Here is a 141,960-nt window from a genome sequence, read left to right as displayed (position 1 = left end):
TATAGCTGGTTTGTTCCATTCAGGATCCAGATGTTCCCCGGGCATTACCTACGCTTGTGTTTCTTAGTATCTTTTAATCTATAACAATGACCTTTTCCTTTCCCTCCCTATTTTATTGGAAACATTTGCAGTGAGCACCGTTTACCCATGTCGTACACGTCTGCTTAGTACTGTCTCTTCCACGGTCTCACCAACACCGTCATTGCCGCTTTTCCCCAGAGCCCTTGGCGACTCACAGGCATTGCGACGTGTCACCCTGCCATGTTTCAGCGCATTTCCCTCGGAGCAAGGGCATCCCCCTCAGTCACAGCGTAGCAAATCACACTGAGGACATTTAACACGGAGACAATACCATTGTCTGTTCACTCTATAGTCAAATGTCCCCAGTTGTCCTGAGGATGCCCTTTGCAGTTTCTGCGTCTGAGCCCAGCGCGAATGCAGAGTCAAACGTTGCATCTAGCTGTCACATCTCATCTCTCCGCCTCGTCTAGAACACTGCCCAGCGGCCAGGCTGCTCACGACAGTGACATTCTATGGAGCGTCTAGACCAGTGCTGGGAGGACCACCCAGTGCAGATGCCTGATGGCCCAGCAGCTCGTGCTGAGCGGGGCTTCCCGGTGCTGAAGCCGCACCTCCCCCTTCTCTCAGTTTCCCCTCCCTGCTCGCCGTTTGCTTCAGCAGATGCGGGTCCTCGGGGGCTGTGTCTCCAGCTGGCTGCCCGACGTTCATTTCCAGGGCCTCCGCATGTCTGCAGGACGAGTCGGAAACGTGTATTCGAGGCCTTGCTCTTGGGATTCTCCGTCTAGAGGACAGAGGTGGACACCAGATGCTGCTCCCTCTGGAACATGGCCCAGCCGCTCCCACCAGGGGTCAGGAGCTCCTGGGCTTCCCACACTGCGGGGACAGGTGGCACGGCGGTCCTGTGTGGGCACCCAGCCAGCTGTCCATGTCCCCATTGTCCCTGGCCCATGGCCACACCCTGCCCTAGCCAAGGACTGGCTAGTGTCGGTCCCAGGTGTCTACATGTGGTTGTGGATTTACTGCTCAGAAGTCCTGGAACTGCTCAGCAGATATAATTTCCGATACGTGGAAGAACGTGGGGGATGGCAGCAGGGCACCCCTAGGAGGTCTGTGTCTGCATAAGGGTCTCTATGTCCACGCCCCTCTCCCCCCGTGCCTGGGTGGGTTCTGTTGGACCCTGTCCCCCATCACCATGGAATAACACAGAAGATGCCCAGCCCAGCTCCTGCCACATGGCTTGACTGTTGCCCTCAGAACTGTCCCTCACCTACCGGGACATTTGATGGAGCAACACAGGAAGGGGGAGGAGGGAGAGAACAGTGCTCCCTGGTCATAAATAGTGAATAGCTGTGAGCCACTAGGAGACCCCCCTCCTCACCCCCCAGTGTCAGTGAGCCACTAGGAGACCCCCCTCCTCACCCTCCAGTGTCAGTGAGCCACTAGGAGATCCCCCTCCCCCCCACCCAGTGTCAGTGAGCCACTAGGAGATCCCCCTCCCCCCCACCCAGTGTCAGTGAGCCACTAGGAGATCCCCCTCCCCCCCACCCAGAGTCAGTGAGCCACTAGGAGATCCCCCTCCCCACCCCCCAGTATCAGTGAGCCACTAGGAGATCCCCCTCCCCCCCACCCAGTGTCAGTGAGCCACTAGGAGATCCCCCTCCCCCCCACCCAGAGTCAGTGAGCCACTAGGAGATCCCCCTCCCCCCCACCCAGTGTCAGTGAGCCACTAGGAGATCCCCCTCCCCCCCAGTGTCAGTGAGCCACTAGGAGATCCCCCTCCCCCCCACCCAGAGTCAGTGAGCCACTAGGAGATCCCTCTCCCCCCCACCCAGTGTCAGTGAGCCACTAGGAGATCCCCCTCCCCCCCAGTGTCATTAAGCCACTAGGAGATCCCCTCCCCACCCCCCAGTGTCAGTGAGCCACTAGGAGATCCCGCTCCCCCCCACCCAGTGTCAGTGAGCCACTAGGAGATTCCCCTCCCCCCCCAGTGTCAGTGAGCCACTAGGAGATCCCCCTCCCCCCCACCCAGAGTCAGTGAGCCACTAGGAGATCCCTCTCCCCCCCACCCAGTGTCAGTGAGCCACTAGGAGATCCCCCTCCCCCCCAGTGTCATTAAGCCACTAGGAGATCCCCCTCCCCACCCCCCAGTGTCAGTGAGCCACTAGGAGATCCCCCTCCCCACCCCCCCAGTATCAGTGAGCCACTAGGAGATCCCCCTCCCCCCCCACCCAGTGTCAGTGAGCCACTAGGAGATTCCCCTCCCCCCCCAGTGTCAGTGAGCCACTAGGAGATCCCCCTCCCCCCCACCCAGAGTCAGTGAGCCACTAGGAGATCCCCCTCCCCACCACCCAGTGTCAGTGAGCCACTAGGAGATCCCCCTCCCCCCCCAGTGTCAGTGAGCCACTAGGAGATCCCCCTCCCCCCCACCCAGAGTCAGTGAGCCACTAGGAGATCCCCCTCCCCCCCAGTGTCATTAAGCCACTAGGAGATCCCCCTCCCCACCCCCCAGTGTCAGTGAGCCACTAGGAGATCCTCCTCCCCACCCCCCAGTGTCAGTGAACCACTAGGAGATCCCCCTCCCCACCACCCAGTGTCAGTGAGCCACTAGGAGATCTACCTCCCCCCACCCAGTGTCAGTGAGCCACTAGGAGATCCACCTCCCCCCACCCAGTGTCAGTGAGCCACTAGGAGATCCACCTCCCCACCACCCAGTGTCAGTGAGTCACTAGGAGATGGTCCTCCCACCACCATGCCAGACTCTGACAGGAGAGCTTTGCTCCCCCAAAGGAAACGAGGCTCCTGCCCTGGGACCCGGGCCGATGTGCACTGCCCCTGCCTCCCAGAGGCTCAGAGGGGAGGGGAACAGAACAATATTTCCAGGACACTGTGAGCTGGCAATGTCTTCCTCACTCTGACACTGGTCCTAGCTCCGCGCAGCGGTCATTCTGCGTAGTTCTCCCAGCACAGTGTCAAGGAGAGACGTGCCCCAGGGTGAGGTGCTCAAGGCTCAGCACGGGGAGGAGCTGGCCCATGGCCTCAGGGGGCAGCGGGGACTAGGATGCAGACCATGTCCTTCCACACAGAAGCTCACTTCTACCCTCACCCCTGAGTTTCTGTGATTTCTGTACCGAGTCTCCTCATTGTGTCACAGGAGCCCTCACAGCGAAAGGGCTTCCTCAGAGGCCGGAGTGCCCGCTTGGCCTGGGATTATTGACATCGATATTAATATAAGGAAATACATACCTCAGTACAGAACCAGATTGTGTGTGTGTGCATGTGTGAGTGTGAGTGTGAGTATGCATGTGTGTGAGTGTGAGCGTATGAGTGGGTGTGTGTGAATGTATGTGAGTATGCATGTGTGTATGTGTGTATGAGTGGGTGTGAGTGGGTGAGTGAGTGTGTGTGAATGTGTGAGTGGGTGAGTGTGCATTGTGTGAGTATGTGTGAGTGGGGGTTACTGTGTGTTGTGTGTGAGTGTGTGACTGTGTTTTGTATAAGCGTGAGTGTGTGTTGTATGAGCATGTGTGAGTGTGTGACTGTGAGTGTGTTGTATGAGCATGTGAATGTGTGTGTGAATGTGTGTTGTGTATGTGTGAATGCAAGTGTGCGTGCGAGTGTGAGTGTGTGTGTAAGTGAGAGTGTGTGTAAGTGAGAGTGTGTGAGTGAGAGTGTGTGTGGATGTGAGTGTGAGTGTGTGTAAGTGAGAGTGTGTGAGTATATGTGTGTGTGTGAGTGAGAGTGTGTGAGTGTGTGTGAGTGTATGTGTGAGTGTGTGTGAGTGTGAAAGTGAGAGTGTGTGAGTGTATGTATGAGTATATGTGTGAGTGTGAGTGTGTGTGAGTGTGACACAGGTGCCTAGCTCACGCTAATGACTCCAGGGGAAAGGAGGGTAGGAAGAGGCGGAACAGCAAACACTGTCCCAGCATCGTGCCTTCCCCAGATGACTCGTCCAGAGCTGGGTCTGAGGACAGCTCCAGCGCCTGGTGACGCGAAGGTTACACCACACAGAGCGTGGGATCCAAAGGCAGGTGACAGCAGGGAGAAGCACTCTGCCAGGTTCACAGGGGCACCCAGAAAGGCCAGGGCGGCCTCTGCTCCCAGCCTCGTGACTCCCAGCCAGCAGGGCGCTGGGTGTGCAAGTGGGGAGCCTGCAGCTGGGTCTGGCCAGACCGGAGGTGGAACCTCACTGCTAAGGCAAAGGCATCCCCAGCCCAGGAACTGCATCTACAGACACGTCCCCGGAGGAGACGGGTCTCCAGGGCTACCTTTGTCACCGTGGGCGTGTGTCTCCTGGACGTCACGTCCTTATGCTCTGATCTTCGTGACCAAAGGACTGAAAATGCCATGTCTTGGCCTTCCACGGCGTGCTGGGGCCACGGCTTTACCTGGACAACCATCAGCTACCAGTTCGTGCTGGGGACACGGCTGGTGTAGTGCAGGGGGCTCCCCATTACCCGGGTCTTTCCCTGGCAGCGTGTACACAAATCCCAGATTCTTCATTTACATCTGTGTGACTTTGGCCCAGTTTCTCTGCCTCCCTGAGCCTCGGCATCCTCATCTATAAAATGTAAATTACAGCCCTGGCCTGTTTGGCATCAGCATGCAGACCAATGAGTCATGGGTTCGATTCTTGTCAAGGGCACGTACCTTAGTTGCGGTTTGTCCCCGGCCCCAGTGGGGGTCGTGAGGAAGGCAACCAGTTGATGTGTCTCTCTCGTCAATGTTTCTCTCTCTCTCTCCCTCCCTCCTCCCACTCTATCCGAGGATAAATGGAAAAATATCCTTGGGTGAGGATTAAGTACACAATAAAATGGAATGCAGAATGCAATGCCTCCTTCCAGGGCCTGCGAGGCTGAAATAACATCACGTGTGTGAGAAGCGTACTCCCAGCACAGGTGAGGATGGTTCCCTCCTCTGTGCCCGGACCCCTCCTTCCTTCCCCTTTGCTATGTTTGTATCAGCGCTGTGGAGAAAGCATTCTCTCCTGTTCCTCCGACAAGGCTGTCAGATCGAATCTCGGTCTGACGACGTTTATGAGAACTGCCACCAAGGAACGAGACAGTCTCACCAGATCCAAACACGGGCTGCATCTCGGAGAAGGGGCCCGACAGCGGCCGGGGTGCACGCAGGTGAACTCGGACAGGAGCCCCGTATTTTCCCTCCAGGCAGCACCCTGGGCCTGGAGCTGAAGGAGTGAGAGCTGTTTCCCAGGCACCTGTGTCTCCTGGGCCCCACCGATCCCTGCCCCAGGGTCTGAGCTCAGAATTGCTGGGGCAACGCGGAGACAGTTGGTGGGTGGAGGTGGACACAAGTGAGCAGACAGACTGCTGACTGGACGGAGGACACCCCGCGCCCGAGGAGGGGACCCTGAGCCCGAGGAGGGGACCACACACCGGAGGAGGGGATCCCGCGCCCGAGGAGTGGACCCCGTGCTAGAATTCTCCGCTGGGTTCCCATCGGACAAAACACCCAGTGAGAGAATGGACAGCTCTTCCTTCTGCAGCGAACGTGGTCCCGTGGAGGGAAGTTACTAGAAAGCGGAGTACGGACAGTGCAACACGGAACATGTTCGCGTAGCTCAGGGGGACTTTCCGGTCTGTTCCAAGGTTCTGTGTTTCCCTCAATAGCCCTGTGATCGCCTGGCGAGAGGAAGAGGACAAGGAGGGCAGAGGTGGAGGCGAGTCAGGAGAGGGCAGGGGGTTTGGGACCTCGTGGGTTGGAGGTGGAATTGCCCCAAAGCAGTGCAGCCGTCGGGCGGGGCACAGGGCGGAGCACGGGGGCGGGGCCGGGTGCCAGGACCAGTCAGAGAGAGGCTGGGATGGTGTCCAGCAGAGCAGAGCCCTGGACGTGAATAAAACCCGCTCTGCACGGGGCCCTCACCTGAATGTTTCGACTTTGAGGTGAGGGTTCCGAGCGTTGGAATCAGAAAGGTCACTGGTGACAGGTCAGTGAGAAGCGGGGAGTCTCCTTGACAGGTGGGATAAGGGAAACTGAGGCAGAATAATTGGACAAGGCCAAACAATCTGAGCCACTTACAGCCAGCTGATGGGTCACAAGGGTTTATCCTCCCTGACCCAGGACACCAAGGAGCAGAGGGTTTATATTCCAGACGACCTGGTCCCGTCCCTCGTCAATGATGCTCTTTAAGAAGTGAACCTGACCAGAAAACAACCCCGGCCCCTCTATCTGCACACTTCGATGACTCCACACTCTGAAGGACACACCTGGGAACTAATGCAGATTCTGTGAAGACCCTCCCCCGAGACCTCCTCGGATTCCGGCCCAAGGGGATGAAAAGCCTCAAGACCAAGGGGCCACAGGCTTCCGCAGAGCATGCCCTGCAGCTTTGCTGTTTCCCCTAAACTCTAAGGGGCCCCACGAGACTTGCAGCCAGGGGAGCAGTGGGCAGCGGTGACCCGTCCTGGGCTTATTCCCATAAACCTGTCTCCAAGGTCCCCTTTTCTCTGGCTTTCTCTCTCCTGTTGCTTCTTCTGCCTTAAGCCCCCGTTTGTTTCATGGTCCCCAGCTTTAATAAACATACTCTCAGCATCACCTGACTCCTGAAGTCTTTCCTTCACGAAGTCAAGAACCCACACACTGCAGGCTGGCCCTAGGCAGACCCGCCGGGGCCCACACCCCGTCTGGTCGCAGCTGGACTCTCTCACTTTCCAACTACAAACCCTGGCTGTCGGCGAGATTCTTCGTCCTTCTGAGTCTGCTCGTCGGTTAAAATGTGGAAAATAGTCCTTACCTCCTGGGATTGTTCTGAGGTTTAAGTAGACAATGTTTTCATTAGAAGCTTTGCTTTATTCGAAGAACCAGACCCATTGCTTCTCAACATCCTTCTCCACGACTCTCTCTCAACACCTCAAATTACTTTTCTGATCAATCGGCAAATACTGGCCGAGCACCCGCCGCACAGTCTGACCCTCACAGAGCCCCCCTGAACTCAGAGTGATCATCCAATCAACGCCCTGCTTTTAAGTGAAGGTGTCAGGGGAGACATCAGCTGGGGTGGGGCGGACCCAGCTCAGGGAGACGAGGGAGGGACGGGCCATGAGGCTGCAGCTCCCGACAAGTACGCACTGGTTTCTCCCTGGGCAGGCTCTGTTTACGACCTGCTCCGTGCCATTCACCCCCCGCCACTCCCTGCCTCCGAAATGGGTGGTTTGCCTTGGTGTCGAGAAGGGGAGTGAGTCACGGTCACTCTGAGCCCGTGTTTTAGGTAAGGGAGGCACGTTACCCCGTTTGGACAATCCGATGCAAGAAGTCCGCCTGAAGCTTCTGCTCAGAACGCCACCTTCCTTGTAAGAGGCGCGGACGTGGTTTGCACGCGGGAGCGGTACCTGAGTCTGCAGGAGCGAATCTGGGGCCGCGAGGCCTCAAGCCGGGGGATAAAAAGACAATAACCAAACATGGAGACTCTGGGGTGCAGAGAACAGACAGAGCCCAGATTCTGGGTGATGTCATAGGGCCCGAACTGCCAAGCTCCTTATTAGGTGCGGTGCACAAATGTCTTCATTGCTTAGATCACTCTTAACTGGGCTTAGGTGACTTGCAAGGAAATGCATCCCTACCTGCGGCTCCTTCCTTCTGAAGGGCATCCCGTTCTCAAGCGCTGACCACACTGCACCCTGGCTCGGGGCCCGGCTGCTGTCTTTCCTTCCAGCTCCCTGCAAGGGGCCCGGTGAAGGTGGCCCTGGAGGTCCTGGCACAAGCTGGGCTTGAGGTACGATCTCATCAAAGAGCATCTGCATTTTAACAAAGGATTCCTGTGACCGGAAGCATTTGGTAGAAACAGACACAAAGCCATGATGGTGGAACGCTGGGTTGGGGACCAAGACTTTGCAGAGGACGGGAAGCCTTGATTTCTGCCCCTTCAAGCAGGCAGGTGGCTCTCTGGTCTGCCTGTGCCTGTTCCCCCAGCCTGGCTGCCCGGGGTGTGGCTGCCCGCAGTCCAGCATCGCTGGAGGACTCTACACACGCACACTCTCACATCGCTGCCCAGACCTCCCGGGTCAGAACCCACACTCGAACACGTGCCGAGGGACTCGTGTGCTTGGTCACGTTTCAGAAGCACCGCCCCAGAGGACACACAACTGTAGAGACAGAACGAAGCTCGGTTTCCTGTTCCAGGGGAGTTGTCGGCCGGGCACAACGTTGGAAGGAAAACTCTCGCGCTGTCTTTTTGTCTGGTTGCACGGGTCTGGGTTAGACCAGATTCGCTAAATAAAGAGATAGACTTCTTCCGGAGTCATTGGGCCTGGAGACCAGAACCATCAGCACCTCACGCCTTTCACGGTTACATCTTACATCTGAAAGGGACATGGTTCTGCAGGAGAGACGGGCGCAGGCGGCGTGGTCTCCAAAGGGCCACGGGCACGAGCATGCTGCCCCCTGACAGGCCTGCACTAGGTCATGTCACGTGCAGGCCCCCTGCTCTCTCGGGACTCGGAGCCTCCCTGCGGCCGGTGCCTGCTCACCCACAATAATAAACTAGGTTGGCCTGAGGTTCAAGGACGTCGGAAAAGTAATTTACATGGAATATGTAGCCATCAAATGGACTGGACAGCCCCCCTTGGCCTGGTCCAGGGGTTCTCTCCTTGCAGGAGCTTCAGGGACACCCGAGTCGCAGCCAGAAGACACTGTGCTGATTCACCAGGAGGATCCGCCTCGCAGGGCTCGGCAGGCTCGAGAGTCCCCGCAATCAGATCTGTTTTCTCCTAAGACAGACTTACATGGGAAGCAAGACCCACCCGAGAAGGATGCTCTGTGTGCGTGGAATCCAGACACGGAGGTTAAGGAGAGGGAGAAGCAGCTGAGGCAACGGCTCCCCACCCCTGAACAGTTCCGGCTGGTAGTCACCCCACCAACTTCTGGATTTCTATGCCGAGGACTCGTTGTTTCTTTACACCTTCTGCACTTTTAATCAAGTTACGATCAACAGCGCTTCCTGGGCAATGTGCGGTCTGTCCCAAGTGCCTTGGAGACCCCTCCTCTGGTCTGATCTGTGGGACTCATGCCAGGGGCTGAGCAGAGGTAATGCCATTTCACTCACTGCCAGTTCTCAGCGGGCGTCTCGCGTGCTGCGACCGCATAGACAGCAAGCTCTCCTCCGGTTCTTCCCGCCATTCACGGGGCCCAGCGTCATGGCCCCCGACTCATGTGCCTCCGCGGGAGAGGCTGGAGGCGCCCCCCTCTGCGCTTGGGAAAGCAGGCAGATTCTGAGTGGCCGGGGCTTTGGGTCGTTCCCACCCCACAAGTGTCGTAAACTATTGTAACTTCCACGCGTGTCAGGATGTAAAAGAGGCTGGAGATCCCTGGTGCAGGGGGCGCTAGCCACGTGGGTGGGCTCGGGCAGGTCCCTGCAGCCCTGGAATCTCAGTATCTGGGCCAGGGGGACCAAAGCTACTTGATGCCGAATGACAAGGTTGCCCACACGCGCTGGGCGCCAGGGTTTGGGCTGCTGTAAGCGGCCGGGGCTGGTCTCCCACGGTTCCGGAGGCTGGGAGTCCGAGACGGCCGGCAGGTTCGACCCCGGGAGGGCAGTGCCTGCTCCACTGGCCATCTGTCCCCTGCAACTGAACATGGGGAACGTGAAGGAGGAAAATCTGTGGGGCTTTGATGAGGGCACTAATCCCGTTCATGAGGGCTCCACCCTCACGACCTCCTCACCTCCCAAGGACCCGCCGCCTCAGGCCATCGCACTTGGCATCAGTTTCAACCTGTGGATTCGGGGTGGGGAGTGGCGTGGACCACTTGCTCAGATCGTAGCACCTGGGCTCAGGAAACTTCACCCGAGGGAAGGGGAAGGCCGTGCGAACCGCAGGTGGAGCAGACAGTCCCAGCCGTGGGCTCCCGGTGGCGCAGGACAGGCCGTCGGGGCCCAGCCTGGGGGCCTGTGGAATTCCAGGGCTGCGCTCTTGCTGGCTAGGACTGCCTGGAAAGTTTTATTAACTGTATCAGTTTGCTAGGGCTCCGTAACAAGGTGTCACACTGGGTGGCTTCAACAATAGAACGTCTTCATTTTCTCATGATTCTGAAAACGAGAGTCTGAGATCCAGGTGTCGGCAGGGCTGGTTCCTCCCAAGGCCTCTGTCCTTGGCTGGCAGTCGGCCACCTTCTCCTGGGCCTCACAGGCCCCTCCCTCAGTCTGTGGGGCGTGTCCCAATCCCCTTCTTAGAAGGGCACCTGTCACAATGGATTGAGGCCCCCCCATTTGAGCTTATTTTACCCAGTCACCTCCTTCAAGGCCCTACCTATCTCCCAATACAGTCATATTCGGAGGCATTTGGGGTTAGGGCTTCCGCATAATTGACTTGGTGGGGGCACAGTTCAGCCCATAGAGCCACCAATAACACTAATTTTAACCTGTGGCGGGCTCAGTCCTGTCAGGGGAGTTGGGGGAAGGAAAAGAGGATGTAGCAGATGGCTTTTAAACATATTGTTATTTTTCAATTACAATGGACACACACTATTATATTAGTTTCAGGTGTACAGCATAGTGGTTAGACATTTACATAACTTACAAAGTGACCCCTCTGATAATTCTAGTCCCCACCTGGCACCACACATACAATATTACGTGTAAAGTTATTACAATATTATGGACTATATTCCCTGTGCTGTACTTGACTTCCCTTGACTATTTTTATACCTGGCAATTCGTGCTTCTTAATCCCTTCACCTTTTTTGCTCATCCCCCCAACCTTGCTCCTCTCCGGCAACCATCAACTTGTTCTCTGTAACTATAAGTCTGTTTCTGTTTTGCTTATTTTGTTCTTTAGATTCCATATATAAGTGAAATCGTGTGGTGTTTGTCCTTCTCTGACATTTCACTTACCACAGTACCCACAGGTCCATGTTACCACAAAAGGCAAGACTTCATTCTTGTTTATGGCTGAGTAATATTCCATTGTATATATGTACCACATCTTCTTTATCCATTCATCTATCAGTGGACACTTAGGTTGCTTCCATATCTGGACTATTGTAAATAATGCTGCAAAGAACACCAGGGTGCATGTATCTTTTCAAATCAGTATTTTGGATTTCTTTGGATAAATACCCAGAAATGGAATAGTGGAATCATATGGTAGTTCTATTTTTAATTTTTTGAAGACTCTCCATACTGTTTCCACAGTCCCACCAACAGTACACAGGGTTCCCTTTTCTCTACAGCCTTGCCAACACTGTTTGTTGATTTATTGATCGTAGACATTCTGACAGGTGTGAGGTCATACCACATTGTGGTTTTGATTTGCATGGCCCTCATGATTAGTGATGTTGAGCATCTTTTCATGTGTCTGTTGGCCATCTGTATGTCCTCTTTGGAGGTTTCTATTCAGGACCTCTGCCCAGTTTTTAATTGGATTGTTTTTTGATCTTGAGTTGTATAAGATCTTTATTCTTTTTGGATATTAACCCCTTATCGAATATATCATTTCCAAATATCTTCTCCCATCCAGTAGGTTGATTTTTTTGTTTTGTTGAGGTTTGCTTTGCAGAGTAAAAGCTTTTTTAGTTTGATGAAGTCCCATTTGTATATTTCTGCTTTTGTTTTCTTTACCCTAGGAGACAGATACCAAAAAACATTGCTAAGGCCGATGTTGAAGAGTTTATTGCCTGTTTTCTTCTGGGAGTCTTAGTTTCAGATCTTACATTGAAGTCTTTAATCTGCTTTGAGTTTATTCTTGTCTCTGGTGTAAGAACGTGGTCCAGTCTCTATGTTTTTTGCTTTCCTATGTCCAGTTTTCCCAAAAACCATTTATTGAAGAGACTTTCTTTACCCCATTATGTATTCTTGCCTCCTTTGGCAGATCCCTGGTTTTCATTACGCTAATAGCTCACAGGACTTGAGCACAGAACAGGGCCTCTTTTTGTAAGTGCAGTTTTACTGGCGCACGGCCATGCTCATTCAGTTACATATTTCCAGGACGGCTTTTATGCCCCATTGGCAGAGTGGCGTTACTGTGACAGAGACCACGAAGCCTTCAACATGGTACACATTTCCCATTCGGCCTGCGACAGAAATAGCTTGCTGACTCCTAAGCTGGGGACGACATTGCCAGCCTCCCTTGCAGCTAGGTGAGATCAGGTGACCAGCTGTGTTCCCGGGAGTGCGAGTGAAAGTGATGCCCGCCACGCCTTGGCCTTGAAATACTGGGTGTGTCTCTGGGCCCTCCTCTGCCTTCTGGCCAGCTCAGCAACGTTTTTCTGTGAAGGGCCAGGTGGTAAATATTTTAGACTTTGGGGGCCATAGAGTCTGTTAAACTCCACGCTTGGGGCACAGAAGCAGCCACAGACGACAGACACATAAACAAGTGAGCCTGGCCATGTCTCAGTAAGACCTCGGTTACGAGAGCAGGTGGTCGGACAGGTCCGACCTGCGGGCAGGCGGCTGACCTTTGCCCTGAGACAGCTGGGGAACACGGAGGGAGCGACCCCGTGGAAATGGCCACATGGGAAATCCCACCAACCTGGACTGTTCATTTCAAGACTGGTTTATGAGGAAAACAAAGCAGCAATCTGGCCGACTCCAGCCGCTGCGTATTTGGGTCTCTCTGTTACCCAGCGTAGCCTATGTAAGGCCCAGGGGCTGGTGCACATGTCCGAATGTCCGGATTCTAGCTTCTGACTTTTACGACGGATGTGCTGTGAGCCAGGACAAAGCTCGCAGGAGAGGGAAGATGAGAAAACCCCACTACCTCCCCTCACGGTGCACAGCCCGTGTGAGGACGCGCTGGTGGGTGGCGCCCAGCTGTGAAGTCATCACTGGCCATTTGTAATTTTAAAAGCAAAGTTTTGATGTGTGTAGATGGCATGTTGTGCAGGGAGGGGGTCCCCAAGACCTCTGGGCCAGCCCCACATTCTCTCCAAGGCGCATGCAGAAGACCACGGAATTCAGCCAGTGCGGGAGAAGGGACCCGTCAGCCTCGGTGGTGGGCTGGGGGTGCTGGGGCTGGGGCCCACGGTCTCTCCCATTCATTTGTCACCGTGGACGGTGACGTGGCCGCTGCTCGCTCGGTGTGCAGACGTGGACAACAGCGGAGACCAGGCGGGGGCATGCGTTTCTCAGAGAGGTCATCACAGTAAATCATTCCTGGCTGTTAACACCTGAGCATGAACTTTCCTGGTGGACTTCTTCTGCAGGTTCTCTGTGGAAGGGAGTGGACATCACGCACCCCCTGATGGGGAGATGCTGGGAGTGTGGGTGACAGGCAGCCCTCTCCGAGGGCAGGAGTTGGTGGGAGGCCGTGGGAGCAGGATCCTGGGTGGCCTGGAGCCAGGAGACACACAGAGACGAGAGAAAACCCCCGGGGGAAGCCCGGGAGGCTCCGAGCGAGGCCTGCTGCCCCCGGGGAGGGTCGGGGAGGGTCGCTGTTTCAGGCCAGGCTCCTCCGTGTCCCCATCACGCAAGCAGACAGGCCTTATTCCCGAGAGAGATTCCACAGGGTAAGTGCTCATTAGGGAGACCAGAGACGTGGGCGATTCACCCGGAAGACAGCAGGCTTGAGTTTTGAAAGGTCGATGAGTAATCCCAAGTGGGCCGGCCGGAGGAGACAGGAGGAGACAGGCCCTGACAGTCCCCACGGAAGGAACAGGCCCTTCCCTCCCCCCAGTGTCCGTCCTCTTCCCTCTTCCGGAGTCCCAGCCCCTTTCCCATGGCTCGGACTCCCACAGTCAGCGCTGGAGGGCGCCCCTCTCCCCGCCCCCTCCCGCTGGGGCCTTGGGGAGCGCTTTCTTCTCGTCCGCCCACCCAGTGCCGGGCACCCGTCCAGACGGCCCACTTCGTCACAGGCGCCCCCGCGGGCCTGCTCCTGGCAGGCACCTTCCGCGGGCAAAGCCATCTGCCTGGGACAAGGGCTTCCCTGGCTCGGCCGCTGCCCTGCCCCCCCCCGCCCCCACACCCCGCCTGTCATCCGCTCTGGCAGCTCCTGGGGCTCCCAGCCCGTCCTGGACGCAGGCCCGTCGGGAAGAGCTGATGCGTGTGTTTGATGTCCCTTCCAGCGCCACCCGGGCAGGCGGCCCCCTGTCCCTCACCTCTGTCCTCGTGTCAAGAGACGTGCGTTCTCAGGCCTTAGGGGGCGTGTCTTCACCCAGACACCGAGGGAAGGATCACACACGAGATTATTTTCAAACGAGAGTTTAAATCAAAAGATGGAGGCACGGAAATAGGCCCCCAGCAGAGATCTGGGGGCAGGGAGGAGCCGCGCAGGAAGGGGAGGGTGTCCCTGTCCAAGACTGAGTCGTTAGGGAGACGACACTCCACAGCGTGTCACTTCGGAATCAGGAAGCGTGATTCTTGTCCGCTCCTCAGCCAAGGCCCAAGTCCTTCTGAATGTCCCGGGCCTGCCCCCAAGCCACTGGCCTTTTTCTATGCAGATCACTCGTTACGCCTCCGCTTGAGCTCTTGGTGCCCACGGGGGCGTGGCTGGCCGTCGCTCGCCCTGCGCCCTGTCCGGGGACGGGTCTTCCCGTGGACTGACTCTGCCTATTTGGGCCTTGATCTGCCCCGTCTGAGGCTCACTGGGGCTCACTCAGTGCCAAGCCCTTGCTGGGTGTCATCTGGTCGGATTCTCGTCACAGCCTTGAGGCGGGTGAGGACTGCCACCCGCTGAGGATGACCGGCGAGGGACCGAGCCGAGAAAGCCGAAGCCCTTTGCTGAAGGACACGCAGCTGTTACTAAGTGACAGACAGACTTCTGGGTCCACGCCACACAGAACCTCCTTCTCTGTCCAGTGAGTTTAATGGGCTTAACGTGTTTACTGCTTCGCCGTGTGGGACAGAAACACCCGCCACTCATCGGCCTCGGAAAATATAGCGCTCAAGCCCCCTGCGTCCAGGTCAGCAGGACACCAGTCTCTCTGTTACGAAGCCCGAGGGGCAGGGACCCCAGCTGGAGCCCGAGGGGCAGGGACCCCCCACTGTCAGGCCCAGGTGCTTCCGTTAGGCTGGAGGTGGCTGCAGCCAGGTCTGCACAGGGTCTCTCCCTGCACAGCCAAGAGCGCTTCCCTGCCGTGCGATTCAACCCAGATCCCTCCTCTGGCGGCAGCAGTTCTTCAGGAGCAAAGGAGGTTGACCCCGCGACCCCCACCCGCAGGTGCTACCCAGTCGGGGCTTTGCACCCCAGCTCTGGCTGACTTGCAGGGATGCTGTTCATAAGCTGTCGCCCCGCGGGGCTCATGCTGCCCCCTAGAGGCCGGTCCCTCTGGCTCTCTTTCCAGCCCGTGGGCTCAGAGCAGGGGCGGCCTCCCCGCGGTCTCCTTCCTCCCTCCAAGCAGGGACTAGTTTCCTTCGAGGGGCTCCCTTGCCTTCCTCGCCCCTGAGTCAGGGCTGTGGTCCCCACCTACCCTGCGTTTACTTGGTCAGATTTCAAAAACTTTGAATCTCAGGCAGAGGTACTGGGGCTGTGCCCTGCCCCCACTGGAGGTCCGAGGGTTCGAGGCAGGTGCGTGCCCACCTCTCTGAAAACTTCAAGCAGTGTTTTCAAACAGCTTGTTAAAGAGTCAGGTGTCACCTCCCTGCCACGATGCCAACTCAGTTCTCGGGTGAGCCTCTGCTCTGCCACTGAGCTCCCAGACCCGTCTGGGCCCCCAGGCAGCTGGGAGGCGGGCCTCTGGGAGCCTCTCCGGGGCTCCTCCTGCTCCTCTGAGCCCCATGTGGGCTCCCAGACCAGACCCTGGGGCAGCCTCTGTTCCCTTGCCCCTCCCCCTCTCCGTAGCAGTGCTGGGAGCAAGGATGAGCTATTGCCAAGGCTGCTTGGACTCTTCAGAGGAGAGATGTCAAAGGCAGAATCCTGTGCTGCAATGGTTACTTCTCTGCCCCCTGCGGCCTCTCTGAACCCAACCTCTAACCGGCAACGTTACAATGTAGCTGAGTTGTATTTCTGATGATTCCATCTTCACCTGCACCCCCAGGGAGCACAGGCCCTGCTGACGGAGGGTGGGGTGAGCCTGGGAAGGGTCAGAGTCTTTGAAAGGAGCTGATTAGCACAGCACTTGGGAGAGATTCTGTTCCCCACTGCTCCTTTGATCTGCTCCCAGCTGGACGGGAAGGCCGGCCCCCTGCCTCCTGGCTCCTGGCTCCTGGCTCCTGCCAGGCAGTGGGGCCACCGCCAGCCAGGGGGACGCCCTGCTTCTCTGCACCCTCCGCACCCTGTTTCCATCCTGCTCTCACCACATCGCAGGGGCGGCTGCAGAGGTGAGGACCATCCTCCCCTCCGCGTACCATCCTCCCCTCCGCGTACTGCGTTTTGAACTCAGGAAACCGGCATGAAGAAGCACAGACAATAAAGGGACCATTTTCCCGGGGACCTGCTGCCAGGGACGTGACGGGCAGGGACGTCACTGATCACGGAGACACTGCGCAGGAGGGCTCATTCCGTGTCTGTTTAGGAAATAAGATGAAAGGGTGCACCGGGTACCTGGCACAGGACGGCACAGGAATTTGAACTGAAGTTCTTGGCCTCTCCACCGCTCTACTCCCCGAAGGTGGGGCCTGCGGTCTGGGCAGTGGTCTCCTCTTGGGGAAAGTATCCACGGAAAAATCAGCAGGCTTCTCTACTGCATTATTCTTTTTCTTTATCAAAAAACATAAAAAAGAAAAAGAAAAAATATAATACTAAAATGTCATTTTCAATGGATGAGACTCACTTTAAAATCCAGCTGAGCACTTCTCAATGTAATCGACTCCCTCTTCCGTAAGGGTGGCCGCCTCGGACAGGACAGCGGAGCAGAACCTGTGTCTAACCCACTCCTCCCGTGCCGGTGTGGGGCCCCCTCCGGCTTCCGTGGGCGCCGAGCCCTCCACTCTGCGCGCTGGCCCAGGCAGCGTGGGGAGCTCCTCCGTGGGGCTGCGTCGTCGGTGACGTGCAGAGTCAGTGAGTCACTAGATCCAGAGCATTCGGGACAGTGACAGCTCAACAATGTTGACTATTATTTACGATAATGTTTCCAACTGTTCTGAGACAGAACCTCGTCTGTGACGGCTCCCGAGTGTCATTGCTGGGTGGCGGGCCGGCAGCCCACGTGCGTCGCCCACTGGAGGCAGCGACGTGGGATCCGGGAGAAGAGTTGGGGGCCCCCGCCCGGGCGGAGGTCGGCCTTCGCGTGGACCCGGCAGAGTGTTGCTTGGCATCGCCACAAGACGGGGCTCAGGAGAGCGGGACCCTCTGACTCACCTCTGTCTTGTACAGTGAAAGGTGTCTGATTTTGCTCTAGTGGGAGGCTCAGCTGGTTGGAGTGTCATCCCCCACAGCAGAAAAAAAAAGTTACGGGTTCGATTCCCAATCAGGGCACATACCTAAGTCATGGTGCATATGGGAGACAACCGATCAATGTTTCTCTCTCACATCAATGTCTCTCTCTCTCTTCCTCTCTCTCTAAAATCAATAAACATATCCTCGGGCGAGGATTTTTTTTAAAGTTATTTTATTTATTTACTTTAATTGTTTTTTTTTCTTCATTGATTTTAGAGAGAGAGGAAGGGAGAAGGAGAGAGAGAGAAACATCCATGAGAGAGAACACCGACTGGTCACCTCCTACATGCCCCCCACTGGGGATCGGGCCCACAACCTGGGCATGTGCCCTGACCGGGAATCAAACTGGTGACCTCTTGGTGCATTGGTTGACGCTCAACCACTGAGCCACACGGGCCAGGCCAAAGGTTATCTTATTTTAATAAAAAAAAGATTCAAAGTACTGTCTAGAGTGAGGGAGCATTTCTCGTTTTGGAAGAGAATACATGAAAGTATTAGCACTGGTCATCTGTTCTTAGTAAGACACCTATAAATGGTCAATTTCGTTCCGGGGCACTTTTCCATAATTTCTAAAGCCCATGCTGGGTATATCGACTTTCACGATGAAAACTACCCGGCCCGAAGCTGCAGGGACTGTGTGAGTTAGTGCCCATGGTTCTTTCCCGCCTGCCTGTGCTCGGCTGACAAGGCTTAGGGTGACGGCCCTGATGCTCCCCATCATTTTCTCTGGGGTGCTCTCACGAGGGTGCCAAACTCAATGCTCATGTCAACAACCTAATTCCGGGAGCGGAAATCATCCTTCTTCCCTCTCTTCGGCTGTTGCGCCTCTGGCCGAGACGAGCATGGGGAAACGGGGCACACTCCAGGGGCATCAGGGGGTAATGACAGTGACACCCAGAAAGGAGCAGGACCGTCCTCAGCCCAGCCCAGGCCACCTGCTGTCACCTGCTTGGGTTGGAGCCACGCGAGCGACTAATCTGAGCGCGTGGTGATTTGTAACCTTTTGCTCAAACACCGGTTCTTACTAACACCCACCGCACCTGCTCCCACCCCGGCCTCCCTCTCTAGCGCCGTCCACCGGCTGGGCCCTCCCGGACACGCGGACGGCAAACGGACAAAGTGGACAAAGACGTCAGAACCTTCAGGATCCCGAGCGACGGGAGAATTGAAAGTGGTGGCCCCTTCCTCCTGTGTTTAGTTTGTTTCTTCCTGACGCATTTAGGAGGTGACTTTTGTCCCTGTCCCCATCCCTGAACATCCGATGTTTCCTTATTTTGAAAAAGGGTCCTCGCAGATGTCACTACATCAAGGATCTCGAGTCCAGGAGACCACCCGGCGTGTGACAGGCAGACTCAGGATCCAGTGACACAGACCCCTCTACGGGGAGGACGGAGGCTGGAGGCAGCAGGAGGAGGGGGGGATGGCAGAGAAGAGCCAGGGCGACACGGTCACGAGGCAGAGGGCAGGGTGACCCCGCCTAGGGAGCCAGGCACAGGCTCCCTGAGGAGAGGGCCCTGCCGGACCGCAGACTCCCGCCTGGGGGCCGAGACCGCGAGGCTTGTCCTTCTGAGCAGACCTCTGTCTCCACCCCGGTCCTGCACTTTGTGTTTAATCTTCGGGGGCAGGATTCTGCCCAGGTCGGTGCCATCGATGACAAGCTCCACGCCGACTACAGCCTGCTAACCGTCCCCTCCTCCTCGGCCAACCAAGCCTTTCTCCACTTAAACACAGTGACCTTTCCAAAGACAAACCTTCACCGGCTGGTACTGGGCTTCAGACACAACCTGAGACCCTCGCCGCGGCCAGTCCCGGCTCCGGCTGTGCTGACCTCCCGGACTCCCCTTTCCGCCTCTTTCCTGGCTCCAGTCTGCAAACAGGTCGTTTGTGTATGTCCACGTGTGTGTGTGTGTGCACGCATGTGTGTGCACGCTTGTGTGTGCGCATACATTGGTGGAAGCAGACAACCACGGTTTATGTGTAGCTAAGCAAGAGGGAGAGTTACACTCCCTTGGACCAGCCGGCTGTCCCCTCCCTGTGCGCTGCCCACTCTGTTCCTGCCCCCCCAGCACCCAGATGTCTCCAGGCCCACACTGCTCTGCTCACAGCCCCGGAGCCTGTGCTTCCCCAACAGCACTCACCGTGTTCTCTCTTCCCTCCCTCTTTCCTCCTTCCCTCCCTCCCTCCCTCCTCCCTCCCTCCCTCCCTCCCTCCCTCCCTCCCTCCTCCCTCCCTCCCTCCCTCCCTCCCTCCCTCCTCCCTTCCTCCCTTCATTCCTTCCTTTTCTTCCTCTCCGCTTGTTCTTTGCTCTCTGCTGGGTGCAGATGGAGACAGAGCAGGGCCCTGTCAGAAGGCCTAGCCATTGCTGAAGCGCTAAGACACCCTTTTAAGACCAGCCTCATGACTGCCTGTCAACTTTAAATGCCACCCAGACGTCTAGGTGGTGTGTTTCGCCCTGCGGAGCGAAAGCATTTCCTGGTGCTCAGTCACGGAGCCGCCACTTGAACCAGCTCTCGGTCCCCTCCCCTCAGCACACGCTCGCGCCCCGTCCGAGTGCTCATTCCCGCGTCCGGCTCCAGCGGGCTCTCCGGGTGCTGGGTGCGGAGGAGCCGTTTGTCCGGAGGGGCCTGGGGTCCTCCGGGTGCCGCCAGCTCCGACCCCAGGGCAGCTGTGGGAACTGCCATTGCCAGTTACACGGAACTTAGGCCGTGAAGTGTGTGGTGTCCGTCTGTCTGTCTTTCTGTTGCCTTACCTGCAAAGGCCAACCAAAAGATGCGTTTGGGGCGGCCCCCGACGTGGTCCCTGGAGTGGCGTCTAGTCCGACCTCACTGGTACGGTCCGTCTTCACATCGCAGCAAATCCACACCAGAAACCAGGGCTTATCTGTGGACCTGTGAGCTGAGCAGAAGTGTAACAACCAGAGTTTCTGAGGGTGGGACTTTGAAGGTCACCTCGTGCAGCCCCCTGAGACTGCTGCTCACTCACTGTTCTGCTAACAGGACATCTGCCATCCACCAGGAGGGCCTCCAGTACTGTCCCTGCCCTGCACATGGGACACGTGCAGGCAGGGAACACAGCTGCGGATTCGGGGGGGGGGCATGGTAGGTGGGGGGATGAATCTTGTGCAGGGACACCCCAGGGGGAGGCCCAGCGGGGAAGGGGCAGCCAGGGTGACAGGCACTGAAGAAATCGCAGCGCCCTAGAGAGAACCGACTGGTTATACAGGGATGAGCATCAGAATGATACGCCGTGGAGAGAGGCAAGGAGAACCCCCCCCCCACGCCGCTCTAGGACTGAGAAGGGTCTGTCGTGGCAGGAAGCACGTCACCGTGTGCCCGAGACTGGCACAAGCACCACTCAGCGGACCCGCCAACAACGTGGCACCCCCAGAGCCCGCCTCTCCCCGGCCCCCGCTGCTCCGTCAGGACCCCTAGGTCCCAGCTTCTCGGGGTCGCTCAGAATCGCCCGTTTGTCTGTTCTCACGGCCGCTCTCCGAGTCAGCTTCAGAAATCCTACCTGCAATTACTTTCCGTGGCCCCGGTGTGTCTCCTCACCCCGCTTTCCTGCTGGAAGGTTGTCCTCAGCCTAGGGCCGAGCAAGTTGTCCTCAGCCTGTCCTGAGCCTAGGGCCGAGCAGGCCACCCTCAGCTAGGGACGAGCAGGCCACCCTCAGCCTAGGGACGAGCAAGTTGTCCTCAGCCTGTCCTGAGCCTAGGGCCAAGCAGGCCACCCTCAGCCTAGGGACGAGCAAGTTGTCCTCAGCCTGTCCTGAGCCTAGGGCCGAGCAGGCCACCCTCAGCCTAGGGACGAGCAAGTTGTCCTCAGCCTGTCCTGAGCCTAGGGCCGAGCAGGCCACCCTCAGCCTAGGGCCGAGCAAGTTGTCCTCAGCCTGTCCTGAGCCTAGGGCCGAGCAGGCCACCCTCAGCCTAGGGACGAGCAAGTTGTCCTCAGCCTGTCCTGAGCCTAGGGACGAGCAAGCCACCCTCAGCCTAGGGACGAGCAGGCCACCCTCAGCCTAGGGCCGAGCGGGCGGTGAGATCCTGATTTCAGACCAAGTCCCCAGGAGGGGACAAATGACCCCGCTGTAGAGTGGAAGGGTCCCCAGTAGGGAAAGGTAAGTCCTGCAGCCAGCTCACCCGTGACATGTCATCCTCACCTCCTGCCACCCCCTGAATGTCTGCAGTCAATCAATTGTACAGAGTGCGGTTCTCAAACCCGCCTGCGGGGGGACACCCCAGACTCTGCAGACTGACCTCTCGTCCTGCCAGGGTGCTCCTCCCTCCTTCCTCTTTTCTGTCTGCCTGGTTCCTATTGTCTTTCGAAACACGGTCTCCCAGCATCACCCCTGAGACACACTCCTTCAACCTCCTCCTCCCCCGCCACGTCAGGCACACCCCTGTAGAATACACCTCTTCGTGGCCTTGTCCTTACTGCGTTCCTGTGTGCCCCCCACTCCTGAGCGTGTTTTGTCATCCCCTTGGTGCTCAGCTTGATGTCTCCAACACAGTGGGCGTTCTGCAAATAACTGCAAATGGCGAGGATTCTCCCAGGAGCCCCTAGTGTGGGAGGAAGATAAAAGACCTCTGAGTACATGTACCACGGCTTTTTCATCCACTCCTCTACTGATGGGCACTTGGGTTGTTTCCAGATCTTAGCTATTGTAAATAGTGCTGCTATGAATACAGGGGTACATATGTCCTTTCTGATTGGTGTTTCAGGCTTCTTAGGGTATATTCCTAAAAGTGGGATCACTGGATCAAATGGCAGTTCAATTTTTAACTTTTTGAGGTAACACCATAGTGTTTTCCATAGCGGCTGCACCAGTCTGCATTCCCACCAGCAGTGTACTAGAGTCCCCTTTTCTCCACACCCTCACCAGCACTTGTTGTTTATGATTTGTTGATGGCGGCCATTCTGACAGGTGTGAGGTGAGACCTCATTGTTGTTTTAATTTGCATCTCTCTGATGATTAGTGATGATGAGCATTTCTTCATATGTCTCTTGGCCATTTGTATGTCCTGTTTGGAGAGGTGTCTATTTAGTTCCTCTGCTCATTTTTTAATTGAGTTCTTTGTCTTCCTTTTGTTGATTTGTATGAGCACTCTATACACAATGGAATACTATGCAGCCGTAAGAAAGAAAGATCTCTTATCCTTTGAGACGACATGGAAGGACCTGGAGAGTATTATGCTAAGTGAAACAAGCCAAGCACAGAAAGACAAATATCACATGATTTCACTTATTTGTGGAATATAATGAACTAAACAAACTGCTGAACAAAATTAACCCAGAGCCATAGAGGTGGGGTACAGACTGACAAGCCTCAGATGAGGGGGAGTTGGCGGGGGGGGGAGATAAACCACAGAACTTACATGCGTGTATGCATGACCAATGAACATAGACAACAAAGTTGGGGATGGGGTGAGGGGAAGGGGAGGAGGGTGTCAATGGGGGAAAAATGAGAAACATCTGTAACAAAATCAAATTAATTAAAAAAAAAAAAAAGACCTCTGAGGACTGCAGAGAGCCCACGAGTCAGCACGGGGGGAGGGGTTGCAGAAAAGCAGAGGGTGGAGCTACCCCCCGGACCACGCCGCTGAAAGCTCAGAGGTGCAGGTCCGATTCCTGAAGGACTTGTCCTACTGCGAAAGGCGTGGGGATCACCATCCTTTTTCAGGTTCTCCAGTTTGAGTTGGAGGGTAGAAAAGCTGGTACGTTGTTGTCATTCTCAAGATTTTTGCTGGCTTGTACCTGAATATGTGTGAGATGAAATTTGGGTACTAAAAGGTTATTTTCCCCAGGTTCCTAGAGAGATGCTCAAGTCAACATAATAAAATTTAAATAAATATGTACAATGTATCAGGCACTGTGTTTGGCACACTATTTGGCTCCGGAAATAACTCTGAGAGTCTGTAAGAAGCAATAAGCATCTCCGACAGAAATTCTACACAGAGGAAATGCATTAGCCTAGAACATGCAAAGGCAGACAAAGAAAGATGTGAAAATCTGTGCATGTATGTACACGTGCGTGCACACACACACAGAGAGTCTGTATCAGCGTTTTATCACTGCCTTTCCTGGGGAAGGTGCTACTTTCTGGTCCGATGTAAATGATCCTGCTCATAATGTTTATAATAAAATGCAACAATAATAAAAGATGATGAAAGATACATGAATGCATTTGAAAGAGTAGCTGTACAAAGGATTGTTTATGTTGCAAAGCATGTCATTTTCCAGACTGAAAGTGGCTACATGTATCCGCATAGAACAATCCTGTTCACTGCTTTTCCTGTGAAGACGCTACTGAAAGTATGCTGCCTCCCTGTGCTCTTTCGGGATTTACCCCTGGTCTCCGCAGGCGGGGCGCCGGGTGCTAGCAACTGGCTTACGTCAGCCTCATCTGAAGTCCTGGGAAGCCCACCAGGCTGTATTTTTTTTTTTTTTTTTTTATCCTCACCAGAGGACAATTTTCCATTTTTTGTTCGGATAGAGTGGGAGGGAGAGAGAGGAAGGAGAGAGAGAGAGAAACATCGACGTGAAGGGACACATCGAGTGGCTGCCACCCGCACAACCAACCAGGGCCGGGGACAAACTGCAACCGAAGTACGTGCCCTTAGTGGAAACCGAACCCGGGTCTCTCTGGACCGCAGGCCGACGCTCTAACCGCTGAGCCAAACTGGCCAGGGCCCAAGCTATATTTTTAAGGAAAACTCTTTCTCTTGATTTGGGGCCTTGACTTCAAACAGACACTAGCGGGCTTGGGACCCCAAAGACCAGACATGAAGACCATTAAGAGAGATTCTGCTTCTTCCTCTCGCTGCGGAGTACAAAGTCTCGGGACTGGCCTTTGTCAGGTTCAAGTCCAGTGAGGGCGAGTATGTCTGCTTCCCCATCATCAGTCTCTTCCATTTCTCCACCCTCCCCCTCCAGCTGACTCCTGAAATCTAAAGATGTTTACCATATTTTTTCTTGCTTGAACTAGGCTCTTTGGTGGGTGAAGTCATAACGAGCTTGTCATACACGTAGCTTTATAACAATCACCGGTATCATCACCGATGTCATCATCTAACAAGAACGTCGTAATAGTCTCTGTCCCTTACTGATCATTCACTATGTTCCTGGGACCGTCCGAAGAGTCTTTCACACCTTATCTCCTGCCGTACTCACCACAAGTTTATAGAGTAGGTAATTCATCGTTTTCACGTTGCACACCCGGAAGCTGGACGGAAGGCTTGCCCGAGGTCTCAGCGTGCCGGTGTAGAGCCGGAATCGGGGCTTTCTGATGCAAAGCCACGCCCTTCACCTCCGTGCCCTCCCACGGGCTCAGCACCGACTCCTCGCTGTGTGCGGCAACCTCGTGATCCCAGACCTAATGCCACGGCCGCTCACAGGCACATCCACGGCCTACAAACTCAGGTACCTGAAAATCTGATGGTGGTTCTAGGCAAAATGTGATTATGATGGGAAATCTGGTTTTTTAAGTACACTGTTCAAAATCAAATACGCAGCAGTTCTTACCCTCCGAAGGGTGACCTGTGCAGAGCTGACGCTAAATTCTGTTTTCTGTTCCTTAGTTGCTCTTTAAAAAAGTCTTTATTTGGAAGCACTGAATCAAAGAGGGGAAAAATCAATGTGACTTTAGAAGTAGATTGGTCCAGATTGATTTTTAATTTTATTCCAGTTCCATATTTGAACATCTCTTAGTAACCAGAATATTAGTGATATTCTTCTTGACAGTGAGAAATAAATGATGACTGCCTATACCCCCTAAAATAAACTTTACAGAAAGAAACTTCATGGATAGAAGTTAATCTAAACCCATTTATGTTAACAACAACAACCAAAAAAGTTCATGAAGTCTACATATATTTAAGAAAAACTTACAATACTGTACACTGACAACAGAACATTGCTGAGTGAAAATAAAGATCAAACTCAATAGGAGAGGTAGACCATATTCATAGATTGTTCGATGCCTACTGGTCTATAACACAGGTTGAGGAGGTTCAGAGTATGCTGCCCCAAATATACCACTCGATTAAGAAAAAGTAGACCTAGCGTGAGTTCTCTACTCTCCCTTTATCTATCTGAAAGCAGACCACAAATCCCACTTGTGAAGGTGCCCCCCACCACCAGCCCACCTTATCCCCAGAGTTGAGATGACAAACACAAAGAACCTTACCAGCCAGCCCTTATCATCCCACAGTTTCCCTATTTATTTACCTCCTCACCCTGAAAACCTAAACCCTTTTTCCTTTGTCTGGTCACGTCTCTGCAAATTTACTGTTTTGTTAAAATGCTATCTAAGCCCAAGTTCTCACCATCCCTATGAGTTAGTCACCACTGAGTCTCCCCCACAGGAGGACACAGTGCACATGTTAATAAACTTCTGCTTGCTTGTCTCTTGTTAACCTGTCTGTTCTCAGTCTAATTTTCAGGTGTCCAGCTGCAGAACCTAGGAGGGTAGAAGGAAAGAGTTTTCCCTCCCTGGCAGAGTCAAAAATCTGACATGGAACATGGCCATGCCTATTCATTTAGCTACTGTTTTCGACTCCCCAAACCTAAACTATTTACTCCCTGACTCTATAGAGAGAAAGGTCACCAGCTTCTGATCTATAGGTTTAGTGTAACTTCAGCCAGAATCTACCAGACAGCTTTTGTGTGTAGAAATGGACAAGCTGATTCTAAAATTGTCGTGCAAGCGCCAAAGACCCAGACTAGTTGACAATCTTGAAAAATGACAACGTCAGAGGACTAATGCCACCTGATGTTAAAGTGAACTGGATTGCTGAGGGCGCTGACATCCTGGGCAGTTGTCCCTGAATCTGGACCGTGGTGGAAGTCGGTGTTGGAGGACCCACTTCCTGGGTGGGGTGGAGACAGGTCTTCCTTCCACGGCTCCTGGGATAGCTCTGTGCTGCTGAGGGTTAGTGCAGGTCGAAGGAACTGTCCCCACTAGAAAGTGGTGCCCTCCAAGGTTGTACAGACGGGCACCGCTCCAGGGAGATGACTTGTGGGTCACGCCCTCCATAACCTGAGTGTCTTCCATAACCTTGGGATTTTTCTACTTTGCCTCTCTCTGCTACCATCTTTATGGACTTACTGCTTCTCTTCTCCCTCTAGGGCTCAAGTGTGGGCAAAACTGTAAATTTTTTCTTGTTCCTTTGCCTCCTACATCCTCTAGAATCCTTTATATCTCCTCATCTCAAAACAAGCCCCTGAATTGAGGACATTTTTTATCTTCTATTGGAAAAGCTTCTTCCCAAAGCTATGGAAACCAAGGGAAGAAGAATCAAGGACGTAATAGAACCACCACCGTCTGACGTACAGGGCTCGGCCTTCTGATCAGAGAGAACCGACGCTGTCTCAGTTTCTGCTCAGCTCACGCTTATCTCGGCTCCTTGTCATCGCGAGGAGATTTCTCAGTACTGGGAAATAATCTAGACCTTGCTCGACAGTCCTCGATGTTTCACTCGGTCCGAGGACTGGCCACCAAGTCTGAAAACCGAGCCCATTCGTGATTCCGCCTCTTCTAGCCCCCACGGGTGTCCCATTCAACGTCTGTTTGGGGAGATGAGCCTGGCTTACAAATGACTCCAAACACAGCGACGGCTGGTACTTTTCACCCCAGCGGCTGGGAGCATTGTCAGTGAGGCAGCGGAGACGATGCAAAACACACCGCCTGGGTTTGGTCCAGCTCCGCCTTTGCTGGTCTGTTCCTTAGGACAAGTTTCTTCACCTCCCCACACCTCCGTGTCCTCATGGGGAACATGGGGAGCACAGTACTGCCTGGAAGCCTACCTCGTAAGGTCAGGCTGAGTAGCACTGGGATGGTAAACAAAATACAGTTAGGGATCACGAAACGTCTGCTCCTGTGTTTATTCTTGTGTGTGTGTGTGTGTGTGTGTGTGTGTGTGTGTTCTAATTCTCAGCTGACGATATTTTTTTTCATTTATTTTCAGCCAGAGTTGGGCAGAGGGAGAGAGAGCAAGAGCGAGAGCGAGAGAGAGAGAGACAGAGACAGAGAGAGACAGAGACAGAGAGAGAGAAATATTGATGTGAGAGAGACACATGGATTGGTTGCCTCATGCACGACCCTGACAGAGCCGGGGACTGAACCACAACTGAGGTCTGTGCCCTTGACCGGAATGGAACCCGCGACTCTTTGGTCCATGAGCCGATGCTCTAACCGCTGAGCGAAACCAGCCAGGGTAACTTGTGTTCTTATTATTTCCAGGCCTGGGTTATCAGCTGAGACCATCTCTGAGTTAACACTGAATGGTGAGTAGGCAAGTCTCTCCTGATAGTGCCCAACTATGTAGGTCAGGGGTGGGGAACCTTTTTCCTGCCAGGGCCGTTTGGATATGTGCAACATCATTCACAGGCATGCAACATTACCGACGTAAAAATCGGCCTGCTCCGTTTGGTCCGACATTTAATTGACTGGCCCTAATGTGACGGCTGACCTGCTTCTCTTTGGTGAGGCTGTGATGTTCGCTGGGACTGACTTCCGGGCCTTGTGAGCCTGTGGCTGGACGTTCCCCACCCCGATGGGGGGAGGGGGCATTTCTCGGGACGTAGGGAATACACTGGATCAGGAGGTGGGCGGCGGAGGAGCCGAGGACAGTGCGGTCACATGACTAGAGATCTGCCTTTCGGAGGTGGCGGGAAGCCTGCAGGAATGTCCCCCGCACCAGCCGGCCTCCGTCCAGCTGAACTCTCCTGAGAGTGGAAATTGAGTCCATCTTCTCCCCCTTTCCAGAGAAGGAAGGAAACTCCTCGTCGCCTTAAAGGCCGTGACTGGGTTACATTGCCGTTTTTCTGCTCCAGGCAGGTCTTGTTATCATTCCCTTTAACCAAGTTTGTGCTTCTCCCCCCAGACTCTAAGCACTCACTTTCTTCTGCGCCGTGGACCACGCTGGACGCGACATCCCACAGGGGCTGCCCTGCGGTGACTGCGGGAAGCAGCCATCGCTGCTCTAGGCTACTTTACTTTTTATAGTATTTTTTTCTTTATTGATTTTTGGAGAGAGAGGAAGGGAGAGGGAGAGAGATAGAAACACTGATGAGAGAGAACACCAGTTACCCGCCTCCTGCACGCCCCCCACTGGAGATCCGGCCCACAACCTGGGCATGTGTCCTGACCAGGAATCAAACCGGCGACCTTCTGGTGCAGGGTCGACGCTCAACCACTGAGCCACACTACCCGGGCTCTAGGCTACTCTCTTAACGTACATTTGGTGCCTCCTCTGACCATGAGACCACATCGTTACTGTTTGGACATTATTTTCTGATTCTACAAGAATCTTATTTCGATACATGTGCACATAGCCAGCCCACTGAGTTGTTTGAAAGTGACCGTCGTTGTTCCAAAGGGTCTTGGGCTCTGCTCTCATCCCGGGCCCACGGTGGGGACCGGAATTCTCCGTTCTGAGAACGGGCTGCGGGTCGTGAGACGGCGCTCTGAGCATTTCCCTCTTCGCCACGCCTCACTGATTTAGAAGTTATTCAAGCTTCCAAAGCTTCGAAATAGAAATAGTCAAACATTTTCTAATGCAGTAGTATTTTTATCTGGGGTGGATGTTAAAAACAGAAGTTTTGCCCTGGCCGGTTTGGCTCAGTGGTTAGTGTCAGCCCGCAGACCAATGAGTCCTGGGTTCGATTCCGGCCAAGGGCACGCACCTCGGTTGCAGTTTGTCCCCAGCCCTGGTTGGTCGTGCAGGAGGCAACCAGTCGATGTGTCCCTTTCACATCGATGTTTCTCTCTCTTTCTCTCTCTCCCACTAGAAAAATATCCTCGGGTGAGGATTAAAAAAACAAAAAAGTTTTAAGCATCTAAAAGTTACGAAGGTGGCGACAGACAAACGAATGTAGGCGGGCGAGGGGAGAAGCAGCGGAACTCCACTCAACACCTGGCCACGCGGGAGGTGCCGGGTCCGGGCCGCCCGCATGAGGGGCCTGGTGGGGAGCAGTGGGGCGCAGCCATCTCCAGCCCCCCAGGATCCTCCCACCACTCTTACCTCCTCTGGCAGCGAAGCTTCTCAGTTGGGGGACAGAAAGCACATGCCCACTTGCAATCTCAAAACTCGAAGAGGACACGATATCTCAATGTTATTTCTTTTTCTACTCCATCAGCACGACAAAAAATTACTTGGTTATTTTTGAAGTTTCGCTGCTTAAAGATCAAACTGGGCTAACAAACATTATTATGGGCCCCGAAAAGGAGAAAGTTTAAGGACCTCTGTGAATCAAGATGGGCTGAGTATTGTCACACGAAACCCCGATACCTCAGGGGCTTTGAGAGGGTTTGTCTGTCTGTCATCGCAGTCCAGTGTGGGGTGAGTCTCCTCTACTGGGTCGCTGGGGCTCCTGACACCGCAGGCTCTGCGTCTTCCGGGTGCCCGGGGGCGTCCTGGACCCTCTGCATCTGGCTGGCAGAGGGGAGCAGAGGGAGGGAGTGGAGGATGAGCCTGGTGCTGCTGCCAAGGCCTCCCTGCACGGAGCCTGGGCACGGCGCCCCGTGGGCTCCGGAAGAGGAGCGGCAGGTCTCTGCCATGGCCCCGAAGGTCGCGTCGGGGTGCAGGCTGGAAGTGCCCGGCCGTGGCTCCTCTGGGCTGCAGGAAATGCTTTAAAAATTCAATCAGTTGAAAATTTTAAATAGGGAAAAGTTCACACTGAAAAAAACAACAACCTAGTATTTTGGGGTCTTCTCAGAAAATGAGAAGATCCGGCAGCTCCGGGCCTTTGTTTTTCCTGCACATCAAGGGGCAAAACAAGTAGCCGCCCCCCTCGGCCGGGGCCCCTCTGCCAGGCCCCAGGGGCCGACCCCCTCATCCTCTGGTCTCATACGGGTCAGCCTGTTCCGACGTATGTCTGTCCTGAATCGTTATCACGGTGGACTGCGGTGGATCGATGTGGGTCGGCAGGCGTTAGAAAATGTTTTGGGTCGTGGTGGAGACCACTGGCCAGGTCTCCCCGAAACGCCCCTCTCTGCAGACGACGCCCGGCGCCCAATCCCGGCTGAACGGAGATGCGCTATTTCAGCCGCCTCCTTGGCTTAGTCTTAGCTCCTGGGCTGACCAGGCGGCGACCCATCAGAAACAGCTTGTCTCCCGTGAAAGCTTCGCCTTCCTGCTTCCTCCCGGGACCTTGCGGGGCCTGGTCTAAGATCCTGTTTGTGGACCAGGAGCCTCTCGCAGAAGAGGCCTCGAGCAGAATGGTCCTTGGCTCTCCGGACACGGTCCCCGGAATGCCATCCACGTCATGCTGCCGGCCACGGGCTCTTTGGGGGAGGGTAGGTTTGGTACAGCTGTAAAGACCCCACAAAACCCACCTCAAATGAAAGAACAAGAGAGATCTGGAGGCGTGGAAGTGGGGAACAGGCTGGTGAGCCTCACAGACAAGGGGAGGGGGTGGGGCGAGAGAAACCAAAGAATTTATATGCACAACCGGTGGACACAGACAACAGTGTGTGGGGACCTGGGGGGAGGGGGCAACGGGGGACAAGGGGGGACATCTGTAGTACTTCCAATAAAGATAAATCAAAGAAGAAAGACCCCAGTGCAGCTCCCCTGTGGTTCTTTCAGCTGAACTTGAAATTCTCCCACAACCGAAATGTGGACTCACGTCCACGGAAGGAGGCGGTGGTGGGGGGTGGACTGGAAATGACAGAGTCGCTGTTCGGTCGCTTTGGAAGACTCTGCCTATAAATACCCAGGAATTCAGTGTCAGAAGTTTCCCGTCTTTCTAAAAAGATGGAGAGAGAGGAGCAAACTTGAAATGGAACAAGTGCTTGCACAGGAAATACCTCGTCGCACCCGAGACCGGTGGGGAAGCGTATAGACACACAAGCTGAGAGACAGCGAAAACTCTGCTCCGAGCAGGCTCTGTGCGGGCTGTTCGCCTCGCTGAGCGGACGTTAGAGCTTCGTGTTAAGAGACCACCCCCCCCCGTTTCGTGTTTCAGGTCAACGTCCGTGTACACAGCTCGGGCTCCTGCGCCACCTTCCCGTCCACGGGTCTGGATTCAGGAGGAAGTTACACAGACTCTGTGGGGGAGTTTTCGGTGGGTTGGTATAAAGACCCCCGGAAGAACCAACTTGTGTTACATTTTTATTGTGGGTTCGGACTTGGGAATGAGCTGCGGGCATCAGGGGAGAAAACGGCAGATGTGCAAGTCCTGGTGAAGACAGAAATCACAGCTCTCCCGAGAGAGAAGACGGGGGTGGACCTGTTTTGAACTACCTTGTGTGGAGGGCGGGGCTGGCCCTGGAGAAACAGGTTCCTGGCTGGTTCGGGAGCGGGGCCAGCTCCTGAGTTCCTCGCCCAGCTCTGTCCTCCACACACGAGGACGTGGGAGGTACTGACCCCTCCCAGGGGAGGAGACCGAGGCCTAGCCTGAATGACCGACTTGCTCCCAGTCCACAAGCTAAGGAACAGGCTGAGGAATTCCGGTCCAAGGTCTGCAGGCACCAAGGCAGGAGCTGAGAAATCAAGGGGGGGGGGGGAGGCAGGGGAGAGAAACAGCAGGCCCAGACCCCAGGTCAAAGGAAATGGACACGAGCTGGGGTGGAGGCGGGGAGCCGGGTGGGCGGGGTGTGCATCAGCCTGCAAGCCCCAGACCCCGCCCGAAGTGTGGGCTCCCCAGGCCCTTCCCGACAGAAGGCCTGCAGGACGGCCAGTGGGGAAGGAACAGGGAGGGAACAGAGTTCTCTGCTGGACAGACAGCCGAGCCTGAGACCCCTGCTAGACGGGGCAGGGACCACAGCAACTCTGGGGTGATTAGCCTGCAGCGGGGGACCCCTGGGAGCTGAGAACCAGAGACTGCGGACTGGAAACCCCTACGCTGGTAGCAGAAAATGTTTTTGGAGAAGAGAAGGTCCCCCTGGAGGCTCCGTGTTTCTCCCTTCATGACTCTCTCCTTTTCTGGGAGTCGCAGAGACGCCAGGAGAAACCCCTCTGCTACGTGGCTCCAGGCCACAGCAGGTGGACAAAGGCTGGCCCTGGGGGACTTTGCTCCGGGCACAAAGGCCGGAAGATGCCGTGGGCGACGCCAGGTGACTCATCTGGCCTCCTCCCTGGGTCGTTTCTGTGAGTCATGCGCACTGTCGTCCGGTCCAGACACGGGAAAGGAACATCAAAAAGCCTAAGATGTTGTTATCAAACATTTCAAGAGAAAGAAAAACGTCCGTCATGTGCTCCTCCCAGGGACCGTTTGCTCAGCCTTTCATTTCGGTGCCGTCTGTCTGATTTGTCTGTCAGGAGGTGGGTGTGCAGAGGGAGGCTGGACGCTGGACAGGGAGACTGGGCGCTCAGCCTGGCCGCCCCACAGCCGGCCCATGCTGCTCCCCCTGCAGAGAAAGAGTGAAACTGCACCCTCTTTTCCAACCAGCAAGGGCTCCTCCTTGAATAAGCAGGAGCTCTGGTCAACGATCATGACCCGCTCTGGCTTGTAGGAGCGCGGTGCCCATGTCTGGCGGTGCCCACCTCTGCGAGGCCGGAGGCAGAACGAGGTGGTGGGTGTTTCCAGAGCATGGACATTGACATCAGGCGGGTCTGGATTTGAATCCTGCACCTGTCACTCACTAGCTGTGTGCGCTCAGGCCAGACCCTTGACCGCTCTGGGACTCACCTTCAGAGGTAACAGCAGCAACTACGATGAAAACAGCAGCAAGGATGAGGCTGACTTGTCTACCTGCCGGCCTGCTCGCTGCCCGGCATTGACCTTGGCCTTCACCTGATCTCGTGTGGTCTTCAGCCCGGCCCTGGATCTGGCTCCACACCGTCCTTGTCTGACGGGACCCGAGGCACCGAGCTCGAGGACCCGCCAGGGCCAGCCGGAGACGCGCTCGAAGGCGCGTGCAGAGGCCGCGGGGGCTCCTGCTGGCCTGAGGCTCCCCGGAGCTCAAGGGGCTGCAGGTATCAGCGCCCAGCACGTGCCCCAAGGAACATGCTCAGGCTTTGAGCCGAAGGCGGCGAGGAAGGCTCCTTCCCAAGCGCCCAGCTGTCCCTGCTGAGACCACCCTTCCCCGCGTCCTGAGTGCCCTCCTCGGTGTGTGTGGAGGCGAGAAAGAGAGGATCTCGCTTCTCTCATGACAAGGCTGCGGGTTCTGACGGATGGCACCCTACCCGTGTGACCTCACTGAGCCTCGTCACCTCTGAACCCCGTCTCCAGCTGCAGTTCCGTTGAGAGTTAGGACTTCAGCATATGGGTCCGGGGGGCGGGCAGGGAAGCCCACAGCAGCCGGCTGGTCTGCACTGAGGTCTGCCTGGGGCCCCTGTGTCCCCGACATCCACTGATGCGTCACTCACATTTTCTGTGGCGTGTGGTCATCTCTGGACCAGCAACCACCAAGGGGCGACAAATCAGGTGTTCGGGAAGCAGATGAAATGTGATAGATTAGACACTCAGTAAAGCAGAGAGAAAGGGACCTCGGAATACTGGGTGGTGGTGGTCTTTCCAAAAATAAGTCCCGGCGACTCTCGTGCTCCGAGCACTGAAGGCATTTCGGAAGGTCAGCAAGGGCCTGGGGCAAAGGCGGGATCTGGACCGAGAGCCGAGAGCCGTCCCGCAGCCGGAACCGCCCTTCCCGGTGGCTCCACACTCCCCGCCGCAGGGCGCAGACTCCACCAGGCGCTCCTGACCCCCACGGGCTCTGCGGCCCCACCTGGGGGTGCTCGCCGGCTTGTCTCCTGCGTGCCCTTGAGAGCTTGGGAAACGTGTTTCCATTCGGCACAGGCGTGCTCAGATGGTGGCCGTGTCTTCGGACGTGCGGCTACCGGAGCGCAGAGATGGGAGGGGATAGACGAAGATTATAATTTTCCAATTATAACAGCCCAGATAATATTTAGCTTCCAGTGATCAAACTGGGGCCTTTATGAGGCTATATTGTCTTGGGAGAGCACTTTCAAGAGGAAAGTTCATCTCTTCTTTAAGAAAGCGGGGCTGGTGGCCCTGGTGGTCCTTCCCACGAGGTGGAGGAGACTCTCCCCGGACACAAAGGCCAAGAGCTCAGTGGCGGGAAGGCGCTGGCTGCGGGTTACGACCCAGTCTGAGGTCACACGGGTGGAAGGTTAATCTCTCAGCTGTACCTCGGAAGGCGCGGCCAGCTCGGTTCCGGACAAAGGGAAGGGACAGTCCTGTGTGCGGAACACGGCCCGAGTGGGTTTGGCGACATCCTCCTCCTGTGTCGTGGATGGCTGTGTGTGCGTGTGTGTGCGCGCGCGTGTGTCAAGGAGAGGAATGAGCTAGAGTATGGTTTCATTGGGAACATGCTTGCAATGCATTTCATCCATTCGGATGGAATTTCGGGAAGCATAACAAATCCAGAAATAAAACGGAAGGTCCCGAACAAACATATAGATATATAGACACACGATTGTTTCAGCACCGAATTTCCTACTTCTCACTGGAAATAGTTTCTTTTTTTTTTTTTTTTTATCCTCACCCGAGGACATTTTTCCATTTTTTTGTACAGATAGAGTGGGAGGGAGAGAGAGGAGGAGAGATAGAGAGAGAAAAAAAATCAACGTGAAGGGACACATCGAGTGGCTGCCACCCGCACGACCAACCAGGGCCGGGGACAAACTGCAACCGAGGTACGTGCCCTTAGCGGGAACCGAACCCGGGTCTCTCCGGACCGCAGGCCAACGCTCTAACCGCTGAACCAAACTGGCCAGGGCTGGAAATAGTTTCTTAAAGTCTTTCTTTAAAAAATATGTTTTTATTGATTTTTTCTAGAGAGAGAGAGAAACATCGATGTGAGAGAGAAACATCGATCAGCTGCCTCCTGCACGCCCCTTACTGGGGATCGAGCCCACAATCTGGGCCTGTGCCCTGACCGGGAATTGAACCAGGACCTCTCAGTCCGTGGGACAGCGCTCAGTCCACTGAGCCACACGGGCCAGGCCTCTCTGGGAACATTTGATAATCGATTCCAAACAGATTCAACCCAGCAGCGACAGCAAACGTCACCAACCCTCCCTACCTGGTGTGGCCACAGTGCTCTCTGGGCACAGAGGGAACGTGCCCCAATCATTCCGAAAAATGCCTGCTGGCTGCGGGGACCCAAGTGCTTCCCGCCAAACCCACCCTCTGCCCGTGGCAAAAGGATTCGGCTTTTGAATGTCGGCTTTCCACGTTCTTTCCTTTCTCAACCCATGTCGTCCACGTCTCGCTCAGCCTGTGGTGTGGACGGATGCTCAGGGTGCGGGGCTCGAGCGCCCATCGGCCCCTGTGCACCCGTGAGTCCTACTCACGCTTCAGTCCTCACCCCGAGGCCCATCTGGAGTGGAGGAAGGCGCTGGACCTGCCTCAAGGGGACGACTCCACACTCCACTCGGGTCAGAAGAGAGTTCAGCTCACAGGGATGCGTATTGTGTGCACTTCCTGGGGGTGGAAAGTCCCAGCTGGTTATCAATGAACAGTATCAGCAGTGCCCGTTCAGCGGTCAGCAGGGCTGACTGCCCAGACAGCGCCACAGGCCTGTTGCGAAACGGGCTGGGCTCCACCGCAGGCCCCCTCCGGGCTCTCAGGGGCCCCTGCAGCCGGGCGACGCCCCGCGTGGAAACCCGTGCGGCACAGTCCTGCGTGAAGGAGCGAGCCCATGCGGCCCGTCCAGAGGCACCACAGGGCGCCTGTGCCAGTGTGTGCGCGTGAGGTCTCCGGGCGAGGGCAGCGGAGGGGACACAGAGGGCCATTGTGAGGACCGTCCTGTGTCGGGTCAGGGGAGGGCGGGCCGAGGGCAGGACTTGGGCGAGCGACAAGACATGTGAGCAGGGGCGGCAGCGTGCTGGGTGAACAGCTGTGAGTCCCCTGCGCTGAGGCTTGTGAACGTTTACAGAAGGCTTTGTCCCTTCAGGCAGGTCTCGAAGCAGACACGAACCCGCCCAGCCTCCCGGAGGTCGGGGGCTTTCTGTTTCTGCGGAAGATCACTAATTCATCACAGGCTAATTTGAGGTCCACGGGGCTGGACTGCGAGGCAGACACCCCTTGCTTAGCAGCTTGGTCAGGACAGCTATGGGCAGAGGAGGCCAAAAAGAAAAAAAAACAAAACAGAAGAAAACAGTAGGCTTGCAGGGACAGTGCGCTGGGCGGAGGGCAGCTCCCCGTCCCCATCTTTTCTGTGTCTTTTTGGTGATTTACGTTTGTTCTTCCACTTGGCACCCTGCTGTCCAATGCTCTGAGGGTGTCTCCCCAGGAGAGCGACGCGTCACACCCATGTCTCCAAGGGGCAAGTGAGGGAGGAAGTTTACTTTAGAGAGAGAGGAAGGGAGAGAGAGACAGAAACATTCATGTGAGAGAGAAACATGGATCGGCCGCCTCCTGCACGCCCCCTACTGGGGAGCAGCCCACAACCCGGGCCTGTGCCCTGACGGGGAATCGAACTGGGACCTCTCGGTCCGTGGGACGGCCCTCAGTCCACGGAGCCCCACCGCGGGGCAGGGAGTTCACTGTTAAGAAACATGCAGTGAGGATGTGATTTTGGGGGGCAGAATCCAAGATTATTAACTTTTTGTTGAACATAGTGGCCAAGGAGCTGGTTTCAGTAAGAGGTTTCGGGGAGCAGTTCACGCCGTCACGGCTGCCGAGTCTCGGGGCGAGATGCCGCTAATTCCCAGCGCTGCGGCTCGTTCGAGGGGCCTTTGCGTTCCTAAGAGGTGTCAGTTTAGGGACACAACTTACATGCTGGAGTAGAGCCGCAAGTCATTGGCTATTGAGTGGGATTCTTCTCAAGTGACCCCCGAACTCTGTTGTAGAAACAGCGGCGTGTGTAGGGAGAGGACCGCAGGACACACCTTTGGGGAGCGTGGCCACCGGGTGCACAGACAGGCCGCCGCAGGACACACCTTTGGGGAACGTGGCCACCACGTGCACAGACAGGCCGCCGCAGGACACACCTTTGGGGAGCGTGGCCACGGGTGCACAGACAGGCCGCCACAGGGCTGCGTCCGGTGGGGAAGCAGGACTCAGTCTCCGGGGAGTCTGGGCCAAACACGGTCCACGCCTTTGATGATAACAAACCCAGCCCTGTGTTTTGAATGTTAAGATAATGAAGATCAAAGCCACAAATTTGGATGAAGCAGAAAGACTACTGTCATGTTTCAAGTTTTGGAAAAGTAATGATGGAAGGACCCTTGGATCACATGGCTGACAGCACATATTTGGGTCACTCAAAAAACCCCCCAAATACGTGGAAAATTCATCATCCTAACACAGAAAAGCATATGAATTTGTGTTGCCTAAAAAGCAAAGCAGGAGTCTGCGATGACGAAACAGCCACAGGAAACAGGCATATTTATTTGTTGGTTACAAACCCATAAAATTATCTGGTGAAAATAGACACCGCAGGCATCCAGGGTTTCTCCCATCGGTTACTTGAAGTGCCACCTTAATATCCACCGTTCACTGTGTTCACATCGCTGCTGAGAAATTGGTTGGAGCAGGTTTCACCCCGTTTTATAGTCCAGAGAGGTCAAGCTTCACAAGGTCAAGCCCAGCTGACAACATTTTCCAGACCTGGGCTTTGGGCGCCGGAACTGGGCCTCGCCCCCAAACCGGCTCCTCGGAAATCCTCAAGTCCCCCCCCGAGCGAGCATCAGAAGGAAACTCAGCAGCCTCCAGTGCAGAGGGAAGCGGGGACCACGACCCACGGCCACGCTCACCTTCTCGTGGCTGCGGGATGCTCAAACGGACCCCCGGGGGCGAGGGGGAATCACAGGCGCCGCTGGGGCTCAAGAGGCGCCCGTTACCCCTCGGGCGCTGTCTCTTCGGCCTTCGCTTGGCTTCGGAGAGCAGGGCCCTGAGGGCGGTGGTGGAGGCTTTGCAGAACTGTGGGTGAGACCCCCGGTGCTCAGTGTTGGTGGGGAGCCGCACCCCAACATGGGGGTGGGGACAGAAAGAGGGGTTACAGAAACTGCGAAAAGGGTTTGTTTCATGTGTACTTCTGCCAGCCCCCCGGGCCGAGTCACAGCGGAGCAGGTTGGAGGGTGAGCTGTGCTGGGAGTCAGAAGACCGGGGTGAGCCCAGGCTCGGTACGTGACCCCATGAGCAGCGACTCCCTCATCTGTGAAGTGAAGGTGAGGCTCAGGGTGTCCTTCCCACTCTTCCCTGAAGACGTCTTAGCTCAGCACCTGGAAGGTCCCTCAGCTACGCAAAGAACTCCGTTCGAAGGACACGGCGTCCTTGCCTTCTGCCGCAGGACTGACCACACAGTTAGCGGTGGACGGTGGACGGCAGCGTGCCCACTGTTGGCAGTGCCCTGAGCTGCCACCGCAAAGGGGGCGCTGCTGCTGGGGAGCGGGCCCAGGAGCCGGCCTGTGCTCTCCAGTCCTCTCCCCTGGGCTCCTGTTTGCAAACCAGCCTCTGAGCATGTCCGTGTGTTTACTGTTCGTATCAAAGCAGCTTCTCTCTCCTGGAGCAAATCATTAACACATTCCAGCAGCCCTGCGGGGTGGAGGCCGCTGGGGAAAACAAACAATCACATCGTGACCAGGGCTGCCCTGGGGAGCTGCAGGGAAACAGACATAAAAGCCCCACTTTAACGCGTCTTGGCCAGAGGCCAAGGTCCTTGTGCCCAGGGGAGGGCGGCAGCCTGCAGGCTGACCCCGCCGTGCCCAGGAATTTTCCACTTGCAGGCTGGTGCCCTGGGGGGTGCGGCTTCAGCAGGTCGGCGCTCGCCCGCAGCGGGAGGCCGGACTCTGCTGGCCAGGGACTCGTTCCAGGCAGTAAATCTTTCTTCTCCAGATTAGTTGGTTGGGAAGTGGGGGGAGAAACATTTTTAAAGAAGATCCTCACTAACTCTCAGATGGGCCCACAAGGAGCCACAGACAGAAAACAGCAGACTGGCCCTGGCCGCTTTGGCTCAGCGGTTGGAGCGTCGGCCTGCGGTCCAGAGAGACCCGGGTTCGGTTCCCGCTAAGGGCATGTACCTCGGTTGCAGTTTGTCCCCGGCCCTGGTTGGTTGTGCGGGTGGCAGCCACTCGATGTGTCCCTTTCACGTCGATGTTTCTCTCTCTTTCTCTTTCTCGCTCTCCCTCCCACTCTATCTGAACAAAAATGGAAAAAATGTCCTCGGGTGAGGATGAAAAGAAAACAGCAGACCGTGTCTCGGCCGCACCGACGCAGCCCCTCTCCCCAGGCGACAAGCTTGAGGAGCAGTTGCCAGGGGTCACGCCAGATCCGACAGCGCGCACACTTGACCTGCAGGTCTGGTGGCCGGGCGCCTCCTCCGAGCCCAGCTGGCGTGGATGTGGGGCAGGGCCCAGCGCGCAGCGAGACTCGCAGAATTCTCTCCGCGTGGAAAACCAGCCCCGGGTCTGACTGTTCCGTCTGCCGTTTGAAAATGTCTCCAAGTAACACAGAAACATGTGACACCACAGACCTCCTGTCCAGCCACGGTGACAGCGAGATTCGTGGGCAGCTATGGAGATGCTGCTTGATTGGGGTGCCCGCTCTTTCCTCCTTTGGGGGATGGGGGAGGGAGACAGGGAAACTGAGGCACCCCGGGGCCTCGGAATACTTGGTCCAGCTCAACAGCCAGTGGGACCTTGTGTGAAAACGGTTCGGTTCGGGGACCTCTGCTCCGCCGTCTGAAATCGAGAGCGACGCCCCCCAAGCGTGCCCCCAAGGAGAAGGTCACAGAAAGCCCGTTCCACCTGCTTGCTGCACACACAGGCTTTGACCCTTGGCGAACCCACTTCTCAGCAGGGGCTGCCCCAAAGCGCCCCTCAGCGCTGCTGTGTGGCTGCCCGGGTGCGGGCTGTCGGCGCGTCCAGAAGCCGGTGCTCAGCGTGAGCCCAACTAGCCCGCTTCCTTCTCCAGCCCCCTGGTTCTCAACAGGGGGCCATTCTCCGCTGCCCCCACCCAGGGGCCTCCGGGTAACATCTGGAGACGTCGCTGGTTGTCTCTTCAAGGAGGAAAGTGCCATTGGCATTTCGGGGTCACGCCAGGGACGCTGCTAAGCATCCTGCAGTGGACCGGACAGCGTCCCGTCACCACCGAAGGAATTATCACCCAGCGCGATAGCAGCACCAAGGTGCAGAAAACCCGCTCGTCAGCCCGCTCGAAGGCCTCCTGCGACTCCAGCTGCCGTTTACGCCCCGACAGCCCCAAGTCCGCTATTTGCGTTTCCCGGACTCCATGCTCTCATTACTCGGTGCCTAACAGAGCCTCCCCGGGCTGTGAGAACTTTAAACACGCGTGACCGAGAGAGCTCTTGTCTGCCCCCCTGTTACGGCCTAGATCACGGCCCTGCCATCGAGGGTTTGGCCTCTGCCCGCCTGCTCCCCGCTCGCCCACCCCAGTCCGGTTGCCGGGACTTTCAGACCCACCCGAGAGACGTCTGTGGCAACCGGCCTCTCCCCTCCTCACCTCTGCCACCGTTTCGGCTGGTCCTCGTCCTCGCAGGACGGACTGAGGACGTGGCAAACCACGCCGGCGCCGTGGGCGGTCAGCATCCCCGCCCCACAGAAGAGGACGTCTGAGCCGAGGGCAAGCGGCGGGTCAGTGCAGGTCCGGCGCCGGCCGGCTCTGTGCCCTCAGCCTACACTCTGCTCCCTCTCGAACCATCATCTCGGCCTCGACCCCCACCCTTTCCCACGGGCCCAGGGCTCCAATCGCCCTGCAGGTCTCCGTGCTCCTGGGACCGCGCAGAGGTTTTCACGGGGACTTTCCGAATGTCACGGACCCGTGCCGGGTAAAGAATTACTTCCTGATGGACTTTGCAAATCTTCTCTGAGGACAGAGGCCGTCGGGGCAGGAGCTGGGCAGGCACCAGAATAACACATCTGCTGAGTGGCGTCCAAACACAGCCGGCCCCGCCCTGGTGGGCCGCAGGAAAGAAAGACCCCACGTGGCGGAGGGCTCCCGAGTGGGTCTCCCCAGCTGGGCTGTGGGGTGAGAGCCGGTTGGTTCTGGGTGGCGCAGGTCTGGGCTGGGAAGGGGGACATTTGGGTGAAACAGTGGATGGGGGGCCTGCAGTCAGGGCCTGTCCTGTCCACCGCAGCTGCTCTGGACAATGGGCCGAGTGGCTGTGCTCTCCCACGACCCTGTCTGTGGTGAGGACCCTCTTCCGGAACCTCCTGGGACCTCATCGTCCCTCCTTGCACATCACATTCTTGAGGCTTCTATGTTGGACCTCCAGCCAACGTCACACCCTCCCACCTCTGCACAGCTGCCTGGAGCTGGGGTTCCGCCAACAGGACGGGGAGCAGGGACACTGGCCTGAGGAGGGGAGGACAGAGGCGTTAAGAAAGCACCTCCGTGGGCCCGGGTCTTCTCGTCCTCCCCTGTGCCGCTCGAGGCCGTTCAAGGCCCAGAGCCGTCGAGAAGCTTCTCCAGGAAGACGAGGCCCGAACAGCGCGTGTCGGTCTGGCGTCTCGGGAAGCTCTTCAGTGACGTGACGGGTCCGGAGTGTAGCTGTTCCCACACTGTCCTCACCTTCAAAGGCCTCAAACCGAGGCAAAACAGCCATAAAAAAATGCGGGGAGTGGGCTTCAGGGGCATGAATGAACATCTCTGACCTGCGGTGGCCAAACCCAAGAGAAACCCGAAGGTTCTTAATAAAATACAAAGTAACCAAGGTGAGTCTTGCCACGCCGAAAGCCAGCAGTCAATCAGGGAAAGTTCGTTCAGTCCACGGAGGGAATTAACCAGAGTTTAGGAGAGGTTTCTGGAGAGACCGCTGAAGGTCTGTCTTTGGTGATACACGGACACACGGCTTAGGGAGCAATCTTGGGAAAGGACCAAGTTGGAGAACTCACTTCCCGCTTACAAAGCTATAGTAGTAAGAGCGGGTGGTGCTGGTGTAAGGCAGACTAATAAATCAGCGCAACAGAACCGAGGGTCGGGAAATAAACCCTGACAGGTAGATGACAGTGTCTGTGCACCCCTGTGCTCGGCCGTTTGGGACGCCCTGGCTTCCGGCCACTGCGCGAAGGCTGCCAGGAGTCTGCCCACAGGCTTCCTATGGACACACGCCCTCGGTTCACAGGAGGTGTGGAATGGGTTTCTCATGCAGTAAGTGGCTGTTTAGTTTTTATTTCTGCCATTTTCTATCGTGGTAAAAAATAGACAACATAAAATTTACCTTTGCCACCGTTTTTAAGTGTACAGTTCAGCAGTGAACGAATCTCCAGGAATTCCTCGTCTTGAAAATCTGAAACTGTGTATCCATTAAGCAACTTTGGTAACACCATCTACTTTCTGTTTCCATACATTTAGCTACTTTAAATAGCTCATATAAATGAAGTCAAACAGCATTTGTCTTTCTGTGTCTGGCTTATTTCACTCAGCACAATGCCCTCCAGGTTCATCCACGGTGCAGCGGGTGTCGGGAATTCTTCACGTGGAATAAGAATGTTCCCTTGTGTGAACACACTTCACTTTCTTATCCATCAACCTGCCCGTGGACACTGGCTTGCCTCCACCTCGTTGGCTATTATGTACACGGATGTGCAAATATCTCAGTATTTGTTCAGCTTTTTAAGAAACTGCCGAACTATTTCCTAAAGTGCTTTTTCCGAGTTCTAGTCTAACCTGCGGTGTGTGCGGAACACAGCCCTGCTCAGCACGCTGGCCGCGGCCAGCCGCTCTGACTCAGCTGGCTGACAGGTGCGCAGCAGCGTCTCCCTGGGGCCTGAGCCTGCACTGTCCTCATGAAAGGCTGGCGAGCATTTTCCGTGGGCCATTGCGTCTTTGCAGCTTCTTTGGGAAGGTTGGGGACTGTTAACGAAATAGTGGATTGGGTGGAAACTCTCCTAAAGTCGGGCCTGCTTGGCCTGCTCCTGCCATGGTGGTTCCAGGCAATGGGGCTGAGGGCTTCTTTTCAAATGTTTGCCTTTAATCATCTATTCCCATCTGTGCGTTCTTTTTTTTTTATGAATTATTTATTTATTTTTTTGTTACAGATATTTTACCTTTTTACCCCATTGGCACCCCCCCACCCCACCCCACCTCCGCCCGTCCCCGGCTTAGTTGTCCATGTCCATTGGTCATGCATACATGCATATAAGTTCTGTGGTTTATCTCTTCCCACCCCCCACCCCCCATCCCCTCTTCTGAGGGATGTCAGTCTGTGCCCTACTTCCATGTTTCTGGGTCTACTGTATTCCTCAGACTGTTATGTTCATTATATTCCGTATATAAGTGAGATCATGTGGTATTTGTCTTTTTCTGCTTGGCTTCTTTCACTTAGGATAATACTTTCCAGGTCCCTCCATGTCGTCTCAAAGGATAAGAGATCTTTCTTTCTTACCGCTGCATAGTACTCCATTGTGTATATGTACCACAGCTTTTTTATCCATTCGTCTACTGGTGGACACTTGGGCTGTTTCCAGATCTTAGCTATTGTAAATAGTGCTGCTATGAACATGGGGGTACATATATTCTTCCTGATTGGTGTTTCAGGCTTCTTAGGGTATATTCCTAGAAGTGGGATCACTGGGTCAAATGGAAGTTCAATTTTTAATTTTTTGAGGTAGCACCATATTGTTTTCCATAGCGGCTGCAGCACTTGTTGTTTGATGATTTGTTGATGGTGGCCATTCTGACAGGTGTGAGGTGATACCTCATTGTTGTTTTAATTTGCATCTCTCTGATGATTAGTGATGTTGAGCATTTCTTCATATGTCTTTTGGCCATTTGTATGTCCTGTTTGGAGAGGTGTCTATTCAGCTCCTCTGCCCATTTTTTAATTGGGTTCTTTGTCTTCCTTTTGTTGAGTTGTATGAGCACTCTATGTATATTGGAATTAGTGCTCATACAACTCAACAAAAGGAAGACAAAGAACCCAATTAAAAAATGGGCAGAGGAGCTGAATAATCTGATATATCATTGGCAATGATGTTCTCCCATACAGTGGGTTGCCTTTCCATTTTGATGATTGTTTCTTTTGCTGTGCACAAGCTTTTTAGTTTGATGTGGTCCCATGTGTTCATTTTCTCCTTTATTTCTGTTGCCTTAGGTGATGTATCAGTGAAAATTCTGCTCCGTATGATGTCCAAAATTTTGTTGCCTACATTTTCTTCTAGAATTTTTATGGATTCACGGGTCACATTTAAGTCTTTTATCCATTTTGAGTTTATTTTTGTGTATGGTGTAAGTTGATGGTCTAGTTTCATTTTTTTGCATGTAGCTGTCCAATTTTCCCAACACCATTTATTAAAGAGGCTGTCTTTACTCCACTGGATGCTCTTGCCACCTTTGTCAAATATTAATTGAGCGTATTGCCTTGGGTCCATTTCTGGGTTTTCAGTTCTGTTCCACTGGTCTATATGCCTGTTCTTGTGCCAGTACCAGGCTGTTTTGGTTACAGTCGCTTTGTAGTATAACCTGATATCTGGTATTGTGATCCCACCTACTTTGTTCTTTTTTTTTCAAGATTGCTGTGGCTATTCGGGGTCTTTTTTGGTTCCATATGAACTTTTGAAGTATTTGTTCTAGTTCTATGAAATATGTCATTGGTATTTTGATGGGAATTGCATTGAATCTATAGATTGCTTTGGGTAGTATGGACATTTTAATGATGTTCATTCTTCCAATCCATGAACAGGGTATGTGCTTCCACTTTTTTATATCTTCCTCTATTTCTTTTTTCAATGACCTGTAGTTTTCTGCAAATAGGTCCTTTACTTCTTTGGTTAAGTTTATTCCTAGGTATCGTAATTTTTTTGGCGCGATGGTGAATGGGATTGTTTTTTCAGTTTCTCTTTCTGTGAGTTCATTATTGGTGTATAAGAATGCCGTTGATTTCTTGACGTTAATTTTGTATCCTGCTACTTTGCCAAATTCATTTATTAAGCCTAGTAGATTTTTGATGGAGTCTTTAGGGTTTTCTATGTATAATATCATGTCATCTGCAAATAATGACAGTTTCACTTCCTCCTTTCCAATTTGGATCCCTTTTATTTTTTTCTTCATGTCTGATTGCTGTGGCTAAGACTTCCAGTACAATGTTAAATAAGAGTGGCGAAAGTGGACATCCCTGTCTTGTTCCTGTTCTTAATGGAAATGTTTTTAGTTTCTGTCCATTGAGTATGATGTTGGCTGTAGTTCTTTCATATATGGCCTTTATTATGTCGAGATATGATCCCTCTATTCCTACATTGCTGAGCATTTTTATCAGAGAATAAATGGATGCTGGATTTTGTCGAATGCTTTTTCAGCATCTATTGATATGATCATGTGGTTTTTATTCTTCATTTTGTTTATGTGGTGTATCACATTTATGGATTTGCGAATATTGTACCAGCCTTGCATCCCTGGAATGAATCCCACTTGGTCATGGTGAATAATTTTTTTGATGTATTTCTGGATCCGATTTGCTAATATTTTGTTCAGGATTTTGGCGTCTATGTTCATCAGGGATATTGGCCTGTAGTTTTCTTTCTTCCTAGTGTCTTTTTCTGGTTTTGGAATTAGAATTATGCTGGCCTCATAGAACGTGTTTGGAAGTCTTCCTTCTTGAATTTTTTGAAATAGTTTGAGGAGAATGGGTGTTAGTTCTTTTTTGAATGTTCAGTAAAACTCCCCCGTGAAGCCATCTGGGCCTGGGCTTTTGTTTGCTGGGAGAGTCTTGATTACCTCTTCAATTTCCTTAATTGTTATTGGTCTGTTCAAGTTTTCTATCTCTTCTGGGAATAGTTTTGGGAGACTGTGTGTTTCTAGAAATGTGTCCACTTCGCTTAGATTGTCGAATTTGTTGCCATATAGTTGTTCATAGTAATTGTTAATGATCTTTTGTATTCCCGTGGTGTTGGTTGTTACTTCTCCTCTTTCATTTCTGATTTTGTGTATTTGGGTTCTCTCTCTTTGTTTCTTGGTGAGTCTAGCTAAGGGTCCATCAATCTTGTTTATCTTTTCGAAAAACCAGCTCTTTGTTTCATTGATCCTTTGAATTGTTTTTTTGGTCTCTATGTCATTTATTTCTGCTCTGATCTTTACTATTTCCTTCCTTCTACTTGCTCTGGGGTTTTCTTTTTGTTTGCTTTCTAATTCTTTAAGTTGTGAGGTTAGACAGTCAATTAGAAATTTTTCTTGTTTTTTGAGGTAGGCCTGTAGTATGAACTTCCCTCTCAGAACTGCTTTCGCTGTATCCCATAGATTTTGTGTTGTGTGTTCATTTTCACTGGTTTCCAGGAAGTTTTTAATTTCTTCCTTGATCTCCTCGGTGACCCATTCATTGTTTAATAACATGCTATTTAGCCTCCATGTGTTGAAATGTCTTTGCATGTTCTTATTGCAATTGATTTCTAGTTTCATGCCATTGTGATCTGAGAAGATGCTTGATATGATTTCAATCTTCTTGAACTTGTAGAGATTTAGTTTGTGTCCTATCATGTGTTCTATCTTTGAGAATGTCCCATGTGCACTTGAGAAGAATGTGTATTCTGTAGTTTTGGGGTGTAATTCTCTGTAGATATCGATTAAATCCATTTGGTCTAGTGCTTCATTTAGAGTCTCTGTTTCCTTGCTAATTTTTTGCCTAGAGGATCTATCCAGTGCTGTCAACGGGGTGTTGAAGTCCCCTGCTATGATTGTATTGCTGTCGATTTCTCCTTGGAAGTCCTCCAGAAGATTTTTAATATATTTTGGTGCTCCTATATTGGGTGCATATATGTTTATCAAGGTTATATCTTCCTGTTGGATAGATCCTTTCAATATTATGTAGTGGCCGTCTTTGTGTCTAGTTATGGTCTTCATTTTGAAATCTATTTTATCAGATATGAGAATTGCTACCCCAGCTTTTTTTTGCTTTCCATTTGCTTGGAAAATTTTTTTCCATCCCTTCACTTTCAACCTATGTGAGTCTTTTGTTGAGAGGTGGGTCTCTTGTAAACAACATATAGATGAGTCATGCTTTCTTATCCAGTCAGCTACTCTGTGTCTTTTTATGGGAGCATTCGATCCATTTACGTTTAAGGTGATTATTGATATGTACTTATTTATTGCCATTTTTGTTTAGTGTGGTTCTATTTTTCTTCCCATTTACAGCAGTCCTTTTAACATTTCTTGCAGTGCTGGTTTGGTGCTAATGTATTCCCTTAGCCTTTTTTTTGTCTGGGAAGCTCTTTATTTGATCTTCTATTTTGAATGATAGCCTTGCTGGGTAGAGTAGTCTTGGATTCAGATTCTTGTTTTTCATGACTTTGATTACTTCATGCCATTCTCTTCTGGCCTGTAGTGTTTCTTGTGAGAAGTCAGCTGAGAGCCTTATGGGGTTCCCTTTGTAGGTAACCTGTTGCTTATCTCTTGCTGCTTTTAGGATTCTCTCTTTGTCTTTAATTTGTGGCATTTTAATTACTATGTGTCTTGGTGTGGGCCTGTTTGGGTTCTTCTTACTTGGGACTCTCTGTGGTTCTTGAACTTGAATGCCTTCTTCCCTCACCAAATTAGGGAAGTTTTCTCTCACTATTTTTTTGAATATATTCTCTATCCCTTGCTCATTTTCTTCTTCTTCGGGGACTCCTATGATGCGAATATTATTACGTTTCCAGTTGTCCCATAGTTCTCTTAAGCTGTCTTCCTGTTTTTTAATAGTTTTTTCCTTTTGTTTTTCTGATTGGTTGATTTTTTCTACCCTGTCTTCTAATTCACTGATCCGGTCCTCAGCTTCCTCTACTCTGCTTTTTAAACCTTCCAATGTGTTTTTCATTTCTGATATGTCATTTTTTATTTCTTCTTGTTGGTTTTTAATTTCCAGTTGGCTTATGTTCAGTGTCTCTATGTCCTTACTCATGCTGTTCAGCTTCCTCAAGATCATGGCTCTGTATTCTAACTCTGTTAACATGCCTAACTGCTCCACATTGATCTCATCTTCGGTGGAGGTCTCTTGCTCTTTCATTTGGCTTATGTTTCTGTGTTTCACCATTTTGGCTATCACAGTGGGCTTTGGAGCCTGTCAAGTTTTCCTGTGGGTGTTGGTGTTCTGCTGTTTGTGGCTCCCTCTCCTGTGTTTAGATGAGCGAGGGAGGACCCACGTTGAACACCACTGTCAAGTCTTACTTTCCTGGTTAGTTGCCAGCCCAGGAAAGGTACTGTTATCCTCTAGCTTTTTGCCTGGTGGCTAGCAGTCAAGGTTACTTGATGAGTTTTGGGTTGTCAGTTGATTGAAAAGGTCCCTCAGGTGCTTAGCACAAGGGGATTTCCCGAGGGCGGGGCAGATGCTGGTTGTTAATGAGCCTCAATTAGCACTTCAATGGCCCACAGGGTGGGGTTGGATCTCCAAGGGAAGGGCTGCTGCCTCTCTCAGAGCCCTGGGAAGGAGCAATGTGGTCACCGTCCTGAGTGGCTGCACTCAGCCAAAGCTCTGAGCTCCCTCCAGACCCCGAGTGTCCCGACACAGTTCCAGTCCAGTCCGCCCTCCCTCCGCCGGAGCCCAAGGTGAGTGGCTGTGGCTGTTTCAGCCTCTGTCCCGGCTGCGCTGTGGGGCCTCCTGGGAGTGTAACCCGAGGGCCCCGCTCCCAGCTAAGGCCGCTGCCGAGCTTCCGACCGTGGGCTCCCAGCCCCCGTCTCGCGCCTTCGCAATCCTACCGGGAAGTGTCCCTCGTTGTCTGGTCCTCCAAGCTGTTCTTCTGTTGGTTTTTCCCGTCGATTTGTCTGTGTTATAGTTGTAATTCCAGTTTGGTTCTGGGAGATGGTCTGTGTAGCTCCGTTCACTCCGCCGCCATTTTTCAAGATCCCATCTGTGCATTCTTGAAGTTGTGTTGTTTTTTTTGCTTATTGCAGAGTTTTAGAGTTATATATATATATTTTTTTTTTCTCTTTTTTTTCTTTATTGATTTTAGAGAAAGAGGAAGGGAGAGGGAGAGAGAGACAGAAACATCAATGAGAGAGAACATCGATTGGCCACCTCCTGCATGCCCCCCACTGGGGATCGGGCCCACAACCTGGACATGTGCCCTGACTGGGAATCGAACCGGCGACCTCTTGGTGCATTGGTTGACGCTCAACCACTGAGCCACAGCAGCCAGGCTAGTTCTTTATAGTTTTTTATATGAATCTTTTATTAAATATATGGTATGTGACATGATTTTGATCATTTTTCTCCCAGTGTGTGGCTTGTCTATTCTTAACCATGTCTTTAAAGAGCACAAGTTTTCATTTTCACAAGGTTTGTTATTCTTTTTTTCAAAGTGATCACATCTTTGATGTCATATCCAAGAAATCTTTGCCTAACCCAAGGTCACAGAGGTTTTTCCTGTGCTTTTTTTTTTTCTAGAAGTTTTGCATTTGTAGGTTTTATCTTGAAGTCTATGATTTATTTCAGTTAACTTTTGTATATTGGGCAAAATGTGGATTAAATTCATAGCTTTGTGTCTTTGCCGCAGTCAGTTGTCCACAGGGGAGCGGCCTGTTCTGGACTCCCGCCGACCGGTCTGCGCTGCGGTCTTGACATCTGCACACTGTAGCTTTGTCGGTGCTGCGGCCTCGGTGCTCCTACTCCGCCCTCTCTCCGGGTCACTCGGCAGTCTAGGTCCTTTGCACTTTCGTACGGATTTTAGGATCAGCTTGTCAATGTCCACAAAAAGTCTCCTGCGATTTGCTTAGGATTGTGCGAATCTGTATATCAATTCAGAAAGGAGCTGACATCTTAATATTTCATCATCTGAGGCATGAACACATCTTTCCGTTTAGTTTCACCTTCTCTCCCTTCTCTCGGGATGTTTTGTAGCTTCTTTGCTCAGATTGATCTATTTCCTATTTCAATGCTATTTTACAGAACTTCAATGCTCACAGATCCACTGAGAAGCTGTCTGTTTTTTTTAACTTTTAGCTGCATTGCTATTGGAGGCCCCCGTCTCCTCTCTCATCACTAAATGGGTAAGCAACTCAGGGCGTCTGTTTATTTTGAAAAACTTATTGGCCAAATCCTCCTTGCGCAGGTCTGGGAAAGGCGATTCCCCGAGTCCCAACCGCCTTCGTCCGGAGAGTCCTCCCCCGTCTCCGGGCAGGAAAACATCTCTGGGGTCCTGCCGGCGCATCCTGGCTCTGTGGCCGCAAACAAAACCCACGGAGCCCAGCCCCGGGCACGGCTGCCGCCACTTTTCTAATCGCTTGGCTCAGGCCTCTGAGGGCGCAGGGCTCCGTGGTAGGAGTGGCCGAGACGGGAGGGCCGGAGCCGGAGCCACGCAGAGAGCTCTGTGCTTGGCGACGGCGGAGCGGCCACCCGCTGGGACAGCCACACACCTGCCACGCCGGCCAGGGCTCAGCGGGCCCTCCAGGCTCTGCCTTCCAGCATCACCATCAGAGCTTCGAGCGGCGTCTGCGGGATGAGCACCGTGTCCCGGGAATGCAGAGAAGACCCAGGGTGCCCGGGGAGACGAAGGGGCCCCCCGGACGACCTGTCAGGAAGCTGCCCGCGAAAGGGCTCAGTGGGCATGGAGTGTCCTGAAGGCACGCACGGCCAACACCCAGATGAGGGCTCAGAGGAGACCTTCCAAGTCCGAGGGATGAACCTCAGGGCAGGGTCTGTCTCCAGAAGCATCTCAAACACTGTTTGAGGACGGAACACAGTAGGATTTCGCTCCTAATGCGCCTGGCCCGGAGCCTGGCCCCGCAGGCTCAGCAGAAAATTTCACAGAGGCGACATTGGCTTTTGTGAAAAATTAGACCCAGGATTGCAATCTTTATTTTAGTGGAGTTGCAGGTGTCAGCTCATCGAAAAGGCATCCCCTGCTCCGAGGACACTCATCAGTCCCTGAAATTTCACTAATTCCTTTGCTTCTTTCCCCCACGGAGAGGATAATACCTTCGGTAAGAGGGTGAGTCATCGGGCCTGTCATCATCTAAACCCCAGTGTGAGTGAAGTCATCAGAAAGCACTATTTTCTTGCCCTTGGAGAGTACAGTGTAAGAGAAATGAAGAAACAGAACTCTCAGTGAAGGCAGTACCTCAAATTTCACAAATGCTTTGAAAAAAACCACATAGAAGCATCTAAGGACACTCTCAAGAAAGCAATAAGAGAACCCCCGGAACAGAGACAATGTTTGCAAATCATGTATCTGATAAGGGTTCAGTATCCAGAATATGCGAAGACCTCTTACAACTCAAGAACAAAGAACAAAACCCAAGAACTTGAATAGACATTGCTCCAAAAAAAGATATACAAGTGGTCAATGAGTACATGAAAAAAAGGTCAACGTTACTAATCATTAGGGAAATGCAAGTCAAAAGCACAGAAAGACACTAGTGTACCTCCCCTAGATGGCTACAATGAAACAGGAAACTAACAAGTGCTGGCTACAATGAAACAGGAAACTAACAAGTGCTGGCTACAATGAAACAGGAAACTAACAAGCGCTGGCCAGGATGTCAGGAAATCAGAATCCTGATGCACAGCTGGTGGGAATGTAAAATAGTGCAGCTACTATAGAGAAGAGTCTGGAAGTTCCTCAGAAAGTCAAAAATAAAAATCCATAGAGCTCAGCAATTCTCTTCCTGGGTATATACACAAAAGAACTGAAAATGACATTCAAATAAAAACTTGTACCCTTACATTCACAGCAGCACTATTCACAGTAGTCAAATGTTTAACAAACCAAATGCCCATCAGCTGAGGAATGGATAAACAGAATGTGGTATGTCCATACAATGGAATATTATACAGCCATCAAAAGAAATGATGTACCAATATGTGGTACAACAGAGATGCACCTTGAAAACATTATGGTAGGTAAAGGGGGCCAGACACAATGATCATATATTGTATGATTCCATGTATATGAACTATCTAGAATAGGCAACTCTGTGGAGACAGAAAGCAGATTAGTGGTCACAGGGTGGGGGGATGAAAGGGAAATGGGAGTAACAGTTTAAGGGGCTTGAGACTTCCTTATGGGTGATGAAAATGCTCTGGAACTAGACAGGGGTAGTGATTGTACAATATTGTGAATGTACTAAAGCCATTGAATGTTTATTATATTTTTTATTTAAAAATTTTTTTTTATTATTTTGTTGTTGTTAATCCTCATCCGAGAATATTTTCCATAGATTTTTAGAGAGAGTGGAAGGAAGGGAGGAATGGAGAAAGAGAAACATTGATGTGAGAGAGACACATAGATTGGTTGTGTCCCACACGACCCTGGCTGGGGTGGGAAATCAAACCTGCAACCCAGGTAAGTGCCCTTGACCAGGAATTGAACCTGTGACACTTTGGTCTGCGAACCGATGTTCTAACTACTGAGCCACACTGGTCAGGACATTGAATGTTTGTTTTTAAAAAGCCACTGTCAGCCCTGGCCGGCTTGGCTCAGAGTCCTGGGTTCGGTTCCTGCTAAGGGCATGTACCAAAAAGAAAAAAAAAAAGTCACTTTCAGATGGTTAAGATGGTGAATTTTATGTATATAAACTTCACATTAATAAGAAAAGAACGTAAGTCACGTAGAAACTCCAAGCACCTTTTGGCTAATGCTAGGCAAACCCAATCATTGCAAGTGACCGTTCACGGCAAGGTAACCCTGTGTTACGGTGACGTCCAGAGAACGTGTCAGCAGCCAGTGTCTGCAAGGCCAGGTTGGGCCGGGCTGGGCGCGCGTACGTGTGCTATTCCCTCCTGCTGTCCGTCAACAGGGCTCGAAACCAGCGAGAAGGGGTGGGTGCGGGGACAGATCCGCAAACAAGGACTCGGACGCTCCGAAGGAGGACAGCCTGGGCCACTGGAATCCGTCAGCCGAGGGCGGTGCCAGCAGCCGGGCCCGGAATGGTACCACCCTCTCTGTCCCTTGCAGCTCCGAGCCCCCAGGCTTTGACGTATGCACTGTCCTCGTAAGCGATGTTCAAACTGCAGAGAACTTGGTGAGTTTATCTGAGTCAAACGGCCGTCAGTTGCTGGAAAGCAGAGCCTCCCCGGACTGAGACAATGCCCCAGAGAAGGGCCGTTCTGCGCCCTGTTTTATATGTTACAGTCAAAAGAGCAGACGCAAGTGGATTACATGAAATCCACTGGTGACAGATTAGGGTGGAGGGAGAAAGCACAGCAGGGAACCTCTGGGATTGGATGACGAGTAAAATGACAGACACATGCATCTCTTACACAGGTGGGCACAGGACAGTTAACAGTCCACAGTTAACTCGATAACAACCAGGGGTCTGGTCTCCGCAGAGCGGTGCCTGTGTCCTGAGGGGCCCGGAAGAAGCACAATGACTTGGACATTCCAAAGGCGTGTCATAGATGCAGAAAGACAATAGACGGGCTCCGTTTAGGTAAAGATTGACTGCTGTCAGGGAAGATGCCCGCCTAGGACATGACTACCCGCCTTTAGTTAGGAAGTTCGAATTTCAGACGATCCTCTTGCTGACTTTCAGTCCTGAGTTGGCGAGGCCTCCGCTCCGCGCAGGCCTCCCTGGCTCGTCAGGGCAGCAGGTGGCCCTGGTCTGGCCACAGCACACCCCTGCCACCTGAACCCAGCCGGCTACAGACGTGTGGAGCACACTCTGAAGAGTGATTTCAGGCTGGTGCAGTTAGGAGAATATTCAAGGGTTCGCCTCCCCTCTTTGCTTGTCTAGTCGTGGCTGAAACATTGTTCTGATCGGAAACAAGTGGTTTCTGCCGAGCCCGACATCAGCCCGAGTGTGCGGACGAAGTGTGACGGCAGCTCCGTCCTGTCGTCTTCCTGCAGCAAAGGGCCCCGCGCAGGCCGGGCTTCTTCCCGGGGAGGCTCATCTGCTGGCCCCGCGGAGCCCAGGGCCAAGGGTCGGTGGTCTGTGGCCTCAGACGGCCCCCAGAAAACAGCACCCGGTGCGCAGCCCAGCGGGGCTGGAAAAAGTAAGTCTTAGATCTTGACGATGGACGCTAACCGCCGTCCTCAATCTAGGCTGCGGGAAACTACATTTCCAGGCACACGATCTGGGGCTCGATGTGTCTGTGGTCATGAAGGATTCGGGCTACGAGGACACGGAGGGTGTTGTAAGTCCTGCACCAGGAATGAATGATTTCCCCAGAGCAGCGGGACCGTCACACTCCCAGGGCAGAAGGGTGGTCATCACTGCTCCGCACACTTCTGGGTGGAAGGGTGGCTGTCACTGCTCCCCAGCGAAGGAAACGCCCTTCCCTCCGGCCTCGGCCTATGGACAGCTTCCTGAGCGGGTCCTTCCGAACGGAACCTCGAATTCAGGAGGCGAGGGCGTGAGACCGTCCCAATGAGTCGACGAGCTGCAGCCAGGGCTGGGGTGGCCATCCCCACGCGCAGAGGGTCACGGAAAGGACCACCCAGCTGTCCCGGGTCACCTTGACGTACACATCGGAGCCTTGTTCAGAAGGACGGCGATGGAGCAGTCAGATCCACAGACAGAACCTCTGGGGAGAAGCGGGCTGCTGTTGGGGGGATGGAGTTTCGTTTTGGGGTGGTGATAAAAGTCCTGGGGGTGATGGCAGCGATGGCCACCCGCAAAGGTGGAAGGTGCTGGGTGTCCCTGAGCTGCCCACTGAGAATCGGTTTGGTGGGAAATTTTATGTGTGTTTTACCACAGTTTTTTAAAAAGAAAGAAAACAAAAACAAACTGTGAGTGAGCGAGCTGAGTGGTAGCGGGTCCCAGCTGCCTTGGAGACGTGGACAGGTAGTCAGTGCTGTTCCCAGCAGCGGGCCAGCCTGGCCCACATCCCCCGTGTATCACCCGGGGTCCCTCAGCCGCCGTAAACACGGAGCACCCTGGTCCGTTTGGGAGGCAGAAAGTAAGTCTGGAGGTAAAGAAACCCAATAATAAAACTAAATATGATGTTAGCACTACTGTTCCGGGCCCGACATCATGCTGGCATCTCATCTCTAGTGTATTCAGTCCAGCACCGAGCAGACACGGTCGGCCTGGTTTTAAGGAACATTCCTACGGAATTCCTGGGATCCTCGCGGGAGCGTGGTCCCCGGAATTCCTGGGATCCTCGCGGGAGCGTGGTCCCCTGCGTCAGGGGTAAGTGCAGGTGCAGACACGGTCGGCCTGGTTTTAAGGAACATTCCTACGGAATTCCTGGGATCCTCGCGGTGAGCGTGGTCCCCTGCGTCAGGGGTAAGTGCAGGTGTGTGTTGGTGAGATGGAGGGTCTGTGGTTGTGAAAGAGACATCCGTAGCTCACTTCCTCGAACTTGGGGTCACAGGGTCTTTGAAAGGAATAAACTTTCTCTGCCCCTAGAACAAACCCCCAGGCCCTCTCTGAGGTGTGTGGGCTGAAACCACTGGGCCTCCCCCCGAAACCGCCCTGCACATGGCCCTCTCCACAGAGGGGCCTGCGCTTCCCACCGATGAAACGTCATCAGACGAAAACACCCAGTGGAGTGGTTCGCATTGTCGTGCACGTGGGACCCTTTCGGGAATGTGCGCAGGGACCTCTGTTCGAGAACTACTTCTCTTAGAAGGTTCTGGAAACCTCTGACAGCCGTGCCTGATGCGGGACAGCAGGACCCTCAGCGAAAACAAGTCACTTCAACACCAGTTTACTTCTGCCCTGGCCAGTGTGGTCAGCTGTTGGAGTGTCAGCCCGTGGACCGAGAGACCTGGGTTCGGTTCCCGCTAAGGCATGTACCTTGGTTGCAGTTTGTCCCCGGCCCCGACGGGGGTCGTGTGGGTGGCGGCCAGTCGATGTGTCCCTCTCACATCGATGTTTCTCTCTCTCCCTTCCTCCCTCTCTCCCTCCCGCTCTATCTGAAGATAAATGCAAAAATGTCCTCAGGTGAGGATTTAAAAAACCCAGTTTACTTCCTAACGTAGGAATTGGGTTAGGAAACAAGACCCTGTCAAGGAGCTACTTTATTTCCAGGAGGTGTGGTGACGTGACCCAGCGTGTTCAGCTCTGTTAGGAGACCCTGTGAAAACATGTTCAGCAACAAGACTTCGGGGGTCCCTGTTTCAGCATCACCATTCCCTCCGGCACGGCGATCGGGGAGACCTCGGGGGTCCCCGTTTCAGCATCACCATTCCCTCCGGCACGGCGATCGGGGCGACCTCGGGGGTCCCCGTTTAGGCATCACCATTCTCTCCGGCACAGCGATCAGAGCGACCTCGGGGGTCCCCGTTTCGGCATCACCATTCTCTCCGGCACGGCGATCGGGCGACTTTGGGAACCCCGCGGCAGCGGCCTCGTGAGTGCTGACACGCGCCGGGCTCGCCTCCCTCAGGGGTGCGGATGCCAGCCCCTCGCTGCCTCCCTGGTCCGCGGGCAGGCCTCTGGCTTGTTCTCCCCTTTCTCCTGTTATGGCTCCTGCAATAGAAATAGTCGTTTTTGAAATGGAAGGGACCCCCCGTCGCAGCCCCGGGTACACTGGCTTCCACTTGGCCCTTGCTCACTCCCGGGGGTCGGAGTGCGAGTCACGGACCCCGGTCGGGAGGCCAGCGCGGAGCCGGGCAGCTGTGCGCGGTGGAGCCGCCGCGGGCCCTGACTTCCCCGCAGTGAGGCCTTTCAGCCCCGGGCCCGGGCACAGAGACGGGCTGGATGCCGGGCCGGTGGGGTGCGGCGGACGCCCGCGGTTCTCCCCTCGCCCAGGCAGCCCTCTCGGTCTCGGCTGCCGCTCTGTCTAGTCCAGCTCAGCGCTTCCTCGCTTTTCAACTGGGTGGGCAGGTCTTCCGCTTATATTTTGATCCACTGCTTCATCTGTTGCCTTTTCTTCAAAAGACCCGCCACGTGACACCCTCCCGGTACGCAGCCAGCAGCTCCCCCGTCGGCGTGGCTGGCAGCCCCTTTCAGAAGGACCGCGACTCAGTCCTGAAGGAGCCGGGTCTGGTGCCCGGCCCGCCGTGCTTCCTGCCACGCCCTGGCCCAGCGCTGGCGACGGTCGCACCTGCAGCCAACAGCCAGGCGAGGCTGCGTCTTTTCTTGGCAAGTGGGATCCCCGAATGTCAGCAGCTGCCCCCTTCTCAAGCTCTTAGAAGAGAAATAAACTAGAAATTTGTGTTTTCCATGTGATAAATCAGTGTATTTTAGCGGATTCACCCACTACCGACTGAGTGCGACCTCTGTGACCAACACAGGCAGGGACTCTGTCCACGCGGCACCTACACGCTTCGAAGAGTATTGTGAAAATACTGGACCTAATGTATTTCTTTTTCTTTATTGATTTTTTTTAAAGAGAGAGAGGAAGGGAGAGGGAGACAGAAGTAGAAACATTGATGAGAGAGAACATCGATTGGCCACCTTCTGCAGGCCCCCCACTGGGGATCAGGCCCACAACCTGGGCATGTGCCCTGACCGGGAATCAAACCGGTGACCTCTTGGTGCAGGGTCAACGCTCAGCCACTGAGCCACACTGGCCAGGCTGGACCTAATGTATTTCTATTATAGTGTATATAGCAAGGACACACATACGTATATATTACAACCCTGTAAGCACAAAATTAGTAAATAGTTCATTGCATGTCCATTAGTAACATCAACCTAACCAACCGCAGACCTGCAGAAATTCCACTGCACTTAAGAGCAATGTGCAGGCCGAGTTTTCTCACTTTTCAAAGATTCCCGCTGTCTCACTTGTAAACAAAACTAGTTTATCATAGTCAAATATTTTCGAACGCATATTTATTTTACTTTTAAAACTGTTTCAATTTTTTCAGAAGTCAGAGTCATGTGAGTGGTACAGGTATGAACGTGTTAACATGATACAAGTTCTGCAGGCTTAGAGCAGCCCAGGGGTGCAGGGTGTCGGGGTGCCTTTCGGGAGCCATGATCCGGAGGCCAGATCGGCTGGTCGCCAGGGAGGCGAGGGCAGAGGCTGGGGGTTCGAGACCTGCCTCCTTGCCGTCCGAACTTTGCCTTTGTAAAGCACACTCTGCCCCGGGCCGGGCCGGACGTAGGCTTTGCAACTGAAGTGAAAATGTGAAGGCTGCTCCCACCCAGCCCCAGCCTTCCTCACCTGCTGCTTCCACAGGTCGTCGGGCCACTGTCTTCGGGTCCTTCCTTGCTCGGCCCAGAGCACGCGGTGCCCAGAGGCGCTGTTCGAAGAGCCCAGTGCCGGGAGTCCACTGGGCTGCATGTGTTCACCCCGGATCCTGGGCTTGTCCTCCACCAAACGCAAAAGCCCGGTCCTTTCCCGCCAGGGGCTCCACGCCGTGGCCCCTCACCAGCGCCTGAGGAGGCGGCTCGGGGCTGCCTTGGACTCCGTCCACCTTTCACCTCGCCCCGAAAAGCCAGCCGCCATGTTATCTGCCTCAACGGTCCCTCCTCCCAGCTCTGTCCCTGAAGCGACCAGCTGGCCTCCACCGGAGGACAGATGACAAGGTGACAGCGAGAGGGCCCGGCAGCCGCCCCAGGGCCGTCAGTGCCTGCGGGCGGGTAACTCGTTCCAGCAGCTCCAGACCCACGCAGAGCAGCTCTGTCTGGTCCAGGGAAGGTCACAGGGGCGTCCCTGAATGCTTCGCTGCAAGAGTGACGTTCTGCTTTGCAAAACCCGTCCAGGCGAGAGCATTGCTTCTGTGGTGCCCACTTCCCGTTTCACAGTGTGTGTCGTGTCATCTCGGCCCTCGGTGGCCCAGCTTTCTTTCCTGCAGAGACAAATGTGAGCTGAGGGCGGCGAGGTCCCGTTCAGGGGACATCAGAGAGCCAGGGAAGCTAATGGGCCCAGGGGCACGTTTCAGCCAAAGGGTGGAGGGGACCAGACCAGGCCGTCCCGCTGCCTCCGGTGTGTCCGGTCTGTCTTCATTTCCCTCGGTCTCCTGTGTCTGCCTCCTTCAAAATTCTACAGAAATGACACCACTTTCTGAGTTGTCTTGGTCTAATTTTTATTGTTCTGAGAACAACGTCCAATTCAAGATTTCTTGTTTGGCTTGGCCTTTGGGCCCAGATCTAAAGTAACTGGACGTTTGATAAACGTTCAATGGCCTTGGTGGAGGACCCCAGGGGAGAGGGCTCAGGACCCCGAGAGAGCACCCCACTCCCAGGCTGTGTTCACTAGTGGGGCCTGCTGCTAACAAGTCTTGGGAGATGTTTTTACAGGATCACAGAAGGGATCTGTGGAGGCCAGAGTGGGAGGGAATCCATACCCGAGCTTCATGAATCTCACAGAAAAGAACTTTGCCTCCTCCACAGAATCACTCTTATAATTTAGATTTTTTTTTTCCAAAACCAGAACAACAGAGCATAGAAAGCGAACCTCTGTAATTCAGAGTGAATTATGAAAATGTATTTCTCTCCCCCGAGATGTGTACTTCAATTCAGTATTCTTACCCCTCAACAAAACCCTTACTATAATTAACGGAGAGTATGAGCTGATGATCATTTCTGAAAATTCTGTGGCTCTCGTCCACGGAATTCCTTAGCTGTTCGATACTCTCTCCCCCGGGATGCATCCTCATTTACACATCGAGAAAGGGACTGTGCCATTGGCTGGAAAAACGCGGCCTCCGATTCATGGCATCAGGATAGTTTTTTGTTTTGTTTTTCTCTCGCTCCCTCTTTACAGCAAGAGAAGCATTTGGAAACAGAATACTTCCAAAGGAAAAGACCAGAACTCGTTTCTCACTGAGTGGAGAACAAGAGACACCATTGTAGCCCAGAGCCAGGGTCTCACCCCCGTCGGGGGAAAATCCATGACGGACTATTGTGTGTGAGCTCAGGACTTCGATTCAATATTCTTAGGTTCCACATGGAGTCCAGTTTCTCTCTTAATGTGTGTATCTGTTTCCAAATTTAATCCTGACTTTTTTTTAAAGACCTTGGTGTTCTGATAAATTAAAAACATTGGTGGCAATCATTTTTTTACTAGGACTGGGGGCATAGAGAAAATTCTTCCCAGAAGTCTCTGGGTCGGAGTAAATGAGACTCAGTCTAGCTTCATCAAAAGTGTGGGCGAGCCGGCGTGTCTCAGGAGTTGAGCTTCTTCCTGTGCACCAACAGGTCCCGGTTCGATTCCCAGTCAGGGCACATGCCTGGGTTTGGGGCTCAATCCCCAGTAGGGGGAGTGCAGGAGGCAGCTGATTGATGTTTCTATTTCTCCTTCTCCCTTTTTCTCTCTCTAAAAATCAATACAAACTTTTTTTTTTTTTTAAGAGTGTGGTCTGGACCTAGCTCCTCCCAGCAGGCAGCAGGAATAATAAAGGCCTAGCATTCCCCAGGGGTGAAATCATCATCTTGCAGCATCTCAGGGGCACAGATGATTGATGCTGTCGGTGTTGCCTGGCACTGGCCACACTGGGCTCCCCAGACACCAGGGTGAGGACCCACTACAGAAGTTCTCTTCATGTTGAGGACAGGGATGGGGTGAAGAACAGAATACCCAACATGTAGGAAATAGTAATTTCATGTACACACATTTGTTCCTAACCACAGTGTCAGGGAGGTACATGAACACCTCTGGTGTACAGAGAGCAGAACGGAGTTAAGCTACATCGGAGATGCAACATCCCTAGAGCAAGCAATGAGCTGGAGCCCAGGAGGCAATCAGAAGGAATGCAACGTGAGGCATGTATGTAATGTCAAATAATCTACAGCCACATTTTAAAAGGTAAGCCAAGGTAGGTGAAATTAATTTTAATAATATCTTTTCTTTAGTTCAATGTATCCCAAATAGTATCATTTCAACAGTAACAATCTAACAAGTATTAATGAGACGTTTTACATGTTCTGACTAATTCTTTGTAACCACTATGTATTTTACTCTTACCGTGCATTTCAGTGCGGACTAGCCAGGTTCTAACAGTTGAGTCAGCTTCCTGCATAATGTTCCTAACTTACATAGGCTCATGTTCCTAGAGTGGCCTGTGTGCCCTGTAGGACTGATTGGAGGCAGCTTCCAAGTGCAAACTGCCGTGGAGGAGAGAAGGGTACAGTTCGTGGGAGAAGGAGGACTCAGCCCTCACGCCCCTAGGAGCCTTCATGGATGTTAGACTACAAGCTGCTCTGGGGTGACGGGGCTCCTTGGTGGACAGAAACCACCCACTCGCCCCCTCAGGCCAGGAGTTCCTCGCCCACACGTGTGGCCCTGCATCCCCTTTCCCCCAAGCTCTCTGTAGGCTTCCCGAGTAGAGCCTAGGCTGGGGGGACAGGGAACAGGCTGCCCCTACAGGAGTTGTCAGGTGTGTGCTCCAAGGTTGGGGTGCATGCTCAGGTGTTTCCATCAGCAGGGGAGTAGGAGCAGGGTGTCCAAGAGGCCTGGCTCAGGATGGCCCTGTGTCAATGGAAGACTTGTAAACAGAGAATGATGTTCTGTGAACCATGGCTACCAGCAGAGGTGTGCACCTATGTCAGCAATTCCGCTCCCAGCTTACTGCCCAGCAGAGGTGAGTGTGAACATCAGCAATTCCACTCCAGGTGACTGCCCAGCAGAGGTGGGTGTGAACGTCAGCAATTCCGCTCCAGGTGACTGCCCAGCAGAGGTGAGTGTGAACGTCAGCAATTCCGCTCCAGGTGACTGCCCAGCAGAGGTGGGTGTGAACGTCAGCAATTCCGCTCCAGGTGACTGCCCAGCAGAGGTGGGTGTGAACGTAAGCAGTTCCGCTCCAGGTGACTGCCCAGCAGAGGTGGGTGTGAACATCAGCAATTCCGCTCCAGGTGACTGCCCAGCAGAGGTGGGTGTGAACGTCAGCAGTTCCGCTCCAGGTGACTGCCCAGCAGAGGTGGGTGTGAACGTCAGCAATTCCGCTCCAGGTGACTGCCCAGCAGAGGTGGGTGTGAACGTCAGCAATTCCGCTCCAGGCGACTGCCCAGCAGAGGTGGGTGTGAACGTCAGCAATTCCGCTCCAGGTGACTGCCCAGCAGAGGTGGGTGTGAACGTCAGCAATTCCACTCCAGGTGACTGCCCAGCAGAGGTGGGTGTGAACGTCAGCAATTCCGCTCCAGGTGACTGCCCAGCAGAGGTGGGTGTGAACGTCAGCAATTCCGCTCCAGGTGACTGCCCAGCAGAGGTGGGTGTGAACGTCAGCAATTCCACTCCAGGTGACTGCCCAGCAGAGGTGGGTGTGAACGTAGCAATTCCGCTCCAGGTGACTGCCAGGCAGAGGTGTGTGTGAACGTCAGCAATTCCGCTCCAGGCGACTGCCCAGCAGAGGTGGGTGTGAACGTCAGCAATTCCGCTCCAGGCGACTGCCCGGCAGAGGTGGGTGTGAACGTCAGCAATTCCGCTCCAGGTGACTGCCAGGCAGAGGTGGGTGTGAACGTCAGCAATTCCGCTCCAGGTGACTGCCCAGCAGAGGTGGGTGTGAACGTCAGCAATTCCGCTCCCAGCTTACTGCCCAGCAGAGGTGGGTGTGAACGTCAGCAATTCCGCTCCAGGTGACTGCCCAGCAGAGGTGGGTGTGAACGTAAGCAGTTCCACTCCAGGTGACTGCCCAGCAGAGATGAGTGTGAACGTCAGCAATTCCGCTCCAGGTGACTGCCCAGCAGAGGTGGGTGTGAACGTCAGCAATTCCGCTCCAGGTGACTGCCAGGCAGAGGTGTGCGCCTACATCTACCAAAAGACACATGCTAGACACCTCATGTGTCACCTACAGGAAGCTTTAAAATTTGTGTGGTTACACAATACAGTATGTTGTGTGCAGCAGAACAGGAATAAGCAAACTACAACTAGACTGCTAGTTCTGTCGGAAATTACGTTGAGCAAAAGAACCCAGACGCAAAAGACACAAAGAATACATGTGCGTCATTTCATTTATACAAAGTCCAAAAACAAGCCCCAGGAATCCATGGTGTCAGAGGTCGAGCGGCTACACTGTAGGTTGCAACCAACAACACGGAGCCCACGCTGAACGGAACTGGCAGGTGATCAAGGTCTCACGCTGACTATATGCCGCACACACTGATTTTTTTCGATTGTTTTTCTAAAGCCTCGTTGCCATGTGGATTTTATTACGTTCAGTGGGTTGTAACCTCTTCTTCGGAAAAGCTGTAGTTACTAATGCAGGGTAAGCTCTCAGAGCCGCCCACAGGCTACTAATATGTCTCAGCCTCAGCGTCCTCCTCCATGAACAGGAAAACAATGGTACCCATCTCCCGGGGTGGCTGTGGGGACTGGATAAGTTCATGCATGTTAAGTACTTAGCACAATGTCTGGCTCGGGTTTGCGCACGCACGCACACACACGCTTTTATTAGTAGTTTTATTTCTAAATACTTCCAGGTCTTTCCTTGGGCAAATAAATCTCTTAAATCCCGGTTTAATCCCCACTGGCGACGTGAACTAATCCCCGCGTGGAGACGTAAGGTGACCCGTGCTCCCCGGAAGCAGGCTCCCTGTGCTGGGACGACGGGGGATGTCACCTCGAAGCGGGCTTCTCTGCCTGGTTCTGTTCCCAAACTGTGTTCCACCGGCTGCTCTCTTGTCTGCTCTGAGATCTTCTTGGCACGTGGTGTAACTGTGTCCGCACAGTCCTGGTTTTTAAGAAGTCATCTCAGCTTGGGAAGCGTTGGCTGTTTGACCAGAGGGTCAGACCAGCCCCCTGCCCTTCCTCCAACAACCGGGGCTTTATGCTCTCCTGCAGAAAGACCAGCTGTCAGCTTAACTTCCCTAATCCAGCCAGATCCCGGCTTGGCCAGCCGGCAGCCGCTCCCTGGGCAGCCATCTGCGGGTGGTGCGGAGCCTGCCGGCAGGGACATGTCACAGAAATCAGTGTGGGCGCTCACTCATCCGGGGGATGCTGGGCCGAGGGGCTGGGCGTCCTTCTGCTGCGTGTCCTTCTCTTTGCCAAGAGCTGGATCGCAAGGACAGAGCAGACCCTGAACACGCAGCGGTGCCCACTTGCGGCCCCTCTCCCCTGGCCCGGCCCCTCCTGCAGGCATCTGCTGAGCGGCGCGAGGGGCTCCGGTGGGGGTGGAGAGCCATCTCTCGTGGGGCTTGCGTGGCTGTGGCTGTGGCTGGCGCTGCCTGTAGCTTCGACACCCCATCACAAACGTCTGCGGGCTGATTAGTTTAAAGAGGACACGTGATTACCCAGCTGAGACGGACTCTCCTCTGAGCTGGCCTCTCCCCTGGAAAGAACAGTTGCTCCCAAACATGGTTTCCGAGCCGCGGAGAAAAGGGAAGAATCCGACTTTCATCGGGCTGAGCTTTCGTGGCCGGGGCCTTTTCCCGGCGGCCCTCCTCTGCCAGCCTGCTGGCTTCCTCAGTGGACACCACACTGTCCCCTCCCCGTTTCCTCTTCCTGGCCTCTCTCCTCCCCTCAGCCCGGCACAGGGCCGAGGGCCCGGGGGCAGCACACAGCCCTGCAGGGTCAGCTCCGAGCCTGGCCTGTGGTGCCAGCTGCCTCCCAGGATGGGCAGCAGCAGGCCCGACCGCCAGGACCCGCGGCGTGGGTCCGAGGGGCTGCCCGCAGTCAGGCTGGCTAGCGTGGGCGGGGGGCAGGGCTGGGGTGGCCTGCCAGCCCCACCGAGCTCCGGCCATGTGACCCCAGCCCTTCTCCGAGGGGATCCCCGTATGCAATTTCCAGTGGTTTCATTGAGTCCTCTGAGGGACCCACGTGGCTCCAGGTATCTGGGGGTGACTCTTGTCAGATCAGTCACCAGCCAGAGGCTTGGGGTGTGTGCAGGGCTGACCCCGAGCAACTCAAGTTGGAACTCCGCAGGCAGGAGCCCAGAGCGGAGCGGCCTCCGGACCTCGCGCCTCGTGGTCCCGGTGTAAACACTCAGGACCACAGGCCCCCATTTCCATCGCTGGGGCACTTGCACTTCCTACCTGTCTTTACGTGGGTCCCCGGCTTGAAAGTGCACATTTTCCCTGAAAGAACAGATTCTGTCCTCAGGGCATAGACGCATCAAATTGGCAAAAGAGAAAATCCATCACGTTCTTTTTTTAATCTTCACCCAAGGACATTTTTCCATTTTTTGTTCAGATAGAGTGGGGGAGAGAGAGAGAGAGAGAGAGAGAGAGAGAGAAACATCGACGTGAAAGGGACACATGGAGTGGCTGCCACCCGCACAGCCAACCAGGGCCGGGGACAAACTGCAACCGAGGTACATGCCCTTAGCGGGAACCGAACCCGGGTCTCTCTGGACCGCAGGCCGACGCTCTAACCGCTGAGCAAACCGGCCAGGGCTCATCACATTCTTGTACGTAAGAAATCACAGATTTGCCTGAGAGAGTCTTCGGGTCGTGCTAATTATGAATATTCTCTGACTTTTTTTTTTTTCAGTTTTGGATTAACCTTGGGATAAAGAGAACTAATCGATGTTTTGGTCACATGATTGACCAGACGCACCTGAGGTCAGGCCGGGCTCTGCCTCTTCACCCCAGAAATCCAGAGGGGTTTCCCACACTGCACACACACTGTGTGTCCAACCGGAAGAAAACGTCCGTCTGTCAGTGAAAGCTGATGGCTTGTGCAACGTTCTGTGGTGAGATTGGTCTATTAAGCCACGTAACAGCAAGTTATAGAGCCTCGTGATATTCTGGAAAGAAATGATGAAACGTTGTCTAAAGCAAGACTGAAATGAACCAAAACCAACAGAGAGGGTGGGGTGGGGGAGGACAGGCTGGGCAGGGAGACACAGGGCCAACCCTCGGGGCGCAGACACGGTGGCGGGGGCTGGGTTTAAAGACTTTATTCCTCACCCACGAACTCTCTCCATTTGCTTCTTCATTGAACCGAAATCACCCTGCACACAGCTCCTCCTCACGTGCTCGGCCTCTCTCCTGCGCTTCATCCGCTTCCAGTTCATTTTCCCAAACCTCACGCTTCTTTTCTTAACATCACAGCTGTGCAGGGCGCAGCAGGGGGGCCTTTCTGGACCCTTGGCAGCCCAGCAGGGTCCGTCAGTGCTATGCCGAGACGGAGGTAGTGGGTGCCATGGAAACGCCCTCGGTGGGGCCCAGCACACCCCAAACCACAAGCGTGACCCTGGAATAAGGACTCCATCTGGGCACCCCTACGCGTGGGACTCCCCAGATGGGCTGTAAGAAAGCAGAGCTCCGATCACCCAACGCTGCGGCCTGGCGGCCCCACGGGCCAGCTTGGAGCCTGGCAGGACTCCCCTCCGCCAGACACGTGCCAGCACTCGGCCGCCTGCTGTGAGGCTGACGCGCACCCCTCGCCTGCAGATGTCACCCCGGGACCACGCCGGCGCTCACTCTGCTCATCGCCTGAGCTCCTCCCCCCTGGGGGCGACTCTGCGGCTCACCAGGGAGCCCGATGCACCTGCGCGGTGGGCGGACACTGCGTGTGTGAGTCCTGGCGGGATGCTCCCTTGCCCAGGACATAAATAAACAGTTTTACTCCAGCAGAGCCGTGGGGGTTGGGGTCTAAGAAGCACAAGAGGCAGCAGGTGCTCCGACGTGTGCCTGCTCCCGAGAACGTGGACGGCATGTGGCCCCGTGCCGCTGGCCTGCCCGCCTGGTGGGTGCCACAGGAGTTCGTGGGGTGGGAAACCCCTGGCTTCCTGCCCCCTGTCAGACACCAACATTAACGAGTTCAGCGTCTCCCCGGGTTTCCGTGTTTCTTTAACCCTGTTCCCAAGGCGAGGCTTCTGTCTGGTCTCCGGTCTGGAGGGACAGGGCACCCTGCCTCCTGGACGGACAGGGAGCTGCAGGCCTGTGACGGGCAGGCCAGGGCCCTGAGTGCAACGAGAAAGAAAGGGATCTAGGAGCTGTGGGCTTGGACAGTGTTAAAAACAGACCAAGTCAGTAAACTTGATTTACACTGGGTGTGACGCAGGAAATCCAACCAGAAATTCAGAGGGAAACAGCCCACCGGGCAGGGCTGCAGGGAGGTGGTCAGGTGACTCCGGGAAGCAGCTGGCGGTCCTGGAGGAGGGGCCTGGTGCGGCCTGGGGGTGCACCTTTGACAGGAGAAGGACGGGAAGGGCACCGGGTGAGGCAGGACACCTGGCGCAGGGACCAGCGAGCACTGTCACTGAGGAAGAGCCTCTGACACCGGGGCTGCCAGGGAGGCTGGGTCCCATGTCCTGTCTCTTGCGGGCTCCGGGGACCTCTGTCCCTGCTCAGGCCCGGCCTGCAGAGCCGGGGATTCTCACAGCGTTGCCCTGTCTTCCTGGTCTCGACGCTGCGTGTCTTCCCTGAGAGCACAGGCCGGCCAAACCAGCCACACCTCGGAACACAGCGCTCTCGCCAGACAGTTCGGGCCTCCCGGCATCTTTCTCCGAGAGGCTTTGAGGAAAATGGCCCAGATCTTAAAAACAAAGGAAAAAGACTGTCTGTGTGCCTGAGAGTCGTCACGGGGAAGGCGACGTTGTCACCGCGAAGACTTCGGCCTAGGACAAGAGGCGACGCCACGGTTACGTCTCTCTTGCCCTGGAGGACGTGACCGGCGTGGGGCCTGAATACACCGTCTGTTCCAGAACCGTCCTTCCCACGTGCCCCCTCTCCCGCCCCGGTCAGTCCGTCCTCCTCTCGTCCCGTCGAGAACGGGCCTCGTAAACCTTCGACGCAGCCCTGGAAGAATCGCGGCAGGTTTGGTTCAGTTGGCTTGTTTTGCAATCATCACATTTCAGCATCCTACGGTTTTGTTCACACTTGTCTATTTGCATAAAAACTGTTTTAACTTTTTGAAAACTGTAACTGGACGGCGCTCAGAAGCCTGACTGGGTTTGGCAGGTCTCATTTGCCGCTTACCCAGCGCCTGGCTCGGGGCGCATCCCTGCGACCTCGTCTTCGCGCCCAGGAGCCCCGAGGAGACAACCGGGAGGACCTGGGGCTCACACGCCGTCCAGAGAGTCCCGGGCGCGTCCCAGCGGAAATGACCCTCTGTTGGCCAGCCCAGCGCCTCCACTTTCCGCCGGGCTGGTCTCCCCGCGCCCGGGATTGTGAAACCCGAGAGCTGCCCCATCAGGGAAGAGGAACTTGGAAAAAAAGGCCCCGCGTCCTTGGGGAAGATTATCTCCTCCCTCCGTTCCAAGAGGGCTCGTAACTCATCTCAGCGGCTTCGTGTTTCCATGGCATCATCTTCTTGAAAAATGGAAAGGAAAGAAAACAGCATAGTTGGGTCCTCGTGGAGACGCAGCGAAGGCAGGGCAACGCGGTTTCCTTCCGGGAGGTCGGGCTGACCCACCTTCGGTGTCGTGCTGGACAGGACTTCCTCAGCCACAGGGACTCCGTGGGAACCTGAAACATCTGACCTCACTTCCTCTTCACATTAACCTGAAGGCAGCCCGCGCATCAACGCCAGTTACTGTAAGAGGCTACGACGGAGCTGAACTAGGCAGAAAAATAAAATCTCTATTTCCAGCTGTTCTTTCGTTATAGGACGTGGTACAGCTCTAACGTGTGGAATTACTGCACAGTGCCGATCTGATTGTGCCCCCCCCCAAAAGATCCTGAGCTCCTGTGCTGTAGGAGGCGCGAATAAAGAGGTGCTCATCGCCCCACGAAAGGGCTCGCGGTCTGGTAGCAGAGGCAGTAACCCAGCAATGGTCCTTTGTGAAAGGACATAGAGATACATTTCTGATGTGGTTAGACTTCAGTTTCTCATTTAGCAGAACTTGGTCATCTTTAGGCTACAGCCAGATACACGGTGGACCAGCTTCTCCTTCCCAGGGGGCGAGGTCTAACAGTGCCTACATGTGTGCGTGTGTGTCTGTGTGTGAGTGTGTGTGTGTGAGTGTCTGTGTGTGTGTGAGTGTCTGTGTGTGTGCATGTCTGTGTGTGTGTAAATGTGTATCTGTGTGTGTGTTTGTATATGTGCCTTTGTGTATAGATATGTGTGTGTCTGTCAGTGTGTGTGTCTGTGTACATGTATGTATGTGTGTGTCTGTCAGTGTGTGTGTCTTTGTATATGTGTGTGTGTCTGTCAATGTGTGTGTCTTTGTGTACGTGTGTGTATGTGTGTGTCTGTCAGTGTATGTGTCTTTCAGTGTCTGTGTATGTGTCTGTCTGTGTGTGTCTGTTCTAGGACAGGACTGATTTTTCAAAGGGACCATTTGGAAGACAAACAGGAAAGAGGCAGAGGTTGGCCAGCTGCCTCACTCGCTCGTTCGTTCAGTGACCACGTGCCAGGAACCTGGGCCTTGTGAGGAGGCTGAGGGCCCGCCGGGCACCTGGCATCATCATCCGGACTCACGGCCACTCTCACCCTCCTCCCTCAGCCAAGTGAGCTGATGCGCCTCCAGATTTATTTGTGGAACCAGTTAAGTCGTCCCCATGCCTGTGCGCAGCTGCAGGGCCACAGATAAGGAGGAGACGTGGAGTTAGGCTCTGAGACCCCGCAGTCCCGAAGAGGACAGAGGCGGAGCGATGAGAGGCACTGAGCCTAGGACGGGAGGAGCTGTCTCCCCAGCCCCTAGGGGAGCAAGCCCCCCCCCCGCCGTGCCCTGCCGTCTGCCCGACCTACACCCGGCTGGAGCCACCCGAACAGGCTCAGCGCGTTCTCGTGAAGTCACGGCCACCAGACGGCAGGAACCCTCAGCTCCAGGTTCACACCGACTGCGGCACCACCTCCTGCCTCCTGCCTCCCTGCCTCCCTCCGTCTGTCATTCCTCCAGCATCCTGCTCCCCTTCACCCTCCAAAACTGCGGTGTGTCTCTGGTCTCCCAGCATCCGGGGCCCGGCCCTGCTGTCCTCCAACGCCCAGCTGGCGGCCCTTCCGCGGGGAGCCCCCCGAGGAGCTCGGAAACCCGGAACCTCTTTCAGACAGGATTCCGGAGAAAAGGACAGAAACTAAGTTCCTGAGTCATCGAGATGTTACAAAGTGTCCCGTGGTTGTTTCCCGTGTGCGGTGGTAGTGAGAACACCTTACGATGTGTCCAGCTGTTCCGTGGGCTTCAGAGGCCTTTCCTCAGCACTCCGTGGCTAAAGGCCCACCTCTGGGCTTGGGGAGCTCGGGAGGGTCGTCCTCGCTTCGAACTCCTTGAGCGCAGAGACTGTGTCACTCATGGTCACGCACCGAGACCTCACCCGGGGCTGGGTGTGGAGCTGGCAGCCAGTAACGGTTTTACACGAGCATCTTCACGTAGCAGGCACCTGGCTGTCTGCCCCCCGGTGCGTAGCTGCTCCCTCCTTTCCACTCCACCGTCTCCGCAGACAAGGCGCTCGGCGAACCTCGCCCCGGCAATGAGTCTGGACTGAGAGCATGGGCGGGGCAAGGCCATGTCGTCTGCCACCCACGCCTCCCTCCAGTCATCATCAAGGAGGTTTCTCGTCGTCCTTGATAAAATGAAAAGTTTGGTAAAAACGGGGTTGCCAGGTGGGGCAAATCGCAGAACTAGCCTTAACGCTGGGGGGGGAGCTTTCACAATCATGATGACGGAGGTTTCAGGAACAGTGAGAAGCCATTTGAAGCAGACACCTTATCAACTTGCCTCTTCAACTGTCCCCTTCATCGGGGCCTGGGAATGACTTCCTTCTGGGGTGGACACGCCAACTGCACGGGCTGTGGCCGCACCCCCGACACCCGGTGAGCAGAAGGGAAGAAATGGCAGGGAGACCTGGGGTCTTTCTCCGGAAGGAAGCAAGATGCCCAGCCCGGGAGCTTTATTATTCGGAAGTAGGGGTGGATTTGTATTTCAAGAGTGTTCAAGTCTTAGTTCTCAACCTTCTGATGAGACGATTTCTCGCTGTTTCCATTTCTACCCATCAGAAATCTTAAAAGCCTGATTTTTAATTGCCCTAATTATCTACGAAAATATTACTAACAGAGAACCCAAGGCTTCAAGGTTGAAAATGCGTTTTGTCAGTGAAATGACTATTAGCAGAAAAATGTTAGGAGACAAGGAGAACTTGGGCATTTTCCTGTGTGATCCTGGGAAAGTCATCTAACCTCTCTGAACCTAAGCTGTCTAACTCCAATAGAAATATTTTTTAATTGGCCCATTTATCTCTCGATATGGATGATGTATGAATAGAATAGAGATAAAGTACCTGGAAAATGGAGACCTTTTCAAATGTATACTATTTTATTTAATGACCTTATTTTTCTGGTTTTGGCCCCAAACTCAGCTCCGAGTGGAAAAAGTGGTCAATTAGGAAGGACTGAGAAGCTCCGTTTGAAAAAATCAGCGCTGGAGCCAAGAGAAGTCGTGAGTCAGCCGTCCGCCGTCAGCTGGGCGACAAGTCTGACAAGTGAACCCCGCTCTCCCACCTTTCTGTTTGATCTGACGGGCAGCGTGTGGGTGGGTCAGTCTGTGTGTTTGCTGCGGTAAAAATCCTGCCAACACGAGGAGGTGATGAGCTGGAGAACGTGCGGCATCGCTAAGGAGGAGCTGAGCGGCTCGGGTCCTGGCGGAGCCCAGCAACTGCTGGAACCTTCGAAATCGGTTTTACACACACACACACACACACACACACACACACACGTGTGTATAATGTGGACATACGTGTTGACCTCCCCCTACATGCAGGCACTTCGAGAAGCACCAAAGTTACACTATAGAATGACAAACACACGCTTTCTGTTTACATTCTAGCAAAGTATTCGAGTCAGAAAATCCGTGATTAAGATGCATTCAAATGACCGTATGTGCTATGAAAAATCACCAACATGATTAAACAGAGAGCGACAGGCTGGTGAAGGGGGGCTGGCGTCCGACCACCGTGCAGGCAGCAGTCGACAGTCTCCCTGAAGGCTGATGTTTGCCCTGACCTCTGCCTGTGCGGGGGGCTGTCTGGAGGGAACGGAATAGCGGCTGCGGAACTGCTACGGGAGAGTCTAAGGGAAGTGCCGATGGAGAGGCGGCAGGACCCGGGCACATACACCTTCCCACTCTGTGAGTTTGGCGCTTATTCCAAGGGGCAGAAGTCTCTTGCAGGGTTGGAGAGCTTCTTTGACCTGTGGGCCAATGTCTTCCATCAATGTTGGGCGATTCTTAGCCATTATCTCTACAGGTGTTCCTTCTGCCCCGTTATCTCCCCCCTACCCTTCTGTGACACCAATTAAATGTATATGGGACCGTCTGACAGTGTCTGACATATCTAGAACACTCTTCTGTGTTCTTCATTTTTCTCTTTGTGGTTATTTGGATACTTTCTATGGACCTGTCTTTAAATTGCATGATCCTTTCTTCTTCCATGTTCAGTCTATAGTTAGACACATTGAATGAATTCTGATGAATTATTTCTGATGTTGTTGTTTTTTAAATATATTTTTTTATTGATTTCTAGAGAAAGAGGAAGGGAGAAGGAGAGGGAGAAAGACACATTGATGAGAGAGAATATCGACTGGCTGCCTCCTGCATGCCCCCCAGTGGGGATCGAGCCCGAAACCTGGGCAGGTGCCCTGACTGGGAATCAAACCAGTGACCTCCTGGTGCAGGGTCAAGGCTCAACCACTGAGCCACACCGGCTGGGCTGATGCTGTGTTTTTTAAGCTCTGTGATTCCACCTGCTCCTTTCGTAGAGTTTCATTTCTACGCTCAAGTTCCACATGTGGCATTCAGTACTTTCCTGAAAAATATTGAATGAACTGCTCTGTCGGGGGGGATGTTTTTAAACACAGGGGAAACCGTAGCGGGGACATTCAGCTGATCACAGATGAGCTGTCCTCCAGGACGACTCGATGGTCCCCGGTAGAGCAGGGACCTGCCGTCCTCATCTGCAGCTTTGCGAAGTTGCCCTGGTGTGAGGACCGCTGATGACACAAAGCACCTGCACGTTCCGGGGTTTCCTACGGGCCGGTTCCCTCCGGCAGCTCACAGGACGAGGCCCACAGGGGCGTGAACAGGAAGCGTGTAGCCTCGTGGTGCAGAACTAGACCGGCCATGACATGTCTCCCTCTTTCCAATGCTTTGAAAAAAGCTAGAATGTCTTTGAGTCCAGTGTTATCCCCAGAAAAAAAACAAATCGTTCGACTGGTCAGTAGAATGTGCCTGTGGAACAGATCACACAGGACCTGAGTCCCTTCTCTGGAGGAGGCTGTGGCCGTTCCCTCCGCGTGCAGAGGTGGAAGGGGCTGCGGTTCTCACGGGGGAGCCCCGGAGGCCCGCCCCGCAGCGAACACACTCCAGGGTTGGAAGCCAGTGCAGCTAAGACTCCGCAGGGGAACGAGGAGCCTCGCGTCCCCTGTCCCCTGCCCCCTGCCCCCGGAGCAGACGAGGGAAAAGCAGGGCCAGCTGTCAGGCGGTGGCCGGAGTGTGCCTGTCCGGGCAGCGCTGGGCTCCCCACATTCGGGGCTGGTGCCTGCGGCGGGTTCTCCTCAGACGGCCATCGCTGCCACGTTTCCTGGGTGCCCACTGCCATCCTGGCCACGCACGCTCCTTGCTACCCTGAGTGTGTCTCAAGTGTAAGTAAAATCCCAGAAGATTTCCCTAACGTGAGAGACGCCGCTGACTGACGTCAGCGCTCAGTGAGGACGCCCCACACCACGGCCAAAAGTTACCTCAGAACCAAAGGAGCCGAACCGCCGTTCCACTGTCGCCCGGAACTCCAGCCTCGGGACCAGCCCTCGTCCGCACTGAGGCCGCACTGGGCCCTCCAGTCCCCGTTACCGCCCGAAAGAGCCTGGTGCTCACCGATGTCCTTCCAGCTCCGGCCTGGCTCTCGGTCACGGCGCGTCATCGCTGTCCTCCCAGGTGCCCCAGCTCCACTCCAGTGGTGTCACCTGTCCTGGTGGTAACAGAGCCTCCCTCGTGGCGTGGGCACCGGACAGGAATTTGTGCCCAGCACCTAGCAAACCATCCAAAACTGAGTTTCGGGCCTAGAACTACCCTGATGACCCCGACCAAAGCCCCTGTAGGCCGAGATCCCCTCACTGTCTGCTGCGGACTTGCCTGTGTCCGCTCCCCCAAACTGTGCTCGTTGACTCCAGGCAGGGGGCTGGCGCCAGAAGCCGAATCGCCGGCCCCCCGGCCTTGGACTTGCAGCCTCCAGGCCTGAGAAAAGGAAGTTCCGCTGCTGAGGCCGCCAGTCCACGGCACGTGGTCACGGCAGCCGGGCTGAGCCACGGGCTTCCTCTCTTCTCGGCCTCAGCTCTGCCCGCCAGGCCTCCGAGGGCCCGAGGGGTCTGCTCCCTGCTCCTCGGCAGCCTCACCGCCCTGTCTCTCCCCAGGCCCTGCAGGACCAGGGGCTCGCTCTGCACCCCAGGGCTGGTCCTGGGCGGCTCACTGCCGCGAGGGCCTCCCCCACCGCCTGCGGCTCCCTGCCTCCCCTCGGCTCCCACCAGGCATCGCCTCCGGGAGGAAGGGGCCTGGCCCCTGGCCCAGCTCAGTCCTCGGTGCCCTGTTTGCACAGAACCGTGCGCCCCTTCCCACCCTCGCAGGGTTTATTCCACTGATGTAGTAGGAGGGCGCGGACGAAGGGGCGCAAATGGGTGCCCAGCGCGCATGTCCCCAGCCTGCTCTAAAGTGCAACATAGCCCGTTTTAAAAACAAATAGGCAACTCCAAAAGCAGCAATTTGGGGTTGGGGGTGTGGCTGGAACAAGGTTGTCCACAGGCGAATCTACTCTGATGGGTGCATGGGGTAAGGGTGCGGGAGACTGAGCGGTTTATTCTGTCTTCATCATGAAAAGCAAGAATGTGGATGAGAGAGTGGGGAGCAGGGGGGGCAGGAGGCCTGGCAGACTCGCCCACCTCCCTCCTTTCCTCACTTAACCCTCTTCCTCCAGATCTGGTCTCCTACAGCCTAGGGCCAGCGCCGGCGCCGGGTGGAGAAGCAGCTGCCCTTCCCGGGGCGTCCCCACCACGCAGACCCAACGCCTTCGTTCAAAGTGCTGCGTGAGCGCGGAATCGTCTTCCGTGGGCCATGTCTCAAAGCCACTAGGGCAGGTTTTATTTTCTGTGCCAACAACGATTGGGCTGATCAACAGACAAGCCTGTGGCGGCCGGCGTGACCTGGAGGGCACATGCTGGTAGGTCTTCCTGAGACTCAGCCCAAGGCCGCCGTTCCTGCAAATGAGTCCCCGCTGTCTGCGGTGATGCTCAGTGAGGCGAGTCCCTCCCTGGGAGCCGCTGCTCCTATCGAACAGCCACACGTAGGGCTGTGGAGCGAACTTTGTGCCCACGGGCCAAGTCAAGAAAAATAAGATGCTCACGAGTCAATTCTATATACAATACATAAACTATTCTATATATTCTATATACAAGACACATATTATATGTATTCTATACATAAACACGTTATATATTCAATATATAAGACAATATTATGTGTATTCTATATATAAGACACAGTATCATATGTATTCTACATATAAGACATATGGCATCATATGTATTCTATACATGAAACACATAGTATTATATGTATTCTATATGAGACACATAGTATTATATATATTCTATATATGAGACACATAGTATTATATGTATTCTATATGAGGCACATTGTATTACATGTATTCTATATATGAGACACATAGTATTATATATATTCTATATATGAGACACATAGTATTATATGTATTCTATATGAGGCACATTGTATTACATGTATTCTATATATGAGACACATAGTATTATATATATTCTATATATGAGACACATAGTATTATATGTATTCTATATGAGGCACATTGTATTACATGTATTCTATATATGAGACACATAGTATTATATGTATTCTATACAGAAGACAAATAGTATTACACGTATTCTATACATACAACACATCAGCAACAGAATCTTACAAACTCAGGAGACAACAGCTGAGACTATTGCGGCATTTTAGTTTCATTTCACAGATGACATCTCATGACCACGTAATTAGCCAACAATGCACAGTCAGAGGTCAGTGGGTCCTGCATCTTGGAGTCAATCTGCCGTTTCAGACATCTGGAGCTGGTTTGTTTGCTGAGTCAGATATCTGGAGCTCGTTTGTTTGCTGAGTCAGACGTTTGGAGCTCGTTTGTTTGCTGAGTCAGACGTTTGGAGCTGGTTTGTTTGCTGAGTCAGACGTTTGGAGCTGGTTTATTTGCTGAGTCAGATGTTTGGAGCTGGTTTGTTTGGCCTTTGCTCATTGACCGCAGGACTACTCGGCTCCTACTTGGGCCTCTCAATGTTTTCAGTTGTTAAAAGCAAATGACTGTACGGCACTGTCTGCCTTTCCAAAGGTCTCATCATGCCCACCGGTTTAGAAACACATCATTTTAATCGGTCACTTCTGTCTTCTTGGTGGTGGTCACAGCAGTCATTTTAAGCCATTCAGAAAAACAGTCCTCTCCACGCCCAATCACGCAAACACCTTTTTTCTGTTCCTCAGATTCAGGCAGTTGCTATTCGCCCCACACCTGTGTGCTTGTGGCCGTGCAGAAGGGACGATGCGGGACTGGCCACTGCAAACCTCCGCATCTTGTCGCTATCGACTGTTGTCTCCTCTGCGAACTGCCAATGTCCTTTTCACTTAGAACGTCTTTTTCTTACGTTACCGGGTTTCCTTCTCTATGGGGTGCAAGTATCGTCCCCAGCTAGTTTTTTCTTCTTCCTTTGTTGATACGATCTGCTTTCCACTGAAGTTTTTCATTTCAGTGAAGCCCATTTTCCCTCTGTGACTCATGATTTTCACATCCTGTACGAGAACTTTGCCCGATTGCAATGTCATAACAATATTCGCCCACAGTTTCTCCTAAAAGTTTTACAGTTTGATTCTTCATCTTTAAATCCTGCTACACCTGGAACTCACGTCTTTGTACAGAGTGAAGCAGGATCTAATTTTACCTTTTCCGTCCTTCTCGCTCTTTCTTTCAGGTCTTTTCTTGTAGTTTGGATTTTTCTCTTTTTGTGTCCTTAATCACAAAAGTAATCATGTTAAGTTATTAGTCAGATGACTGAGTTATTGGACGCTCTTGGGTCCCAAAGCTGTTGTTTTTTTTCTGCCTAATTCTACCTCCCAGAGGACGGTTTCCTCCATAATTTGTAATTTTAGTTGTGAGCTCGTCTTCCGTTTGGTTGTATTTGTATACGGACTTGAGAAGCTTCTCCGTTCACTTCCGTGAGGTGCCCCTGGGGTGCCCACTCCCCAGACACATCTGAAGATAACTTCTCAGCCAGAGTGTCTAAGACTGTAGCGACGCAGAAACAGTGCGCCCCAAACTCACGGAGCGAAGCTCGTGAAAACTGCAACCGAGGTACGTGCCCTTCGCGGGAACCAAACCCGGGTCTCTCTGGACTGCAGGCCGACGCTCCAACCACTGAGCAAACTGGCCAGGGCAATTCTTTGTATAATTTTTAACTATATAAAGGAGAAATGCTCACCCTGGCCGGTTTGGCTCAGTGGTTAGCATGTCGGTCCGGGACCGAAGGATCGCAGGTTCAGTTCCTGGTCAAGGGTGAGTACCTGGGATGTAGGTTCGATCCCCGGCCCTGGTTGGGGTCATGTGGGAGGCAGCCAATTGATATGTCTCTCTCACATTGATGTTTCTCTCTGTCTCCTCCCTCCCATTCTCTCTAAAAATCAATGGAAAAACCTTCTCAGGTGAGGATTAAAAAGAAAGAAGAGATGCTCACCGATAAACACAGAAACAACACAGATAAATCACAACTGCTCTTTGCCTCCACCCCTAAGCCTACCCAAAGGACAGTACTTACTTCAGCTATCATTGAAAAGTGAATTAATGCCCTGGCCGGTTTGGCTCAGTGGTTAGAGCATCGGCCTGCGGTCTGGAGAGACCCGGGTTCGGTTCCCGCTAAGAGCACGTACCTCGGTTGCGGTTTGTCCCCGGCCCTGGTTGGTCGTGCGGGTGGCAGCCACTTGATGTGTCCCTTTCACGTTGATGTTTCTCTCTCTCCCTCCTTCCCACTCTATCTGAACAAAAAATGGAAAAATGTCCTCGGGTGAGGATTGAAAAAAAGGAAAAAGTGAATTATTTACATTAATTCACTGAGCTGAGGCTGTGTGAAAACTAGTTGTCAACACATATGAGGCTGCCCTGGCCGGTTTGGCTCAGTAGTTAGAGCACCAGTCTGCAGATGAAAGGGTTGTGGGTTCAATTCCTGGTCAAGGGCATGTACCTGGGTTGCCGGTTCAATTCCTGACCCAGTCAGGGTCATGCAGGAGGCAACCCATTGATGTCTCTCTTGTTTCTCTCTCTCCCTTCCACTCTATCTAAAAGTCAACAGGAAATTGTCCTTTGGTGAGGACTAACAGAAAAGAAAAATAGAACACTGATCAACATCGTGACTTTCCCACGTAGTAAGTGCTCACTAAGGGACCATCGCTGTCCATATCAGTGAGGAATAGGTTTGGCTACAAGCTGCAGAACCACTGGACAAACATGAGCTCGAACCCAGGGAGTTATTTCCCACGGCTGACGAGACGTCTGGACACCACTGGTCACGGGTGTGGGCTCCACCGCACACGGGTCCACCGGAGGCCTCGACTCCCCGTTGTTACCCTTTCGACACACTCTCAGCACAACAGCAGTGATCTCGTCACGGGTGCATCGGATCACGTGCACCTCCGCTCCCAGGAACAGCCGTGAGCACCCCGAGCATCAAGCCCCCCGAGGGGTATGCTGCTTCTCCTTTCTCCACGGGACTTGTCGGCATGGGACGTGCTGTCTCCCACTGTTATATAGATCATCTCACCCTCTTGTCCCCACTGAGACGTACACTCCACAGAGGCCGGGGCTCAGGTGTTCCCCTCACTTCTGCAGCGACAGCTCCCAGCACAGAGTAGATGCTCGATAAATATTCGCTGAATGAATGGGTCTCTGCTCTGACTTCCTTCGAATCCTGGCGTGTTGCCTCGTGGCTACATGACGGCTGCTGCCCTCCAGATGCCGTGTCCAAGCGGGGAGGACGGAGTGGATCCAAACCAAGGATCCCTTTTATTAGAAACGCACATCTTCCCCCCAAGTTCCACGCTGACTTCCCCTTACATTCCACTGGCTCCGGCTGTCACAAGCCCTGCGGGTCGTGAGCAGGGCTGGGGGGTGGGGCAGGTGGACGACGACCGAGAGCCCTGAGCTAAGCTGGGGAAGGGCTGGGCTGCATCCAGGGTAAGCAGCCTGGTCCCCACACGTCCCCACACGGTCCCCACACGTCCCCACACATCCCCACATGGTCCCCACAAGGTCTTACACTGTCCTCACACATCTCCACACGTCCCCACACGTCCCCACATGGTCCTCACACGTCCCCACACGTCCCCACACGGTCCTACATGGTCCCCACACATTCCCACACGTCCCCACAGGGTCCCCACACATTTTGACACGTCTCCACCCGGACCACCTGCCTTTGAAGAGAGCGGCCCTCACCTGAATGCTCCATCCGATGGAGAACCGGCTTCTCCTGCCCAAGGAGTCAGAAGGAAGGAAGAACATCTCTGATTACAACCCTCCCCGTCGTGAGATTCGGGAGCTTTGGGTCCTGGGTCCCTGGTGGAAGGAGACGGCCCTTCCCCGTGTCCACGCTGCGATAGGCCCACGCGGCCAGGCCTGCGGCCAGGCCGGAGCACGGAGTCTCGGGCCCGCGGGCCGCCCTGCGTGGTGGGAGGCCGCGTCTGGCTGTCTCTCACGACAGCTTTCGGCCCGGGGCGGCCACTGTGCGGCGGTCTGGGACGCACCTTGGCACGGACGCAGCCACCCACCACCTGACCCCGGTGGTGAACGGGAACTCTTGGACACGGCGCGCCCGCCGCACAGTAGCCTATTCATCACGTGCCTCTCAGGGGACGTGTGCGGTGTGAACGCGCCAAGACTCGTCACTCGCTGGGTGTCAGCAACTTCAACCGCACTGCGGGGAGCAAGTCCCCCCCTCACAGAGACAGAAACCCGACCGCAGCCTCCCATCTTCCCAAGGCCAGTGGACAATGTGGGGCCTGAACTCGTTCCCGAGGGACCCACGCTCTCCGGCCGGAGCGCACCTCCCCCTCCAGGAACACTGGGGTTCGGCCCGGACCCAGCACTGGACAACCACCCGACTCTGACACGTCTCCCACGGTTGCCTCACTGAGGTTCTGTCCAGGCGGTGAAAGGGGCCAGGCAAGGTGGGGGCACCACAGAGGACAGTGGGAAAGTCCTGCGTGTCTCGCGCCTCGTCACAGAGGAGTTGCCCCGTCTATGATCACAGGACCCTGGACACAGAGCCAGGCAGACCCACGGCTCCTACCGCACGGGGCAGGTCTGCGGATCCGATCGCCGCGTAGGGGTTCAGAAAAACCTGTCGCTTCAGCTCCAAGTGGGGCAGTGTGTCTGCGAGATGAGACGCACGGCCGCATTGTAAAGGAGCACTTTGGTCTCGCCGGCGGGCTGCGGGGGGCATGGTCTCCCCTCAGATCAGCAGCCCCGATTCTTCTTGCTCCTCCGCTTTGAAAGACAGAAGCCCCACCCCTCTTCCCCCCCTCCCCTCAGGGGACCTGTACAATCGTGGGTGTGACCGCGATTACAGACGTCAAAATGAGCATTATTCACTGGGCTCAGGATACTGCAAATACCTCCCAACACGTGGGGCGACTGTGACCTTAGGCAAAATTCCTTTACTTCTAGAGGTAATTAACCTCGTATTGGAAACACACGGAGGAAGGTCCATTGCTGGTAAAAATGGAGTCATTTAGTGGCCTCAGCCTCGGGGCCCAGGTCACAGGAACATGCTGAACACCTTCCAGGGGGAGTTGATTTGTGGCCAAAAGAGATACGTCCCAGCCCTGACCTTCAGTACGCCTGACGGCGACCTGTTTGGTACAAGGGTCTTAGCCAGGGTCACTAAGTGAAGGACCTCGCGATGAGCCATCCTGGACATGGAGCCGCCTGCGTCCAAGACAGGTGTTCTCAGCAGAGGAAGGGGGGGCACGTGACACACAGCCGCACGGGGAGCAAGGCCACACGAGTGGACGCGGAGACCACAGGCGTCCAGCTGCAGGCACCGAGGACCCGAGAGCCCCCCGAAGCCAGCACAGGGGCACGGAAGGTTCCCTCAGACACGGCAGAGGGGCCACGGCCAGCACCTGACCCCAGGCTCCCGGCTGCGGTGACTCATGCGGGCTGAGGACTCCACACTCCCTTCATCTCCTCGCTCCCACCTCAGAACCACGTGCTTTTCTTTTTAATCCCCGAGGATACGTTCCCATTGATCTTCAGACAGAGTGGGAGGGAGAGAGACACATCGATTGGTGGCCTCCTGCTTGCCCCGAACAGGGCAGGTACGTGCCCTTGACCGGAATCGAACCCTCGGCCCTTGGGTCTGCCGGCTGACGCTCTAACTGCCAGACCACCCCGGCCAGGGCAGACATGCCTTTTAATGCAGTTCAAAGCTGAATACGCACCCGCCAGGTCCGTGCCGTGTGTGGGTGTCGGAGGCCCTGTGATGGGGTGAATGCCGCTCCGGCATTAGAGGGGAGCTCTCTAACTGGACTCGCCCCATCTGAAGGCAGAGGGGGAGTCGAGAGGGAGAGGGGGGCTTGCGGCTCTGAGGTCCAAGCGATGGTTTCCCCCTTCTCTCCTCCAGGCCCCGCAGAGGGTCTCCTGGCCGTGGCATGTCTGCTGGGCGCGGTGTGTGGTGGTCACGGACACGTGTGCCTGTGTGGACACGGCTGTTCCATTTCCACTCTGCTGCTGCGGAGCAATGGACCTGGCTGGTCCCCAGTGAGAGAAGAACCGAGCAGACACCGGGCTCCAGCAGAGACAGAAGAGATCAGGGCACCCTGAACCCCTGGTGTGCAGCCCCTGCTGTGGGTGCCCCAGACACGGTCCAGCCTCTCCTTCGGAACCAGGGGGCCCAGGGCTCAGACTGCGGCCCCTGTGACGTTTTCCCCAAGGGGAAGCTCTGTCACGGTGGGGGTCAGGGGAGTTATGGCCAACCTGAGGACGGGTCCTGGGGCCCCTCCGGCCCCTCGCTGACTCGCCGCCCTCAGTCCTGTCTTCTTGCCTTTCCCCGGCAGCCGCGCTCTGCAGTGAGCAGGACGGCGAAGCGTGCTGACGAGGCCTCGCTGTCTTCATGCAAAACACACACCTCTGCCCCGAGTCCTCCAGTCGGCCCTGAGGTGCTCCTCCGACCTCGGCGGGGGCTCGGGTCCCAGCTCCATCACCTGACGTCCCGTCCCCCAGGAGAGAGAGAGCGTTTCCCGTTTTATCTTTGTCCAGAAGTGTCTTGAACCTTTAAAAAAATATTTTTCCTATTTGATAAACATTGTGCCGACCCCCCACCACAGTCCTGCCCTGACCCCCGGGGAGATGAGCCCCACCCCCACCAGCAGGTGCCCCTTTGACAGCTCGCTCGGTGCCACCCCCTCCAGCAGAGAGAGCTGGTCCCACAGGACTTCCGGGGTGAGCGTAGGACAGCCGTGGCCTTGGACGGGCTCTCAAATTGTGAAATTCTAGTGTCCTACAAAGTACGCCTTCCCCAGGGTACACCCATCCTTGTAGAAATGCTGTCTCCTGTGAAAAACAGTCCCCGCCCGTTAGAGAGCCGGCGTTATAAAACGGGGAGCAGAGGGAAGCTGGAAGGCACCGGGGAGCAGCTTCGGGGACCCGGATAAAAGAGAAGCATCGTCACCACCTCCCTCACCAATGGTTCCCGGGCAGACAGTCCTCAGAAATGGACACGTGTCCGTCTCAACACGCACAGCAAACCCACCGCGTCCGTGTTCTCTGTGGACCGCGGTTTCCAGCCCAGAGCCGTGAGGACGATCACACCACCAACCCCTGACCGCTGAGTCGGGGTGCTGACCGCTCCCCCAGACTGTCAGACAGAAACACGCCCGCCGCCAACAGTAACGGCCGTCCGTGTGAACGGACCAAAAGTAGACCTTTTTTTTTTTTGTCAGTTCGGCAAAACTATTTTCGGTGCGCCGCGGAATTTCAGTAATTCGTTATCCCGTGAGAGGCCGGAGGTTGAAGACCGCTGAGCCTTTGACGCACAAGTCTGAAGAGGTGGGCCACTCGCACACGGATTTTTTCAGAAAATACTGCAAATGTATTTTCTCTTACTTATGATCATCTTAATAACATTTTCTTTTCTCTAGCTTACTTTTTGAAGGAATATAGTATATAAAACGTGTAACATAGAGAATATGTGTTCATCGACTGTTGACGTTATTGGTTTCTGGTCAACAAGGCTGTTAGTAGTTAAGTTTTGGGGGGAATCAGAAGTTACAGCTGGAGCCCTGGCCGGTTTGGCTCAGCGGTTAGAGTGTTAGCCTGCGGTCCGGAGAGACCCGGGTTCGGTTCCCGCTGGGGGCATGTGCCTCGGTTGCAGTTTGTCTCCAGCCCTGGTTGGTCGTGCGGGTGGCAGCCACTCGATGTGTCCCTTCACGTCGATGTTTCTCTCTCTCCCTCCCTTCCTCTCTATCTGAACAAAAAATGGAAAAATGTCCTCGGGTGAGGGTAAAAAAAAAGTCACAGCTGGAGCCCTGGCCGGTTAGGCCCAGCGGTTAGTGTCGGCCTGTTGACACTAGAGTCCCGGGTTTGATCTTGGCCAAGGGCATGTACTTTGGTTGCAGTTTGTCCCCAGCCCTGGTTGGGTCGTGTGGGAGGCAGCCGATCGATGTGTTTCTCAATCTCTCTCCCACTCTGTCTGAAGTTAAATGTAAAAATATCCTTGGGTGAGGAATAAAAAAAAGTTATAACTGGAGCCCTGGCTGGCGTGGCGCAGTTGGTTGGGCGTCGTCCGTGCACTGAGGGGCTGCGGGTTTGATTCTGGGTCGGGGCACATGCCCAGGTTGTGGGTTTGATCACTGGCTGGGGAGTTTAGGAGGCAGTGGGTCCATATTCCGCCCTCACAGCGATGTTTCTCCCTCTCCTTCTCCCTTCCTCTCCCTCTAGAAATCAATAAATTATTCTTTAAAAAAATTACAAGTAGCCCTGGCCTGTTTGGCTCAGCGGTTAGAGTGTCGGCCTGTGGACCAATGAGTCGCGGGTTTGATTCTGGTCAAGGGCACACACCTTGGTTACGGTTCATCCCCGGCCCTGGTTGGGTCCTGCGGGAGGAAACCAGTCGGTGTGTCCCTCTCACATCAGTGTTTCCCTCTCTCTCTCCCTCCCACTCTGTCTGAAGATAAATAGAAAAATATCCTCGGGTGAGGGTTGAAAAAATAAGTATAAGTAGCTGTTCACCTGTGTAAGGGGCCGGGTCCCCTAACCGCCATGTTGTTTCCCAAATGAAAGTGGTTTCCTTCCGGCCTCCGGAAAAGCTCTGTCATGTCCTCTTCTCTGTAAGGACATAGTCGAGCCCTGTGCTGCCCCAGCCATTAGGCCCTGGGCAGACCCCCGCCCAGACCCCGTGCCCGGGCCGCTCAGTGTGTGTTGGCGGCCGCAGGCCACAGGCCTCCTTCGAGCCTGGTCGTCTCTGACCTGGGCCTGAGCAGCCATGAGGTCTGGAAAGACATGTCATCACCCCGGGACCCGAACAGACTCGGGCTTCCATCACTGCAGCCCGGACAGGGAGGAGAGAGCATCAGCCGTCAACCCCGCAGGCGAGGTGACTCCATGGGGTCCCGCCAACCGCGGCCAAGGCACCGCCGTGCCGCTGGGACACGGCCGCCGACCACACGGGCCTGGGAGGAGGGGTGGACGTCAGGGCTTGAGCGGCTCCCCTTCAGGGCTTGGCTATCTCAGCGCCCGGCCCTTACTGAGCATCCAGGGCGTGTGGGTCCATTTGTATTTCATTGGGGCGCCAGCTCTCAGCCCGAAGGGGAAGCTGGGCGACTCGCGCTGAATCCTGAAAGCCCGCCCGACCGGAGACAGCCGGCACGCTCTAGCCCACGTCCACGGGAGAGCCCACGTCCACAGGAGAGCCCAGGAGAGCCCACGTCCACAGGAGGGCCCACGTCCACAGGAGAGCCCAGGAGAGCCCACGTCCACAGGAGGGCCCACGTCCACAGGAGAGCCCAGGAGAGCCCACGTCCACAGGAGGGCCCACGTCCACCGGAGAGCCCATGTCCACAGGAGGGAAGGGGTGTTCTGGCGAAGCGCCCCAAATTCTTAGAAGCCTCGGAGATGAGAAGCTCCGGCCAGCCCGGCCGTGCCCCTGGCCCATTGCACAGCCGGGGCCTCGGCAGCAGCCCGGTGACAGCACAGAGGACACTGTGGGGAGACAGAGCCCGTTTGAAAGTGAGTCATTTATAAATTATCTCCAGATGGTCCGGTGCCTACGATGCCTACGTCGCTCAGATTTTCGGAGTGGAAATTTTCATTGTAGACTATTCGATCTGGTCTACGATGGGACAGTTTTGAGAACTCAGATGACAAAAAGAAGGCTGAAGAGCCTCCCCAGGACTGCTCCAGTGGCCCGTCTGTGGCGCCTTCGCTCATCCCCACTTGCGTCTGTTGACAGAGCCTTTCTCGGAGGCCGGGGCCTCCACCCCGTGCGCCTGGAGGACCCGCCCTCCGGGCTCAGCTAGTGTACTCAGAGCACCGGAGACAGAGGGAGGGTTAGAGTTCCAGCCCCGTCTCCCGCGCACCCACACGGGGCGCTGTCTGAGCCGCACTGGCCCCTCCCCCTTCTCTCCCCGGCTCCTTTCATCATTTCTTCCGTTTGCCCAGCACTTCTTTACTGAGCCAGGCGTGGGGCTGGGTGCCGCTCAGAGGGTAGGAAAGAGGGTCTGCCCGAGGCTATGGCCCCACAAGCGGCGTTTCTGGGGGCCCTGTTTGGGTCCCCGAACATGCTGTCCGTGACTCTGCATGTTTGTGGACCCACCGAGGATGGGTGCGTGCTAGCAGCCCGCGCAGTGGGCCGCAGCTGAAGGAGGCTTGGAACCACAGACAACGGCCGACTCCAAGCAGGCGTTTGATGGTTGATGTGGTTTAGATGACCCCTGACAAGAGTGTCCATCCTGCCTCGGGTCACTGACTTGTACCAGGACAAATGTGCAAACGGACGATAAAAGTCTACCTGAAGGAAAGTAATGGAGGCAGGAAATCCTAGCAACACAGATACGCTGCTCACTGGGAAAGCCAGTGGGTGGCACAGTGCACGCTCGTGAAACTGACTTGTAGATTCATTCTCCAGGAGGAAGAGTGTGGTGAGTGGTGACTCTAAGGATGGCTGCCACGGACGTACCGCACCATCGACCGCCACAGATGTACCGCCACAGACGTAGCACTACGTCAACCACCACGGATGTACCGCCACAGAGGTATCGCCATGGATATACCACAACATAGATGGCCACAGATATATCGTAACATCGACAGCCACGAATGCACCACCACGGATGTACCACCACGTTGAGCACCACAGATGTATCACGGCATCGACCACCACGGATGCACCACAACACTGAGCACCACCGTGAAGAAGTGGGCTGAGGGTGAGCCCAGAGCTCCCAGACTCCAGCGCATCCGACCTGCCTGGAGGCTTGCAAAGCGCATCACCGGGCTCACCCCGAGTTTCTGATGCACTATGTCTGGGTGGGGTCTGAAAGCTAAGGCCTCCCCCCACTGGGAGCAGTGAGGACCCGCCAGAAATCGGCCGGGGTGGACCAAGAGGGGCAGGACGAACGCAGTGGGCGGGGCGCAGGGCTCTGAGAGAGGGCTGGACAGGGTCCTGGACAGGCTGGTGCCCGGTAAAAGGCATCTTCTAAAGCGATGGAGAGACGTTCAGTGTTTCTTATGAGAAGAGGGTGGATCTCAGCCCTTGTTCGGAAAGTTCACTTCAATGACCAGGTGAGGGGTCCAGGTCTCTTCGAAAGCAGAGCTCACCTTGGTCACTATCTGCACCTTCGCGATACCGTACACTAAACGATAACAGAAATTAAGTGAAATGACGTAAAGTCCACTGAAATCATCTCTTAAAAAACAAAAAACAAAAAACTCCAGTATTGTCCTCTAACAACATAATGCTGTTGATTTATTATTAAAATGTATTTTTAATGTAAGCAATATATATACTTCCACTTAAACATTGGAAAAATACAAAAAAGACAGGAAAGAAAAATCACCCGTATTCCTGCTGCCTCCGGGAAACCTCTGGTAACATTTCAGTGCATGTTTCTTCATCTTTTCCACGCACAGTGGTGTTCGGCTCAGCCTTCTCCGGCCGCACTCCAGGGCCCCAGTCGCTGCACTCGGGCTCACGCGACAGTTGCCCGCGAACCGGCTGTGGCTTTACGACGTTGCCCAGTCTCGGAACCGCAGCCCGGCTCCCCTGCTGGTGGGACCCCAGTGTCTTCAGACCCAGCGCTTACTTATTTGACGTAGGGAAATCCTGATTAATATAAAACAACCGAAGTCGTTCCCTCTCTCTCACCGGCCCTCTGTTCCTTTAGAGAGTCAGGTGTCCTTGCGTGGACAGAGTTCCCCGTGACTGTGGCAGGTGGGATAATGGCCCCCAAAGCTGTCAGGTCCTAATCGCTGAACCTGTGAATGTCATCTTGTTCGGAAGCAGGGTCTTTGCAGATGCGATTAAGCATCTTGAGGTGAGGGGATCATCCTGGATCACCCAGGGGGGCCCTAAACGCCCTCCCAGCGTCCCTGTGAGAGGCACCCGGAGACAGGTGACATGGACGAGGAGCAGGGCGGGGTCTGCAGATCGGAGTGATTTGGCCGAAGCCTCGCACCCGCCGCGGAGAGGCAAGGACTGCGTTCTGCCCCGAGCACAGCCTCACTGACTCCTGGTGCAGCCCAGTGATGCTGGCTCTGGACTTCCGGCCTCCAGGACGAATACGTCTCTGCTCAGTGAAGCCACCAAGTTTGATGTCACCGCAGGCGTGGGCAACAGTGGCCAGTCAACAGTGACCGGTCCAAATCCTTCTGAACGGTTCTGCCCCAGCTCTGGTCAGTAGGACACAAGGTCCTACGAAATGGAAGGACCTTCCTGGGAAGATTTCGTTCCTCTTAAAAGGAGATCCGTGGAAAAAAGAAGTCGCATTGTTTCCGCTGGACGTTGCTGCGTCCACAGTTCCCTTTGGGAGTGTGGCAGCCACCCTGAGTCAGCTGAGAACAAGCCCCGGGCCGGGGGGGGGTGGGGTGAGCGGAAACAGGGAGGAGCTGGGGCCTCGGAGGATGTAACCGAATGAACCAGGCTTCCCTCCTGTGAGACTCTTCTCACCAGAGCTTCTCAGGGGAGACTGATGGGTTTCTGGGCTCTTTTCCAGGGGGAAGCTACTTGCCAAGGGCAGGTGTCTCATGCACCACACTGTAGCTCAGGAACAGGTGCACCGGCCGAGGGAATGCAGGCTGCCTGGGGCAAGACCCCAAGAAAGAGCCGGTGCACCTGTTCCTGAGAAGTCTGGAAACGTCTGCTTGTAGCCCAGCACCCCCCCCCCCCCCCGCTGCCGGGTCTCAGGCAACAGCAGAGGGACCGAGCGACAGAGAGCGAGGCCCACGCGGCAATGCAGGCTGCCCGGCCTGTAGGAAGTGTGGTCCCGGGCCTCTCTGGGGAGACCTGCTGCCGTCCTGAGCATGGTCACTCTGATTGCTGAATGGCTGTTTTTCTACTTTCTCCAAACACTGTCTTCTTTAAGCAAGTTTTGTGAGCCTGACACTTGGCCACATCCCTGCATATAAAACCAGCCCCCACCCACATTCGATGAGAAAATAACCGAAGCGGCCGTGGGAACAACCTGCAGCCGCCCCCAGCTCCTCAGGGTCTTCCCAGGGTCAGCCCAAGGTCGCCGTCAAAGGCGTAGGGTTGCACTTCTCACCTGTGTAAATAGGTTCACGCAATCACCGCAGCCAACTCAGCCGCGGCTCTGGTCCAGGAGAACGAGAAGAAAAGCTGTTCCTTCCCCACTTCGAGTCTGCATCAGCCAAACTAAACTTCCTCTGGGCCGAGGCTGGGGTGTTGTTTCAGCTGGGAAAGGGCCCCACGCAGACCTGGGCTCCGGGTCCACAGCTCGGAGCTGTGCTGGCCGAGGGTGTGACTGACGCCTGAGTCCCGCCAGGTCCCCGTTGTGCCTCCCCGAACGCCCCGGCCTCGCCATGCTCCAGAGGTTCACCCTTACCTGAGCTGGGCAGGTGGCCCCGCAGTCCCGGCTGGGGCTGGGGCGGCACAGAGCAGGGTGCGGGGAGGGGCCCAGACTCAACACCTCTGAACGTGTGGGCGTCCAGCCGCCCTGCCGGAACCTTCCACTCCCTCCCTTCAAGCTGCTTGGGGTCTTTCTCCCGGTGCAGGGAGAGCAGGGTGGTGGCACCTGGGGGCTGCCCCCAGGGCGAGACCCCAAGAAACGGGCGAGTGACCGAATCACCTTGGAGGAGTCATCTCGGCCGAGCCTGGCACCCGGGACAGAGTCCAGAGTCAACAGCCCAGGAGGCAGGGCCTCCCCATGCCCAGGGCCTGGCGCCACGCTCTGCGCGCACACGGAGCCTACTCAACCTCTGCAACGCGCCTGCTGGGCCGGCCCCAGAACCCGGCGGAGACGGGCAGCATCAGCCTCGGGCCTTTGACAGAGTGCCTCGCAGGGCCCTGGGGAGCTCCCTCTGGGCCCTCAGGCGTCTTCTTCCCAAAGGCCTCCTTTCCCCAGGTGCTGGCGTGCTGGTCCGTCCCGCGCAGGACCACTCACCCACGTCGCTTAGCGGGGAAGCGCGGTGCTGTGGGGGGTTCAGCTCTGGGGTCTTCAGAGCAGTGATGCTCAAGGGGAAGACGGTTTGGAGCTGGCGGCTGACGGGGCCTGAGCCTGAGACACAGCCTGGAAGCCAGCAGACAGGGCCCGGCCGGTGCGGCTCCGCGGTTAGAGCGTTGGCCCACGGACCAGAGCCCAGGGGTTCTCTGAAGCGGCCGTGCTGTCTCTCCTCTCTGACGCTGCGTGACGTCCACGTACCGAATGTGAAATGTGACGGTTCAATCTCCCACGCCCCAAAGAGTTACTGAGTGACGACCCCATGACGCCGCTCCAGGTGCCACAAACCCCACTGCTGACAAGAGACGGGGCTCCCCCTCCCCAGGCTCACTGCCCGAGAGCCCCCTGAGCCCGCGTGCTCTCCGAGGGGCGCCTCCTCTGCGGCCTCGGCCGTGCTGTGTGGTGACCGTCAGGTTTTCAACGTAGGAGACAGTCCCAGGGAGGTCGGCTCACTTGACCGACAGCAAACAGCAAGCAGTTTGGTGCCAGAGGCAGGATCTGAACCAAAGCCCGGTGTCTGGTTCTGCTGCTGAAGGAGAGAAACGTCAGGACCGGCGGTTGCTCCGAGCCGTGGGGTGCCGGGAAGATGAGGGGGGCCGAAGGCACCGGGGTCCCGGGAAATACCACCGCTGCTCCTCCAGAGAATGTCAGACGGTAAAAAGTCTCTCGCTGTCGGTCATAAACATACAGGGCAACGGGGAAATGGTAGAGCAGATGTTCACCCCGCACGCTGTCCCCAGCACACTGGGGACACTGGCTGTGGCGTGTCCTTTCTCTGTGAACCGTGCCCGGGCGCCGGGCCGTGTGGCCTTCTGGTCCGTCTGTGAATGAACACGGCGCCAGCCGCTCCTCTGTGCCGGGCAAGCCGTCCGTCTCCTTCCTAAATTTGGATTCGCTTCCATGTGATCCATGTTTGATGCCACGAAAATCTGAGAGTTCATTTAGGGCGACCGTTCCGCCAGCGTCGCTTCTTCCAGGACAGTCCCGTCCCGTCCTGTCTGTCCGACCTCGTGGAGGCGGTAGGTTCGCCCTGGCCGAGTTCCTGGGCTGCTCATCTGAGCCCTGGAGCCGGGTCCCCGCGCCGCCACGTCCTCTGAGCTCGCTCGCCCGCTGGTTACCCCTCGCGGCCTTTCCCTCTCTCCCCTGTGGGCCGATCTCCCCCGAGTCCGTCTCTGGGAACGGTCCCCGGGAGGCAGCCGGGAGGCACGCGTCGCTGGGCGTGACCTGGGCACAGGGCGCCGTGACCGATCCGCGAGGCTTTGGCGGCCGTGACGGGTCGGTCACTCACTGACCATGTCTGGACCCCGTGCACGTGCCCAGGGTTCATGCCCCACGGTCTCCAAATCGTCCACCGTGTTGCTGGAAGACACGGGTGCTGTTTACCCGAACCCGCCGGACTGTGGTGACTGAGACCCACGCATCCTGGGACCGGCAGCCGGCGGACAGCTGCGGACCCGGGGTCCCGGGCGCTGGGTCAGCATCACTGCCGGCGAAAGGCCAGCCCACGAGGAAGGAGGCAGCGCCGATGTCACTACGCCAAGTGGTTCCCACTGTGGGGGAGGCAGGTGGGGCCACCCCGGCACCATGGTTTCATCTGTGGGGGGAGAACCCAGCCCACATGCCTCCCCCCCCCGGGGCCCCCGCTCTTTCAGGATGATTCCATCAGTGCACAGAGCCGCCGTGAAGATGTTTCCTGTCTTCGTGGGAAACACGTAGGAGCTCTTCCTGCCCCGGGAGGAAAGGGGTGCAGAGCGGTGGACCTGAGTGCTCCCCATGTCTCAGCTCTAACATGTGGGCACAGCCCAGGCACAAACCCAGCGTCAGACACGGGTGCCAGCCCGGGAGAGGCCCAGGGAGCCCGGAGGCAGCAGGCAGGGCGTGAGCCGCGAGGGCACGGAGTGTGTTTGCCAAACGCGCACTTGCTCTGCGGCCTGGTTTCCATGGGCCCTGGTGCGTCCCCTGGTGCGTCCCCGGCCGCAGAGGTCACTGCGGACATGAGGAGAGGATGGGGGTGGGGGGACAGATGGAACGGGAGGTCTGACAGCCGGGATCAGAGCGTCCTCAGATCCTCATGGTGGGACAGAAGGGGCGGTGACCAGGGAGAGTGTCTTAGTTGGGTTTCCAGAGGCTGACCCTGGGTACAAGCAGCTCATCTGGGTGGCAGTGCCGGGGGAGTGGGGTGAACCGGGGGGAGCAGCACAGGCTGTGCCCAGGAGCGGCCTGCTGCTTGGGCTTCTGGGGCTCAGCTGCCCTGGGGCCCTCCAGGGGTGGTGTGGAACACGTGTCACCCATGGGCAAGAAAACTGGGGACCCTCGACCTCCTGGTTGAAAGCTCCTGCCATCTCTCACTCTCGGTGGCCGCGGGGTGCAGCAGAGCACCCCCGGACACCAGAGGAAGCGAGAGAGCCCCGGGTCCATAAAGAGCCATCTGAGGTTTGCCAAGTGGTGAGAACTTGCTCCAGCCCGTCTGCTCCTGGTGGTCACCGGGGTCCGCGCACTGTTCGGGCACTGGGTGTGGACACATTCCTGCAGGCAACCCCACAGGCCCGCCCGGAGCATCTTTTCATGAACCGGGCACAGAGAGGCTAGTAACACGCGCACGCGCACGGGCTGGCAAGCGCAAGGAAACATCACAAACCACGTGGGAGGCTCCATGAACCTCACGCCACGCCGCGGCCCCCTTGCGACGCTGTCCCTCCAGACGCTGTCCCTCCTGTCCACCCCTCTGGTCTCCCACGCTGGCCTCGGTCTGCAGGCTTGGCTGTGGCGCTGGGGCGGCGGCGTCTCTACGTGAGACGACGGAAGGACACAGTGCAGCCAGGCGCTTTGCTTGAGCAGGGTCCCCAAGAGCATAGGGTGCCAGCTACCTCGGGACAGGCCGCCTGAGCTCACACTAAGAGGAAACGCTCTTCTTATCGAAGCCACTGGGTCCAGGAACCTTGCCCTGGCAGCAGCCGGGTCTCCATCCTCACGGTCAGGGCGACGTCGGCATTTGGTTACAGCTCCTGACATCGAACACGGAAGCAGCCCGCGCGGCCTCACACAGGCTGCACCCAGACGCAGAGCTGGCTCTGTGGCCCGGCCCCGCCCTCGCACTGCCTCCCCCCCCCCCCCCCCGCCCCACAGTGCAAGAGGCAACATGACCGAGTCCCGGCCCCTCCCGGATCTCCGGGGCTTCACCAAACCAGTCCGCCTCCGCTCTCTCCGAGCTGCCGGCACCGCCCCCTCTTGTTTGTGTTGGCCCGTGTCACCTGCGCGGGCGTCAAGGTGTCGGCTCGAGCAGTTTATTGGCTTCATTAAAAAGCCCTCGTGGTGTTCTTAAAATTCTGCTGTGAGCAGCAGCACGAACACAAATGGGAACGAGGCAAGAAAGTGCTGGAGACAGACATTCGTAACTCAGGACTGTGACGAGCTGGTGTGCAGGAGTGTGAAGGCATCTGTGAGACTCTGTTACTTAAACCCAGCGTTCCCACACCTGTGTGTGCATGTGTGTGTGCATATGCATGTGCACACATGCATGTGTGTGTGTGTGTGTCTCTCCGGGTGTGTGTATCTGCATATATGTGTACATGCATGTTCGTGTGTCTGTGTGTATCTGAATATATGTGTACATGCATGTCTGTGTATATCTGCATATGTGTACATACATGTGTGTCTGTGTAGGAGTGTGTGTATATGTATGTGTGTTTATGTGTATATATGTCTATTTGTGTATCTGTAGTGTGCATATGTATGTGTGTATATCTGTGCATGTATATGTAGTGTGTATGTGTGTATGTATGTGTATATCTGTGTGTCTGTAATGTGTGTGTATATCTATGTGTGTGTATATGTATGTGTATATCTGTGTGTATGTGTGTATATATCTGTGCATGTGTGTATCTGCAGTGTGTATGCATGTATATCTGTGCATGTGTGTATCTGTACCGTGTATATGTGTGTTTACGCATGTATGTGTGCACGTGTGTGAACACACATGTAATTCGGGTGATGTCGTCGTTTGTGTGGAGTTGACATGCAGCCAGGCCCCTGCAGGCCCCTGTGACTGCAGCAGTCTTCTGGGCTGAAACAACTGACCAGCAGCCGACTCAGCGTCCGTCCGACAGGCATGAGAAGCAATGGCAGCGCACGGACTCCTCCTGCAGCGGCACCGGGAGCGCCGGCGTCGGCTGGTCAGGGCCGCCCGACGGAGGTGTGGGCAGAACCAGACCACACAGCGTGAAGAGTCCAACCCAGCTCCCAGAGCAGCCAATGGCCTGAGCGGATGCGACCTCAGACAACAGCTGTGCACGCCCCAGGGAACAGAGGCGGGCACCACAGGGCGGTCACAGAGCTGGCCAACGGCAGTGGGCCCAGGCCTTTCTCTCCAGCCGTCCACGTGCTCCACGGCCCCTCCACTTCGTGCCCACGCCACACCCGGCCAGGGCTCCCAGGCTCGGAGCCCTCCCTGCTCACCACCCTCTTACTCTCTGGGACCACACCTCCTGGCCGCCGGCTGACCCCTCTCACCCACGGGCCTCCGCCTGTCGGCCCTCCTGCAGGTGGCGATGAGTCAGGAGGGAGGGTGCAGAGGGAGAGGGGTGTGCTCCTCTGCCGTGCGGCGGAGGCTGAAAACACAGAGCAGGAGACGCCCAGCACCGCCTCCGGCCGCAGCCCGGGAACACCGCCCCGGAGCCCCTTCTCCGCTGCCCACCTCCGCCTGCGGACACACAGTCTGTTTCTCTTGGACTGAACCCTTGAGCACGAGCCCACTGTCCACGTTCTCTTTCTCCCAGGAATGGGGTGTATGTCAGGGCACCCGAAAACCACGGAAGCGAGGCTGGTGACCTGGGTGGCCCTGTGGAGGTGGCCTTACTGGACCCCAGGTCCTGGTCCTCTCCAGCCCCTCGCTGGGCACGAATCCTGTCGCCGGGGCGCTCCGCGCACAGCCCCCAGCGATGGCGTGAGCTCCTGATGCCTGGAGAGGGCGGCCTCGGCGCTGACGGGCTGGGGGGGTGTGCACAGCCCCCCTCAGCCCACATGTCAGAGTGCCTACCCCAAACCTCCCCCCACAGCATCTGCACGTAACACTTGTCACTGCTGAAACGCTCAGTACGACCCCAAACCGCTTACGAGCTGCCGATCACCACTATCCCTGCGTGGGTTAGCTCACAGCTTCGAAGGAACCCAAGTGGACGCGGACCCGGGGAAGAACGAGAAGTGAGGAATTCTGTGGGTCGTATGTTAGCACTGGTCCGTGTGGTTTCGATTCATCCAAATACGTTCTCAACGGGCTTCTGGGAGAACCAAAGAGGTGATTGTCTGGAGCGCCACACCCCAGGCCTCGGATGCTGGTGCCGACCGCTCGGCTCTTACGCACCCAGACGACTTGGGGGACGCGAGGACCGGGCGTCTGTGTGAGGCTGCCTCTGACCCAAGGAGGACAGTGGAGTGTGGGTGCCCTGTGCCGGCACTGTGAGCGCGTTCTGTGCACGTCAGTGACACATTGTAGCAACCAACGCCCTAGGGATGGTCATCAAACCCACTTCACAGGTGGGAAAATCCATGTCCCGCAGGGTTTGGTAACTCGCTTAAGGCCACTGCACTACGTAGGGGTGATCAGGAGTTGGCCCAAGAAAGTCTGACTCCTGACCCTATGCCCCTGACCAGTCTGCTGGATGTCCTCTCAAAGTCCAGAACACAGGTGATAGGCTTAAATACAACATCTGTGAGCAGTGTCCCCTCATTTCTGTGCGGCGGTGCCGGTGGGTCTGTGCAGGCCCTTCCCGGAGGAGCTGAGGGTGCCGACAGCGGAGCCGCCCGCTTCCTGCCTCGGGCGCTGGCACCCCGACTGTACAGATGAACCTTGGAGAACACGGCTGTCGGGACAAGTGGCAGGGGTGTGAGCTGTCCCAGGTGCTACGAGAGAAACGACGACCCTCCTCCTAGGACATTGAACGAGGGAGGGGCCTCTCCACCTAAGTTCTAGGGGAAGCTTGGCAAGAGGCCGCGTGAGGGGTTCATTTCGGGAGGTGGCCCGGGGGAGAGGAGGGGGCGGTGGGGAAGGAAGTCAGGAGGAAACGCCACCAGGTAGTCTCAGGTTGGTCACTGCTGGGGTCCGCGGGGACGATCCGCTGTCACCTCGGGGGGGTGTGTGCCTGGCTCTCCCTTCGAGGGGCACGTCCATCTCCCTGGGAGGCCTTCCGGTTTGGTCTCCGCTGTGCTGGGTCCAACGGGAGGCATTTCCGCCTGGTCCAAGCCCGGACAGACCCCTTTCCCTGGAGATGTCGGTTGGACAGGAATTGGCTGTCTGTTGATTCAGACGTATTTGCCACATGATTCATGAGCAACAGGAAGGGCTCACACCCGGGAGTCAGCGAACACGTGGTCTCCATCCCCCTGCCTGCCCTAGCTGACAGGTGCGTGGACACGCCCGTCTCTGGAACACCTCTCTGACCGTGTCCGCGGGCTGACCGCTTCACAACTGCAGAAGTCCCCGGCGCGACCCGCGACAGCTTCTCACTCCGTCCCGTCCCAGGCAGACGGCGCAGTCACTGGGGACCCAGGCCCACTCCCTCCTGGGGCTCTACCTGCTTCCCAGGCCCTGGCACGCTCTCCGCTCGGCCTCAGAGGAGCGTGGAGAACACACAAAGAGTTGCACTGACTTTAAGGGGGCACGTGCCCTCGGGGTGCACGGGACTGAGCAGTGAGGAGGACCTGGGCGTCCGAGAGCACCGGCAGCCTCCACTGCGGCTGGAGGACAACACGGTACCTTCCTAACCTCTGGACAGACAGACTGCGCAGGCTGCATCGCGCAGTGGCGCAGGGACAGTCCCCTGCTTGGCTCCCTAGGATGCGTCCTGTCACAGTCGAGTTCTCGGGGCCTCCAGGCGTCTCTGACTCCAGCTGTGACCCTTCTGAGCTCGCGAAAGCCCTTTCTCGCGATTTTTTAAATTGCCGTCGACTATACGAAACATGCCGAGAGTGCACCAGCTCCTGCCCACAGCTCCGGGGGCCTTCCAGCGTCACCGGGGGCCTGCAGACGGGCGCCCAGGCTCGTGTCCCCCAGCTGCGGACCCCCTGCACGTGGCCCCACTGCCGACACCTGGCCCCTGGGCAAGGCTGAGAGCAAGGTCCTGGGGCCGACCTGGGACACGCCCCCAGGCTGCGACCCTCTGAGGAGCCCTTCTCCCCAGGACCAGGGTCAGGCCCGACCTGACGGAAGCAGAACAGTCACCAGCTGGGCCCTTTACTCCTCCCGCACCCAGCCCCACCCTGGTCCGAGCACAGACCTTCCCTGCTGTGCCGGGGCAGCGGCTGTGCCCGCTCAGCCCGCGTCTGAGTCCCGTTCGTGTACATTTCCTTTCTGATCCCCCTGAACCTCGAGGCTGAGGACGGACGCTCCCGCCCTTTCTGCCCACAGCACAGACACACGGCGACCGCGGCTCACAGTGAACAAAAAGGAAACAAAGACGCCCCCTACAGGCTCTTTGTGGTGCGGCCAGGCCCAGACGGCAAGTCAAAGCTGCCAATTGTTCCAGGTCTCCAACCTGGCATCTTCCGCTCCCCAGCCCGAGGGTGACACGCGCCCGCCTGTAGGATACAAAACTTGATCAGAGTCTACTGAAATGATTGCCTTCTTCCCAGATAATAATAACGATGATGGTGTTCGTTTCGGAAAGTCCAACCAAGTTTGCTCCTTCCCTGGGCCGGGTCGGGCCCGCAGGGGTGCTCGGCCCCTGAGCTCAGTGCAGGGAGTGGCCCTTCTCTCTGCCGTCCTTACTCGACAGCCTGCTCTGCACAGCCCGCTGGGGGTCGGCTCAGGGCCAGAGAAGGGGGTGTCTCGGGGGTGCAGCCACGCAGGGCCTCCCCGATGGAAACGGCACCCAGCCCAAGGGTGCAGATCTTAGCAGGGAAAGGTCTCCCGCAGAAAATGCCCGTTTCCCACCGCTCGGCCTGGAGCTCAGCCTGCACCAGCTCACAGGAGACAGCTGCCTGCGGAGGGACGGCCGACCTGAACGCCCTTCCTACCCTCGCTCTCGCTCTCTGACCTTATCCGGGCCACCTGTTCACCTTCCCGGTCCTGAACCCCCACCCCACACCCCTCCGCGTACTGCAGTGTCCTGTGTGAGACCCCAGGGGAGTCTCCAAAACCTGCAGCCCGAGAGTCTCGACAACAGAAGCCACCACTGTCCACCCGCCCGCAGAGGATTCTGGGAATGAGCCCAACAGGCTGGCCTCCCGCGCTGCTGACGCCAAGACGCAGCGTGGACACAGGACCCGCCCAGGGCGCAGATCCCACAGGCCATCCGGGGCGTTTGGACACCCACAGGCTCACCTCCTACAGAAGCCGCGGTGACCCTCCGCACCGTGCCCGAGTCTGAGGAATTCACTCCACTGGGAGCCGAGCGTGGTCCTGGCACACGGTCCACTGGCGAGGAGACAAACCTCCGTGGCGCCGTCCCGCGGGTTCTGTGAACAGGTGACCGCGTGCGCCTGGATGACCGCTTCCTGAAGGGTCAACGTGGAGCTGCAGGAGGGATGCTTCGGGGAACAGCCGGACCCAGTCCTGACTCGAGCTCCTGGGAACTCGGTGGCCTTGATCCGCTGACATCCTGGCCTGGCCTCCGCTCGCTCGGCACAAGGGCCTTCCGCCGTGTCCTGAGACGAGGGGGAAACTGCTTGCACCATCCCGAGCGCAGTGTCTGAACGTGCCCATTGCTCTGAGCCGCCTGCTGACGACCGCGGTGGCGCTAGGGCTGGTGCAGAAAGCACTGCACCAGGGGTGACGCGCCAAGCAAACCGGGGCTGTGAGCCCCTGTGGCCAACGTGTCCTCTCAGATGCAAGTGACCCTTGAGCACCACAGGGGTGGGGGGGTGCCCACCCCCATCCTCGTGCAGTTGAAAATCTGAGTATAATTTTGGACTCCCCCACAACCTAACTCCAGTCACCCCTCGGTATCCGTGGAGAACCTTGCGAATACCACAACCGGCGAGTGATGAGCCCCTGGCGTTAAACGGCACAGGACGACGCCAACGGTCGGCCCTCCACATCCAGGTTCCTACGTGGCTGAAATACTGTTTCCAGCTGCACTGGGTGGGTTGACTCACGTGAGAATGAGCCACGTCTAAGGGGACCACGTGGTGCAGACTCACGTGGTCAGTGCCCTGTGCGCCCTCAGCACCTGCCACGCCTCCTACGCCCACGTTCCGGACCCCTCTCCTGCATTGCTGTGTCTGGCACATTCCTGCAGAATCCTGGTTGAGTGAAAAGTAAAATTAATTAAGTCACACGAATGGGCAAAGCAGTAACCAAATGAGCAAATGCTCTCTGGCAGGGAATATTGGTCTCATCAAGCGAAAACTGCTGTTTCTCATACAGCCTATTTCTAGAAAAACAGCAGTTTGCCCTGGCCGGGTGGCTCAGTTGGCTAGAGTGCTATACTGACACCGAGGGGTTGTGGGTTCGAGTGCCGATCAGGGCACATGCCTACATTGCAATTCGGTCTCCCGTCCGGGCACGTATGGGAGGCAACCGGTCCATGTTTCTCTCACATTGATGTTTGTCTCTCTCCCTTCTTCTCTCTCTAAAAAAAATCAATAGAAACATATCCTCGGGTGAGGATTATTTATTTATTTTTCTTTATTGATTTGAGAGAGGAAGGGAGAGGGAGAGAGATAGAAACATCGATGAGAGAGAACATTGCCTGGCCGCCCCCTGCACGCCCCCCACTGGGGATCAGGCTCACAACCTGGGCATGTGCCCTGACCGGGAATCGAACCGGCGACCTCTTGGTGCAGGGTCAACGCTCAGCCACTGAGCCACACCGGCCAAGCTCAGGTGAGGATTAAAAAAAAAAAAAAATAGCATTTTGCTGTTTTATTATGACTCCCCCCACTGTCCCCCATCTCGCAGGAGTGTGGAGTCTCAGAGGCAGAGTAGCCCCCAAGAGCGGCTTAGGTGCCTGGAGGGTTAAACACCGTCTCCTGAGCCTCGGGATTTTCACCCCTGCCCGGCGCCTGGGGTGGAAGGAGCGGGCAGTGACCACGGCACGGTCCCCTGTGGCTGTGGAGACCCTGGGCCTGGGGCCCCCCAGAGCCGCCTTCCCCCTCCGGCCGGGGGTGCCCTCTGCAGACGCCTCCACACCAGGCCCGTTTCGTCTGCAGAACGCCCCCTAATTCACCGGAACAGTTGCGGCAAATATTTTGCGAACGAAGAGAATCCCCTTCAGCCGTTTGTCCCGAGTGGGGACGCAGGCACATCGTTACTCAAGCTCACCCAGTGAACGTGAGCTCCTGCTCACAGGACCGGCTGCACCATTGCAAGTCCTGGTGCAGCATGAAAAGGTGCGGCTTTGTTCAAAGAGGATCAAGCATTTCAAGATGGTGACAGCAGAACATGAAAGCAGGCACGGCGCCCTGTGACGGCAGGGGTGCCCGGCCCAGGCCCGGCCGTTGGTGACTGTCTGGTGAAGAGCAGGAGGCTCTGAGGCTCCGGAGCTGGGGCAGCCGCTGCAGCAGACACGGCCTGCACCTGGGCGTCAGCTCCCGGCACGGTCCCCACCCCCGATGTCCAGTGGCCCTGCCGGTCTGCGGTGTCCACAGGCAATCTAAAACTGACCCAACCAGCTAACCAACACCCGGCGGAGCAGAAGCCCTGCGGGGTGGCCTCCCTAACACTGGCAGGGGTGCTGACTGGGGTGCCCTGGGGCACGGGCCAGGAGAAACTTCACAAAGCCACATCCGCTGCCAACCACAACCCCAGGGCACGCTGCTGCGGACACGCCCCGAGTCCCCATCACACAGCTCGGGCCCAGCCAAGGCTTCCTGAATGTTCCCCCCGACCTGGAGGAAAGACAGCCACTCAGAAGGCTGCAACTGCAGAGAGAGAACGAGACTCCAAGCGGAGCCCCTTGTTGCTGGTGGACACTGACGGGACTGGACCCCGAGGGCCTCACAGTGGCCTGCTTGCCCGCAGTCACGCACCGCAGCCCTGGCCGGGAAGCCTGGGGGTGGCCGCCGCCCCGGAAACCGGAGGGTCCTTCCTAGGGAGCAGCCTGCTGACCTGGTGGTGCCCCTGTCCCTGGGAGGAGGGCCAGAGCTGGGGCAAAGTGGGGGGCCTGGAGGTGACCCCTTCCCACACTCGTTTCCTTTGGTAAAAGCGTCACACACGCGATCGGGCCAAGCCCAGGCTGGCAAAGCTCTGGCTTCCTCTCTCCACGCCTGGTCGGGGGAGGGGTTCCCTGCCCCCCCACCTCCAGTCCCCTCCCAGACCCTTCATGGCTCCTCCGGCCTGGCTGGGATGAGTTTGAGGGCGTGACTGAACCCACTGGCACAGCCCACCCCGACGGACTGTCCCCTGGGGTGGCTGCTCCTCGTGGCTTCGGGTCAAAAGCAAAAAGCCGCACAGACGTCGAGTCCCTCTGTGGACACAGAGCTTTGAATCCTGCACCGGGGCATACAGACTTGTCCTCCCTGGGGGAATTCCTAAAATTTCCCCAACTTCCCGGCTGCAGAGATCCTAAATAGCTCATCTCTCTCTCTCACAGATGAAAACATCTTGTTTCCATGTTATCATTTTAAAGACACCATCAGAAAGTAGGCAGAGCTCAGCTCCAGGTTCCGAGCTGCTCGGGGCGGTCCCGGGAAAGCTTCGTCGGAGAGCTGGCCCAGCAGCCCGTCCCCAGCGCCGTGGACGGGAGTCTTGAGACCACCTTGGGAAGAGCTGCCGAGGACGGAAGATCTGGAAAGGCCAGTCCTGGGACAGCAGACCCAGAGGGAGAGAGCTTGCTCTGGAACTCGGGGACCTCCACCTGCAGCTTGGGGTGCTCTCCAGGCTGCAGGTAGGAGGTCAACTGGGAGCCAGGAGGTCCCTGATCTGCTCCCCAGCTGTGCACGCCCCCCCACAAGTGGAAATGAGGTGCAGGGGTCCCATCGTCAGCATCTGTGTGCGCGGCAGCAGGGAATGCTCCCTGGTGGCTCTGAGGAGTCCACATCTTCCCTCCTGCAGGATCCTGAACCCCACATCCCATCTCCCTCATTCTCTCACCCCCTTTGTAGCCACCAACAGCCCAGCCGCCCTCTGGGCCTGAACTCAGGCATCTCCTCTGATGCAGCCCCCGCAGAGACATGCCCGGGAGCTGGGCGAGGGGTTCCACGCCAGGGGGAGGGGTTCCCGCCAGGAGGAGGGGTTCCACGCCAGGGGGAGGGGTTCCACGCCGGGGGTGGGGTTCCACGCCGGGGGAGGGGTTCCACGAGGTTCCATGCCTAGGGGCACAGGTCTCTGAGCAGACTCTTCTAAAAACAAGGATCTAGCCCTGGCTGGTTTGCCAGGTGGTTAGAGCGTCAGCACAGGGTCCCACAGCTGCGTCAGGAAAGCAGTTAGGATTCAACCACCTCCACATGTGGCCTCCTATTCATCTCCCACAAGCTCCTCCCGTTCCCTCCCGCTGCCCCAAGGCCTAGCAGGCCAGCTCTGCGGGCGGGGTGGGCGGTGGCTTCCTGCAGCAGAGGGAGCTGGCCCCACCCCATGGCCCCCCAGCGCCCCCCCCAGCCGCCTCCCGCTCTGCAGCAGCACCACGCGGTAGTTCCTCAAAAGTGAAACAGAACTGCCACGTGGCCCAGCAATTCCACTCCTGGGATGTGCCCCCCAAGAACTGAAAGCAGGTGTGGAAACCAACACCTGTGCCTGTGCCCCTGAGCTGCGCCCCTCAGTCCCAGTGTCCGTCAGCACGTGAGGGTGAACAGCCAGACGTGGTGACACAGACACTGGAGTCTTTTCAGCCACAGGTGGAAGGAACGGCCTGGGCCACGTGTGAGGCCGACACGCAGACGCCACGTGAGGCCGACACGCAGACGCCGCGTGAGGCCGCCATGCAGATGCCACGTGTGAGGCCTCCCCAGCTACGCCACGTGAGGCCGACACGCAGACGCCACGTGTGAGGCCTCCCCAGCTACGCCACGTGAGGCTGCCATGCAGACGCCACGTGTGAGGCCTCCCCAGCTACGCCACGTGAGGCCGACACGCAGACGCCACGTGTGAGGCCTCCCCAGCTACGCCACGTGAGGCCGACACGCAGACGCCACGTGTGAGGCCTCCCCAGCTACGCCACGTGAGGCCGACACGCAGACGCCACGTGTGAGGCCTCCCCAGCTACGCCACGTGAGGCTGACACGCAGACGCCACGTGAGGCCGACACGCAGCCACCGCGTGCTGTTTGGTCCCATTGACGCGAACCGTCCAGAACAGGAAGGTCCAGAGACAGAAAGCAGACTACTGGTTGCCAGGGGCTGAGGGGGAGGGATCTGTGGTCTCCTTTGGGGGTGATGGTCCCACAGCATGTGAATGTGTTAAATATCCCCGAATCAGCCACTTAAACAAATTTTTTTCTTTATTGATTTTAGAGAGAGAGGAAGAGGGGGGGAGAGAGAGAGAGAAACATCAATAAGAGAGAATACTGATTGGCCGCCTCCTGCACGCCCCCCACGGGGGATCTGGCCCACAACCTGGGCATGTGCCCTGACCGGGAATTGAACCATCAACCTCTTGGTGCAGGGCCGATGCTCAGCCACTGAGCCACACCGGCTGGGCCTGAACGGGCCACTTCTGAATCGTTAAGTTTAGGTTATGTGAATGTCACCTCAATTTTTAAAACACCTTCTACACCTTTGAAGGATCAGCTTATTCAGGTCCTTCCAGCCCTGATGCTAATTCTTTGCAGAACAGAAGACTGAAACACTTGAGTGAGAAGGAATGACAAAAGTCCACTTTAGTTCTAACTAGTCGATCAGAGCGATGAGGATGACAATGAAGGAAAGAAGCTTAAAAGGGGTCCCCCAGGTCAGGGCAACATGGTGTCCACAGGTCATGTTCTCCAGCAATCCTACACCCCGAGCTCTGGGACCCACTGTTCTCCGGCTTTGCCCAGACTCAGGGCTGACAGGTAACGCAACCAGGGTCTGCATCCGTGTCTGGACCTCACGCTCTCCCTAAACATCGGTGCCTATTCACCCCGACAGCTCTGGGATCAGAAGACCACCCCCCACCCCGGACCTGTGTGTAACAAGAATGTTCGCTAACACACACCCAGTGACCCAGCAGGCCACCAACCTCAGAGACAGACACCACCGAATTTTCAACTCTTCCGAAGAACACAGTCGCTCTGGACGTCGTGTTAGATGCGAGCAAAGGTGCCGAGTGGACGCGCCTTCGCGAACAGCCTGTGGCAGTCCTGGCGCTGTGCGGGCCCTTCCTGTGCGGGCCCTTCCCGTGCGGGCCCTTCCCGTGCGGACCCTTCCCATGCGGGCCCTTCGGTCCCAGAACCACGCGGGCAGGAGTATGACCAGCCTCTCTCAGATGATGAGCTGAGGCTCAGGAGGCCGCACAGCCCAAGCATCATGTCCCCAGAGAGCCTGTTTGAGTCCACGGTCAGGAGGTTTTCCACACAGCCACACGGCTCCCCAAAATGAGCTGGGGGGCGTCATCTCGAGCCCTGCACTTCTGCAGTGGACTCTTCCTTCCGAAAGGAAGTTGAGAACTGTTGTCGGCCCCGTGTCTGTTTCTGCGAGACTCTCTCCCAGTGGGACCAGCGGGCAATTCTGGGGGAGGGGGGCCCCTGTCTACCTCTGACCTCACTGACACATCCGGGGAGCTGCGGTGTCCCGAGGCTGCCCGCAGACCCTGCGACGGGGACCATGGAGGGCTTGTCCTCCCCCCCATCTAACGTGGCAAGGCAGCCAAAACAGGATCATGCCACCCGCGATGCCCACACGCTGCCACTCACCAGCTGCGGGGTCTCTGACAAGCTCCCTACTCTCTCCAGGTCTCATCTGACCTCGTCCGTAAGCGGGAGAACACTGTCCGCAGCCTCACGGATTGTTGACCGGTCCACCAGTCAGCACACACAACGGCACAGAGCACCGGCCGGCACAGCACGCACACAGCCACCAGCTCGTCACGGGCTCCATGCCACTGCCCCTCGGTCGGACCAGAGGCCGCGTCAGGGAGCGTTCCTGTCCTCACTGCGGGCAGAGCGCAAGGTCCAGGTCACACAGCCAGACCGCCGAGGTGGGTGGGAACCAGTGTCCCAAGGCCTCAGGCCACCCCGCCCTCAGCTCTTCCCCGACACTGCATTGGTTGCTTCAGGCAAAAGCATCTGCACCCTTGTCTTTATTCCCCCCCACGGTGCTCTGGTGGCAGTGGGGTGCACGGGGCGGGTGCAGCAAGAAGCAACGCGTGCGACTGTGATTGATGTTGCCCAACGAGCCCCCTGGAAACAAAATGAAGAGAGAAAAACACGGTTGTTTCCCAGGGCTGCTGGGTGCACCCCCACTTCCTATGTGTTCTCCCTCCACCGGCCCCTCGGCCACACCTACGGTCACTAAGTGGACGGAGGGCCCTGACCGAGCAAACACATCTCCCTGAATTCAGGACCCACACTCTCAGAAAGACCTCGGAATGCTCTGTACCCAAACCTCCCTGTTCCACCCGTTCTGCTTGGAGAACCGGCAAGGTGGTGGCCAGAATAACAACCAACAGCTCCCACCGGTCAAGGCGCAGGGGGTACCGACACGACGCAGGGACGAGCCCGACTCTAGTTTTCCCAAAAGAAAATCCAGAAGTCTCTGGAAGCCGCCCTGAGTTCTCGAGCTCGGGGGAGCTGAGGGTCCCCCTGAATCCCGGCTCGTCAGAGAGGACGAGCTACGGCTCTGATGTCCACAAGGGCTCAGCGGTGAGGGCTGCTCGCCCGGGTCACGGTCCCCCTCCACAGCATCCCCAAGCGCCTGGGGCAAGTGCTGACCGGGTCCCGGGGCTTTGCTAGGTCCTTACTTGTTTAATTATAGTTGACATGGACTGTTAGACGAGTTTCAGGGGCACAGCCCAGCGATGGAACTTCTGTATAGCTTCCGAAGTGATCACCACACTGAGTCTGGTCACCACCGGACAAGGTTACCACGAACCGTGACTATGTTCGCTCTGCGTACACGACTCCCGGACTGACTTCTTCTGGGACTGGGAGTTCGCCTCCTCTTCCCCGTCACCTTGTTTGCTCCCCATCCCCCCTCCTCTCTGGCACCCATCAGTTTGTCGTCGAGTCTGCTTCCGGCTTTGCTCTGTTGGTTCCTTTATTTTTGTTTTGCAGGGTCCACAGATCACTGAAGCCTCACAGCCTCTGTACGTCTCTGTAGGACATACTTCACCTGGCACGAGGCCCTCTGTCCCTCCGTGTGGCTGCCGGCGGCGAGATTCCATCCTCCGTGGCCGATAGTAGTTCCTCGTGCACACACTCAGCTTTCTGTCCCTTCGTCGGCTGGTGGGCACCCAGGACTACTCCGCCAAGTGCCGCAGGGAACACGGGTGCACGCGTGTTCTGAACTTGTGTTCTCATTTTCTTTGAATCAATGCCCAGAGGTGGAGTTGCTGGGGCACCTGGTCGTTCTGTTTCAGTTCTTTTGAGGCACCTCCACACTGCTCCCCATAACGGCTGCGCCCCTGTGGAAATAATCACGTCCCACCGGCAGCGCCCGGGGTCCCTTCCCCCACGTCCTCGTCAGCGCCGCTCCTGTTGTCTTCCTGGGACCAGCAGCCCGACAGGCGTGAGGGGCTCCCCGCTGCTCGGATTGCGTTTCCCTGAGGACGCAGAAGGTTGAGCATCTTCTCATTTGTCTGTCGGCTGCATGTCCTCTCTGGAGAAGTGTCTGTTCAGGTCCTCTGCCCATTGTCTAATCGGACTGCTTTTTAAATTTTTTAAATTTTGGTGTTGACTTGTAGGAATTCGCTATATATTTTGGACGTTAACCCCTTCTCAGACCACTTTTTTACACCAAATACAAAAGTAAACCCAAAAGGGGTTACAGACTTAAACGTAAGAGCAGAAACCATAACACTCGTGGAAGAAAACACAGGCATACACACTCTGACTTCCGTCGGGAAAAAAAATGTTTGCACGCGTCTCCCCAGGACAGGACGACCAGAGCAAAACCAAACAAACGGACCACGTCAAACTAAACAGCTTTGCCGGCAAAGGAAACATCACCAAACGAGGGGCCGCGGAACGGGGGGAGACATGCCGATGACACGGCTCCTCCAGGTTGGCCCCGAGGCCCCTGCCCACCGTGGCCCCACACGGGGAGAACGGAGCCTGCCATCTGCCCCCCGTTCTGCCTTTTCTGCTGTGTATTTTGTGAAGACTGTTGAACCTGTCGGCGAAGCAGTGTTGAGCCGTTCTGTGTGGTAATAACCTCCCTTTCCAGGAGCGAGCACCCCAAGTCTGGAAGACGAACTAACAGGCCACATTGCTGGGTCCACGTGACTCTGAGGAAGCCGCACCGCTCAGGGTCCATTAGCTTCGGGACAAAGAAAAGGACAAAGAAGTCTGTCTTGGAGGTTTCAGAAACGCACCCAGAGACCACGGGAAACCTCTTAGTGAACAGGCCGAGCGTGTGCCTGCCCCCGGGTCAAACACGGGCCCTGGCCGCAGAGGGGGGCCAGGGGAGCGGGCCTGCTGGGCCCGGAGAGGGGGTGCCTGTCTGGCAAGCCGGGGGTCTACTCGAATACCCCGCGTTCTGAGAGAGAAACCAAACTGCTACCTGCAGGGCAGAGGGTATGGATTTTACTCCCAGAAAAGGAAACAAAACACTCAGATGAGAAAGGTTCCATTTTTATTTTCTAAAATCAAATGCCCTCCTTTTCTCCAGAGCACGACGTCCTCTTGGCGCTGAGGAAGGAAGTTCTCACCAAAGGCAGTGCCCTTCCCTGGACAGGGTGCTGGCCCGCCCCACGGCCTGCTGGCCACCTCTGCGCCCTGCCCTTCCTCTGACAGACCCCGCTTTCGTTCCAGTGGGAGGCAGCAGCCCACACAGGCAGGAGCGTGCTCCCCGCGCCAGGAAAGGGGGCTGGTCTCGGCCCACCACCCAAGCCCCTCCTTCCCACTGCCGCGTGGGCGGGGCAGGTGAGCGCGGGTGCTGGGATCTGTGGGGAGGGCTCCTCCTCCGTGGAAGCAGAGCTCCTTCCTTCCTGCCTCCGAGCACGCCCACCTGATGCGTGGTGCCCGGCCACCGCGCCCTCCTCCCGAGGGTGTCCCCTGACCACTGTGCTGGAGGGTTACCTGCCCCGACACCTCTCTGCATGTTTCCCCAGACTCTTCCATTTAGGTGTCTATCATCACTAGAAAGCGTCCTACGACCCTTGATGTCCAAGACAGTGGGGAGCACCCTCCGGTCCTCCCTCCACGCTGGTCACACGGATGTTGTCTGAGCCTCCGTAGTCCCTCAGACCAAGACAGCTTAACCCCTTCAGTGCCAAACATAAAAGACGAGATTGGGGCCCTGGGCAGGTGGGTCAGTGGTTAGAGCGTCGGCCCACAGACTGAAGAGTTGCGGGTTCAATTCTGGTCAAGGGCACAGACCTTGGTTGTGGTTCGTCCCCAGCCCTGGTCGGGCTTGTGTGAGAGACGGCCAGTCGATGTGTCTGTCTCTCATCGATGTTTCTCTCTCCCTCCCTCCCTCCCTCCCTCCCTCCCTCCCTCCCTCCCTCCCTCCCTTCCTCCCTCCCTCTCTATCTGAATACAAATGGGAAAATGTCCTCATGTGGGGATTTCATAAAAGACAAGATTGTTGTGGGAGGAAACTGCTGAAGCCCACCCCCCAAAGCGAGTGTTCTGTGTCCCTGGGGTGCCACACGGCCACGGCCCTGTCACATCTGGGCTGCCTCTGGGGGCCAGTGGGGACCCCGAGTAGCAGCAATGCTGTCGTGACCTTGCCCCTGAGATTCCCGAGGTTTTCAGTCACAGGCAGCTCAGACCCGGAACTGCACTCTGTCCCCAGTTCTCCCCTCTCCCTCCCCTGACGCAGACGTTGGCTGCCGAGGCTGCTCCTCGTGGCCAGGGACTCCTTCTCAATGACACAAACGCCTATTGACCTTGAAAGACCAGCCAGAGGGTGAGCAGTAGGTCCGAAGACCTGGAAAGATGGCGACAGGGTGAGGATTCTGTCCCGGCCAGAAGGGCCCCCGCGCTTGGCCGCCGGGCCCCACACGCATCTCCAGCTCTGCCATTGTCACGGGTCAACACGCACACGTGACCGGGAGAGGGTCTGGCGGGTGTACTTCTGTTGTTTGTGTGTTTTCGGCATGTTTCTGAACTGACGAGCCTAGCTTCTCCAAGTTCTCACCCAGGCCTGGCGGCGGGCGGGCGGCGCCCTCCGTGGCGGGACCAGGACTCTGAGCGGGGAGCTCGTGAGCCCCCCTAGATGAGCGGCTCAGAACTGCCGCCGGGCCCCTCCCTCGTCCAAAGCAGCGTCCACCTTCTTATCAGGAGTAGCCTTCAAAACAGACCAGACTTCAAGGAGGTTAGTGGGAGGTTTCGCCAAAGCACGCAGCAGAGATGTCTGGGTCTGCATTCTGCGGATTCCGGAATCTCAGACACGGGGCAGGTTTGAAGGGAGCCCAGCGCTGCCCTGGGAGGAGCTGTCAGCTTCTCCACTCTGCCAGAGCTGGGCAGGGCTGCTCCTTCCAGAGCAGGCCTGCTGCTTCTCCCAGCACCCCAGGGAATGCCCAGGGCACCCCAGGAAATGCATGTGTTGCTCAGCGAGTCCTCAGAAGGCCCCTGGCCAGTGACGACCACTCTGAAGGGGGTGAGGACCAGGGTCTGGATTTGAGGCCCCGCTGGGAGCAGCTCCCAGTAAACAGATGGGGTTGCACGATTCGCTGTGGGTGGCTGTTCGCTGGAAGGCCTGTGGTGCAAGGTCACTGTCCAGCCAGGGGGAGAGAAGAGAAAAGGACCGGCAGGAAATTCCCGCTTGCTTTTGCTTTGAAGGGAAACTCCCCTGTCCACTCCCGAGGCTCTTTGCGGAGCAGTGTCCAGGCCCAGAGGGGCTGCTGGTGCCGTGGCCGAGCTGAGCGGCGGGCTGCTCGTCTGGGAGGCCAGCCCCTCCGGACCAGCTTCCTCCATGTCCCCTGCGGTCCTCTCGGCTGTCCCTGGGTCACAGGCCTTTCCCTTGACCAGGTCCCGTTTCCACCTGGTGACCTCAAAACCACGTGCTTGGTGCTTGAGGATCAATCGCCCACTTGACCGAAGAACCCACACTGAGGTTTTTTGGAGCTGGGGGTGGGCAGGTGGGCAGGTGGGCGGTTAAACCAGAGGAGGGGCAGCGGCTGCTGCGTCCTGGCCCCGTGGGTGGAAGCTGCCCCGCACAGCTCCCAGTGCCCAGCCAGCTGTTCTCGGCTGGGTTTCTCCAGCGGCCAGCGCCGCAGGGTCACTCGGGGTCAAGCACCCTCGACGAGGCCCTGCGAGCGGCTCACGGCTTCTCTGCTGTGCACTGAAACCGCCCTATCCCTCTGCAAACCAAGAAGAGAAACACCACCCGCCTAACCTCAAAGTGGGCAGGAGAGCCCGGCCGGTTTGGCTCGGCGGTTAGAGTGTCGGCCCGCGGACCAGAGGGTCCCGGGTGCGGTTCCTGTTAAGGGCACGTACCTGGGTTGTGGTTTGTCCCCGGCCCGAGTTGGGGTCATGTGGGTGGCAGCCAACCGATGTGTCCCTCTCACGTCGATATTTCTCTCTCTTCCTCCTCTCTCCCTCCTGCTCTATCTGAAGAAAAATGCAAAAACGTCCTCGGGTGAGGATAAAAAAAATTTTTAAAAACAAACAAACGTAAAAGTGGGCAGGAGATGCAAACACAGCTCAGAGAAAAAACGTGAACGTTCTCAAACACGGGAAACTATGCTTAACTTCCGGTGAGCCAGCTCAGAAGTATTTCAAAACAAAAAAGACTTAAAAAACTGGTTTCTTACACTCATAAAAAGAGGACAGGAAACAGGACACGACCGGGAGGAAGGTACAAGGAGGGTTAGTGGCCTGGAGGCTTTGTGACGACTTCGAAGCGGCACACGGATGATAAATGTGCTTTTATGAATGTATTATATAGCAATTAAAATTTTAAAAATTACATTGGGACCCACATTTTTACGGAAGAGAGTGGCAAAGATAAAACATTTGCTAACACGTTGCGTGGACAGGACGCGAGGGACAGGCGTGCTCACGCCCGGTCGTGTTAATATAAAGTGGGCAGTGTCCCTGGAGCGGGAGCAGGCGGCACCTGCAAACACACCCACGCACAGGCCCTCTGACGCAGCGACTCCACTTCCAGATCTATCCCCCCCTCGGCTGCCCAGAACGACGGGACCCAGCGCCGTTCTCCGAAGCGCTGTTTGCAGCAGCAGAGAATGAGAAACAACCTAGATGCTCACTTTAGGAACCGGTGAGACGAAGCATCATGCACCCACGCACTGCAGTATTACCCAGCCTAACAGACGGACTGAAAAGTGCTGATATCCCGCAATATACTGCTCTCCAAGATAGAGCATTGCATAGAAAGAAAAACAAGGCATAGAAAAGAAAAGTGTGCGTAATAGACCATCACTTGGATAAATGAGGGGTAATTACGCAGATCCTGGCTGACGTATAAATACGCTAAATCCGGAGAAATGTACAGGAAGTGGTAAGAGCTTTGGGCTGGGAGAACTGGGCAGCTGGGAACAGCATCTAGGGGGGACTTGGCTACACTCCTTTGTACCTTTCAAAATTTTAATCATATGAAGACATAATCTAGAAAGTAAATACACAGATAACATTTGAAATCTTAAGCCTGTGTTTTCTGCTGTATATAATACATTGGTTTTTGAACTATTACCTGGACTCCACTTGTACCTGTTTTTCTCTCTCATATCTTTCCATTGTAAGCTACCCCGTCAAGTCCATACCTTCTCGGGGATCAGAGCAAATTCTGCCAGGTCAGAGCCACACCTCGATGGTCAGGACGCACCTGAGTCCAGGAACGTCCTGCTGGGAAAACCAGGGGCCTCTGGAATGCAGACAATCACTCCCTGGCTTTGCTGACTCCTCCCCTCTCCCCGGACCGGGACCACCATCTGCTGCAATCACTGACGTTTTCTTTCCACGTTAAAAAAGTGTCACCACTTCCGAAAACACCAGGAAACGCCAGGGATGGCTGGTGAGTTCCCAGGAAGGGTGGTCCACCTGGGGGGTGGGGGGGGCGCGTCCAGTTTGGCTGAAGTCCAGAAGCAGGACTAAAGGTACCGTCCTCGGGCCTGAGGGCTCTGATATGTCCCCTCTGTCTAGTGTGGAGAGAACCCTGCTGGGCAGTGCAGAGGGTAAGTCCCCTGCCCCTCTCCACCCGCCTCTCCTCTTCCCCTAATCCGTGGCTGGAGGGAGGGCCCAGGTGGGATCGGGCTGCCTTTCCAACAGGAACCGCTGCAGAGCAGGGCAGGTAGAAGCGGCTCCCGGCCAGGTGCACCCTGCCCAGTGTGTGGACCACCTGCAGCACCTTCCCGGGCGGGGAGGAAGCCTCTTGCCTGGGGAACCCCAGCCGCTGCGGGTCTGGGGTCGGGGGTGGCGGCGGGGTGGGGCAGGGTGGCGCAGACCCCACCGCAGGTAAGTGCACGTGACTCCCCACTCCCGACCAGGGCCCGCTTTGCAGGATTTCTCTGTGCTGTGCACGATTTCAGCCTAGAGGGGAGCCGGGGAGGAGGAAAGGGCGGCCGGAGGGGGGTCCTCAGAACTGAGCCATTTCCAGTAAATACCTGATTGACGGGAGACCGGACATACCTCCTGACCAATGAGCCGCAGCCAAGAACCCTCCCCAGCCGCCAGCCAATGAGCCTCCTGCCTGGACGCCCCGCCCCCACCCCGCCCTCCGCAGGTGTAGACCGTCCACCCGCTGGAGCTGCTCCAGGAGCTCCCCAAATCCCGCCTCCTCCGCTCCCCATAAACCCTCGTTTCGGGTGCAGCGGAGCAGGAGCTGCGCTGGGCTCACAGGACTTCGATGGGGTCAGATCGCCCCCAGCCCAGCGACCTCGGGGGCCACGCGGTGCCCACGTGCGTGGCCTGATGGGGTGCAAGGACCTGCCCGCCCCCTCCACGCAGCCAGCGCGCAGTCGTGCCGGGCGTGGTAAGAGGCACTGTCCACGGCACTTTACAGTGTATTTCCTGCTTTGCCGGGGAAAGTTTGCTGGGCCCGTTCGCCCCGATGGGCCCGCAGCAGCCCGCACAGCCGGGCGCACCGCGTCCCTGCACCGCATCATTCTCTTGCGCGTGATCTAATCTCATGTCGTTTGCACAGTGATGTGCTGCCCAGGGCGCAGCCTGGGGGCGTGGGCTGGACACTCATCCTGGGTGGGGCGGGCGACCGTCCAGGTTTGTGTGACCGCACTGTGGGATGTTCCCACAGCAGAGAAACCTCCTGACACCATTTCGCAGAAGGTGTCCTCCCAGGCCTTAAGTGAGAGTGACTGTAATCCGAGCTCGCCTCAGTTTACCTCTTACTCAGGTCGGCAGTACCTTCTCCACTTTGTCACAGGGACAGTAAGGCAACAGTTTTGGATTTGAGTTGTGTTTCCCTCTGTTAAGAGCTGGCCACTGGGAAGGTCTCCTTAAAAGACAACGGCAGCTCTGGCTGGTCCGGCTCAGCAGTTAGAGCGTCAGCCCACGGACCAGGGAGTCCTGGGTTCGGTTCCTGCTAAGGGCATGTACCTCGGTTGCAGTCTGTCCCTGGCCCTGGTTGGGGTTGTGTGGGTGGCAACCACTCAATGTGTCCCTTTCACGTCGATGTTTCTCTCTCTCTCTCTCTCTCTCTCTCTCTCTCTCTCTCTCTTCCTCTCTCTCCCTCCCACTCTATCTGAACAAAAAAAAAAAAAAAAGGAAAAATGTCCTCAGGTGACGATTAAAAAAAAAAGATTTCCATGTGCTAGAACTTTCTGGATCATGAAGACAGAGAGTCGTTGAACATTTTCCTAGAACGATCTAGATTCTACAGCTGGCTAAGACATCACCTTACAGATTAAGATCTTAATCCTGACTGTTCATTTTATGGACACCCCAACCGAGGCTCTGAGCAGAAGGCCAAGCAAGCCCAGGGGTACACCGGGGTCTTCTCACTCACTCGGTCCAGCTCCCTTACAACTGGAATAGGATGTTCTTACACCCAAAATGACGTTAAATCCCTGCTTTTCTCTCCGGTCTAAACCCTTTATTCCCTCAACTGCCCCCCACCCTCTCTTCAGTATCGCTTACTAAGTAGCGGTACCAGTAGCTGCTCCACCAGCTTTGGTCCCCCACTACTCCCATATCGCATTCCGCTAATCTCTCCTGCTTCCTGAATAGCCTCTTGTTTCCTGCCGGGATAGTCTGTTTATTTCCCCTCCATTGTGCTATCTCCCCCATCTCGCTAACGAGCTTCATCCTGTTTTCCACAGACTGCCCTCTGTTCCAGGGGGTAAAACTGATCAGTGAATTATGCTGATGGGAAACATCTTTAACGACAAGCTCACTCCAGGGGGAGACTTGAATGCGGCGCATGAGGACGGGGAAGACTGTTTTAATGGCCTGAATTCTGAATGGGGAGTTCTGTTCCACTGGTGTTCCATAAATAGAAGCAGTGCAGACATCCTGCCTCTTCACTGGCTTCTTTCATGTTTGAAGATTTCAGAAGAGTGTTGTAGTCCTTTTCCTGGTCTCTTTGCTTCCCCAGAGAGATGTAGCCAGAGAGCACCCACAGGGCGCTGAGGGCCCCCTCGCTCTGCGGGCAGGTGTCCTGCCAAACTGTGGTCCACCCCTCACTGCCTTTGAAGCTGGGCCTGGGGACCCACCTCACGGATTTGATCGCTGGATTCCAAAAGGAGCCACCCCCTCGGCCAAGTGGACATTCCCTGCAGACCAGGATGGGGGTTCAGGTGATTCAAGAATCTGAAATGACGTTTGTAACGTTGTCTCGCAGGCTCTCAGACTTTCGGGTGTAGATGGATTTTAGATACGATTTAGACTTGGGATGGACAACCTGGAGCCCTGGACCATTCGCGTCCAGGGACAGATCCAGGGGTGGTCTCAGGCAGGATAGGGTCGGTGCTGCTGGGGTAGCAGACAATCCCAAAACTCCCCGCCGCCGGAAGCAACAGAGACTCATTTCATCTCGTGCTACATGATGATAGTCCAAGATTGGCTGGGACCTGACCCCTGCACCATCATCGTCCTCGTTCCTGGGAGAAGCCACCACCAGGAACATCGCTGGCCTTGGAGCAGAAGGTGTCAGCTCAGGGTGTCCCCCAGGGCGTCCACTCACGGTGAGGAAGGCGCATCAGAGAAGGCCTGGTGCAGGAGGGTCTGCGGGCCCTGGGACTTGGCAGGGTGCCGGACGCCCGCAGGGGAGTCTGCAGCTCCCACCTGTCCCGGAGGCTCTCTGACCACCGGTTCCCCAGCCGCCGCCTTCGAAGTCGAACCAAGGATCCTGCTCCAGACTCCTTGTCCACAGATGGAAGAACGTGACAGTCACACCTTTCAACAACTTCCCCAAAACCTAAACCACTTCCTCCGACTTGCCAAACAGCAGAGAACTGGGAGCAGAAGCAGCCCGAGACGGCTGTGGGCCAGGCGTCGGCGCAGCGCAGGCCCGAGCTCGGCTGGAGCGTCCGCGCCCAGCTTGCCTTCCAGAGGAAGGAGGAGGTCGTGGGAAGGGGCTTCGCTTCCCGTCGGTTGTGAATCCCAACCGGTGGCTGGAAGCCGGTGGAGGATCCTCCTTGGAAACTTTGGAAAAATAACTCATCCAAAAATAACTCCGTGCCAAGAAAAACGTGACCCATGTCCTGTCCCCGCTGCCCACCGTCCCCGTCGGCCCTCTTCCTCCCGTCAGGTAAGCCGGGCGGCCCCCATCCTCCGCTCGCGCCTGCCTGACCGCGCTTCCTGCTGGGTCGACCAGCGGCACATCCTGGAAGGACTGGTTTTTCCATCTCTTCCCAACACTGCGCTTCCTTTTCGGAAGGCCACGTGTTTTCCTCAGTCCAGTTCGGCTCCCGTCCTGTTACCTCCCCTCCCTAACCCCACTTCCATCTCGGGCCGAGGTGGCCCTTCGCCTCCTCACCGGCCTGGTTATGTCGTGTCCCGGCCACCAGACAAGCCCAGGCTGAGGGATCTGCCCTCGTCCTCCCAGGAGGGAGGCTGTACTCAGGGTCAAGCACACCTACCAGCACAGCCCCAGTTCTCTCTCCTCCTGTTCCCTCGACTCGCTGCGTCGTTTCTCCTTCGCCCTCCCTGCCCGTGGCAGGTGGGATGGCCGGGCAGTGCTGGGCAGCCAGGCCCTGCGTGGACCTACCAGCCACTGACGGTCAGCAGAGGAGGGAGGTCAGATCAAGACTGCGAGTCCCGTGAGAGGCCATTGCAGGAGGCCTGGGACTGGGGACACCTGCCGGCGGGTGTCCAGGAAGTGGCCGAACGTGCAGGTTCCCAAGAAGAAAAGCCATTAAAGTGGCAAAGGTAGAGTGAGGCATCCAAGCAAGTGTCCCTTTGGATGTCAATGCAACTACAGGTGAGTGTTTGGTCAGGATTCCGCGTCCTCAGGCCCACCCGACCCCCACTGGGGGACAGTTCCCAGGGAGGTGACGGTAGAGTAGAAGCGGACAGCCTATTGACCAGTTACAGTAGAAATGTGATACATTCCCAAATTTTGCAAAAATCACACAAACCTGTCAACACATCACTAGGGCCCCAGCCGAGGCCTTGAAAGGGGCCTGAGCAAGGGGGGCCACAAAGTGTGTTTCATCCCCGCTGAGGAGCCGGCTGAATGCAGCCCAGACCCCGGAGAGGCGGGTCAGGGCCAGCAAGCAGAGCCAGTTCTGACACGAGGGTAGTATGCAAAGGTTTTAATAAAGTCCACACCCGGTCTTTCTTCTTCCTCCCCCTCCTCAAAGAAAATAAATAAATAAACGTGTATTGCTTATGTCTTAATGCCATGGAATTAGGAGGAGAATTGATGTGACCTAAGACGGTGGTGCTACCCTTGCGGGGCGGTGGGGGGAGGGGGGGGCACAGATCTCATTCTTTGCTGGCTGGCTGAGGGCCAACCCCAAATCCCTTACCGACGCTTCCTCCCCCCCACACGTTCTGATTGGTCCACTCACCGACGCTTTCTCCCCACCACACGTTCTGATTGGTCCACTCACCGACGCTTCCTCCTCCCCAAACGTTCTGATTGGTTCCTCTCACCGACGCTTCCTCCCCCCCACACGTTCTGATTGGTTCCTCTCACCGATGCTTCCTCCCCCCCACACGTTCTGATTGGTTCCAGTCACCGGCGCTTCCTCCCCGCCACACGTTCTGATTGGTTCCACTCACCAGAGCTTCCTCCCCGCCACACGTTCTGATTGGTTCCACTCACCAGAGCTTCCTCCCCGCCACAGGTTCTGATTGGTTCCACTCACCGGCGCTTCCTCCCCCCCACACGTTCTGATTGGTTCCACTCACCGATGCTTCCTCCCCCCCCACACGTTCTGATTGGTTCCACTCAGAGTCATCACGTGGGTTTTCCCATTTGTAAGGTCGCGTAGACAAAGGGATGTCCCCTCCCTCCTGTGAGAGTGGTCAAGTGTGGGAAAACTCTTGGAGGTGTTGTTCAGTGAAAATGGTATAAAAAAGAAAAAAAAAACTAGTTCCTCAACGCCAGCCAGGGAAGCTGTGAGTGTGAGATGCTTGGGGTAGACATCCGTTCAAACCACAGTTCTTTCTAATCCATGGACATTTTTCAAACTCTGATACTGCCTGCCCCCCACTGGGGATGGGGCCACAACCTGGGCATGTACCCTGACCGGGAATCGAACTGGCGACCTCTTGGTGCTGAGTTGACGCTCAACCACTGAGCCACAGGGGCCGGGCTGATATCAGACTTTGATTCTTACTTAAAACAGAAATTCTGTGGTACCTGCTCGGTGGAGCCGTGTTTAACAAGGTCCAGTGGACCTGGGTTCTGATTGGATCAGAACAGGTGCTCCTTCCCACACACCCACACCCACGCCCTCCCCGCCCCCACAGCCTGGCCGAGACATAGTGAGAACGTGTAGGTGGCCACACGCCTGTGGCCTGACCATCAGAGTCACGGCCACTGCACCAGTCGGCAACCTCCCCACTTCCTAAACTTCGGATGTGTTCACAGCAACAAGACAGCAACTGCGCTTGGGATCCCCCATAAGAATTTTCTTAACCCGTTTCTTAAGAACGGTCTTCTCCCTAGGCAACAGAGAGAGCTGTTTTCCTCCCAGCTACATGTGGACCAGCAGGAACTGAAACTGGGGGACGGGCACCAGTACGTGGGTGACTCTTCTACAGGCACTTCCAGCAGGAGAGCCCCTGCGAGTGTCCGGCGGGGAGGACGCGGGGCGCGGGGACCGCGTCGGAGAATCAGAGAGGTTGCTGGATCCCCAGTCGGGCATGGCTTGATGTTAATCCTGTCTGGAGCCGATGGTCGACTTCTGTTTAAGGTCTGCTTTTAGTTTGGAAGAAAATCACCCTTTTTCCTTTGGAAAATTCTTTTATAACTTAGTTAAGCCAAACAGCCAGTCTCTGAATAGCCCTGAACTGCGAGGTGTCTGTGGCTCAGGAGAACGCACGGGTGGAGAGTGTGTGCGAACAGAAGCGAACAGAAGACGCAGAAGGTCTGGGTTCTCCGAGAAGGGCCGCTCCAGGCCTGACCGCGGAGGCAAGACGGGCGTCTCTCCTTCCCTGACACCGACTTCTCCTTTGTGTCGGCCTGAACCATCCTGTGTGTGTGGCTGAGCCCTCCTCGTTGGCGACTGTCCATTGTGAGGGGCCTTTTTAGATCCTCGGCCGGGGTGCAGAGTCAGGGAAGAGGGAATAAAACATCTCTACGCACGACAGAGACCAGGACCGTGACCTGGACCGTTCCCTCCGCCCATCTCGGGATGGCTCCGAGCAGTCCTATGGGGCATAGCCAGAGACAGGCTGGCCACCACCAGGGGAGACGGTGTGGACAGCCCCCTGAGCAGAGGCCCGGGCAGGCCCTCGGGCGAGTACCAGGGACGGGAGTCTGGCCACAAACTGCCACTTGCCGGCCATGCCATCCGAGACACCCCCTTGTGCTGGATTCGGTCTCCTCCCTTCCGGAGCAGCCCTGACGGCCAGGAGAGGGGGCGGACCCTCCCAGCTCCCAGGCTGTGACTCCATCCAGAGGCCCGCAGGTGGAAAGACACGTAACGCTGGGTGTTGTTAGACTGCGGGACCGCTGGGCTGAGGTGTGCAGAAGAGAATCGAACAGCAGAGTCTCACTGGGAGCTGTCGCTGCCGTGCTACCTGACACCCTTCCCGGACCCCAGCGCACACAAATACATGGTGAGGACTGTTACTCTGGAGCCCCAGGAACCCCGGGGCCGCTGAGTTAGTGGGTGGTTGGACCAGGTCACCTCTAACCACAGACCATGGTCCCAGGATTCTCTTTGAAAAACTGCAAACAAGGAAAGGTCCGGGGTCTCTTGGAAAGAGGTGCCTGTCTTTATTTCTCTTTCTTCCCCACACCCCATTACAAATATTAGATTGTCTTGGGGATTTGTATTGTTTTGGGGGTTAGGGTCCTCCTGGATCAGGGCCCTACCCTATGACCTTGTTTAACCTAATTGCCCCTTTAAAGGCCTGTCTTCAGATACAGCCACCCTGGAGGTGAGGGTGCCGTTGTAACTGGCTGTTGATCACCGGAAAGGAGTTGGGGGGAGGCCGCTGCAATGGGCACGTCCTTTCGGCACCTCCACCGGGAGCTGCAACTTCACACTCCCCAGGGGTCCAGCCAAGGGAAGACAGACACATGCCCAGTGACGCTGGGGACTAGCAAAGGGGCTTGCCGTCAGTCACACCTGGGGACAGGGACCGCTGGCCAGCCTGGGCCTGGCCACTGCGAGGGCACGAAGGTTTGGGGTGCATGGCCTTCAACGAAGGGCTCAGCTCCTGCTCTCCTGCGTTCACCCCACACAAGGCCCTGATGGACGGCAGCCAGCCCGACGCTGGACGGGACCCGGCTGCCACGTGGAAACGCTGGACACTGGCCCTGCTTCTAGCTCTGCTGGGACCCAGCTGCACCTCTGAGACTGGACGAAGGCAGTGGGACTTTGGACACCCAGGGGTGTAATCCCACGCAGACAAAAATCGCGCGTTCTCCCGTGGGCGTCTCAGAAAAGTCCTTTCCTCGGGGTATTGTACGAAGTCCACCCCAGCAGTGCCCAGTGGGGGAGAGGACCCCCACTTTGGTATCAGTATGGATCAGGGGACTGACACAATTCAATCCGTGAGACACCTAACTCCGGCCTGGGGTTCCCTCCCCAACCATGAGCTTCGCCCACAGAAGACCGAGCTGCGTGCGTACAAGGAGGAGACTCGCTTCATTACGAAGTTGTGAGAAGTGGGACACCAGTGTTTTGGGAAAGATTTCAAATAGTTATGACCATCTTTGGTACATAGAAGCGCTTAATAAAAGGTGATAAATGAGAAGATGAGATGCCCTCCCTTGCTCTGGTCCGAAGCCAGTTCCAAGGACGCCTGGAGGGCCCATCTTTGGCAGCTCGCAGAGTGAACAGACTTCGATGTGTCTACAGGAACTTGAGCCGGGAAGAGAGGGGCTGAGACGGGGGCGGGCCTGTGTCACCAGAGGTTTGAGGGGCTGTCATGGAGCGGGAACGGATCAGGAACCGGACAGCTGGCCTGGGTGACGTCGTCCCCCTTCCTCTACGCCTGGCAGACGTTACTTCTCAGGACACGACCAAAGCCCTGGGAGACGCAGCACAGGGCTCCGAACAGCCCGCGTCCTGGACAGAGTGTGTGTGTGAGATGAAGTAGCAAACACAACCTTGTCGGTAGCTGCCACTCACGAGTGCCCACCAGGAGCCAGACGTCACCCCATGTTCTTTCCGCTACACCTGCTTCTCCCTCGGAACCGCTCCAGAAAGTGGGCACAGAGAGAACTCGCCTTTTCCAGGGGCGGCCGGCACAGGTGCTCGTGAGGATGGAAGGACTTGGATTTGAACTCGGCTCTAGAGCCCAGATTATCATTACTTGGCCATGCGGCTCACGCCCCACCCCCTGGGGTTGGATTTACTGCACGCAAATCCAGAGGCAGAATTAGAGCGATGGAGAGATTGTACAGAATCATACTGGGTCAACATAACACAAATAACATTTTTAAAAACAATTAAATAACTCGAATATTGGCGTTATTCTAGTAATGGTGCAACACTGAGCCCCCACCCTGGAGACACCCCAGCAGAGTTGGAGAACTCTCTGCTGGAGTTGGTGTGCCATGGACCCCTGAACTGGCGGGAGAAGGAGGTGGGTTGGATGACTTTTTCTCAGCTTCCTTCTGGCTCTGAAATTCAAAGTTCCTTCACCTGAGCAGTTCCAGCCAAACTACCGGGAACCCGCCAGTGACAGTCTTCCAGTCCCTTTCCCGTCTCTTTCACCTGCAGCAGCATCGAGCACGAAGAATGTGCAGGTTTGAATAAATCGCACCGCGTTCTAGAACAGACCCCAAGGCAGGGCATCGAAAACCCCACGGACCCCGCGTGCAAGCAGCAGCCTTGAAAACTCCGCGTCCCGCGAAACCGTTGTCCTTCCGTGGGCTGCGCAGGCTGGTCCCACTGCCCGCCGCCGTCGCTGCGGGACGGAGGCTGAGTCAGACGACGGCGCCATCTCAGTGGGCTTTCCGTTGTTAATGACGTCGACGGTGTCTTCAGACATGAACTCCCTCTGCCTCCCCCCGAGAACGGCATGCTTTCAAGGCCGGCAGCCTCCTCTGGAATGTGACCTTGGCCGTGCCCAGCAGCAGCAGAGCGAAATGCCATCCCTGTGAGGTGACCCTACTGATGGGAAAGAGAATGACAGCGGCCAGATCACTGGAGATGAAAATTCACATATGTCAGATACTAAGGAATCTTCTAATCTTTATGTATCGTTCCTTCCAAGATGTTTCTCCGGAGACTCTGCAGCCTCCGAGAGCTGGTCCATCCCACTCCGAGCCAGGTGTGAACGGCCGGTGTCATTTCTGCACAGCTCCCGAGACCGCCTGTTCTAAGGCAGAGCCCGGCCCTTGAATGCAGACCCCAGATTTGCCTTCTGAAACAGAGGACTCACAGAGAAGCCCCTTCCTGTGGACCAGCCAGTGTCCTTCAGAGGACTGGCCAGTAGGGTCAGCTTTAGTCCAGAGTCCATGCAGAGCCGACATACACAGTATGACCTTGGGCAGGTCACTGACGGCTTCTCCCTCTCTGTCAGTTTCTGATCTGTATATTCAGTGCCCTAACAATAAAAACACAGTGAGTTACTCTGTGGACATTGGCAAACTCATCCAAAAGTTTACATGAAGCAGCAAATGAGTCCGAACGGCCAGCACAATACTGGAGAAGCTCAGAACTGGACCATTGGCGCGTCCTGCCACTCACTGAGGCTCACTGAGCTGCGAGAGCGAGGCAGTGTGGCCGTTGGCCCAGGACTGGACAAGGGGGTCAATGGAACAGAATAGAGAGCTAAAGATAGATCCTCATAAATATAGTCCGATGGTCTTTGAGACAGGAGCGATCGCAATACAATGAGGCAAAGACAGTCCTTGCAACAAATACTGCTGGAATAATGAAATACCCACATACAAGGGAAGATGAACCTAAACACAGCCGTTAATCCTCCACAGAAAGTAACTCAAAGTGGATCACAGACCTAAATGTAAAGCACGAAACTCCTGGAAGACAACACAGGAGAGAACCTAGGGCTACGTGCATCCCTAGATCCACGGATGAAATCATCGATGAGCCAGAGGGAGAAAGTATTTGCAAAAGACACTTCTGATAAAAGGCTAGTGTTCAAAATACACAGAGAACTCCGGACTCAGCAGTAAGAAGCTCCGACTGCAGAATGGACGCACAGCCTGGAGAGACGCCTCCCGCAGAAGGGACGCAGACAGTGAGGACGCCCACGAGAGATGCCCCCACACGTCAGCCGGGAAATGCCCGTGAAGCCACCGGTGAGAAGTGCTGCACACCCTCCAGAAGGGCCGACATCCGGAGCTCGAGTGCCCACGGCCTGTGAGATGACAGGGACTCAGGCCTCGCTGGTGGGGGGCCCCGTGGTGCCACCACTTTGAGTGACACCTTGGCAGCTTCCTACAAAACTAACCACACGATCCAGCCACTGGGCTCCTTCGTATTTACCCTGAAGAGTTGAAACCTTCCGTTCACACCAAAGCCAGCGTGTGGTTGTTTATAGCAGCTTTACTCACAGTGGCCAACGCTTGGCAGCCGCCGAGATGACCTCCAGTCGGAGCTGGGGGACAAGCCGTGGTCCATCCAGGCAACGGAACGCGGTTCAGCACTAACAGGACGCGAGCTCTCAGGCCACGGAGAGACGTAAATGCACGTTACTCCGCGGGAGAACCGATCTGCGAAAGCTACATGCAGTGACTCCACCTGTAGGACATTCCAGAAAAGGCAGAACTTCGAGGCAGATCAAAGATCAGGGGTTTCCAGGGGTTGGGGCGGGCAGCGGGGCGAGTAGACAGCCCGGAGAATGTGCAGCTCCGTGGAGCTACTTTGTTTACTGCTTTGGTAGATACATGTAACTGTATGTTTATCCTACACGGAGAAGACAGCCGAGAGTGAGCCGTAACAGTGGCGATGTGTCGGTGAGCGCTCGTCGAATGTCCCACTCTGGTGGGGGCCGATGTAACAGAGGAGTCTGGGCAGGTAGGGGTCAGGGGGCGTGCGGGAAGTCTGCCTTCTGCTCAGTTCTGCTACGAACATAAAACTGTTCTAAGAAAGAAAGTCTTGAAGATACATAACAATGCTCAGAGCCTTGCCAAACGTCTTCCTTCATTGAAGCCTTTAGCGGACCACTGGTCACCCCAGAGACAGTCACTGTGACAGGTGTCACTCTTGGGACCGCAAAGTGCTCGGGAAGTTCCATACATGCTGAAGAGGGGCTCACAGGAGGCCGGCGGGGGCCAGATGCAGCCACGCGTGACGGGGAGACCAGGTCTTCCAGTGTAGTTCACTCGGCTCGGTGCTCCCCTTTGGGGTGGCTCCGCTCCAGTTCCCTCAAATACGCAGCTTGGTTAACAGTGGGACCAGGATCGGTGCCCCTGGGTGGGGCCTCTTTCCCACCGACGTGTTTAGATGAATGACATCCGAATCCAGGGGGTTAGAAGAGCTGCTTACGGAGCAGCCTCTTGGCGAGTCGTCCTGCGGGACAGTAGAACCATCTTTTGAATTTCAACTGATCTCCTAGCTCCTGTACAACAGCTGCAGAGCCCTTACTCCTCATGAATCACCAGTGTATGTAGGTTCTACAAGTAATATTTCGGGGATCTGATGGGAAGGGCACTCCGGAGTAACTGACCCCACTACCCCCGATTTCCAGGTCTGCACCAGTGCCCCCAAACCTGAACGCTAACCCGACTCCTCTGGTCCCTCCGTGTTCCTGGCCCTGTGCTGCCCCCTTTCCCATTACCCGTCTCCGTGAGTTTTCTGCTCTGACGAAACTCTCCCCCTCTGCTCCCTAAACTGCCTGTGTCCATGTCTGCCGCCCTGTTTGCGTCTGTGTCCCTAGGGGGTCTTGAATTCCCTTGGGACTGGGGAAGTCTCAGAAGTTCTTAATTAGTCATTGTCCAAACATGCATTGCATTTGCTTTCGCACTGTAGCTCTCAGGATGCTTTGTGGCAGGCGACAGGAATAGTCTGTCGCTCATTCAAGAAGAAAGGGAATTTATTGAAAGGGCATTGGGTAACGCAAGGCATTTTTAGAGGGTCCAGGGAATGAGATGTGAAGGCTGTGAACCCCAACGCAGGACTCACGCCGAGCTCGCGCCGCTCGCCTGCCCTAGTGGCACGGACGGCTACGGTCCTCGGACGCTGATGCCGGAGTCTGACCCTGTCGGTATCCACGCTCGTCGCCAGTGTGGCTTCTGCATGTTCTCTTCCTCACACCGCTCGTGGGTCCAAGGCCCGTCTGACGGGTAGGACCTGGATCCGGTGTCCACGCCCTAAGTGCACGGGGGACCAGGACACCGGGGTCTGGAACCCAAGCTCAGTGCAAAGGAACTGGGCTCTGACTCTCAGGCAGGGGATTCCTGTGGGGGGAGCCCGGGATGACGGGTGGTCGGCAGAAAGACAGTTGTTACCGGTCTGTGACAGGTTCCTGAGAAACGAGGAGACAGACTCTTCTCCTAACTCCCCAACGTGTTCACCTAAGTAGACAAGGCCAGCAGATGAGATGATTGGAAAACAAGTTACAATGTATCATAAGTCGGACTGCTCAATTTGAAAATACTGGAAGGGTGTGGAGGGCAGCCAGCACAGTCAGAGAAAGTGTATTTCCACGTGACCGCGCCGAGCCGTGACGTCCCCACAGGTTCTTCGAGGGCGAAATGTGTGTGAACGAGCCCGGCTGGCCCTGGAGGCTCGCGCACATCTTCCCGGCTCTGCTCTCCACGTCCATCGGCACCGAGACGAGAACGGGGTGCGAGGTGCCCAGGGCCACCTGTGAACACACAGACTTGGTTCCGCAGAAACACCAGACCGCTTTCCCTCCCTTGGGAAGACAGGCAGACCTTGAGGTGAAGGTTCAGCGAGCGATGGCATGGACTTGGGACTGGACACAGTTCTTGAGGTGGAGCCGGCCTGGGGGAGAACAGCCCGGGACCCCGAGAAGGCCAGCAGTGTTGTGTGTGTGTTTCCCGCTCCCCTGGCGGGGGCAGGGCTGGGCTGCACGGGGCGGGGGGGGGCGGGGGAACCACCTGCAGAGCTGAGCTGAGCACCCAGAGCTTTTCCAGCGAGGGTCAAGGCCATGGCTGTGCGGAGCCCGGCTCCCCAGTCCGCCAGTGGCCACTCAGGATTAACAATGGGCCGAGCTGGAAAACATGGGTCACTTGGCTGCTTCCATCCAAGGTCAGCAGCCGGGTCCTCCCCCCAGGGCCCTCCGCCCAGGCCTCGCTCCTTCTCCCTTTGCCTCTGCGGGGCATTCTTCATCTTCCTGGGAGTGGGTCTGGCCTCCAGAAAGGGGGATGTGAACACAGGAACGGAGGAGGAGTCGGGCGAGGACGTCAAGCCTCCCGAAGGGAAGGCCCGTGCTGGGTGGGCATGGACTCGGCTCCCTGTGGCTGGCCGGCGGCCTCGCGAGCTGCTCTGGGTCCCTGTCGCCGCAGTAACCGGGACTGTGGGAGACAAACAGCATGAAATTGCAACAAATTATGGAAACAATAGCCAGCTCCCTCACTGCAGCGAGGTTAGTGCAGAAACTTCGGTCCTGAAAACACGGAGCGTCAGCTGGGCTGCTGGGGCAGGTGTGGCCCTGCTCCGGCTCCCGGCTTTCCCTGCGCCTGGGCAGGTTCCCAGGCAGAGCTGCGCAGTGGGCAGAGTGGTGGGAGCAGCCAGAGCAGCGCACATGCAGCCTGGGCATCTGCCCACGGGCTTTGATTCACTCCTTTCCACATCACACACACACAACGTGCACACACTCATGCACACATATGTACACACATGCACACACTCATACATGTGCACACATCCACGTGCACACACACTCACACGCACACACATGTCCGTGCTGGAACAGCACACACGCACACACACGCACATTCACACACATGCATACACACACATTCACATGCACACAATCATACACTTGTGCACGTGCATGTCACATGCACACCTTCACATATACACATGCACACACGCACATACTTGCATATTTACATGCGCACGCGTGCACACCTTCACATACACATGCATGCATGCACACTCACGTGCACACCTTCACACACATGCATGCATACATGCACTCACACTCACATACATGTTCACACCTTCACACCCCTGAGGAACATATAAAACGTGATGCTAACGTCATGACTAATGTTCTAGCAAGCACGGTATAGTATTGTGCCAACAGCACAGACAAAACCTGGGCTCCCAGGTCTGGAAACCCTAACCCTTCCCTTGCTGGCTCTGTGACTTAGACGCACGCCACCCTCTCAGCCCCGTGTCTGCGTCTCCGGAGTCGGTGAGGACAGTGCCGAGCACACAGGGCGGTGGTGAGGACTCAGTGACAGAGCAGGATCCACATGCAGCGGCCAGTCCACGTCGGCGAGTGCTATCCTCACTGTTGTGCTCGCACACACACACACACGAAACACTCGCATTTAAAGTGTCAACGACAAGAGGAAAGCTGTGCACACCTGTGACCATGACTTTGCCGAGTCCTTGCCGTAACCGCAAGCTCAGCACCGTTACTCTGACCGAGGGTTGGGTGGCTGCGTGGCGTGTCCCAGGGAATGAGCGAGGTCCTGGGCTGCAGACCTCGGGCCCCAGAACCCCAGTGCCGTTCCTCAGAAGATTTGGAACCCTCCCAGGGTTGCCTTCAGAGCTCCGTGGCCTTGTCTAGAATTCCCTCAGCACTGATCAACTTCTTCCGAAAAACAGATTATCAGAAAAGGTTGCTATTGTCGAGGTGAGCCGCCTAGCTGGGTTCCGACTGCATGTCGGTGTGGCCACAGTCCTTAGTGTGGGTGCTCTGGAGTCTGAGACAACTCCAGCCTCCCGGACAGCTGTTCCGCCTCGCTGGGTTCCTCCCACGGTGTGCGACGGCTTGACGGGACTCCTTACGCGTGACCGAGCAAGAGGAGGACTGTTGTAGCACGGTTAGGTCAGCTTCGGGGCCCTCCTTCCACAGTGGTGTCCTCTTCTGTGTCCTGCGGGATTTTCTGTGTCCCCGGGCTCTGCAAGCCCACGGCCCTGGTGGGGGCTGGCACGGCTGGGGATGGAGCAGAGCACGGAGCCTGGCACCACCTCAAGCGACCCCAGAGCTCCATATCACTGCTTTCGCTCCCTGTAGCAGCCTGTCTCACGGCAGGGAAACTGAGGCCCAGCATGGGCCCATAACCTGCTGCAGCTCACACAGCTAGTTGGACGGGAGGCAGGTGGCCCCCTGCCTCCAGGCCCCCTCACCCCGCCCGTGTGCAGAGCAGTGTTCCGGCCGGCCGGCCCCAGGCCCCAGAGACGGGCAAGTGGGCAGGGCTGTTATTAAATCATTATCAGGGCCGTTCAGGGCAGGGCCAGGCCCTCAGGCCCACTGGCTCCTGGCTTGGGCACCCTGTATGCTGCCAGATCACCCCCTTCTGGAAGCTGTTCACTCAGAGGCCTGCACCCCACTGCGAAGGGTCCCTTTGCCGCCACCTCCTCCTCCCCAGGGCACTGCTCCGGAGGCTCTGCCCCGCACGCCACTCCCTAGCCTCCGTGTCCACGCCTCGGTACCGTGGGACACGGTCACTCCACGTCCAGCCAAACTGGCGAATCCAGCAGGTTGGCCCTTCTCGGGTTGCTTTCCATCTCACACCTTATCTTTGGCAGGTGAGCGGATCCACAGAGGGCCAGGGAAAGGGCGTGGCAGCGAAGGGGGCGGACAGCGCTACCCGAGTTTGCATGTTCGCTGGAGAAAGTTACAACGGCTCCAAGGGAAGAGAAATACTTGCAGACCAGGGCACACGCTCAACAGCACGGTGGGCCAAGCCGCATTGGCTGGTTCGCTTACGGCCACATGAGTTCCAGACTCTGGGCTTGTTCCAAGCTGCCGGTTCTCTTCACAGTCTGCCTGTCATAATCCAGCTGTTAAAGAGGGGCTTTGAAGTCCAGTTAACGTGTAACTTCAGGGGATCCGGGGCAGGGAGAAGAATTCTCTCCTCAGCCCCCCAGGGGGCTCGGCTCTGCAGGGAGACGCTGTAAAACCGAGAACCAGCCGCGGAGCATGAAACCGGCTTCCACCCTTTGCTCCCAAGTCCTGGTCCCTGGTGTGTTCGAGCTGATTCCGCGTGACCCCCTTCCCGTGTGCTCTGGGCCGGGGGCGGGCTTCTTTCGGATGGGGGAGGGGTCGGGAGATGGGTTGTGGGGAGGAGAAGGGCCCACGTGAGGCTGCCAGACAGCACGTCGTACCCGGCCGGTAACAGCAGGTGTGGCGCGAACCTGCCCCGGCACGCAGGGCCGTCCTCTCTACGGGAAGTTCTCAAGGGTGACGACACGCAGTTTGGCCTCTCGGCAGTTTTGCTTTTGGTTTTGGAAGGCTGCCCAAAGTAATCCAGCCATCACGACCTGGTTGTCGTGGGAAGGGGTGGGGTGGGCTTTGCCTCCTACCAGCGTGGCATGAGGAGCCGGGGTTCGATGGACTCCGCACACGGAGGGGGACCGGAGTCCGGGGCTGAACACAGGGCAAACGCACGCCACGACCCTGTGTGTGCCCCACTCGGCCTGGGCGGGTCACCCGGAGCAAAGCCCAGCCCCCCAGGGGGAGTCTGACAGTCCTAGGCTCTTAGCTGCATGCGCTCCAGGTGGGCAGGGCCCGGCTCCGCTCGGCCCGCCCAGGGCTCCCGTGGACGCTGGGTGCCTGGGACCCTTGGCCTTCAGGCCTCTGGGTGGGAGGCCCCCACGCAGGCTCTGAGGGCACCCAGAGAGAGACAGGGTGCCTTTGTCCTCCTGGATGGTCCTGGTGGGCCTGAGAAGGGGCAAGCCCAGGGCGCTAGGGAGGGGGTGCGGAGGAGGGGGCGTGGGGGCCCCCAAGGTTCCTTCTGCTCCTGAGGAGAAACACGGAGGCGGCGGCCTGGGCTGCTCCCAAGGGCGGACGGGCGTGCCCCGTGGCGTGGGGAGGGGCAGCGCCACCGCGAAGGGGTACAGGGTTCGCCCTGCGCCTCCAGGTAGCCCGCGGCCAGCGTACACGCCGCCCAGGACTGCAGCCGTCTCCTCCCTCGCGCTGACGCCAAGAGGACTTTAAGTCTTTGAAATTTAAAGAAAATCCTAAACTTGTCTGACAGCCTCTGACACCAGGAGCTTAGCAGCGCAGCGTGAGGTTTCCTTCCCGGGTGCCCCGTCCGCGTGCAGGGCCTGAACCCCAGACGGGCTGGTGACGGCACGCTCACCTCCTCGGGGGCTGGAGTTGTTCCCGGGGCTGATGTCGGCAGCAGGCGCGCTGTGGTCTCGGCACAGATTCCTGTGGCTGCCGTCCGCGCGGTCAGGGTCGGGCCGTACCTGCGCCTGCTGTTCGCCCTCTCAGCCCTCACGGAGACTCGGCTGCGGCCACCAGGACACGCTGCTCACGGAGACTCAGCTGCGGCCACCAGGACACGCTGCTCACGGAGACTCTGCTGCGGCCACCAGGACACGCTGCTCACGGAGACTCGGCTGCGGCCACCAGGACACGCTGCTCACGGAGACTCAGCTGCGGCCACCAGGACACGCTGCTCACACTGGGCCCCTCCATACATTAGGGGTCCTGGGCGCATATTTTTAACTCGGTGCTTAGATACTGAAAATGCTTCTCTACAGAACCCCCAGAACCAGAGAGTGAGCCCCGCTGAGCTCCAGGTACGTATGTGTTTAAGAGAAAGAACATTACATTTGCCCCCTCTGCCTTGGGGAACCGCCAAGGGCGCCGTGGTGTGTGATAGCCTCTGACATCTCACCTGGCCTAGCACCTGTTATCCCATCAAATACCGATGTCTATGCCCTGCCAAGGTGTTCGCAGATGGGATTAAAGAAAGGAACATGATTCCAGGTGACCTGAGTGGTCCTGATCCGACCAGGGACGGGCCATTTCAGCAGGACGGAGAGGTTGCCCTGAAGAAATCGGACTGGCGAGCAGCAGACTCCGCCCAGACCCCAGGTCCAGACGGTCCTTCCCCAGGGCCTGGTCTGTACCCTTCGGACTTGCCTACCCGGCCCCATAACCGTGGAAGCCAATTCCCTGCAACAAATCTCTTAAAACACATCTGTCCCTGGTCCTCTGCCGCCCGCGGAGCCCTGGCTGAACGGATCTGCAGCCTCGGTTCCCGCCGGACCGGAGGCTGTGCTGCTCCAGCCGCCGGGAGCGTCTCTGGCAGGAGGAACCCTCGGCCCTCGTCCATCTCCGCTTGCTGTTGGGGACAGGCACCTGCGCTGGGTCACACCCCCTCCCAGGAAACCCTATGTCCAGCGGCAGGCGGACGTGGGGTCCAGAGGCCCTCGCTCCAGCTCTGGACACGTCTGAAGGCTGCGTCAGCATTGCAGCTCCCCGGGAGCCCCGTTTCCCCCTGCACCCCAGCCTCCTCTCTCCCCTTCCTCCTACAGGCATCGCTGGACAGACCTGCCCACGAATCCCGTCCGCTTCCCAGGGAACCCCACCTGCCCAGGGACCTCTGTCACTGAGCTCCCTGCCTCTTCCTCCTCTTCCCCCGCCCTTCTCCCTCCCCTCAGCACCACGCTCACCGCTCGCCCACGTGGAAGAGGAACACGACCCGAAAAACTGTCACTGTTCCTAAAGTCCGTGTCACCCCCAGGTGGGATGTTTTCCTCCCGTATCCAAACTTCTTGAAAAGCTAACTTGACATTGTATCCACTTTGCCGTCTAACTAAACACGTGGCCTTTAGCCACCCCCCACCCTGAAATTCATTGCTCCAAGGTCAGCGGTGACCTGTTTATTCAGCCCCTGGCACCCAGCACCTGCCCACACTGACCTGGCTGCTGGTGGAGTGACCTCCATCCTCGCTGAAGCCGTGGCCGCTCCCGTGGCCTCCGTGGCCCTCGCCCTGGTTTCCGTGGATTCTCTGGCTCCTCCAGCTACTGAAGCCTCCTCACAGTCCACACTCCTCCTGGGGCCATCTGGCCACCCGTAGTTCCAACCTCCACCTGGGCCGATGACCCCAGACCCCATTCCCACCTCCACCTGGGCCGATGACCCCAGACCCCATTCCCACCTCCACCTGGGCCGATGACCCCAGACCCCATTCCCACCTCCACCTGGGCCGATGACCCCAGACCCCCATTCCAACCTCCACCTGGGTCGATGACCCCAGGCGCCCCATTCCAACCTCCACCTGGGTCGATGACCCCAGGCCCCCCATTCCAACAACCACCTGGGCCGATGACTCCAGACCCCCATTCCAACCTCCACCTGGGTCGATGACCCCAGGCCCCCCATTCCAACCTCCACCTGGGCCGATGACCCCAGACCCCATTCCCACCTCCACCTGGGCCGATGACCCCAGACCCCATTCCCACCTCCACCTGGGCCGATGACCCCAGGCCCCATTCCCACCTCCACCTGGGCCGATGACCCCAGGCCCCATTCCCACCTCCACCTGGGCCGATGACCCCAGACCCCATTCCCACCTCCACCTGGGCCGATGACCCCAGACCCCCATTCCAACCTCCACCTGGGTCGATGACCCCAGGCGCCCCATTCCAACCTCCACCTGGGCCGATGACCCCAGACCCCATTCCAACCTCCACCTGGGCCGATGACCCCAGACCCCATTCCAACCTCCACCTGGGCCGATGACCCCAGACCCCATTCCCACCTCCACCTGGGCCGATGACCCCAGACCCCATTCCCACCTCCACCTGGGCGGATGACCCCAGGTCCCATTCCCACCTCCACCTGGGCCGATGACCCCAGACCCCCCATTCCAACCTCCACCTGGGCCGATGACCCCAGACCCCATTCCCACCTCCACCTGGGCCGATGACCCCAGGCCCCATTCCAACCTCCACCTGGGCCGATGACCCCAGGCCCCATTCCCACCTCCACCTGGGCCGATGACCCCAGACCCCATTCCCACCTCCACCTGGGCCGATGACCCCAGGCCCCATTCCAACCTCCACCTGGGTCGATGACCCCAGGTCCCATTCCAACCTCCACCTGGGCCGATGACCCCAGACCCCATTCCAACCTCCACCTGGGCCGATGACCCCAGGCCCCATTCCAACCTCCACCTGGGTCGATGACCCCAGGTCCCATTCCAACCTCCACCTGGGCCGATGACCCCAGACCCCATTCCAACCTCCACCTGGGTCGATGACCCCAGGTCCCATTCCAACCTCCACCTGGGCCGATGACCCCAGACCCCATTCCCACCTCCACCTGGGCCGATGACCCCAGGTCCCATTCCAACCTCCACCTGGGCCGATGACCCCAGGTCCCATTCCAACCTCCACCTGGGCTGATGACCAGCCACCACCTCCACCTGGAGAGACAACGAGCAGGGGCAGTTTTACAAATGGAGGGCACGTGAGCGGGGAGAGTCAAGCCGCGCGGTGATGGGAAGACTTCCCACGGGAGAGGATGCCTGAGGGAAGGCCTCCCCTGAGGACGCTGCCATCAGCATCAGAACTGCAGGCGCCCAGGGGATCGTGGTGCTGAGCCAGCTGGGCACCCGGGTCGGTGGCATCGCGGTGCTGAGCCAGCTGGGCACCGGGTCGGAGGGATCACGGTGCTGAGCCAGCTGGGCACCCGGGTCGGTGGGATCGCGGTGCTGAGCCAGCTGGGCACCCGGGTCGGTGGGATCGCGGTGCTGAGCCAGCTGGGCACCCAGGTCGGTGGGATCGCGGTGCTGAGCCAGCTGGGCACCCGGGTCGGAGGGATCGCGGTGCTGAGCCAGCTGGGCACCCGGGTCGGTGGGATCGCGGTGCTGAGCCAGCTGGGCACCCGGGTCGGAGGGATCACGGTGCTGAGCCAGCTGGGCACCCGGGTCGGTGGGATCGCGGTGCTGAGCCAGCTGGGCACCGGGTCGGTGGGATCGCGGTGCTGAGCCAGCTGGGCACCCGGGTCGGTGGGATCGCGGTGCTGAGCCAGCTGGGCACCCGGGTCGGTGGGATCGCGGTGCTGAGCCAGCTGGGCACCCGGGTCGGTGGGATCGCGGTGCTGAGCCAGCTGGGCACCCGGTCGGTGGGATCGCGGTGCTGAGCCAGCTGGGCACCCGGGTCGGTGGGATCGCGGTGCTGAGCCAGCTGGGCACCCGGGTCGGTGGGATCGCGGTGCTGAGCCAGCTGGGCACCCGGGTCGGTGGGATCGCGGGTGCTGAGCCAGCTGGGGCACCCGGGTCGGTGGGATCGCGGTGCTGAGCCAGCTGGGCACCCGGGTCGGTGGGATCGCGGTGCTGAGCCAGCTGGGCACCCGGGTCGGTGGGATCGCGGTGCTGAGCCAGCTGGGCACCCGGGTCGGTGGGATCGCGGGTGCTGAGCCAGCTGGGCACCCGGGTCGGTGGGATCGCGGTGCTGAGCCAGCTGGGCACCCGGGTCGGTGGGATCGCGGTGCTGAGCCAGCTGGGCACCCGGGTCGGTGGGATCGTGGTGCTGAGCCAGCTGGGCACCCGGGTCGGTGGGATCGTGGTGCTGAGCCAGCTGGGCACCCGGTCGGTGGGATCGCGGTGCTGAGCCAGCTGGGCACCTGGGTCAGTGGGATCGCGGCCCTGCCCCCGCTGCCTGCGCAGCCCAGTCTTGCCTCAAGCTCCCTTGGGACAAGCTCTCTACCACAGACGTGCCGGTGCCTGGCTCCATGCGCAGGGCACCAGGATCTCTGCTGCCCCGCACCCTCGCCCATCCTCCACTTGGCCTGAGCAGCTGCTTCTCTCTCAAGCAGATGGTGTCGAGGGGAGGGCAGGCTGTGCGCCCAGGGGGGTCAGGGTTGTGCTCCTGGCTCTGCCCCTTCCTGGGCCTACAGCCCAAGGCAGGCAGGTCACTGACTCCCTGAATCTTAGCAGCCTCACCTCGTGCAGGGACATGACATCTGCTTTCCAAGACTGTCCTGAATGACACGCAGTCACCGAGGTGACGCCTGCAGGACGCGGCAGGCTCCTCTGGAGGGAGCCCTCTGAACCCCCTTGCCCCCTGGACTCCGGCCTTTCCCTCGAGCGCCCTGCGTGTTTGCCCGTTTGCTACACCTGGAGTCGGCCTTGGTCCTTCGCTCTGCCCATCGCGGTTCCTGCCGATCTTCTCTGCAAGGGACACCCTGCCCCCAGCCCAGCCACCGGCTGGGGCCCTGCCCTGTCCAGGAGACTCCTTGAAATAAAAGGTTGATTTTGCCCACTGACCAGCCAGGCCCGGCTGCAATCCCTGCCCACCATCTCCTGGCCCCTGCCCACCATCTCTCCTGGCCCCTGTTCACCTCTCCCGGGCCCTGTCCACCTCTCCCGGCCCCTGCCCACCTCGCCCGGCCCCTGTTCACCTCGCCCGGCCCCTGCCCACCTCACCCGGCCCCTGTTCACCTCGCCCGGCCCCTGCCCACCTCACCCGGACCCTGTTCACCTCGCCCGGCCCCTGCCCACCTCGCCCGGCCCCTGCCCACCATCTCCCGGCCCCTGCCCACCTTGCCCGGCCCCTGCCCACCATCTCCCGGCCCCTGCCCACCTCGCCCGGCCCCTGCCCACCTCGCCCGGCCCCTGCCCACCTCGCCCGGGCCCTGCCCACCATCTCCCGGCCCCTGCCCACCTCGTCCGGCCCCTGCCCACCATCTCCCGGCCCCTGCCCACCTCGTCCGGCCCCTGCCCACCATCTCCCGGCCCCTGCTCACCTCGCCCGGCCCCTGCCCACCTCGCCCGCCCATATCAGCCCCACGCGGAGGAGCGCGTTGCGCCCCGTGGGTGTGATCTCCATCTGGCTGCTGCTCACCCAGGAAGTGGTTGTAGGTCTGAATCCCACGCCCACCTGTCTGCTTCTCCTTCCATCCATCTCCCCTCCAACCAGCCACCTGCGTAAACTCCAGGGCCCGTGACCTACAACCACAGTGAACTTGATCCGAATCGCTGTGTTTCTGAGACTGAAAGGCACAGTGGAGTCACCGGGAGGTGTAGTCACCAACACGTAGCAGGGAGCGAGGCCATCTCTCTGGAGATGCCGCAGTGAGACCACGAGGGAAAGGTCCTTCACCTCTGAGCCCCGGACCGCGGCGCGCGGCCTTCTGCTGGGGAGTCACGGGCTGCAGTCTGCCCGGCAGCTCGGCCTGTGGCTGCGGTTCACCCGGGAAGCGTGAAGTCTGAGACAGGAGAGCTGCGGGCGCCTGGCACGCCCTGGGCACGGGCGGCTGCTGGGCACGCGGGAGCTGGGCCGGCACCAGCGCGGTGGGTGAGGTGGGCCCTGCGTGGTGCTCGCCGTTCTCCTGGGCACTATGTGGGTTTCAGAAACTCTTGGGGCACAGAGCGCCCCACCACTCTGTCTCGGTGACCACCCTTCGCCTGCAGGAGGTCGTGCCAGCTCTGGGATAAGGGGGGCCACATTCGAGGCCACGTTCAGTGGCCCTGGCTGCTCCTGCTTGGGTCCGAGGGCTTTCTCTCCATCCTGGCCACAGTGTGCAGCACAGAAGAGGGGTGCAGGGGTCAGAGATGAGTAACAGGGATAAAGTCTTCCTCCTGCTCTTAATGAGTGTCCTTCGGCCCTGACCCGTGTGGCTCAGCAATTAGAGCGTCGGCCTGTGAACCAAAGGGTTATGGGTTCGATACCAATCAAGGGCACGTACCTCGGTTGTGGTTCTGTCCCGGGTCCTGGTCAGGATCGTGTGGGAGGCAACCAATCGATGTGTCTCTCTCACATCAATATTTCTCTCTCTCTCCTTCTCTATCTGAAGATAAATGGAAAAATTATCCTGGGGTAAGGATTAAAAAAAAAGGGTCCTTCATCCTGTGCGTGGATGTGGGAGTCCGTGTGCGCACAGGAGCGTGAGCCGTGTGCGTGGCCGTGAGGGTCCATGTGCGCACAGGGGCGTGAGCGTGAGCCATGTGCGTGGCCGTGAGGGTCCGTGTGTGCACAGGATCGTGAGCCGTGTGCCTGGCCGCGAGGGTCAGTGTGTGCACAGGAGCGTGAGCCGTGAGGGTCCGTGTGTGAATAGGGGCATGAGCATGAGCCGTGTGCGTGGCCGCGAGGGTCAGTGTGTGAATAGGGGCGTGAGTGTGAGCCGTGTGCGTGGCCGCGAGGGTCAGTGTGTGAATAGGGGTGTGAGCGTGAGCCGTGTGCGTGGCCGTGAGGGTCCGTGTGTGCACAGGGGCGTGAGCCGTGTGCGTGGCCGTGAGGGTCCGTGTGTGCACAGGGGCGTGAGCCGTGTGCGTGGCCGTGAGGGTCCGTGTGTGCACAGGGGCGTGAGCCGTGTGCGTGGCCGTGAGGGTCCGTGTGTGCACAGGTGGTGAGCCGTGTGCGTGGCCGTGAGGATCCGTGTGTGCATGGCATTTGGTGATGACGCCTGGTCATTTACAGGAACTCCCCCCGGGCCCTCCAGTTCACCAGCTTACGGCCTCCAGCCCGCCCGCCGCTCGGGGCTGCTGAGGGGGGAGGGTGAGAGGAACCAGGCTGCCGTGTGCTGTAACCCGACGGCAGTCAGAGAGGAGGGCACTAGAGCCCCAGGCACTCCGAGGAACCCTGAAGGAGTCTCCCTGCATTCTGTCTGCACCTCGACATTCAGAATCATCCTGATTATTTCACTTCTCCTAAAAAATAGGAATCAATGGGAAATGCTGTGTGTCAGCCACTTCTAACACACTGGTCACTCTGTCAGCAGGGACTGTCACCTCAACTTTACAGCTGGGGACGCAAGGCCTCGAGACCATCAAGTGGTGAGAGGCTGTCAGGACTGGCTGGCCTCCCAGCTTCAAAGTCCGTGCCCTGTGTCCTGTGGCCTGTGTCCTGTGCCCTGTGCCCTGTGGTCTGTGTCCTGTGCCCTGTGCCCTGTGCTCTGTGCCCTGTGTCCTGTGCCCTGTGTTCTGTGCCCTGTGCCCTGTGCCCTGTGCCCTGTGGTCTGTGTCCTGTGTCCTGTGCCCTGTGCCCTGTGCCCTGTGCCCTGTGGTCTGTGTCCTGTGCCCTGTGCCCTGTGCCCTGTGTTCTGTGCCCTGTGTCCTGTGCCCTGTGTTCTGTGCCCTGTGCCCTGTGCCCTGTGGTCTGTGTCCTGTGTCCTGTGCCCTGTGCCCTGTGCCCTGTGGCCTGTGTCCTGTGCCCTGTGCCCTGTGTTCTGTGCCCTGTGTCCTGTGCCCTGTGGCCTATGTCCTGTGCCCTGTGCCCTGTGTTCTGTGCCCTGTGCCCTGTGCCCTGTGGTCTGTGTCCTGTGCCCTGTGTCCTGTGCCCTGTGGTCTGTGTCCTGTGCCCTGTGTCCTGTGCCCTGTGCCCTGTGGCCTGTGGCCTGTGCCCTGTGCCCTGTGGTCTGTGCCCTGTGCCCTGTGCCCTGTGGTCTGTGTCCTGTGTCCTGTGCCCTGTGTCCTGTGCCCTGTGTCCTGTGCCCTGTGTCCTGTGTCCTGTGAACTGTGTCCTGTGCCCTGTGTCCTGTGTCCTGTGCCCTGTGTCCTGTGCCCTGTGTCCTGTGTCCTGTGCCCTGTGCCCTGTGTCCTGTGCCCTGTGCCCTGTGGTCTGTGTCCTGTGCCCTGTGTCCTGTGCCCTGTGCCCTGTGCCCTGTGCCCTGTGTCCTGTGCCCTGTGCCCTGTGTCCTGTGTCCTGTGTCCTGTGCCCTGTGCCCTGTGGTCTGTGTCCTGGGCCCTGTGCCCTGTGTCCTGTGTCCTGTGCCCTGTGTCCTGTGCCCTGTGCCCTGTGCCCTGTGGTCTGTGCCCTGTGTCCTGTGCCCTGTGGTCTGTGTCCTGTGTCCTGTGCCCTGTGCCCTGTGCCCTGTGTCCTGTGCCCTGTGCCCTGTGGTCTGTGCCCTGTGCCCTGTGCCCTGTGGTCTGTGCCCTGTGCCCTGTGCCCTGTGTCCTGTGCCCTGTGTCCTGTGGCCTGTGTCCTGTGCCCTGTGCCCTGTGGTCTGTGTCCTGTGCCCTGTGCCCTGTGCCCTGTGCCCTGTGGTCTGTGTCCTGTGTCCTGTGCCCTGTGCCCTGTGCCCTGTGTCCTGTGTCCTGTGCCCTGTGCCCTGTGTTCTGTGCCCTGTGTCCTGTGCCCTGTGGCCTGTGTCCTGTGCCCTGTGCCCTGTGTTCTGTGCCCTGTGCCCTGTGCCCTGTGGTCTGTGTCCTGTGCCCTGTGTCCTGTGCCCTGTGGTCTGTGTCCTGTGCCCTGTGTCCTGTGCCCTGTGCCCTGTGGCCTGTGTCCTGTGCCCTGTGCCCTGTGGTCTGTGCCCTGTGCCCTGTGCCCTGTGGTCTGTGTCCTGTGTCCTGTGCCCTGTGCCCTGTGTCCTGTGCCCTGTGTCCTGTGCCCTGTGTCCTGTGTCCTGTGAACTGTGTCCTGGGCCCTGTGTCCTGTGTCCTGTGCCCTGTGTCCTGTGCCCCTGTCCTGTGTCCTGTGCCCTGTGCCCTGTGGTCTGTGTCCTGTGCCCTGTGTCCTGTGCCCTGTGGCCTGTGCCCTGTGCCCTGTGCCCTGTGCCCTGTGTCCTGTGTCCTGTGCCCTGTGCCCTGTGCCCTGTGGTCTGTGTCTTGTGCCCTGTGCCCTGTGTCCTGTGTCCTGTGCCCTGTGTCCTGTGCCCTGTGCCCTGTGCCCTGTGGTCTGTGCCCTGTGTCCTGTGCCCTGTGGTCTGTGTCCTGTGTCCTGTGCCCTGTGCCCTGTGCCCTTTGTCCTGTGCCCTGTGCCCTGTGCCCTGTGGTCTGTGCCCTGTGCCCTGTGCCCTGTGGTCTGTGCCCTGTGCCCTGTGCCCTGTGCCCTGTGGTCTGTGCCCTGTGTCCTGTGTCCTGTGCCCTGTGCCCTGTGCCCTGTGTCCTGTGCCCTGTGCCCTGTGCCCTGTGGTCTGTGCCCTGTGTCCTGTGCCCTGTGTCCTGTGCCCTGTGCCCTGTGCCCTGTGATCTGTGCCCTGTGTCCTGTGCCCTGTGCTCTGTGCCCTGTGTCCTGTGCCCTGTGCTCTGTGCCCTGTGTCCTGTGTCCTGTGCCCTGTGCCCTGTGTCCTGTGCCCTGTGCCCTGTGCCCTGTGTCCTGTGCCCTGTGTCCTGTGTCCTGTGCCCTGTGTCCTGTGCCCTGTGTCCTGTGTCCTGTGTCCTGTGCCCTGTGCCCTGTGCCCTGTGTCCTGTGCCCTGTGTCCTGTGCCCTGTGTCCTGTGTCCTGTGCCCTGTGTCCTGTGTCCTGTGCCCTGTGTCCTGTGCCCTGTGGTCTGTGTCCTGTGCCCTGTGCCCTGTGTCCTGTGCCCTGTGCCCTGTGCCCTGTGGTCTGTGTCCTGTTCCCTGTGCCTTGTGGCCTGTGTCCTGTGCCCTGTGCCCTGTGCCCTGTGGTCTGTGTCCTGTGTCCTGTGCCCTGTGCCCTGTGGTCTGTGTCCTGTGTCCTGTGCCCTGTGCCCTGTGCCCTGTGGCCTGTGTCCTGTGCCCTGTGCCCTGTGTTCTGTGCCCTGTGTCCTGTGTCCTGTGTCCTGTGTCCTGTGCCCTGTGGCCTGTGCCCTGTGTCCTGTGTCCTGTGTCCTGTGTCCTGTGCCCTGTGTCCTGTGTCCTGTGCCCTGTGTCCTGTGTCCTGTGCCCTGTGTCCTGTGCCCTGTGGTCTGTGTCCTGTGCCCTGTGCCCTGTGTCCTGTGCCCTGTGCCCTGTGCCCTGTGGTCTGTGTCCTGTGCCCTGTGCCCTGTGTCCTGTGTCCTGTGCCCTGTGCCCTGTGCCCTGTGGTCTGTGTCCTGTGCCCTGTGTCCTGTGCCCTGTGGTCTGTGTCCTGTGCCCTGTGGTCTGTGTCCTGTGTCCTGTGCCCTGTGCCCTGTGCCCTGTGGTCTGTGTCCTGTGTCCTGTGCCCTGTGCCCTGTGCCCTGTGGCCTGTGTCCTGTGCCCTGTGCCCTGTGTTCTGTGCCCTGTGTCCTGTGTCCTGTGTCCTGTGCCCTGTGGCCTGTGCCCTGTGCCCTGTGCCCTGTGCCCTGTGGCCTGTGTCCTGTGCCCTGTGCCCTGTGTTCTGTGCCCTGTGTCCTGTGCCCTGTGGCCTGTGTCCTGTGCCCTGTGCCCTGTGTTCTGTGCCCTGTGTCCTGTGCCCTGTGGCCTGTGCCCTGTGCCCTGTGCCCTGTGCCCTGTGCTCTGTGTCCTGTGCCCTGTGCCCTGTGGTCTGTGTCCTGGGCTGTATTCCTCCCAATTTTATGCTGCGGACCCCGGACACAACCTAGAGACCCAGCCGTCCCTACACGAGTCCCTGTGGTGATGACTCTGATTCCAGGGGGACAGGCAAGGACGAAATCCCCACCCCTCACCTTTCAAGGAAAAAGGGGCGCTTGTCTGTCCTGGGAGGAGGGGCAGGAGAAAGCACAGGGGTTCACGTGGCGTCTGGGGGTGTGACAGGCCGAGTAGCCCACACCCGAAATCTTCGGAGTTTTTATTATTTTATTCTCTGGGACCCCCCAAAGCATGTTTCGAGTTAATCTAAAAAAACTTGCAGTCAGGGCAATGGACCCAGATGCAGTTAATAGAGTGAAAACTCCGACTGCATCGTGGAAAACCCCCCACTGGCCTCAAGGTCACCTTCTTCAGGCCACGCTGATGGGCAGGGGTTGGAATTCCAGAGTTTCTGGGACGAGGCACCCGGTCTGCAGTCTGGGACGTCACGGGCACCGAACCTGAGCAGGTGGCTGTCCCCGCAGGAAGGCGGCATCACTGTCCGTGTTGGAAGCAGCCACAGTGCACGGCTGGTGGGAGCAGCCAAGGTCAGAGACGCACAGGGTTAATGGAAGGTGGGGGTGGGGGGCTCACCTGGGACCAGGGAGACTCAGGGTCACAGGAAGACAGAGACGCACAGGGTTAATGGAAGGTGGGGGTGGGGGGCTCACCTGGGACCAGGGAGACTCAGGGTCACAGCAGGACTGTGTGCCAGCCCGGCCAGACCAGCTCTTGCCAAATGTTTCCAGCCCAGTGAGCGCTGCACCGGCCTTTTCCGCTCCAGACTGTGGGAAGGTGCCTCTGGCTTGGAACCGAAGCCAGGAGAACAATGGGACCTGCTTTTGGAAATGTGCTCTCAGACCCGGGACAGCAGAACACCCACTTCCACTGGCTGGCCCAGAGCTCCTGGAACTTCGATTTCTTCCCCCAAACACTGGGGACTTAATAAATAACACCACACCCAGCCGCTCCCTCATGGCTGGGCCCCGGCTGGCACCCTGCACGCTGGAGCTCAGAGCCCGGCCCCAGATCGTCCTGCTGTGCCCAAGGGAAGGGCCACGTGGACAGAAAGGAAGGCAGAGGCGGGCACACAGAGGCCCTGGCGCCCAGCCGGCCCGCGGGCACTGGCAGAGTGCAGTGTCCAGAAGCTTGAGCTGCACGGAGACAGGCCCAGCTCAGATCCCAAATCAACCACACGGGCCAAGCCCCTCGACTTCCCCAGCGCCAGTGCCCTCGTCTGTGAAATGGGGACCTGCCAAGTGGGCTAAGATCTGACTTGTTGTGAGGACTGAAGAAAGGTGTGCAGGAAAGTACCAGGGAAGGTGATACGACCACACTGTGCACGCGGAACGTGTACGCAGAGGGCTCCGTGTCCCCGTGAGCGGCACTCCAAGGGCTCTGACTGGCGGGTCGCTGGCCTGGTTCTCCAGCTTCTCACGGAGGAGCAGTCACCAAGGACTGGCCTGTCGTGAAGGAAGCTGGCACCGGGCGGCCTCAGACATCGCTGCCCACAAGGCCACCTCTGTGCAGAGTCTGAGGAATGTCGGGGGGCTCTGACTTCGACCAGGGCAGAGCAGCTGGCTCAGATGTGGCTGCACCACTGCCCCCGGAACACACAGTCTCTTTCTCAGTAGTTGGCCGATTACATGGTAAAACCAGAAGTCTTTCTGAAAACATACAGTTTATTACTGCGCCAAAAACATGCAAATCTGCGAATACAGTGGTTTATAGCACGTACCCGTGGGGGCCGGGCAAGCAGAAAGGACACCTGCTCTCACCTGTGTCTGCCCCGAGGACCTCGTGTGGCTTTAGCTGTTTCTTTCTTTCCGTCGTTAGCAACTAGGATCTTCCAGATAACCCGTTAGTCGAATTGAACC

The sequence above is a fragment of the Molossus molossus genome, unplaced genomic scaffold (assembly GCF_014108415.1).
Source record: "Molossus molossus isolate mMolMol1 unplaced genomic scaffold, mMolMol1.p scaffold_m16_p_3, whole genome shotgun sequence".
NCBI classification, from domain to species: Eukaryota; Metazoa; Chordata; class Mammalia; order Chiroptera; family Molossidae; genus Molossus; species Molossus molossus.
The sequence above is the reverse complement of the archived record's forward strand: the minus strand, read 5'-3'. Positions refer to the sequence as shown.